Raw genomic sequence first — 144,179 nt, 5'->3', positions numbered from 1 at the left:
GTTTCCAATAGTGGGAGAGTCTAGGACCAGAGAGCACAGGCTCAGAATAGAAGGATGTCCCTTCTGAACAGAGATGAGGAGGAATTGCTTTATCCAGAGGATGGTGTAATTCATTGCCACAGACAGCTGTTGAGGCCAAATCATTTAAAGTGGAGGTTTATAAGGGCATCAAAGGTTATGGAGAAAATGTAGGAAAATGGGGTTGGGAGGAAAAATAAACCAGTCATGATGGAATGGTGGAGCAGACTCAATGGGCTGAATGGCCTAATTCTGCTCCTTTCTACTATACGTCTTGTTATTGAATTGAGAACCAGTAAAAGGCAAACACGAGGAAATCTGCAGATGCTGGAAATTCAAGCAACAACACACACAAAATGCTGGTGGAACGCAACAGGCCAGGCAGGATCTATAGGGAGAAGCGATGTCGACGTTTCGGGCCAAGACCCTTCGGCAGGACTAACTGAAAGGAAAGATAGTAAGAGATTTGAAAGTAGCTACTTTCTATCTCTTACTATCTCTTACAAATCTCTTACTATCTTTCCTTTCAGTTAGTCCTGACAAAGGGTCTCAGCCCGAAATGTCGACAGTGCTTCTTCCTATAGATGCTGTCTGGCCTGCTGCATTCCACCAGCATTTTGTGTGTGTTACCAGTAAAAAGAACCAATTTTTCCTCGCAGGGTCCAATTACTACCTTAACTAACTTAGTGAAGCTAACTTAGATTAACCATTAACAACAGAGAAGGGATTGTCCTGTGGAAGGGAATCGACCGAATATGTTAACTATTTATTTCTCTTGATGCTGACCTACCTGCTGAGTTCGTGCACCACTTTGTGTGTGTTTGTATAGTTTCTTCATTTTTCTTTGTTATAGGTTAAGCTCCTTTTAGTGATAAATCAGAGTAAATGGGGTTCTGAAGGTAGTCAGAGTAAATAGGTTCTTATGTAACTCAATCTACTTCATCTGAACAATGCTTTTTCTTTTCAGTTTTGATCGTGAAATAAGTATTATGACAATTACAGGTTTGGAAATGCCTTTAATGTAGAACAAGTTCTCAAAAGCAAAGGAGAAAAAGATACTGAATCAAACTTGATGAAACACTTGCTGAAAGTAATAAAAGAGGAGAGGAGGGTTCCAAGACTTGAGTCCTGCATAGCCTACAGGGGTGAAGCCCATAAACTCTTCTGATTTTAGGGGTAGAAAAAAAGGCAATGGACTAAGCAAAAGATTGAGAGCAAGAAAAATAATTTGCTCATCAGGATAATTTCTAGTGTTGGGGTGCTTTGAGGAAAACAACATTTGGCATTGGTTTATGTTTCAGAAGTTCAGTAGCTGGGCTTAATTAATTATTAGTGTTGTAACAATGAAACAAGAAAATGGTAAAAGATTTTGATCTAAAGGAGAGCTTACTTACTTACTGCACATAACATCACTGGCACTTAGGGCAGCAATGAAGCTCCTCCATCTCGGGCATTTCAGGGCTTCCTTCAACATGTCAGTAGCTTCCTCTTGATTTTCACTAGTGTTAGTCATGCAAGTCCTCAGTGGAGACTCAGGAATACTGTCATACTCAGATGTAGAAGGATTCTTCATTGCTATTTCTGTAATATTTTTGTTTTACGAGTCAGGGTTGTCAGCCTTGAGCTGAACCCCCCCCCCCCCGAACCTAAAGGACCAGAGAACCACTCTTAGTCTGGCCTCTACCCTGTGACCTGTTTGACATGGGTGACCCTGCTAAGAGCCAAAGCATGAAGCCCCGACCTCAGCCAACATAAATCTCTGTGCAACTGGAGGTAAAGAAGAGATTTTGTGGTGAAAATAAGACAGAGACTGAGAAAATTGCTGTGAGGTATTGGTAGAAATTTGAAAGCCAAATGTAGACAATACCAAGTTTGAGAAAGTAATTAAATATTACTTGGAACCATAGAGTCATAGCATGGTACAACGGGAAACCAGCACTTCAAACTCAACTCATCCTTGCTGACCTAGTTTCTTCCAATAACAGGTGCATAAAGCAAGGATGTTAAAAAGAGCACTGGGGGATTTGAAGACTAGAGGGAAACAGTAACCTTAACATGACAGACACCACAAAGTTGGAGATGCAATGTTTTTATTTACTCCCTTACCATCAGATAGTTGTTACTTTGAGCTAATGCCAAGTATCTTTTAAATATTTGACAGGATACTTCATTGGTAACATTTTATGATCATTTATTGTCTATTTTAATGCTTTATTTGTCATGCAAAAATCAATAGGATTCTGTAGATCACTGACAGTCCACAAACTGGATGTTGGCAATACTGTTGAGGGAGACCATGTGTACTGATCCATCTCAATAATTAATGATTAAGTTCCCACCCATCCTAGATGCCACATTCTGTCTGGATAGCCTTTGTTCTCATGTATGTCAAATCAATTTTATATCAGCATCCTAATTGCCACCAATCTATCCAACTTCCCAGCTGATCATATCCCTCCCTAACCTTAAGCTATGATTCTTGCTGTGTGCAGCTCCACCAATCATGTCAAAAGTAAGCTTATTTATCAGAGCACAGATTATAATTGACTTGGATGAGATATTGAAGGATTTTTATGGAAGATATGAAAGACAGAAATTAAACAAATTGTTCAACGGACCAAAAAGTGTTATGGCTAAGATTAATTGAAATTGGAATGTATAAGGACAAAATTTTGTAAGGGTTGCATTGGTTTAGTCACTTAGTCAGTTTGTGGGCTAAGCCAAAACATCAAAAGGATGATATATTTAAAGTAAGATTCAAACTTAAAGTAAATATACTATCCAAGTATGTATATACCACCTGACATTCATTTTTTTGCAGGTATTTACAATACAACAGAGAAATGCAATAGAATCGATGAAAAGCTACACACAAAGATTGATAAAGAACTAATGTACAAAAGAAGACAAACTGTGAAAGTACAAAACAAAATAAATAAATAATACTGAGAACATGAGTTGTAGAGTTCAGGAAGGTGAGTCCATAGGTTGTGGAATCAGTTCAGTGTCGAGGTGGGTGAAGTTATCCATGCTGGTTTAGGAGCCTGATAATTGAAGGGTAATCACTGGTCATGAATCCGGTGGTGTGCAACCTAAGATTCTTGTACTTCATTCCTGTTGCCAGCAGCCATGCCTTCTTTCACATGGTACTTACATGCTGGTCCTAGGACAGATCCTTTGAAATAGTAATGCCAAGGAATTTAAAACTACTGATCCTCTCCATCTCCAACTGAGGATAGCTCAAGGACCTCTGGTTTCTTTCTCCTGTAGCTCTTTGTTTTTGCTGAGTTTGTTGCTGTGGCACCAGTAAACCATATTTTCAATCTTCCTCCTATATGCCGATTTACCAACATGCCAACAACAACGGAGTTGTCAGTAAACATAAATATATGGAAGCCATAGGACTTGTTTAGGACTTGTTTCCAGATGAGTAGAGATGTTCCTGAAAAAATATTAGTGTAGAGACATTCTAGAATTATTCTGCTTCTCATTCTCTTTCACTAGACCAACTGGTCAAATCCCTGTTATTTTTTTTATGAGTTCTATTTAAATAATGTCTTAGCAGATAATTCCAAATTCTTATGTGTAAAGAACTTCGCTTTTCAGTTTAAAATCGTCTTGAGATGTACAATATGATTACTTTTGGAACTGGAAATAATGTTAAAGATCCATAAGAAATGGCCCTGTAATTTTTATTTAATAGCTCATCTTTCAGTAGTGATAACATTTCACTACACCAAACATAAGTTCAATCTATCTCTTTTCCCAAACTAGAAATTAAACTAAATAGCAACATACAATATGAAGCTCTGATCTGTTCTTCATTATTTTGGTGGAACACAGCAGGCCAGGCAGCATCTATAGGGAGAAGCGCTGTCGACGTTTCGGGCCGAGACCCTTCATCAAGACGAAGTCCTGACAAAGGGTCTCGGCCCGAAACGTCGACAGCGCTTCTCCCTATAGATGCTGCCTGGCCTGCTGTGTTCCACCGGCATTTTGTGTGTGTTGTTGTTTGAATTTCCAGCATCTGCAGATTTCCTTGTGTGTGTTCATTATTTTGGCTTGGTTTTTACATGACATTTGAAATTTCAGTTTCACTTAACATTCAAAACCATGCAAAGAAACAGTCAATTCTTTCCCACTAAAGACTTGAATTGCAGATATTATTTATGCTCAAGAGTAGGGTGAATGGTTGAGGGTGGAGGGAGATGGAGGAAAGGTATTTGTCATCTCTGTTGTCTCAAAGACGAAAGACATCAGTCTCTAATCTTTGCATGGAATTGGAGAAGTAGATTAAGATCTCCATGTCCAGCTGGGTCTTTCGGCAGAGGTTTTAACCATGGACTGCGTGCTTTCCTTCCTTGCCAATCCCTACCACCTCAACAAGTATTTTCAAACCTAACAATAGGCTTGAGCTCCTGTTAGGGAACATTCCAGAGGTGGTCCCACGTCAGGGAGCTTGCATCCCAGTTATCACAAGAAAATTGGAGCAGGAGTGGGTCACTTGGTTGTCAAGCCTGCCCCTGCTATTCAAAGTTCAAAGTAAACCTAATATCAAAGTACATATATGTCACCATAAGCAACCCCGAAATTCATTTACTTGCAGGCATACACTGTAATTCCAAGAACCACAACGGAATCAATGAAGGACCACATCCAAAAGTGTGAACAAACAACCAAAGAACAAATTTTTGCAAAACTGAAAGAGAAAAAATGTTACACAATTAAGCAATAAATATCGAGAACATGAGATGAAGAGTACTTGAAAGTGAGTCCAAAGGTTGTGAGAAGAGTTCAGTGATAGGGTGAGTGAAGTTAAACAACGTTATCCCCGTTGGTTCAGGAGCCTGATGGATGAGAGCTAATCCAGGCTTCAGCTCCTTCTATGCAGTTCCCATATCCCTCAGTTCTCTGAAGGCTTTACAAAGATTCCAGCATCCTTGGGATGTCCAAGAACAATTAGTAGGAGCGTTCAAGTACATCTTCAATCTCTCACTGCTTCACTCAGAGGTTCCCACCTGCTTCAAAAGGGTAACACGAAGAGCAGGATGAGCTGCCTCAACAACCATTGCATCATTCCACTCATATCTACTGTGATGAAGTGCTTTGAGAGGTTGGTCATGGCTATAATCAACTCCTGCCTGAGCAAGGACCTGTAATCACTGCAATTTGCCTATTGCCACAAGAGGTTAACAACAGATGCAATCTCACTGTCTCTGCGCTCAGCCTCGGATCACCTGGACAATAGCAATACCTACATTAGGTTGCTGTTTATTGATTCCAGCTCAGTGTTCAACACCATCGTACCCTCAGTTCCAATCAACAAGCTCTTAAACCTGGGCTTCTGTACTTCCCTCCACAGCTATTCTCCTCGCTGACAATCAATACAGGCACACCTCAAGGATGCGTGCTTAGCCCACTGTTCTAACCTCTCTACACCCATGGGCTACGCACAGCTCAAATACCATCTATACATTTGCAACTATTATTGGTAGAATTGCTGATGGTGATGGGGGAGGCATAGAGCTGGACTCAGGAGTGAGATACATCAGCTGGTGGATTGGTGTCGAAACAACAACCTTGTACTCAACATCATAAGGCCTAGGAATTGGTTGTGTGTTTCAGGAAGAGAAAGTTGAGGGAGCAAACACCAGGCCTCATTGAGGGATCAGCAGCAGAAAAGTTGAATAGTTTCAAGTCCCTAGAACTTAACATTTTAGTTGATCTTTCTGATCTATCCTGGGCCCAACATATAACAATTTACATACAATCACATATTACGTACAATTACAAAGATGGCATGGCCATGGTTATATTTCATTAGAAGTTTGAGGAGACTTGTTATGCCACTTAAGATTTGTGCAAACTTCCTCAGGTGTACTGTGCAGAGGATTTCTAAGTGGTTACATCAGCATCTGTCATGGAGGTGCCACTGTACAGGATCGGAATAAGTTGTAGAGAGCTGTAAACTCAGCCAGCTCCTTTATGGGCACCAGCCTCCGCAGTGCCCAGTAACCTTCGAAAGGCGAAGCCTCAAATAGACAGCATCCGTCATTAAGGACGCCAGTCACATAGGACATGCCATCTCTTCATTGCTATCATCAAGGAGAAGGGAGAGGAACCTAAAGACACATGCTCAATATTTCTGGAACAGCTTCTTCCCATCCGGTATCAGATTTCTGAATGGACAATGAACCAATGGACACTACTTTACTATATTTTTGCTATCGTTTTGCACTACTTCTTTAATTTTTTTAATATATATTTCTTATTGTAATTTATAGATTTTATTATTATTGTCTTGCAATGTACTGCTGCTGCAAAACAACAAATTTGATGATACATGCCAGTGATATTAAACCTGATTCTGAAGCTACAAGACTGCAGATGCTGAAATACGGAGTAAATAAAATGACCTGCTGGAGGAACTCAGCAGATCAGGCAGCATCTGTGGAGGGAAGGGAGCAGTTGATACCTCAGCCTGTGCTGCTGATCACCTTGAGCGGCTGTTTGCAGGGAAGTGAATCTGAACCTGGGGAAGAGTGAGATTTCTGATCTTTCATTCTAGGAGATTCAGCTGTGGTAAGATGTCGGAGAAGGAAACATTGCTTTTGGTTTGGGGAGTACAGCGGAGTTTGGGGGGTTATGAGTTGCAAAGCAGTTGCTGATTGTGGAGGCACGGTAGCCTAGGTGTTAGCACAATCGCTTTGCAGCATCACTGATCACCAGCCAGGGTTTGATTCCCGCCACCGTTTATAAAGAGTTTGTACGTTCTCCCCGTGACTGTATAGTGTTCCTCCAGTGTTCCAGTTTCCTTCCACATTGAAAAGGTGTACAGTTAGGACTAGTAAGTTGTGAGTAATATATTTGGGCACAGGAAACACAGTGTCATTTGCGGTCTGCCCTTAGCACTAGATTTGCTGATTTGATTTGACGTAAAGGGCAGATTTCACTGTATGTTTCTATGTTTCAACGTACATATGACAAATAAGGCTAATCTTTATTTCTTTATCTCCAAGGTTACAGGACAGAAGGGGAAAGGAAGAAGAATTCTTGTTCCACTTGACTCACTGGTCACCCTGTAAAGATACCCAGCTGTCTGGGAACAGCCTTCATCTCAAGACAAAGCCTGATTACTCTAAAATAACCTCATTTCATGCAGGGGTTAGTTATAACACCACTGTTCCTCCTCTATTTATCCAAAAAAGTGATGGGATGATTTGGAGATTTTTTTGATTTCAATTTCCCAACAAACTTCAAAACAATTTTTTATGCATTCTGTAATAAGCTGTCAAGATGTTCATGAACATGTGGCTAATCTGCTACAAGTGTTTCAGATGTTATTTTTAAATTTGATTTAGAATGTGGATCATAGAACTGTACAGCATATGATAATGTCAAAATCAGGTTTATTTTCACTGTCTTATACAGCAGGAAATTTGTTGTTTTGCAGCAGCAGTACAATACAAAGACATAAAATTACAGAATAAATAAATTTTACAAGAATATGGAATGACTAGATCGTGTTCATAGATTCATGGACCATTCAAAAATATGATGACAGAAGGGAAGAAGCTGTTCCTAACTTGCTGAATGTGAGTCTTCAAGCTCTTGATGGTAGTAATGAGAAGGTGAGGGACCTTACTGATGGATGGTGATAATGAGATGGTGAGCACCCTTCGTGATGGATGCTATAGGAACTGCCTCTTGAAGATGTCGTTGATGCTGAACTGATTAAACACCTACACTAATTAAACTAATTCCTTCTGCCTAAGCAACATTTATATCCCTCCATTCTCCGCACATTGATATGTCTATCTATGAGCCTCTTAAATGTTTGCATTGCATTAGTGTCTTCAGCCAGCCCTGGCAGCACATTCTAGATACCCACCTCTTTGTAAAAGACTTGACCTGTATAGCTCCTTCGAACTTCTTTAAATGCATATCTTCTAGTATTAGAATTTAATTGCAACTTCCATAAACTTTTATGCACTATTAGTGTTGGAGTTAATAGTTCCACTTTCTTTCATGAAGGTAACATTTATCACAATTGGAATAAGTTTCTTATGAACTGACCAACACACTTAAAATGCTGAAGGAACTCAACGAGCCAGGAAACATCTATGGAAGTAAGTAAACAGTCGAAGTTTCGAGCCGAGACCCTTCAGCAGGAATTTTCCAGTTTCAATAAAGGATCTTGCACTGAAACTTAATCAGTTTACTCTTTTCCATGGATGTTGTATGGCCTGCTGAGTTGCTCCAGCAATTTTTGTGTGTTGCTTGGATTTCCAGCATCTACAGCGTCTCATGTTTGTTCTTATGACCTAACCCTGATGATTCTTCAAGCCCAGGAAACTGCTCTGTATTTGATGTCGAGTATAAGATGCTAGCTCTGACAAATAATGAAAATATGCTAGAAATTCACTTTCCTCCTAATATCATAAGAGAGACCAGATCACAAATGACATTAAAATACAACTGCAGATGCTGTGGATCAAAGAATACGTACACAACGCTGGAAGAACTCAGCAGGTCAGGCAGGATCCGTGAGAAAAGAGTAGCCAACGTTTCGGGCCGAGACCCTTCATCAGGAATGGGGGGGAAGAGAGGGCCGAAGCCCAGTAATAGAGATAGGGGAGGGGGTAGGGCCTAGAGGCACCAGGTGGAAAACCAATCAGAGGAAAGATAAAGGGGGGAGGGGAAGGGGATAAGCATGAAAGAACTGCAGAGATAAAGAAGCAGAAAGTTGAGGGGAGAGAGACAGAGAGGGACCTCTTTCTGCTTCTTTATCTCTGCAGTTCTTTCATGCTTATCCCCTTCCCCTCCCCCCTTTATCTTTCCTCTGATTGGTTTTCCACCTGGCGCCTCTAGGCCCTACTCCCTCCCCTATCTCTATTACTGGGCTTCAGTCCTCTCTTCCCCCCCCCCCCCCCCATTCCTGATGAAGGGTCTCGGCCCGAAACATTGGCTACTCTTTTCTCACGGATGCTGCCTGACCTGCTGAGTTCTTCCAGCGTTGTGTACGTATTCACAAATGACATTGTTAGCTTCACCGTGTAAATTTTCAAAGCAAGAGAAATATTTTAGTCACCCCTGATGCCCAGGGAGACAACAACGCTCTTAGGAATATATTCTTCACCATCTCATGTCAAATAGACAACATGAAGCAGGGATGTGACAATGTCAGGCCTGGTGCTCAGTAACATGTTGGATGAGAAATAGGAGATCGATGTTGCCTCACAATATAGTAAATCTTTAACGATAACTCTTCCTTGAAATCAAAATTATTCTTAATATCTGATTTAAATCTTGAGTAAAATAATTGAACATAGTGGCCCAAGAACTAATTCTATAACTTTATTGGAACCAATTTTGTTTGTCAAATCTGAATCATGTCCTTTGGTTTCAAAGTCATCAGTTGATCTACCCCAGGTACTGTTAGTACTATCTGGATAACTGCTAATCGGAAGTTCACAGGAACTACTCCTTCTACTGTGGTACTTCCTTCTTGTGATTCCATTTCTTGCTGCAAGCTAAGCCATAACCAACAATATTTCTCTCAGATCTTGCTAACAGAAAACTGTATTCTTGACTGGCTTTCTTTTATCTACATCTGGTCAGAAGTGAGATAGAGTGGACAGCCTGAATCCTATTCACATGGTGAATGTAACATTTCTATTTTAACACCATACTCTTCCAATTAATTGTACGAGCACCATCTAGCTCTTCAATCTCACTACTGAACTGAGCTTGAGACTCTATATCCATTCCGACACTACTTAATTCACCTCACTGTTGACCTTCACGCTCATTGTCATGGTGTAACTTGTTCCAGATTCTATAACTTCCCACAACATGAAATACATCATTTCCTCCAATAGGAAATATATTTTCCTTTTGAAGTGGGAGAGACGATAGCCCATTAAATCAACACCAACTCATTTGACTTTATATGCAGTGAAATCCACTACTGAATTTTGGCTCCTTTAAATACAATGGAAGTGAATTGCAGAAGCAAAGCAAGATCATGGAGCTATTATGTTGCATATTCACTCTATGTGACTGGAATGAATGTCTATCTCTAATCCGCTAATGCACTTCTTGCTTACCTCTTAGATTCCCACCCTATTAACTCGAAATGATCTAAAACCAGACAATGGTTGTATATGCATAAATAACATAACTGAAGTTGAAATCTGAGTATACTTCAAGCCATCAATCACATTTTAAATCTTCACTTGAATTGAACTGAATTGACTTTATTACTTACATCCTTCATATACATGAGGAGTAAAGACTTCATGCTACGTCTCCATCTAAATTTGCAATGCGCAATTTTTCGTAATTTATAATAAATAGCATGTATAACAGGACAGTCAATATAGCATAGAAATACAATTGTATCAGCATGAATTAATCAGTCTGTTGGCCTGGTGGAAGAAGCTGTCCCGGAGCCTGTTGGCCCTGGCTGTAATGCTGTGTTACCGTTTCCCAGATGGTAGCAGCTGGAACAGTTTGTGGTTGGGGTGACTCAGGTCCCCAGTGATCCTCTGGGGCCTTTTTACACACCTGGCGTTGTAAAAGTCCTGAATAGTGGGAAGTTCACATCTACAGATGCGCTGGGCTGTCCGCACCACTCTCTGCAGAGTCCTGTGATTGAGGGAAGTGCAGTTCCCATACCTGGCAGTGATGCAGCCAGTCAAGATGCTCTCAATTTTGCCCCTGTAGAAAGTTCTAAGGATGTGGGAGTCCATACCAAACTTCTTCAACCATCTGAGATGAAAGAGGCACTGTTGTGCCTTTTTCACCACACAGCCGGTACGTACAGCTCACTTGAGATCCTCAGCGGTGTGTATGCTGAGGAACTTAAAGCTGTTCACCCTCTCAACCCCAGAGGGTGTCAATAAAGGTTAGCTTGTTTCCATTCCTCCCGTAGTTCACAACCAGCTTCTTTGTTTTTGCGACATTGAGGGAGAGGTTGTATTTTTGACACCACTGTGTCAGGGTGATGACTTCTCTGTAGGCTACCTCATTATTATTTGAGATTAGGCCAATCAGTGTAGTATTGTCCGCAAATTTAATTAGCAGATAGGAGGTGTGGGTGGCAACACTGTCATTGTTATACAGAGAGTAAAGGAGGGGGTTTAGGACACAGCCCTGAGGGCCACCTGTGTTGAGGATTGTTATGCCTGCAGCCCCCTCCTTTGTGAGAATTGCAAGATCACTATTGGGTTGGGTCAGGGGACCCAGGAAATGAGAGAGAGACATGCAGAATGTCTCGTTCCCCGGCGATGCAAAGCTACGGGACATGGCCATTGTCTCTTGGAGACAAATTTGTGGATTGAGATACTATGCTACGTGAACACCCTCAGGCAAGGTGGGCTGGGTGAGAAAGAGATTGCATCACCCCAACCTGATTGACATCTACGACCCTGCAAGTCAGGATAAAAGAGGGTCTGTAGGAACAGCCCCTCAGACGCACCAGAAGAAACGCTAGCGATCCCGTAATAGCGGGAAGCCATTTGAAGGAGGCCACGTGCGTTCAGTTCCGTTGCCTGGGACTGGTGGCTGGTACCACGGAAAACGGCTTTTAGCTAGCAACGGGGAAACCAACTCCCCCGACTCAAAAGGATTGGCATCATAAAAGACCTGGGCAAGTTTAAACCGTCTCTCTTAAACCCAAAACGCTGCAGCTTGAATGACAGTGACTTTTATATTTCCATCGGACAATACATTATCCCCTAGACAACAATAGAGCTATTTCTTATTGATTATTATTATACCCGCGCTTTTAGATTTAGTATTGACGATGCATATTATCTGTATGTTTGCATTAATCTTATTTTTGTGCCCCTTTATCAATAAATACTTTTAAAAATAGTACCATCAGACTTCAACGGACCTCTCTATCTTTGCTGGTAAGTGACCCAGTTACGGGGTACGTAACAGGATCAGTCAGAAGTAGGTGAGGGAGCCCACTCTTACTACCTGCCTGCAATCTGACAGGAAATACAGGATCCAGCTTTACAAGGTAGGGTGAAGGCCGAGGTCTCTGAACTTCTTGTCAAGCCTGGAGGGAATTATGGTGTTGAATTTCCTTACCTGCTTCAGCCGATACTTGGACCATTCAGCAGACATAAGTCAGTGCAAGTTGTATTCTACTATTGGTATTGGTACTTTATTTTTGTCACCTGTACCAAGTACAGCAAAAAGCTTTTATTTGTGTGCTATCCAAGTAGATCATGCACCCTTGTCTCTATGATTCATCTTTTCTCCATAAATCACAAATTATTCAGTCTTAGTCTTCTTTCCCACTATTAAAAGTGAACTGAAATTTTTGTAAGTGAAGACCATTTCTGGTAATCTCTGATATTTTGGCTGCACTTGCAATTTGTGCTACTTTAAAAGCACTATACAATTGCAATTTGTAATACTGCTAAGTCATAGCTAACCTTGAAATCTTCAAACTTTATGTAACTAAAGAACATTGTAAAGAATCCTTACACAATTCCAAAGTCTATGTTGTTCAGCTAAATGGGAAGAGAAGAATCATGATATAAAAGCCAAACCAGATCCTGGTTTAATTAAGCTATTAAACTGACAGTTTCTTCCAGAAAAAAAAAGATTAGTTTTAAAGTCTGTTCTGTTTAGAGTAAACACCTGCATGTACAATATAAAAAATTAAATAAAACCATCATTAGAAAGGAATTCCAGTTCAGTGACTGAAATAATACACAGTATGTTTATATATTTGACATGAATGGCAAGTCTTTCCCAAGTGGGTTACTCAGCAGTAAGTTCCAAATTATTCTGATTAGCTCTGCTGTCCATGTTATTTAATGAGGAATGCAAAATAAAGAAAGAGATTCATCAAGTTGTTGGGCTTACACTTGAATGGATTGCACTTTTTCTTAGATTTTCAAACTTGATTAAAATGAAGTAACTTGAAATAATGTCTGCAATACTTTATGATAACAGAAGCATTAGTTCATCAAGAGTTTTATGTTAATATTCTTCAAGACTGCCGCCATCGTGCCAGTGCCAAAGTATTCCACTGCCACGGGCCTGAATGACTTCCACCCAGTTGCACTCACCCCCATCATTGCAAAGTGCTTTGAGAGACTGGTTCTATCACATCTGAAATCCTGTCTGCCCGCTACCCTGGACCCCCATCAATTTGCCTATCGCACCAACAGGTGAACAGAGGATGCCATCTTCATGGCACTTCACTCTGCTCTGACCCACCTGGACAGCCCCAACTCCTATGTCAGAACGTTGTTCATTGACTTTAGTTCGGCATTCAATACTGTGATCCCCTCCAAGCTGATCACCAAACTTCGCCAGCTTGGTATCAGCTCATCCCTCTGCAATTGGACCTTGGACTTTCTGACTTACAGACCCCAATCTGTTACGTTAGACAACCTCTCCTCCTCCATTCTCACCCTGAACACCGGCAGGCCTCAAGGCTGTGTGCTGAGCCCTCATCTGTACTCCCTTTTCACCTATGACTGCATTCTTGTACATGGTTCTAACTCCATAATCAAGATCGCAGACGACACCACGGTGATTGGCCTGATCAGAGGGGATGACGAGACGGCCTACAGGGATGAGGTCCAGCACCTGGCCACGTGATGTGCCGACAACAACCTGGCCCTTAACACCCAGAAGATCATTGTGGACTTCACGCATGCTAGGAGCTACACTCAGGTCCTCATCTACATCAATGGTGCTGCAGTGGAGTGTGTATCAAGCTTCAGATTCCTGGGTGTCCACATTTCCAAGGATCTCACCTGGTCCCTGATCTCCTCCATCCTGATCAAAAAGATGCAAGAGTGCCTCTACTTCCTGTGGAGAATCAAGAAAGCTCACCTCTGTCCCAGGATACTGACGGACTTTTACCGTTGTACCACTGAGAGCATACTCACCAACTGCATCTCAGTGTGGTATGGCAATTGTCCCGTATTGGACCACAAAGCACTCCAGCGGGTGGTGAAAACTGCCCAGCGGATTATCGGCACCCAATTGCCCACCATTGAGAACATCTACCATAATGCTGCCTGGGCAGGGCGAAAAGCATTATCAAGGATGCATCTCACCCTAACCATAGACTTCTTACTCTCCTTCCATCCGGTAGGTGCTACAGGAGCCTCCGCTCCCACACCAGCAGACATAGGAAGAGTTTCTTCCCTGAGGCTGTGATCCTGCTGAACCTCACATCACAGCGCTAAGCAGTATTGCACCCATATTGTACTGTCTCAGTACTTTTATATTTGTGTGCTGGAGCATTTACTTTTTATTCGCAGTTATTTTGTAAATCTATTCTTTGCATTTCGGGTTAGATGCTAACTGCATTTCATTGGCTTTATATCTGTACTCGGCACAAAGACAATAAAGTTGAATCTAATCTAATCTAATATAATAACATTGTCAAATATTGATAGGCAAGGCAAGTTTATTTGTATGGTACTTTTCAAACACAAGGCAGTTCAAGGTGTTTTACATAGAATAAGATATAAAAACCAAACATCAAATTTCAGACAAAATCAAAAGAATAAACTCACACACAAATTAAAGAAATAAAAGCTACAGTGCAGGAGATTCTAATCAAAAGCTCCAGCAAAAAGTAAAGTTTTAAGCTTCAATTTAAAAGAGAAAGTTGGGACAGAGCAGATCCTCTGGAAGGATTTTCCAGATACATGGAGTACAGTAACTAAACGCTGCTTCACCATGTTTAGTTTTGACCCTGGGGGTGGTAAGCAGATCCGCCCAGGCGACCTGAGAGCTTGGAAAGGTTCATAATGCAGCAAAAGATCAGAGATGAATTTTGGCCCTAGACCATTCAGTGCTTTATAAACCAGTAGTAATATTTTAAAGTCAATCCTCTGATGGACAGGGGATCAGTGTAGAGATCTGAGAAATGGAGTGATGTGTTTGACTTTCATGGTCTTAGTGAGGACTCTATTAGCAATATTCTGAATAAGCTGCAGCTGTCTGAAGGATTTTTTTTACAGAGACCTGTGAAAATGCCATTACAGTAGTCAAGCCTACAAAAAATAAATGCATGGGCGGGTTTGTCTAGATCTTCCTGAGACATATGCCCTTTAACTCTCTCTACATTTTGAAGATGATGGTAGGCTGACTTTGTAATTGCCTTAATGTGGCAGTTAAATTTAAATCAGAGTCCATCACAACACCAAGGTTTTATAGCTTGGGTTGTGGACTGTGGGATTCTAAGTGAGCTCTGACTACAATTGTTCTTTTGTGGCACAAAAAAACAATTCTTTCAGTTTTTTCTTTGTTTAATTGAAGGATATGTTGGCACATCCAATCAGTGATAATTAATTATATTTACTTCAGTAAAAGTTCTATACCGTTATACTTTATTCATGAGAAACTATTGCCACATTCATTATTTTGGAGGCCGTTTTACATCAATCTACAAAGAATTATTTGATGCATAGTTCAGTTTCTATAAACTTTAGTATAACAATAGCAAATTATTAAGAGTGAATTTCTTATATAGAAGATTTTTCAATTGTTGCTTATCTATATAATGTCAAAAACAAATCACAAAGTATTTGCTGAAAATCCAAATTATGCACAATATCTATGTTACTATGATGTGATATTTATGAAAAGATTTGTCATACAGTTGGGTGCGTGTTTGGAAAATATAATTTACTTTGGACAAATGTAAATTTTTGCACTTCAGATAAAATATTACTGAGAGGTACAGAATGAGAAAGGGAAACAATATTACAGGACAGCTTTCCGTCACAATATGGTAACTCAAATAAAACATCCAAACTAATATTGGACAATGCACTATTTTCAAGGATACTTTGTTGTATAAAACCACTGCTTCATAACTGTATTAATTGGAAGCAGGGTAATAATTAAGTGCACTACAATTGAAAGGGACTAAATCATATTCTTGACAGAAAAAATTTCCACTTTAATCTCCAGCCACTGGAAAGAATAATAAGATAGTCAGAGAGGGATTCAAAAATTAAAGGGACACTCAGCAGCCTTTGTAAACAGGATGCGTGTCCTATATAACACCTGGTAACTGCCTGGAAGTGGAAAAATGTGCAAGTATAGTAATTAGATAAGCATATAGTTTAAATAAGGAATTTAACATCTGTACAGACTGGGATAGGCAGAATAACACGTCTTAGTGAAATGTTGATGCATAATAGATTTCTGTAACAGCATGTCCCGAAATCAAAAGTGGAGGGTATATTTAGAATTGCTGCTGTTGCCTTCCATGCCTTGTGGTGCATCAGGAGGCAGTCTTGCATTTCTTTAACATTTTTGTCTGTTTTTTACAAGCACGATGCTCATCCAGCGTGGATGGAAGGTGTGCTAGAATTTGGCCTGATTCGAACCTTGGACAACTCACCTCGAAGTCTGGTGTGAAGGACACCACAGCACCAGCCAGTTATTTAGAATTACTATTGAGTAAATAACCTATTAGTGCATGGGCATTATCTACAACTATCATAGTGGATCTAAACTTACTAAACCAGCCAGCAGTTTGGTACGAATCATGGTGGATATCTCCCCTGAGAAGATCAGACAAACAAGACATCAAATGCTGGGGTATCCAACCTCCTGCTCTGCCCCTGGACTCAGCGCTGGGTGCAAGGACAGAGCATGTAGATCCTCTGGCTGAGCAGCCAGATAATAAGACCATAAGAACATAAAACATTTGAGCAGATTTAGGTCATTTGGCCCACTGAGTCTGCTCCACCGTTCAATCATAGCTGATCCTTTTCACACATCCTCAGCACCCCGCTCCCCAGCCTTCTCCCCATAACCTTTGATGCCGTGTCCAATCAAGAACCTTTCAAGCTCTGCCTTAAATACGCCCAGTGGACAGGCCTCCACGGTTGCCTGTGGTAATATATTCCATAAATTCACCACCCTCTAGCTAAAGCAATTTCTCTGCATCTCTGTTTTAAATGAAAGCCCCTCTTTACTGAGGTTGTGCCCTCTTGTCCTAGACCCCACCCCCACACGAAGAATCCTTTTCACATCTACTCTGTCCAGGCCTTTCAACATACAATAAATTTCAATGAGATTTGCCCCATTCTTCTAAATTCCAGCACGTCTAGAGCTATCAAACGTTGAATTAAATTGAATTGACTTTCTTACATCCTTCACATACATGAGTAAGAATCTTTATATCTCCACCTGAACGTGCAATGTGCAATTTATAGTAACTTATAATAAATAGTATGTACAACAGAACAGTCAATATGGCATAGAAATATAACTGTATCAGCGTGAATTAATCGGTCTGATGGCCAGATGGAAGAAGCTGTCCCGAAGCCTGTTGGTTCTGGCTTTAATGCTGCAGTAACGTTTCCTGAATGGTGGCAGTTGGAACAGTTTGTGGTTGGGGTGACTCGGGTCCCCAATGATCCTTCTTTTTTACACACCTGTCTTTGTAAATGTCCTGAATAGTGGGAAGCTCACACCTACAGATGCACTGGGCTGTCTGCACCACTTTCTACAGAATCCTGCAATTGAGAGAAGTACAGGCGGTGATGCAGCCAGTCAAGATACTCTCAATAGTGCCCCGGTAGAAAGATCTTAGGATTTGGGGACTCATGCCAAACGTCAACTATCTGAGATGAGAGAGGACCTGTTGTGCTTTTTTCACCACACTGCCAGTACATACAGACCACCTGAGATCCTTGGTGATGTGGATACTAAGGAACATAAAGCTGTTCACCCTCTCAACCCCAGATCTATTGATGTCAATAGGGGTTAGTCTGTCTCTATTCCTCCCGTAGTCCACAACCAGCACCTTTGTTTTTGTTTCATTGAAGGAGAGATTGTTTTCTTGACACCACTGTGTCAGGGTGATGACTTCTTCTCTGTAGGCTGCCTCATTATTATTTGAGATTAGGCCAATCAGTGTAGTATTGTCAGCAAATTTAATTAGCAGATAGGAGGTGTGGGTGGTGACACAGTCATGGGTATACAGGGAGTAAAGGGGGGGCTTAGTACACAGCCCTGGGGGCAACTGTGTTGAGGGTCAGAGGGGCAGAGTTGAGGGAGCCCACTCTTACCACCTGCTGGTGATCTGACAGGAAGCCCAGGATCCAGCTACACAAGGCAGGGTGAAAGCTGAGGTCTCTGAGCTTCTTGTCAAGTATGGAGAGAATTATGGTGTTGAATGCTGAACTGTAGTTCAAGAAGAGCATTCTCACGTAAGTGTCCCTCTTCTCCAGATGTGTAAGGACAGTGTGTAGAGCTGTGGCTATTGCATCATCTGTCAATCGGTTGTGTTGGTAGGCAAATTGTAGCGAGTCCAGTGTGGGTGGCAGCATGCTGCAGATGTAGTCCTTGACCAGCCTCTCAAATCAGTTGTTTATTATTGAGTTGAGTTCTACAGGATACCAATTGTTCAGACATGTTACCTTGGTCTTTTTAGGTACAGGGAAAATGGTGGATGTTTTGAAGTACACTGCAGATGCTGTGGTCAAATCAACACGTACAAAAGCTGAATGAACTCAGCAGGTCGGGCAGCATCCGTTGTAATGAGCAGTTAACGTTTTGGGCCGAGACCCTTTGTCAGGACTGAAGGAGGTGGTGGCAGGGGCCCTATAAAGGTGGGGGGGAGGGTGGAAGGTGCCAGGTGAAAAACCAATCGGAGGAAAGATCAAGGGGTGGGGGAGGGGAGGCAGGGAGCCTGCTTTTTAAATCGCAGCAAGAGGCGGAGAGGGAAAAGGTAAAAGAAGCTCAGAGAGAAGCTGCAAAGAGGCTAGACTGCGCAGGCACGTGACGTAGTGCACCAAAGGTTTAAAAAGAAAGACTGCCATATACAGTGGCCATTGTCGGAGTGGACTGAGGCAGAGTGGGACGGCTTTGGCTCAATCAGGCTTCGGCGAGAACAGCCAGAGGTGAGGTTTGAATGGGGCACAACTGCGCAAGCGTGTGAAAGTTGGCCTCTGAGATCAGCGGGGGAATTTAAAAAGTGAGCAGAGGCTGAGTACGAGCTTCACTCCAGGTGAGGTAAGGCCGGGTAAACTCATTTAATTAATCTAATGAGATTAGGAGTAGGTAATGGAGGCAGCAGTTAGGGCAGTTGAATGCTCCGTTTGCAGTATGTGGGAAGTCAGGGCGAGCACAGCTGTCCCCGATGACACCACCTGCGAAAGGTGCATCCAGCTGCAGCTCCTGACAAACCGTGTTAGGGAACTGGAGCTGGAGCTGGATGAACTTCGGATCATTCGGGAGGCAGAGACAGGAGTTACAGGGAGATAGTCACCCCTAGGAGTCAGGAGACAGGTAATTGGGTGACTGTCAGGAGAGGGAAGAGGAATAGACAGGAAGAGCCGAGCACCCCTGTAGCCGTTCCCATTAACAATAAGTATACCGTTTTGGATACTGTTGAATTGGAAGACCTACCAAGGCCAAGTCGCAGTGGTTGCGTCTCTGGCACTGAGACTGGACCCTCAGCTCAGAAGGGAAGGAGGGAAAAAGAGGAGAGCAGTAGTGATGGGGGATAGATAGAGTTGACGTGGATAGGCTTTTTCCATTGAGATTCAAACAAGAGGACATGAGTTGAGAGTTAGGGGGCAAAAGTTTAAGGGTAACATGAGGGGGAATTTCTTTACTCAGAGAGTGGTAGCTGTGTGGAATGAGCTTCCAGTAGAAGTGGTAGAGGCAGGTTCGGTATTATCATTTAAAGCAAAATTGTATAGGTATATGGACAGGGAAGGAATGGAGGGTTATGGGCTGAGTGCAGGTCAGTGGGATTAGGTGAGAGTAAGCTTTTGACACGGACTAGAAGGGCTGAGATGGCCTGTTTCCATGCTGTAATTGTTATATGGTTATAACCTTTTCATTCCTGGAATCATCTGTGTGAACCTCCTCTGAACCCTCTCAAATGCCAGCACATCTTTTCATAGATGAGGAGCCCAAAACTGTTCACAATACTCAAGGTGAGGCCTCACTACTGCCTTATAAAGCTTCAGCATCACATCCCTGCTCTGGTATTCTTGACATCACTTTGTATCGGGCTCCTCAGCACTATGCCACTATGGCCAGGGTTCATTTGAATGGGGTCATCAATCTTGATTAGAAAATGTAGTTAAGTGGTTGGTTTATTATTCTTTAATTTATCCTTATGTTCTTTTACAGATACTTCAAAATTTTTTCATGTCTTTTTATTTAAAATGAGTTTTAAGATTTAGATATGCAGTTGCAAAATGCCCCAAAGACCATTGTGCAAATAAATTACTTTAACATTTCTTAGATTATTTTTGCACACAGTGTAATAGGATTTAATGCCAGATTTCCTACCATATGAACATTTCATGTGTCAAGTGTTAGGCACACCAGGTGTCCAAGCTATACCAAACTTTGTTCCTGGTGAGATTGTCTTCTACATTGATATGATCATTCACAGCAAAAACAGCTTTCAATAACACTTAAGGCTCAAGTTATACTCAGCTTGAAAGGCCAGACTCTTTTCCCCTCTTGTCATAGGCAGTGCAAAACACATCATATCCAGACTGACAGGTTCACTCTCACAAATCAGTGACAAAAATGTCAGAAGCAATCCTACAAGTGTTCCCATTATGGTAAGATGTAGCAGAATTCCATGTCACCTCTTTACTGAGGGCAAGAGAAATCTACAAAGGCTTCTGAAGAACGGTACATTCAGGAAACAGTTTTCTCTTGGCAGGAAGTTGCCAGTGATCATGGATAAGAGTATGAATGTGTTCTATGAACGTGTGCACTATTGATAATATTCAAAGTAATCTATTGCCCCTTCCAAGGCTGAATGCAAAACTCAATTTGATTAACAGTGTAAGATTCCTTATATTCTGGTCAATATTTCTGGCATTCTGCAATATGGCAGAAAGCAGCAAAACAGTGTATACGAGGCTTTTCTCAGCAGAAGCATTCTGTACAGATTACAAGGCAAGAACAGTGAGAGTGAAGCTGATCTGAGAGAGCAGTGCAGGCACTTGTGTGACCCTGCAGAGATCACTGTCGCAAGGACAGGTTTATATAAGTCTTGGCTTTTGCCATAGGTGTTGACCAGGTGTCTCTTGATAAAACAAGCACAATGGCAGCTTTATCATGTCTTTGTTTCAGTCAGATGTTTTTCCCCCCCCTCACTTTTTGCACTTATTTCTCAATTGATGAAAATGGGATCACTTCTGCTCATGCACAACTTCTTCCTGTATCTGACTACTGAATTTTGAAAAGGAACTTATCGCGTATTTCATTTCCTGCTGATCCCAAAATTGCCAAGGAAGTTGATAGGGTTGTTAAGAAGGCGTTATGGTGTGATGGTCTTCATTAGTCAGGAGACTGAGTTCAAGAGCTGTGAGGTAATGTTGCAGCTCTATAAAACCATGGTTAAACCACACTACGAATACTTTTCAGTTCTGCTCTCCTTTTTATAGGAAGGATATAGAATTAGGTTTAATATCAGCAGCATATGTCATGAAATTTGTTAAGAACAATATTAAATAGTTAAATTAAGTGTTGTGAGGTAGTGCTCATGGGCTCAATGCCCACTCAGAATTTGGGTTGCAGATGGGAAGAAGCTGCTCCTGAATTGTTGAGTGTGTGCCTTCAGGCTTCTGTATCTCCTTCCTGATGGAGAAGAGGGCATGTATTGTGTGGCTGAGGATCTTAATGAGTCACTCCCCCTTGAAGATGACTTGGATACTACAAAGGCCATGTTGGATATGGCTAATTTTACAACTCTGTCATTTACTTCGATCCTGTTCAGTAGCCACCCCGTACCATATTGCAAGTGTTTTTGGTGACATACCAGATTTCCTTAAACTCCTAATGAAATATAGCCACTGTCTTGCTTTCTTTATAGCTGTATTGATATGTTGTGTCTAGGTTAGGTCTTCATTGATATTGACACTCAGGAACTTGAACTTGCTCACTCTCCACTTCCGATCCCTTTGAGGATTGATGTGTGTTCTCTCATCTTATCCTTTCTTAAGTCTAGTCAGTTCTTTGCTCTTACTGACATTGAGTGCAGGGGTTTTGCTGTGACACCACTCAACTAGTTGGTGTATTTCACTCCTGTACACCTCGTGTCACCATCTGAGATTCTCCCAGCAATGGTTGTATCATCAGCAAAGCTATAGATGGTGTTTGAGCTGTGCCTTGGCACACTGTCGTGGATGTTGAGATAGTACAGCAGTGGGCTAAACACACATCCCTGAGGTGCGCCAGTGTTGATTGTCAGAGGTGGAGATGTTATTTTCAATTCACATAGATTGTGTGGATTGTTCCCTTTAGAATGTCCAGAGATTTACCAGTTTGTTTCCTAGTGATTAGAGAGCATACGTTATGAAGATAGGTTGAGCATTTCACTTTGGAGCAAAGGATGAGGAGCAACTTGATAGATGTACACAAGAGGTATAGACAATGGATAACCAGAGACTTCTTCCCAGAACAGAAATAGCTAGTACCAGGAGAGCATAATTCTAAGATGGTTGGAGGAAAGCATTTGGGGATGGGGTGTGTGGATGTCAGGTGCAAGTGTTTTTATTAAAACTGAGAGGGGTTGTTATATAGAATATTCTACCTGAGGGAGAGGCAGAAACATTAGGGACATTTAAGAAACTCTCTTTCAGGCACTTTGGTGATAGAAAGATGGAGGGCTATGTAGGAAGAAAAGGTTAGATTGGTCTTAAAAATAGGTTAAAAGTCAGCACAACATCATGGGCCAAAGGGCCTGTACTGTGCTGTAGAGTTTTCTATGTTTTAAGTCATAGTTTCCAGTCTAGTCTGCCCCTTAGCTAGGATGTCTTGTACTACTGGACTCTGCATGGAATGCAGCATGGCAATGCACATTTACCAGCTTTCCAAATATCAATTGGGATGTCCAGCCACTAAGCCTGCACAAAACTGGTAAGGTGGGAAGCCTGTGCATATTCAAACTGATGCAACCATAGCAAACTCCATTAAAATCAATGGACAATAACAGCTGTCAAAAAGAAAGCTAGGTATTTTTCTTCTCAGTAAATTTCAATGCCCTCAATTATTTTTTTAAAATAATTTCATACACAAAGTGTGTGATGTGTGTATATATATATATTTTTTTTAAATGTTTAAAACTAGCACCAAGTTTCTGTTTGTTACAGCTGTTCTGAGATTAAAACCAGATGTTCGTGCTAAAATAATCTGTGTTACACTTCTCATTACTGAAGATGAAGTACTGGACAGTGGATCCCAGAAAAACCCAGTATACCAAGAAAGGCCAAATCAGGGGCAGATGGACAACATTCTTCGGGCAACAGATTGACACCACTGTTTTCTCCAACCATGGACAAAACATTCCTGTTCACTATTGTGAAAAAAAATTAACATGCATGCATAGCCGCCACTCTCTGTCTCTCCAAAGCAGGTCTCTTCCATTCCAAAGCATACTTTAATGGATTTTTCCTAACATCCAAATTAAATTATCTTCTCCCATTTTCATTTATGAACTGCCTAAGTGTGCCTTAGTCAATTTGTGGCTTTCCAGCAAAACAACTTGCTCATAGTTTTAGAATGCTCAAACTTTGAGTACGATAGAACCAAAGAGTCAAGATGAAAGCACTTGGAGGTGACAAAATAATCAAGACTCAATGAGATAAAACTTTAAATACAAAATTGTCTTTCTGCACATAAACTCATAGTTATGCAAGATAGTGAATATATTTTAATCCGTAGCTGGTATTTTTGCGGCCCAAAATAAATTAGTAACTGCAGTTCTGTGGAAATCAGGCAAGTCTTGATGAACCCTTACGGTAATTGGTGGTGGAAACTTCAAGAATAAATGAAGTCTGCAGGCAGGGATCTTGAGTAGATTGAATATATAAATTAAGTGAAGGGAAGAATATCAGAAATATATTTGAGTATTGTGCACTTTCTGTATAGGCAAACACAACCACAGCCTTATGCACTTAAAACTTTTGCATGAAAGAGCCACTTAGCAGTTAGCGTGAACAAACCTCTGAAAGTGCATTAATCACCTGAGGCCATTATAAAAATCAAAGTGATAAGATACCCTGCTAAGATAGTTAAATGAACAAGAAATACTATTCTCTGTGCAAGTCATTGGTCAGGTTGCCTCTGGGATATTGAATCCAATTTTGGTCCTCTCATTATGGCAGTTGAGATAGAGATACTAGAAAATGCCCAAAGGAAGTCATCTAGATTGACACCTAGTTTAAATTCATTCAGCAATGATGAAAGTTTCAAGCTGGGTTCTTTACATGTGGGGGAGGGAAGGAGGGCGGGGCAAGAGATTTAATTGAGGCTGTCAAAATATTAAATTACATTCACATTACTGTGGCAATTTGAGTGGGTTAGGGAATCAATCAAGACACTAATACAAATTTCTAAATGCATTTATCACTGCAAAAAAGTTCCTGGCTCATACAGTGAGTGCAGACTTGATGCAAACTTTCAAAAGGGTAATGGGCAGCTTCCTTGTGTGCATCAAAATCCTCAGCACCTTAGAAAGTAGGTGGGGATTTACAGGTTGTGGTATCCACCAGTAACAATACTAGATTTGTTTGATATCTTATGATTACAGAGCTAACTTCCAGATTTTCCTCCTTAACATATCTGTTTTCCTGCCTCTCAGGAACATTTCAAAGCTGCATGCAATGGATAGAAGGAAATGTCCCCACAAAAAAAACTAAAGTCTTTAAATGTGAAACTTTTTTTAAAAATCTGCAAAAACTCATCAGGCAACATTTGTGGAAAGAAAGTCACCTTTTCAGAGGAAAGGTTCTTCATCAGAATTCTTCTGCCCTTCACTATTGTACATTCAAAGATGTTGACTGAGTGACTTCGACCACTTTGATTTGTCACAGTAAACTGAACATTGGTAAAATGACATAACATCAAGGTAAACAGACGCGATACCTAAAGGCTGCATCGCATGTCATGTGATCTTCATATGCCAAGGGTGACAACTTTGATATAGAATGCCTAATAATCAATGAAACGCCATTGCATCTAAAAGAGAGTAAAGATATTACTACTCCAAGAAAACATTTTAAGTATCCATGCTTTTGAGCTAATTAATTTACAACCTACAGAACTACAATACTTAAACCAAAATCACTTTCCCATGCCCACAATGCCCATATCTATATCATTCAAGTTATGAAATACAGTTGGCAATGCACCTTTTTCTAATTATATTAAAAATGCACTTTAATGAAAATAACTTCCATTACCAGAACAACTACTGCCCAAATGTAGCCAAATCTATAACTGTAACTTGAAACTTTTCATCCAAAGCTGGAGTAGATATTCTTAGCTTGTTATGCACGTATGTAAAACAGAAACCATGATATATTTCAGTTAATTGCAGATGGATTGCTGTAATTTCAGAATGCCAGAAGCTAAAAGGTTTGTCAAAACAGTAACTTTATTTGAGAATTATAGCCAGTACAGAGGTAAATTTATAGTTCAAAAAGCATTTAAATCATGAAAAAGATTTATTTTAAAAATGTCCTTAGGTATGGTACATTACAACTCTAGTTACTAATTTAGGATTGTCTTCCAATGATTATCATACCATTACTTTTTACCTTGATATATATAAGATTGCGTAGCACAATAATATTTTGGCTATTAAAGCTCTATTGTTCTATCGACCACAACCAAAGATCATATTAATGCTTAAGAATGTGTAAAGAACTTGCCCCTTTTTTGAAAAGGGTAACGAAAAAAAAGATAGAAATTCCCTTTTGGTTTGACTGCAGGAGAAGGTGGGGAGAATCTGGAGGGAGGTGGGGTGGGGGGGGGGGGGGGGGAAGAGAAGAGGTGTAGCAGGAAGGGAAAGAAAACTAGTAGAAAACCCTTAAATTCAAAATTACAAACCACCCCACAAACCAACTAAAGCAATTAAATCATTCAAAACCTCTACATAAATGCAATGCTTTAAAGTCTTTCATTACTGTACAAGTGTGATTGATCATTGAAAAGGATTTTAAAAGTTTATTGCCATCTCTCTTGATTTTAAGAACTTGTGGGCTTTAAAACTCAGTATTCAAACGGCAAAACTCTTAAAAAGTTAGTTTCTTAATTATATTAAAGTATTACCAGGTTGTTACAGAGAGTCAGACAAAGCTCAAATTTGACCTAATCTGTAGATCTTTTCAACTTCCCTCCCAGTTATGGAATGGAGCCTAATTTTTTTAACTTTAAGAAAGAATGAGTAACTTGCTATGATTCACATTTATGTATATTAAATGACTAGCTTTCTTTTAATAAAAAGTTAAAGCAAATTACAGAGAGTTCCTGAAACCATACGACTGCACTTTTTTCAGTGATATATTATAGGAATGTTTTTTTTAAATTCTAAATGCTATCCATAGCCTTGAACTCACTGAGAGCCTGTACTGGTGAGACATGCTTTTTCTGAGATGATCTTTTAACTTTGTGAATATCATCATTTTTCTCCCTCTTAACCAAGGGTTTCTTCTCAGGAGCCCTCATCTTCCACGAAACAGCAGGCATGTTCAGTGATGCCATGCCAAGAGACTTCTGGTATTTAGTGGATGCCACATAGGAAGCTTTAACTGTTTGTACCACAGCATTCATCAAGTTCTTTGCAGCTTGGATCAAAGACATTGCACTATCCACCTGTAAATGAGACACAAGATAAATGTCTGAAAAATATACACTACAATTAAGTGGCAATTTTAACAAACTCAAGATTATATGTAGTAACTCTGTTTACTAACAGCACATGCTGCTAAAACTATACATGTAATTTTGTCAATACCATCTGTGAGGTATCATGCAAATGTATAAGATGTAAGAAACCTTAATTTTTCAATCTTTATATTATAGTGTTAAATTGTGCACCAAAACTTGTACTCCTTTTGTTGGCAATACTGTATATAATTAAGATATCGAAATTTCGGTGAATGAATTGATTTAATGCACGATTTTGCCTTAAATTACAATGCACAATGTCCATTGCCAAACCATAGTGTTAACACACTTTCATGGCTCGTCTAAAATTGCCAATTACACACCAAGTTACCTCCAAGTTTTTCCATTCCTCTCCTGAAATTATTGGCTTGAAATACAGCCTCATTGCTTTTGATAGCTGTACAATATCATAGAAAATGGCTGATCTTTCCAAGTGAGCTTCTGCAGCAAGTATTGTCATATTAGTCAACTACAAATGATTTGTTCTGAGACTGACAGCTTTCCAAATGTTATTTTTTTCTGAATGGCTATGCACAGCAGGAGGTCTAAGGACCAGCAGATAATCTATCTCTTATGTCAATATAGTAATGAATCATGTTTAAACATCCCATATGGAAATTCTTCAACTCAAATCATATTCTGTTACAATAACATTGGTTAATGCTTCAATTCTTTAGCAAATAGCTAAAACTATAAAAATAAAATCATATAGCAAGAAAAAGTAGACCTCTATTAAAAGAGCAAATTGCACTCTAAAATAAACAATCTAAACATAGGATTGCTCTTGAATGAAATGCATTTGTACAATTTCATCTTTCTCACTTTATCCAATAAAAGTGAAGACATGTGCCTAGAATTTCTTTGGTCTTACCAGAGTTTTCAGTTATATAATATATAGGATCTTTCTCTCCCTAGCAAGATTTACTTGGTCAAGTACTAAAATTAATATGTACAGTACATTGTAAAGCTAAAGTTGTTGCTTTAACCGGTCAGGAGAAAGCTGTGCAGAAAAACTTAATGTTATATTCAGTAAATAGCATTAAGGATTTAACTCAGTGGCACAATCTGCTGTTATTTAACTGTGTCCAGGAAGAACTCCTGATGCAGTATGTATGTAGGCGGGTCAATCAAAGGAGAGGTCATACTGGATCTGAGGCTAGGCAATGAACCTGGTCAGGTGTCAAGATTTCTCAGTGAGTGAGAACTTTGGAGAGTGACCACAACTTATTGACCATTACCATAGCTTTGGAGGGAGATAGAGCAGACAGTATGGGCAATTATTTAATTGAGATGAAATTATGATACTACTAGGTAGAAACTTAGGAGCAGAAATGGGGATAGATGTACTCAGGAAATGCAAAATGGAAAACTGGAGGCTGTTTAGGTTGTTTTGTTGCATTGAGGTAGGGAAAGGATGGTACGGTGAAGGAAGCACAGAGGATGTGGAACATCTAGTCGAGAGAAAGAAAAAAGCTTAATTAAGGTTTAGGAAGTAAGGGTCAGACAGGGTTATAAAGAGTTACAAGGTAAGCAGGAAGGAGCTGAGGATTGGATTTAGGAAAAATACCAGGGGGCACGAGAAATCCTTGGAGAGTACAATCAAAGAAATCCCCAAGGCATTCTACACATATATGAAGAACAGGTGAATGACTAAGGTGAGGGTAAAACAATCAGGTATAAAAGAGGACAAAGTTGACTGGAGTCGGAAAAGGTAGGGGAGGTCCTTTATGAAAACTTTCCTTCAGTATTCATCCGTAACAGGGACCTTGACATTTGCGAGAACAATATAAAGAAGGCTGAAATGCTAGTAAATGTTGACGTTAAGAAAGAAGATGTGCTGGAATTTTTGAAAAACATTAGGATAGTTCCCAATGTCGGACAGGATATGCGCCAGATTACTGTGGGAAGAGACTGTTCTGCCTTTGCCGATGATCTTTCTGTCCTCACCGGCCACAGTAGTACTAGATGACTGGAGTCTGACAAATGTTATCTCGTTTTAAAAAAGGGAGTAGAGATAACCAGGGGAATTATAGACCAGCAAGTCTTAGGTTAGTCGTGAGCAAGTTATTGAAGTCTTTTACAGATAGGATTTATGAGCATTCGGAAAAGCATAGTCTGATGTGCTTTGTGAGGTTAGATTATACCGTATATACCTGAATAAAGCACATTGGTGAAGGTAGAACAGTGGATTTGGTATATATGCATTCTAGTAAGCCATTTGATATAGTTCCCCATGGTAGGCTCATTCAGCCAGGACACATGGGATCCAGGGAAACTTGGCTGTGTGAATTCATAATTAGTTTGCCCAGAGAAGACAGAAGGTGGTATTCGATAAACAGTATTCTGCCAGGTGTTCAGCAGTGTGGAGGAATAGAGGGTTCTTGGGGTCCACGTCCATAGATCTCTCAAAGTTGCTGCGCAAGTAGATAGGGTTGTTAAGAAGGTGCAAGGTGTTGGCCTTCATTAGTTGGGGATTCAGTTGAAGAATCACGAGGTAATGTTGCAGATTTATAAAACCCTGGTTTGCACACTTGGAATATTATATTCAGTTTTGGTCACTTCATTATAGGAGGGACGTGAAAGCTGTAGAGAGGGTACAGAGGAAATTTACCAGGATGCTGTTCGGACTAGAGGGCATGTCTTGTGAAGACAGGTTGAGTGAGCCAGGGCTTTTCTTTTTGGAGAAAAGGAGGTTGTCACAGGCTAAACAGAATAGTAACAAGATATAGAGCTAGGCAGAGAAGTAGCAGATAGAGTTCAACCTGGAAAGGGAGGAAATGATTCACGTTGGAAGGTCGAATTTCAATGCAGAATACAGGATTAATGGCAAGACTCTTAGCTGTATGAAGGAACGGGGAAGTGTGCAAGATGACAAGAGGTACACCATCAAGTGGATAACCAGAGACTTTTTCCCAGGGCAGAAATGATGAATGTGAGGGGGCATAATTTTAAGATGATTGGAAGAAAGTCTAGGGAGAATGTTAGAGATAAGATTTTTTTTTAAACAGAGTGGTGAGAGCATGGAACACTGTGCCATGGGTGGTAGTACAGCAGATACATGAGGGACATTTAAGTAACTCTTAGAAACGTGGATGATCGAAAAATAGAGGGCTCTGAGCTGTAATGTTCTACATTCTATGCTGTGTAAGTTAGGGAGAAGACTAATCAATTTAAAACATTGTAATTTATTTTCAAAAACAGATATTTAACTTGCTAATTCATATAGTTGATTCGACTAACAAATTGATGATACTAATGTTAAAAATATTCTGCTTGTCATTAACTCATTACTCTAGTACTTGATTAATGTTTTTAGTCTACAACAATGCATTTGAAGATTGGCAAAAACTTAGGCAGATTGGACAGGTTAATTTTAAATCTAAGTAGACAACATAGAAATTCTATGGGAAGCTCTTTGGGACTTCATCTGATACACCAACAGAACCTAGTTGAAAGAGGCCAAGAACTGATTGTGCCTCAGATTTGCAAGCTAGTTTCAATAGGGATGGGACATTTTCCCAACCCTTGCAAATGAATGACCACAAATACAACCAACTTAGTGTACCTCTGGAAAACTCAGCATCCAGAAGTGCTCTGGAAGCTAAAGTAACAAGCAAGTTATAGTCAACATCCTCCAGGCATGAAGCCATGGGGTCCACCACGCAGGACTGCACATAGGCTATTGCTTTGCACTGAAATACCAAATAATTAGACTCCCATTCCCCAAAAATAAAACAAGAGTAGAAAATTTAAAGTAATTCTCTCTTGGTCAACATTACCCCAACCAGCCAGACCCACATTTTGTGTGGTGCAAATCAGGCACAACATACCACCATGCAAATGTTGGCCCAGAAAGATGGCATAGAAAGCCAATATCTGTTACATCTCACAATAGCCGGCTGTATTTTCATTAATTACAGAATACTTACTCCAGACACAATGAGTTCTCCACCCAGGTTTTGAACTTCTGCCTTTACTTTGCTGCAGATATTCAACTGATGGCAATACAAAGCAATGCGCTGCAGATAAGCCAATAAATCTTGCTTGCAGCTGGAATCTGGGCACTACAAAAGAAAACTCCAGTTAAAAAATTCACAATTCCTATAAATGTTTCAAATTCCAAGTGAAAAAACATCAGTTTTTTTTTCAAACTCATGGCTTAACTTATTCTATACTGCAAGATTTGAGTAAAATAGTGATGTCTTGCACCTTTTGGTGGAGGATTACAAATACCTGGGGATACGAATGGACAAAAAACTGGACTGGTCAAAGAACACTGAGGCTGTCTACAAGAAGGGTCAGAGCTGTCTCCAATTCCTGAGGAGACTGAGGTCCTTTAACATCTGCCGGACGATGCTGAGGATGTTCTACGAGGCTGTGGTAGCCAGTGCTATCGTGTTTGCTGTTGTGTGCTGGGGCAGCAGACTGAGGGTAGCAGACACCAACAGAATCAACAAACTCATTCGTAAGGCCAGTGATGTTGTGGGGCTGGAACTGGACTCTCCGACGGTGGTGTCTGAAAAGAGAATGCTGTCCAAGTTGCATGCCATCTTGGACAATGTCTCCCATCCACTCCATAAAGTACTGGTTAGGCACAGGAGTACATTCAGCCAGAGACTCATTCCACCGAGATGTAACACCGAGCATCATAGGAAGTCATTCCTGCCTGTGGCCATCAAACTTTACAACTCCTCCCTCGTAGTGTCAGACACTCTGAGCCAATAGGCTGGTCCTGGACTTATGTCCACTTGGCATGATTAACTTATTATTATTTAATTATTTATGGTTTTATATTACTATATTTCTACACTATTCTTGGTCGGTGCGGCTGTAACGAAACCCAATTTCCCTCGGGATCAATAAAGTCTGTCTGTCTGTTTTAAATAAATAGAGCTTTGGTAATGCTCCATTTGGAACAGTATACAGGCATGCTCTTGCCGCCCATGGGGAAAAAATGCAATAGCGGGACTGCTACAAAGTACCACACTGATTTTTAGATGACAGATTTGTTGTTCAAGGAAACAGACTATGCCTTTACTCCTCTAGAGTACAGAAAAATAAGGCAATTTCATTGAAATGTATGCACTTCTTAAGGAGCTTAAAAGGAGGTTTCTTTCAACACAGTTAATGTTTCTGTTGTCTGGAATAGATAGAATTAGGACTCCGACACAAAACAGAACTGGCCAGGAAGGACAGAGGTAATAATTTTTTTTTCCATCCAGTAGCTAGTGAACCTTTAGAACTCATCATACGAACGCTGCAGAGGTTTAGTCAAGGAAATAATTTCTAAATATCAGATATCAAGCAAATTTAGGGATATAATTTGAAAAATGGTGCAGAGGTGGGCTGACAAGTTCAGTTAAAGAGCAGAACCTGCTGGATCTATACCAATAATCATGGCCTGCAGAACTAAGTTCAACTAACATAGATAACATGAAAATAGAAATGACCTGTACGATTTGCTTTGACTTATCTACATTATCCTGTCAGCAAAATCAAATTAAACTCAGAATTTGTAAAAGAAATCCAACAAAAATTGCAGACATTTATCTGAAATTAATACGAAAGGAGCCTGTGTGCATTAATTAGCCTCCAGCATTCTGGAAAAGGATTCAGTGCTAAGAAGGTAAAAAGGTTAGAAATACTCATGCTGCTGGCCAGTCTTCACAGACAAATAATTGGCAGATCAGAACATCCCTGTCCAATCATATTTCAGTTTAAACCTTAAATAGTAAAGACCCTGGTTCTTGATTGTCTCTTAGGAGACAAATCCCTTCATTAGTAACCAGTCTGAAAGTAGTCTTCCACTTCTGTCTTCATGCTTGACATTCAAAGCAACTTTTGGATGGGAGGCACCAATGCTGCAATGGTTTGTCATTTACATCTTCTGAAACTGACTTAAGTGTTTCTCTGCATGAGTTAATAGGTTAAACACAATATTTTACCATTTACTTATGCTACAGTGATGCCTGGCTTCTCTATGAACAAAAAGCTAAGTACATGGAAGAAAACTGTGATAAAGGGGTCAAAAATATTACCAGAGATTTTAGTACCTTTGTCCAGGGCCTTTGATACTTTGTTTTGGAACAAGAAATTATCTACCTGAGAAATATTTTAAATCTGTGAATGAATCCCCCACATTTCAATCTGCATTCAATGCTTTCTTCACAACTTTAATATGGATAACATAGGCTATTGGTATTGCTGGTTTTAAATTTTAACCAGTTTGTGCAGTACTGTGCAGAAGTCTTAGGCATATATGTATAGCTAGGGTGCCTAAGACTTTTGCATAGTACTGTAGAAATGTATATATTGCACTATACTGCTGCCTCAAAAAATACAACATATATGAGGGATGATAAACCTGATTCTGATACAGATCTCCATTGTGAACTGAGAGTGGGAAGGGGACAGGGAGAGAAAAATCATGGTTGGAGAAAGAAGGGGGGGGGAGGAGCAGGAAGCACCAGAGAGATATAATGATCAATAAACCACTTATTAGGAATCAAATGACCGTGTCTGGTGTCTCAGGGCAGAGCGTGTCTATAACCCCCTCCCCCATCCCCAGCACTCCTTCTCTGCCACCTGTCCTGCCCCCACCTATGGTGCTCCACCCTTGCCATTCCCAACATCCGTTGCTCCCGCCACATTTACAAACTCAATCTCCATTGCACATCAGCAAATACAGTACTGTGCAAAAGTCTTAGGCACCCTACTTATAAAAAGTATTCACCTCAACTCTGAAGCTTTCATGTTTTATTGTTTTACAACAATGAATCACAGTGGATTTAATTTGGCTTTTATGATACTTTAGTGTCAAAGTGAAAATAGATTGCTACAAAGTGATCTAAATTAATTACAAATATAAAACACAAAATAATTGATTGCATTAAGTATTCACCCCCTTCAAGTCAGTATTTAGTAGATGCACCTTTGGTAGCAATTACAGCCTTGAGTCTATGCAGATAGGTCTCTTATCAGCTTTGTACATCTGGACACTGTACTTTTTTCCCCATTCTTCCCTATAAAACTCCTCAAGCTCTGTCAGATTACATGGGGATCGTGAGTGAACAGCCCTTCTCAAGTCCAGCCACAAATTCTCAACTGGATTGAGGTCTGGACTCTGATTTGGCCACTCCAGGACATTCACTTTGTTGTTTCTAAGCCATTCCTGTGTAGCTTTGGCTTTATGCTTGGGGTCATTGTCCTGCTGGAAAACAAACCTTCTCCCAAGTCACAGTGCTCTTGCAGACTGCATCAGGTTTTTCACCAGGATTTCCCCTGTATTTTGCTGCATTCATTTTACCCTCTGCAAGCCTTCCAGGGCCTGCTGCAGTGAAGCATCCCCACAGCATAATGCAGCCACCACCATGCCTCACAGTAGGGATGCTGTCATCTTTGATGATGCACGATGTTTAGCTTACGCCAAACATAGCATTTAGTCTGATGACCAAAAAAGCTCAATTTCGGTTTCATCAGACCATAGAACTTTCTTCCAGCAGACTCAGTCTCCCATATTCCTCTCTTGCATAAAGCTGTGACTGGTGAAGCACCCAAGGCAACAGTTGTATGCATAGCCTTTCCCATCTTAGCCACTGAAGCTTGTAACTCCTCCAGTATTGTCACAGGTCTCTTGGTGGCCTCCCTCACTAGTCTCCTTCTTGCATGGTCACTCAGGTTTGAGGGCAGCCTATCTAGGCAGATTTATAGCTGTGCAATATTCTTTCACGCTCTTGATGATGGACAATAACTTTATTGCGGAATTGCTTGGGAGTTTTCCTTTGTCCTCATGGTTTAGTTTTTGCCAGAATACTGACTCACAGCAGTTGGACCTCCCAGAATCAGGTGTATTTTTTACTACAATTAATTGAAACACCTTGAGTGCACACAGGTGATCTCCATTTAACAGATTACGTGACTTCTGAAACCAATCAGAAACCAGTGATGATTTGGTGTACCTTATTAACCAGATTAAGGGGGGGGGGGGGCGGCGGAGTGAATACTTGCAATCAATTATTTGGTAAATTATAGGTAATTAACTTAAATTACTTGGTAGAGATTTGTTTTCTCTTTGACATAGTTGAGTCTTTTTCTGTTGATCAGTATCAAGAAGACAAATTAACTCCACTGTGATTCAATATTGTAAAACAATAGAACATGAAAAATTCCGGGCGGGGGGGGGGGGGGGGGGAGAAGAGAATAGTTTTTATAGGCACTGTATATGTGCCGAAGACTTTTGCACAGTATTGTATGCTTTTCTGTTAAAAGATGAATACATATGAGCTAACTAGGTAATTAACCTGCAAGCAATTAGGTAACCATTCACTCAACTCAGGACCAAAATTTTCACGAACAATTCAGGCTGTATATATTTCTGGTAATACATCATAAACATAACTGAGCTGAGTAAAAATACCCTTAAATGCAAAATTACAAAAAACTAGTTATCATTTATCATGTAACAATTTAACATTTTAAATTAAATCTATATAAATCAATGTTGACTCAAATACTCAAAGGTGAATAGAGATTTTTCAAAGGTAATGTCAGATTTTGAAAAAGAAAAGCTGTTTTAAGTTATGAAGGAAAGAAAGATTGAATTTTTCCAGTACATCTTAACAGGAAAAAAAAATACAAAGCAAAGAGACAAACAGAATAACTTTCCAGTTATATTCTGCAGGCAGTATGATTAACTTGATCAGCTTTTCTAACTAAACGTTTCAAATTAAAAACATTATTTACTGAAATCCCACAGTATAATCCAAGTCTTAAAACTAATAGATTTTAGCACCTCAATTATGTTAAACCAGAAGTGGATTGAGTCAATCAAGTGGATTAAGTTACTGCTTGTTATAAGTACTGTTTATTCAGACTTAACATCTGTAGGAACCTGTAACTGAGGCATCTGCAAAGACACCATTGATATAAAAAGGTCTTTAGTCACCTTGTACCAAACAGATGAGTATTACCACAATACTGAGTGAAACAAGCAGTGAGTAAGTTTAGATGTCCGCACCTGCCTGCTCTCATGTTATTTATTCAATTACACATTTTAATTGTCAATAGTGAAAATTACAGCAATTATGTACTAGAATTTATAATTTATTGGCTGTATGTTATTCTCTATTTTCTACAAGATCTAGTATTGTAGTTAAAATGCTGCATTTAAAAATGACAAAAGTTCTATTAAATTGTTAATTATGTTTCAGTTTCCTGTTGCAAAAAGAACTTAAATGGATTAGTCAATGAAACAGATTGCTGGTAACTCGGTGTATAAACTTTAAAACACAAAGATGTGTCTATTTTGATATCCTATTGTCTGTCAGATTCAGAGGCCCAATTCAAGAATCCAATATACCATAATGTTTCACAGCCATCCTTGAGCAAAGAAATAGGCTCAGGTGTGCTACATGGAGATCTTAGTACTTCCGATAACATCCCAGATTATTCCACCTCAATTTTTATTGACCAATGTCACCTACCATCAAGGGTGGGGGTGGGGGTATTTGGAGGTGGAGGGGAGAGAGAATGAGTGCAAGGGCTAGAAACCAATCAGGGTGGGGAGGAAGGCATGCTCACATGATCAGCAATAGTACGTCCAAGCTTATCCATTCTTGAACCTGCTTCAGCAATTTTCTTGGCCGCACTGATTACATCAGATGTATTTTTCAGTGGACCTTTCCCTCTGTAAAATAGAACAAAAAAAAGCAGTATTAAACTCAACTTATTAACAACTTATATTTACAGAATGCCCCAAGTATTTTACAACAAAACTTGACACCAAGTTAAGGAACTAGTAGAGCTGAGGAACAAAAGCTTGGCCAAAGTACAATAAAACTTAAAGTTCAAAGTAAACTTATTATCAAAATACGCTTATGTCACCATATACCACCCGGAGATACATTTTCTTGCAGGCATTCACAGTAGAACAAAGAAAAATAAAGCAATGAAAAGCTACAAACATATGTACAAATACTGAGAAACAATGTGCAAAAGGCATGCAAATACAAAAAAAAGTAAAAAATAAATAAATATGCAAATATAGTACTGATAACATGGCACGTAGAGTCCTCTGATACTGTGTTATCCCATTGTTTAGAAATCTTTACAATTTGATGTGTGGATCAGGTGGCTTTGTTTCCTCTACAACTTTTTGAACTCAATGTGGCTCCATTTTCTATGCTCACTTCAAAGAGCCTTGTTTTCCTACTGCCATTATCCAAGCTGCCTTCAAGCTCATTAGGTTCAATTGAAAGTACATTATATCACTGTATAACATATACAAAAAGGGGAAATTCAGATTCTGTAGGGATATTACTAGGAGTAATATCCATTATTTCAGAAAATCTGAAGCTCTGGCACAACTAAGTTCCAAGAGTGCCAGGTTAACAGTTTTACTGTAGTAGTTTCAAAAGGGAAGGCAGAAAGGTTTAAGGAGGCAATTTCAGAACTTAGATACTTGGCAACTAAAATTATAACATTGAACTATGAGCTACAATTCTACAATGAATAGCACACCTTGTGAAGTCTGTCATCTCCATCATAATCATGCACATCTGCTTGGCCAAGACAATAATATCATTTCCACTGTCATCCCACTTGGAAACTTCAGCATCCAGCTTGATTTTCTCCTCCTCAAAGCTGGCTACCTGCTCAGCAATCTTTGCTTTCTGCTCCTGTGGAAGCTGTGCCATAATGGCCTGAAAAACAAAACAATCACAGCTAGAGATCAGACCTAAAAAGATAAAATAAAAACCTGTTCAAATGTGAATTAATAAACAAAGACATGAGGCTGACAGCTGAATCTTGTTTTTCAAATGGAAAACCTCCAGTTGCTTAATTTTATATAGTACCATTAATCTGTAGAGCAAGTAAGAACTTGCAAACTTCACAGAAGATAACAAATAAAATAGAATAACAGCTCTGATATTGTGGACATCTGATGTAAAAGGAACTTTTACTTTAAGGATTGAGATCAACACACCGATAGTAGGTGTATGCATTGAACAATATATAGGTTGTGTACTACATACCTGAAATACTTTGGGCTGGAAATGTTTCCGATTTTGGAATATATAATAGGATAGCTTGGAATCGCCATCATTTCCAACTTAATTTATGTGCTATCAGTAAGCAGTCTTTGTCTTACACTTGCTCATCACACAAATGTACTGATGCAGCTGTTAGGCGTGTTAGATTTTCATCAGTGCCAATCTTGGCAAGTTCAATGAATTTCTCTACTGCTTTGTGATCAGCAGATGCTTTATCATGACAAATTTTTTTTAAAATGAATGCCGTGCCTTTTCTTAAACTTCTGCAACCAGGCTGCTGAATATTCACAATTACCTTCAATTTTCAGTTCTTTGTGATAGACCTTTGCTTGTTTCATGATCAGCATACTATTAAGTGGCATATGTTCACTCCAACGCTGATGAATCCAATCTTTTAATACATGATTGCGATAATCATTTTTCACTTTATGCAATATTTTTCTATTTTTCATTAACTTCTGTTCATTACACATGAGGTCACTTTTCAGAACTGCCTGTTGTGTGCAGAGATCTGCACATCACCTAGAATCTTTCCTTTGTGGAATTTTCCATTTGTGATGTCACATCAGCACTCAAAACAAAATTTTAGATTTCGGAAGTTTTCAGATTTTGGAATTTTGGATAAGGGGTAATCAACCTGTACTTGGCTATTCAATACCTCATGTTTTTTTCTAAGGTGATGACTGAACAATTTTAGTTCAGAATTCAATTTCATGATAGCTTTCACAAATTAAAAAAAGATTTTCGGAAAGGCTTAACTCATTCAATTTTGAGCCAATTTTTGCATATTAACTTGACCATACAGTTTCTACATCACTTTTCAGAGAGTAAAAGCTGTACAGCACAGATATAGGCCCTTTGGCCCGCCACATCCAGCCATATTTTAGCCCATCTACACGAACCCTATTTACCTGTATTAAGGCCACATTCTTCTACACCTTACATTTGTCTAAATGCTTGATTGTTGCAATTGTTTCAGATTCTTCTGCCTCTGTTGCCTCCTCTAGCAGAATATTTCAGATAATCACCACTTTAAAAAAACCCTGGAATCCCTATTAAAGTTCCTTCCTTCATTTTAAATGTACACCCTCTTGTTTTTGATACACCTGCTATGGGTAAAACATTCTAGCTAGCTCACCTTCCCCTTTCTTAAGCTTATGTACTTCAATCTGGATGTAGTACACAGAGCCATGATTATCTCTGCATATTCAGGCAATCTATGATCCTGCTAATACTGACTGGCTTTCTAGCTTACTTGCTGCTAAACACAGCAGCAAATAAAAACTAAATATTTTGTTTGGCTTCCAATAGCATTTGAAAGTAGCTCGATTTTGCAAGTCCTAAAAGTTGTGAGCCTGAATTCTTCCTGTTGCTGAACATGCAAGTACATGTCCTTGCAAATTCATATAGAGTATTGCCATATGCAGTTTTTTATTGACACTTTAATTTCACCAAATCAGTAAGGTTTCTGCAGATAACTGCTGTGAAATACTGATGTAAAAATTGAACACGTTAAGCTTTATTTGTAAAGGCAACACAATAAACAGTACACACAGGAAATCCACAAATGAACAGAACTACTTTTCAGATCAGCTCTGTACTACAAAACATTGGTTTTGCTGATGCTCTACAGTGCTTCCCTTATTTGGAGAAGATGCCTTAATCCCAGCTTCAGAAATACAGCGCATAACATTTTCACTTCCCTTTCCCATTGACTTCAAAACACCCATTTTCCAAGTGATAAACAGTGCCAAAAAAAATCAGAGCAGCTGAGCACTGTGGAACTGTCCATTGGGAACTGTACTGAAACTGCCCTAACTCATTCTTCAGATCCTAACAGCTGTCATCTACGTTGATAGAGGACAATATTCTCTGGTCTTATACTTTGCACAGCTATTTTAAGCAAAATCATACAAGCAACTCTTTCCCAAAAACAGTTCAAATAAAATATCTTATAATAAAAGATCCTACTGCAATAAAATTATGAAATTACTACTCAACACTGTACAACATGATTTGTTGATTTTGTCCATAATTAGTTCTGCAGCAACTTTATTTACCAATTTCAGGCTCACAGCTGTCAGTTGTTTCCCCAGAAAGTGTGTAATACTCAATCGCCAAGGCTTTGGTATTTAAAAACAAAGAGATTGGACAATACACATCCTATTAAGCAACTAGAGTTAATAGACACATCTTACCCTTGCACTTTGGCCATTAATAAGCTGGTCTTCCTGTGTCTGAACACTAGTTCTGCTTTGAACATCAAAGTCTTCAGTTTCAAAGTCTGAGTCATCCAGTTCTTCAGGTGTCTGATGGGTGGGGAGGAGGAGGGGCAGTAAAAGCTGTATTAATACACCGACATTGGGAAAACAGAATATGATTGCTGTTTTGATATCTAAATTGACGTTTATTTGAAAATTTTAAAGTTGCGATATTGTACTGCAATGGAACTTTTCAATATTAAAGATGGTCACAAGCTCAAGAATATCTGCTACTATTTAATACCTATAGTAGGTTCTTTGTAAGTGTAATTATGTATTCACTAATTTTATAATTTGTAGATGACAGGTAAACAAATGAAAGACATTAGATTGCCTATTCTTAATATGGTATCCAAACTGCTGGACTCAAATCATTGGTATACAGAAGACTATTGTCCAAAACCTTACTTTATGTAAGCCATTCTCCAAAATGAATTAATCACTAATTGGACTCATTATCCAGAAGCTTGTGCAGGTCAAACCAAATTTTGTAAACTCAAGGACATGAACAAATGATTTTGAAAGATTTTCAGAATAAGGAAATTTATTATTGTACCTTAAACCTGAAAAGTTTATTTTTCTTTATTTTAAATAAAAGGGAACTACAAACAGTAGTTAGAGATCCTCATATTGTGTGGTAAATACATTTTCAACTGCATTAATCGAACAACACTCAATTATAACTGTATTTTTAAGTATTTTTATAAATATTGACACATTGATAACACTGAATACAGAAACCAACTCACTTCTAAGCAGACGTAGTTTTATCTTAATCAATTTCACTTGAAACAGGAATCCTGTACTGCCTTTCTCTCATCATTATTGATTAATTAGTGACTATGAAATGTCATTCTAATTTGTAATTAAGGGTGGCATATTAATTTTAAGCACGAGTCCTGTACATGATTACATCTTGTTGTATATTACAATTTTGCTGCAGAAGGGGTAATTTGGCAGCAAAAATATTAAAACATATTAGTTCCACGAATTATATTTATTGGCCCATTGAACACTTCAGCTACTCTAACCTGAGTCAGCTAACCACTTCACCTCTGTCGTAATTATAACCCAGTACAACAATTCATATGCCCAATAGCTCTATTGCAATTATATACTGGCAATCTTGGCAAAATAGGTTCGTTTATTTTGGCTGACCGTACTCTGCTGATAAGGGCGAAAGCTCCAATTGGTACCGACAAACATCATTTGCTGGTTTGAGAAAATAAATTATGGTTTAACATACAAAAATAAAAATTATTTGGAAAAACCCAGATTAATTGACAAATTGATTTTTATAGAGCTAATTTTGAAATAAATTAATAACACTCAATTAGATGTATTTTAGAATTATAAAATGATAAAGGACAGAAATGGCCCTTTAGCCCACATGAAAACAGAGGTGCCTAACAGTAACAGTAATGTATAACCAGCAGGATTACCAATATTGGCCAAGACTCAAAAAGGCCAGGAATGTTGTAGATATAGTTGTTGCTCTTTAACAACCTCAGCCACTATGGTCGTTGAAAACAACAACTAACAGTTTTTCAAGTAATAACTTTTGCGGTAGCCTTGAATTGCTAACCAATTACATTTCATTAAAATAAAATAAATTTAACAAAGTTGCCCATGATCTGAATGGCAAAATATACTCACTCTGATCATCAATACAGCTTTTCTTATATCACGAATACCATCATAGACCAGGCGTGAAGCATCAATGAACTCATTCTCATCTACCTGCTGAGCAGAATTGGCACTAAGTGCTTCCACAGCAGCTTCCACTTGCTCTGTAAATCGTGGCATAACTGGATATGGAAAATAGATGAACTGCATTAATTTCATACACTAGTTATATACACACTAAATTTATTTTTGTTTTTATCCAAGCATATACTACGTTCAGAGTTACTGAGCCACCTTAGAAAAATATTGATTACCATTTGCTTCCACTAATTAATGATAGTTTTTAGAAGAACTGTCAGCAATTAGCTATTGTCAAACAGGACATGCTCCATTATTTAAATTCCTTTCTTGTTTTCATTCTACAGAGTAGGATTCTTCAAATTATTATAAATGCAAGGTTGTCAACAGCAGCCACAGGAAACACTCCACTTCATCACATGAACTAGGTGCACAAAATAACAAAGGTAAATTTACCAATTACCAGAGGACATTTGAAAGAAAAGCTCTTTCATGGTCCTCAATTAGCCTCAAGTACAGCAATATTGCGTTGCATGGTTTTAGCGGGTTTTTTTAATTATAAGAACACACAAAAATGCCATCAGATTCCTCAAAGCTGCTTCACCAATAAAGATGGTCACAGTTCATCTATGATAGTTTCAACTACTTTTCTGTGCTCTTTAGCCCTCAATGCCTTAATATTTCAAACATCCATCTATATTCACCCTAAATGTAACCCCACCACCCTCAAGGTAGAGAATTCCATACATTCACTATTTTCCAAGAGAAGAAATTTCTGAGCACCTCAGTTTTAAATGATTGACCCCTATTTTCTAGTAATGTCTCCTTGTTTATGATTTCCCAACGAGTAAAAGCAATTCAACATTTATTCTGTCAAGGTCCTATAAGACATTAGACGTTTAAATCATGTCACTATGCTATTTGGGCGGATTCTTCTAAACTCCAAGTAATATAAGACCATACTGGAGGGTTTGTGGTCAGGAAGACTAGACAAAAGGTAGAGTTCTTTCCCTGAGACACATTAGTGTAATAAAAACTATCAGATTTAATCTAGTAGACTAACAATTCTTGTAACAGAGATTAGCTTTATTTCCAGACTTTTTTTTATTTGAACTTAAACTTCCACAGCAACCAAAGCGGACTGGAACCAGTTTCCTGGATCAATGATCCAGAATTCTGGGCAATGTTCCAGTAACACCGTCTAGACTATCATTCTTCTTGCTGTTGAAGAAGCAATGGTTGCTAAAGGAATTCCAATTTATGGACGAGGCAGTAAATCTTCTGTTTCTGCACTTACAAGGAAATTTGCTAGTAAGCTGTCATTTATTTGGATTAGGTCCCTAATATTCCAGGTTCATGGACTGTACAATGGATTTCAATGGCACATTTCAGACAAAAAGATATTACAAGAGTTGCCCTGTATGCCACTGATCTTGAAAGCTGAAACTATAGGAATTTGTTGGTAATGTAATTTACAGATGAAAGAAAAAGTTCACAAACCTTTTGCAATTACCTGGTTTTCTGCATTAATTACTCATAAAATGGGGTCTGATCTTCATCTAAGTCACAATAATAGACACACACAACCTGCCTAAACTAATGACATGCAAACAACTGTACTTCTTCTCGTCAATACTGAATACACCATTTAAATAATCACAGTCTAAGTTCAAAAAAAGTGTGTGAACCTCTGGGGTAATGCTTTCTACAAAAGCTTTTTGGAGTTGGGTGTTCCAATCAATGAGATGACTTTGGAGGTGTGGGTTGTAGAGGTGCCCTGCCCTATAAAAAAGGCACATAATGTCAGGTTACTTACAGAGCCTGCTCTTCTCAAGAAAGATCTTGTATGTGCACCATGTTTTGATCAAAACAACTTTCAGACGACCTTAGAATAAGAATTGTAGAGATGCACGAAGCTGGAAAAGGCTACAAAAGCATTTCTAAAGACCTGAGTGCTCATCAGTCCACAGAAAGAGGAACTGCCTACATATGAAGTAAATTCAGTACTGTGCTACTTGCTGGAGGAGTGGGCATTCTGTAAAGGTCACACCAAGAGCACAACATGCAATGCTGAAGGAGGTGAAAAAGAAACAAAGGATAACAGCAAAAGACTTGCAGAGATCTCCAGAACTTGCTTAAGTCTCTGTTCATTTGTCCATTATAAGAAAAACACTGAACAAGAATAGTATTCATGGAAGGACACCACGGAGGAAACCACTGTTCTCCAAACATTTCTGGGACAATGTTCTGTGGACAGATGAGACAAAAGTTGAACCTTTTGGCAGAAATGCACACCGCTATGTTTGGAGGACAAAGGGCACTGCACACCAACTCCTAAACCTAGCCAAACTATGAAGCATGATGGCATGAGCTTCATGTTTTGGGGCTGCTTTGCTGCCTCAGGACCTGGACAGCTCACTATCACTGAGGGAACAATGAACACAAAATTGTATCAAGACATTTTACAAGAGAATGTCAGGGTATCTGAAACTTAATATAAGTTAGATGATGCAACAGGACAATGTTCTGAAACATAAGTGTAAATCAACAACATAATGGTTTAAAAATAAGAAAATTCATGTTTTGGAATGGCCAAGTCAGAGTCTAGATTTAACCCAATTGAAATGCTGTGGCATGACCTGAAGAGGGCTGTTCATGCAAGGTATCCCAGAAATATTGATGAACTGAAACAGTTTTGTATGGAGGAATGGTCTAAAATTCCTCCTCGTTGTTGTACAAGTCTGATCAGCAGCTATAGGAACATTTGGTGGAGGTTATTGCTGCTAAAGGAGGTCCTACCAGTTATGAAATACAAGGGTTCACATACTTTTTCCAGCCTGGACACTGAATGATTAAACAATGTGGTCAATAAAGATATTAAAAGTACAATTGCTTGTGTGCTATTAGGTTAGGCAGATAGCGTTTGTCTATTGTTGTGACTTAGACGAAGATCAGACCACATTTTGAGTAATTAATGCAAAAAACCAGGTAACTGCAAAGGGTTCACACTTTTTCTTGCAACTGTATATCCAGAGATCAGTGACTAAAGTCCTAATAAATTGCCCCCATTCCCCTAAAAACATGTGATACACTGATCTAGGTAGTATTCTACAGCATGCAGAGAGAGTTTGCATAACAAGATCTGACACAAAACACTATATCTGGAGATGCAAACTACAGCAATTTGCCCCATTTGTACCAATGCTCAATCTCAATTGATATGTTTCCTAAATTTCTATGACAACTTGGCCAGCAGTCTTGAGAGAAGCAAAATGATGTAGTGCTACATGGCCTGTTGTGATATGTGATGTGAGAGAAAGAGGCGTGAATACTTGGCACTTTAAAAAATTCAATATGATATTAGGTGAAGCTATACTTGTATAGGGAATGAATAGCCACAATAGATTACCAGTATTAGACAACATCTTGGTTGCTTCCAGAACTTTTTCAGTGTAGACTCCAGGTTCATAGTTATCCATCTCTGAAGTGACAACATGTACAACTCTTGCAGCCCGTCCTCGAATTGCACCAGCTGTACGGTCCAGCCCATCTACATCCTTCTCTTGGAGTGCGATAACACATTTATTTACATCTTCGAGGATATGATTCTCTGTTTAAAGGAAAGCATATTTGAATTAATAGAAAAGTGTCTCAAAATAAATTCAGTTCTTTTCAAATTAGTTTTCTTTTAATACAGGACTCAATTCAATTCACCCTCTAACCAATGTTGTTTTTAACCCCCCAAATTCAGGCTCATAAGTTGGAATATATAATAGTGCACTCAAGTTCAATCCTTCAGAATGCACGACTTGCTAGAATATTACAGAAATATTTCATTGAAGATTTCCTTTTATAGAGCTTCATCTGTCTGTTAGAATATTTTGTAGTAATCAAACATGATGGGAGTCTTGAACATTTTCATTTTTGTTGCTATGTCATTACAATGACTAAGAATTTGAAATATAAAGAATTAATACAAAACAAACACAATAATGACAACTTGTTTTTAGTCTATGGGATATACTTTAACCCTGATTACATCTCTAAAATATACCTGGTGCATCCAACTTAATTGAAGTAAAATACAAACATGTTTAATGCACACCCATTTGTTTTAAGTAGTGAATAATTGTTTATCCTTTTTTCAGTCAGTTATAACAGGTATTCTAAAAAAGCACTGCTAGAAATACCTGAAACACACAAGAAGTCATCAATGGAAGTAATATCATCCACAGCATCTGTCAGCACACGCACTTGTTTCTCCCATAATTCTTTGAAGAGATCCATATTGTCCTGGGCTACCTTACTCTGAGGTTTAGCTGCCAGAGCAAGGGCAGCATTTATAACCTAAAAAGAGCAAAACAAACTAATTAGCATTACTTGTACAAATGCATTAGTTTAAAACATTAAGTTGCCTGCATTGATAATAGTCATTTATTTGCAAGCTCATATCTTACAAAAATCTTGAAGATGTTACTTACGTAAACTTCAAAACCAACATTAATGATTTAGCAGTGACGAGTTAACAAGCCACTGACAATGTTACTTGCCAGTTGCTGAAATGTGTCAACAGTGACTATGATTGAAAATTAAATAATGATAAGACAACGTTCAGAGCTGCTAAATTATTAAAAGCTTTCTTTAAAGTAGATTATTTTAAAGAAAAAGTAGAATTTATTATAGAAACTTAAGAGACTGCAGATACCGGAAACAGGGTTTCAACCCCAAAAGTCGACAATTTCTTTCCTCACACAGATGTTGCATGACAGATTCAATTCCTCCAGCAAATTGTAGAATTTAATTTCAAAGGTAAAACACTTTAGAAACAAAGAAAAACAATTCTGATTACATTTTAGAATGAGTAAAGTATTTTGCCAAACCTGCGGGCAAAGGCCTTCAAGCTGAGTAGCTGCCATCCGAACTAGTTTCACACCTTCTTCATTGTTGGAAATAGAGCATGCAAGGTTGGCAACCTATAATTAAAAAATATTAATATTATTTCATGGCCTCAGAAACAAGCATCAAGTCCCAGTCTAGTTATTCACTCTCTGCTAAGATGAGGCAAATCTTAATTGAAAAATCAAGATTTGGTGAACAGAATCCTGAACCTGGCCCAGCAAAAGTAATAAACAGTGGCTTCTGGGAATGTAAAATTAAATCAGCAATGTTGAAGATACTTGTCAGTTCCGACACATGGAGAAGGAAATAGATGCTTACGGTCACTGAGCTTTACTAAGGCAAGATGATCCAGTTCTGATATTTCATTGATAAGGAAACATAGTCAAGTAACTCTGTTTAAAAAGGGCAACATTTCTTGCCTCCCTCAACCCACCAGATAGGTGTTATTTACATAGAATAATGGAACACCGAAATATTAGCAATCAGAATGTTGTTATGCTTGATTAAGCAATGATGAAAACTGCACTTACCTCAACTAGTTTGCTGGCGTGGTCACGGAATACTTGAGCATATTCTTTCACTTCTTTCTCATTGCCATTCTTGGCTGCTTCAATCAAAACTAGAAGAGGTACATTGGTCTCCAAGAAAGAGTCTGATACATGATCCATGACAGCTTTCCTAAGCTGTTAAAATAATTGAAATCAAACAATGCAAATACGGCAGCAGTACTTGCCTTTTAAGTAAGCATGCATTGCATTCAAGTTTAATTAACTAAAGATATATCAGGTTTGTGCAGTTAAATCCTTATATTTATAAGCAGATTGGATATTGCATTTATACTTTCCAGCCGTCAACATGTCGATATGTCGATAAAGAGTTACTTGTTTAATTTTGTTTCTTCCTTGCAAAGAATTATAAAAAATGCAATGTGTGCCAGAATAGTTTCCCAGTATCAGCTTCCTCAGCTCCCAATGTTTTACTGCTTGAGCCTTTTTCGAGCAGTGTTAAAAAGATGCTCTCTATGATCATAGACGATCAGCAAAATTTCCTCATCAGTTTTGGCCAGAAATTTAATCCAGTTAAGATGGCCTTTATTCCTGTCACAGAGCATCTATTATGTATCCTAAGTTAGTAAGAATTCAATGACTTCCTGCCACAATTCAGTGGAAAACAAAAAGCAAACTCACTATACTCACAGACCTTCCGCAGTACACATCAGCAACAATCAAGGAAAATAATCACTGTAGTGACATGGAAGACTAAGCAAACACATCTGATTTCCCCCCCACTAAAATCAACAAGTTTACTTGGCTTTATAGCAGTTACTTCTAATTTTTAAAATAGCAATTGTACACTATGTGGTTGATCCTGAATACAAGCCAAATGTGCTTAATGTGGATCTATATGGAAACATCATTTAAATTGGAAATTGCAGTATACTGTATAAAATATGGTGTAACAGATATAGTCAGGGAACTGGAAGAATATAAGAAATACAGTTAACATATCAGATGGATATTATAAACAGTATAAAAAGATCTCAGGATTTATTTGTAGAAATAATATTTCAAAAAAATGCCAATATCAGCAATAAGTTCTTAAATTACATGCATACTAATTCCTTGAGAATTGGCAAACAGATAAAGGACCAAGGTCAAGAGACAAATAAAACAAAACTCATGGCTGGAAAGGAACGTAGCAAAAATGTGAGTTATAAGCTTTACAAAAATGAACAAAAGGTAACAGCAAAAAAAAGTCACACAACAGTATCTTTTATAGGTACTTGATAGATAAGATAGAAGCCGGAAAATTGTTTCTATTGGTAGGTGAGACTAGAAATGGGGGACATTGCCTCAAGATTCAGGGGAGAAGATTTAGGACAGAGATGAGGAGAAACTGTTTTCCCCCCAGAGAGTGGTGAATCTGCAGAATTCTCTGCCCAGGGAAGCAGTTGAGGCTTCTTCACTAAATATATTTAAGAAACAGTTAGATAGGTTTTTACTAGTAAGGGAATTAAAGGTTATGGAGAAAAGGCACGCAGATGGAGCTGAGTTTACGGACAGATCAGCCATGATCTTACTGAATGGCGGGGCAGGCTCGATGGGCTGGATGGCCTACTCTTGTTCCTATTTCTTATGTTCTTATGATAGAAGTCAAAGCACAGTCAAGGATGTGAAATCACGAAATGGAAGATTTAAGAATGAAGAAATAGTAAAAGATGCATTTCTGACAAGTTTTAAATGATATATTAAGTGGATTAGTAGGGTTCTCCCAAGAGGTACACATAAAACGTAATGAAAATTGGACTACAAAGCGATCTAAATGTATGATTCTATCAGTAGGATACCCCGCCTGGCCTGTTGTTTAATTCGCCCGAGTGAGATTAGTTTATTGGGCTTTTCAGGGACAAATGACTTGGGAACAACTTGGCTGCATCCAGCTTCATGCTACCTAAGAAATTTGTTTTATTAAAACTCACTTTAACATGCTGGTTTTGATACTACTGAATATTTTGCTAGATCCCTATAGAAGACTCAAGTCAACCACACAGCTGAGAGACTAAACTTTTATTGAGGACATAAAGAACATTTTAAAAAATAATAAGGCATTTTTACTCAGACTGTGTCATTCTTTTTCCAATATTGGTGAGCATCAAGTTCTAGCAAAAAATAAAATGAAGTTCTTCGAAACAAACAAAATGCTCTATTAACTTAATAATTTAATATTTGTAAGATCTGAGGTTCCGCCACTACTTATTTAACAGGCAGGCTATATTTTCAATTCAATTAACAAGATATTGAAATGACAAGTAATGAAAGCCTATTACTCTATAATAGAGCTAAAATTCAGAATTATATAATAGAAGTTATTAAAGGAACATCCATAAGGGGCATCACTTAGGGCATGCAATTATTGATAGTCTTTTTTTTGTCTACTATTAATTGAAGTATTGTTTTTTGTATGAAATAACAATTTAGAAACTTTTTTTCAAGAAAAAATCACTATCATTCCAGATTTCAAAAAATAATGGCAAGAAAAGCAAGATGACAAATAGTTTGGGGTGCTATGGTGGCATAGCAGTTAGCAAGATGCTATAACAGTTCGGGACTTCAGAGTTTGGAGTTCAATTCTGACGTCACCTGTCTGTCCTCCCTTTGGAATCCGGGTGCTCCAGTTTCCTCCCATAGTCCAAAGATGTACTGGTTAGTAAGTTAATTAGTCAATGTAAATTGTCCTATGATTAAACTCGGGTTAAAGTAGAGTTTAAAGGCTGAAAGGCCTATTCTGCGATCTATTTCAGTAAATAAATACATACTGAATTTCATATTTAGAGGCAGTTTCCAGGTTAAGAATGCCCAACTTACAGACCTTCCTACATATAAATTAGCTCTCATAATATTAAATTCAAATGTTCAAAATACAGACATATATTCAGTCTAAGTCTTGTGCTTTTGATGCTATCCACAACAATACTTTAGAAGTATATTTACCATATTAACTGACTGTTTTTCTGTATTCTGACTTATGGACAAAATTGATTTATGCATGTTCATTACCTGGGGACAGCCTGTATTTTTAAGACCTTAAATTAAAAACTATAATACATAAGCAAGACATTTAAACTGACATAACTATTTTCTATTTTGGATATTCACTAAATTACAAATTTTAAGTGTATTCAAATACAGAAACTTCGGAAGTCTTTAACATTTTAAGTCCAGCTTTTAAATAAATTTTCAATTGCCAACTTTTGATCGTGGCCCCAAGAAAGAAAGCTTCAACAGCTTTACTTGATATCTGTACAAAAATGAACTGAGATCTATCTAAGATTTTTTTTAATGTTTCAGTGCATTCCCATTCTAGGCACCGACACAAAATAATTTGGACCCTGCCTTGGTCACAAGGCCTCTATTTGTATTGGATAATGAGGATGCCCAAATTCAGGAGCTGACCACAATAAAATTGTCCGTAAGGGGATAGAAACTTGCCCCATGGGTACTTAAGACACATAGTTCATTTATAATGTCCACAATGGATTTTAGGAACTACAGAATCCATAGGTGATCAGTTTAACATTGATTAGTCATGCTACTGCAAATTAAATTAACGGAACTTCAGCTAGATTCACTTTGTGTGGAATGGGCTTACTTTTAAGGCTTTATTTGAAAAAGAACTATGTTATACCTATTTGAATGTTAAGAAAATCCTTCTTAATGGCTACTTCCCAAATATACCATACCTGTCTACGCAAGTCCCTTGTCTTTTTGGTCATTTTGTCAATTGCAGCATTGAGTGCATCACCCCTTTCTTTTCGACCAGCCTGCAATGAAAATGAAGTTTAATGCAGTAAATTCATTGGAAGAAGTACCTGCTTGAGAGAAAGCATTTGCAACTATAAATATCACAAGCAGTAACTGATCAGTACTTTTATACTTGTAAACATTTTGAAAAAGGATAATCCAGAATCGGTTTCTTAAACGACTAATAATGCAGTTAAAATAGTACATTTTAAACATTAAAAAATTAGATAAAACACTGCAGATGATCTTTTTTCAAATTACATAAATTTCAATGGAAAGCCTTTAACTTCATCCTCCACACTTGCACCCTTGCAATAAATTAAGTTTTAATAACAACTGAACATGCCCTTAGATAATCAAAGAATTCAGCCATTCAGAAAAATACTTCTATAATCTCATTAGTGTGGTTATGATGTACTAAGCAAAGATCAGCCATCCTCTTCCTGGCACTTTTATCTTACAGTATCCAAACCTTTATAGTTATAATTAACAAATGTACTGAACAAAATATTTTTTCTTCTATGCACCTTAGCATTACTTACTGCTTTATACACATGCATTAATCAATATGCCTACTGAATTTATGCAATTACTCTGAGGTTATCCAGCTGAGGAAAGCATTTGCCTGCCTGTTTGGAAATCTGCTTATATTTTCATTGTAACCCATTCTCATACAGAAACTAGCCTCAGTTTCATTAAAAATATATCTGTACAAACAGAACACAAATTGCACCACAGATAATCTAATATTAATACACAACTTGAGGAAATTGCATTGGTACTCATTACTCAACCTAAAAATGTAATCAAGTTTAAAACTTAGAATTGAGAAATCCAGTTTTTAAAATCTCACTAGTTTTGAGCATTGACAATTTATTCAGCATAAACTATATAAAATTATAATCAACAGCAAAAGCTTCAATAAAGTTCCAAATATGCCAAAGCAAAGTTGTGCCAGAAACTTTGTGCCAGAAAAGTACAGTCCTATCAGTCTGGGGGGGGTGGGGGGAAGCCTTTCAACCAAAGGTCATGTTCCAAATCAAAATATTCTTACAAAAGTAATACACACAATGCTAAAAAAATTCATTATTTAGTCTGTATAATACAGAATTAAAACACCAGCTTCCCCCCCCCACCAAATTATGAAACATGTTTTCTGACATAAACTGTATAACTACAGTATATTCAAGCAAAGATAGGATAAGGACATGACAACACGAAACAAGATGCTGGGATTTCATACTCCCAACAATTCCAAATGCGCATTAATAGTGTCTTGATTGGCACTGTGCCTAAATCGAAACTGAAAAAACACATTTGAAAACTTTACTATACAATGATGTGTGCATACAGATAACAGCAATAAAAAACTGTAGACCCCTTAGCATGCATTGGCTGTTACTAAGATTACAGCTTTTTAAAAATCTCACTGCAATTTTCCTGCAGGAATTCCATATTCTTTAATTTACTTTATTTGTCCAAAAATGTACATCAATTCTTGTCTTGAACATACTCACGGAATGGGCTAACAAAGCCTGCTTGGATAACGGATTTCCCTACTCTGTGAATGTGAAATCATGAATTGCTGACAGTTCTAGACACTGCAGCCAGCCTGGGTAAACATCATTCCTTCATCCGTTTCAGCAACATTTTTGCACATTTCACTGAAATCACATCTCATTCTTTTATTCATGAGAACACAGGCAATTCTTGCCTTATTTCAGAAATCAATCCACCAGAAATGAAAACAATGAACACAAGATTAAGATAATAAACCCCAATGAAATTAAGTGTCCTTTTCTCTCCAATTTACTTAGTCCAGAATTGTGTAGTGTACTTAAAAATGTACTTTGTTCTGTATTAATGAATGGACACAATCAATTTTGTGCAGTAGGCTTTTAAGGTGCACATTTAAAGTTTATAAAAAACTTCATTAGTTGTAACCTATCTAGTACAATACAATTTCACAGAAGGAAAACAAGCACATTTACAACAGAAATTCACTGAGGTAGATGGTGTATTATTGTAGCAGCTATGTGTTTAATAGAAATTTGAAATAGAATTCCTGTCAACAGTTTCAAGTTATAGATATGCTACAGAGAAAAGAATTCTCCTAATGTAAGAAGGGAAAATCTTGTATTAGCTTTCTTCGCCATTCTTGTGCTCCTCCTAGTGGCAGCAGCATTGGAATATATAGACTTTGTCTTTTAATACAGGAATACAGAGGATTCGGGTTAATTGGAACACATCGGGACCAGTACATTTTGACCAAATTAAGCAGCTGCCCCTATTGGCCAAAATTTCATGGAACGGTTTAAAAAGGTAAAAAAAAAAGACAAACTGACAAATTATGCACAAGTGTTCTCCCCTTTACAAAGGTAGAGTGTTCCTATGAAACCTTTCTTAAGCCAAAATGATGTAAAATGAAGAACCATTAATTTATATGGGAAAAATTTTCGTAAAAGCCAAAATTCTCTTTGGAATGTGAAAACAGGTTAATAATGTAGGTCTTTTGTAAAAAGCAAAGTGGCATAAAGCGAACATTCGTAAAGCGGGGGACGCCTGTATTTAAATGAAATACAGAACAAATTAGAACACTACCAATAGTCCTACAATACCATAAAACTGAATTAGTTCCTAATAGTTATCGACAGAGGAATTCATCCAGTGTATGTGATGAACAAAATCAATACAGAAATCTAATGCAGGTAATGAAATGCCTTCATACAAGATATTAATGATTGCATCCTCCAAATCTTCATTTTCATTGAAACATTCAAGATAATTGTCAATATCTTTAAATTCCTCATAGTTTCTAAATTATGGAAGTGGTGAAATCATTTCATTTTCACTCCTGGCCGTTTCTGGCATTTCTAAGTCTGAATGCTTGAAACTGCAGTGAGCAAAACAGCTCAGAATTATCTTACTGGTCATATCTCACCAACTATCAATGATAAAAATCACTACTCTTTGAAAACAAACACATACAACTGATGCTATTTAAAAACTGTTCGCTCTAAGAACGGTGTAACGTCTAATGACCCAAATTAAGCGGCATTGTCCCAAATAAACAAAGGGAATCCTGGTTATTTTCTCCATTAGTTTTTAATCTTTAAGAGTTGCTCCAAATAAATGGCTGCCCTGATTATTCGATGGCCTAATGAACTGGAATCAACTGTACTTAAAAATCAGTGGCTTGAAAAAGGCTTGAAGGAGTTAAAAGGAGGGGGAAATAATAGTTTTAAGTCATAAATAAACATTCATAATCAAACAAAAACTTCTAAAATAACTCCCATGTTTATCTTTCCATGTACCTTTCCACATGAAACAATGAGGGTTATTAGAATTTATGATTTTGCATGTGCTGAGGGTGGCATGCGGAATTTTATTCATGAAACTCAGCCAATGTGATACTTCACAAGACAAAAAGTTTGGCTTACTACTAAAAACATGACTCACAAAAGTTGCCCATTGCGAACTGCATCCACTGGGAACGACATAAAGGATACTCATGTATATTCAAAGTAGGGCTTCAATGAGCTAGTTACACAGAACGTGAAAATGTTGTGAATGAAGTTCAGCATAATAGTATTCATCTTCTTAAGCAGTCCCTTGGGTTCAAGAGCAACTTGTTTCTATTCCAAGCCTGTGGATTTTGATATAGATGATAAGGCCAATGTGGGTCTGTGACCCTGCAAGTATGGTAGGAGATTTTCGTTTGGGCAGGCAGATGGGTAGTTTGGGAGATGGCATGCCACTTCTGATCTTTATCAAGCCTTCTGTGCACTCTCTTCTACTCCGAACTAATGGATTTGTTCTCAATGACATTCCAAATAGATTTTAAGCAACTTTTGGGCAAGTATTCACTGAAAATCAATGGGAATGTTACATTTTCCAGGAAAGTTTTGAGAACATCATTGAATTTTTTTCTATGTCTTGCCATGATGAACACAATGTAATATATCATGTCTTATCTGGAAGGTTAGTGTTGGTGAGACTCACCTGATGTTAGGTCACTCATCCTGCCAATTCATTTGGGAAAATTTTGCAAAAATAGTGGTCCCTGCCAAAGGTACAGGATTGTCTGATTAGATAGTCCACATATTAGAAGCATAAAAGAGACCAGGACTAATGCCCTGCAGACATTGTGCTTAGTCCTGTATTACAGGCCTTATTCTTCACTCTTGTAGCAGCCAGGCTGTGGCTTTTCTACCCCATATACCTCAGGTGGACAGCTATTGTGAATTATTACTATCAAAGTCTGCCTTCATAAACAACTATCAGACCCTGTTGTCCGCATCTTTCAAGGCCTCATCATGGCCCTTCCCTCACTGCATAGTTACATAGCAAGGGCCCTTGGTAGATGACCTTCGCTCTGGAGAAGTGCAAGGTGCAAATTATAAATGATGGCTTGAATGTTGTCATCTGAACAACTACATCTGCAAGTGCTGTCTGCATACTGCAGCTCAATAATTAAAGTTGGTTATAGAGGGGGGGAGCCAATGTGGGTTGAACAGTATTCATGGTCCAGCACAAGCAAATTCAATTCAAGTAGCAGAAGGAAAATTGCACATTAAACTTTCTATAACCCTGTCGCCTAACTCCATATCACATCACCTTAAAACCCACCAAAGAACAAAAGCAAGCAATCCTCCCTCTCTAGAGACAGCCTTCTTAGTAAAGTACAACAATACAGTGAGAAAGAGACAGAAGAGTGTTGGGGTAAATGATGCAGCCTTTCTTGATATTCATCTGCACTGATTGGGTCTCCTAAAATCATAGCTTACATGCCATTTTGCGGGAGAAGCAAAATGGAGACTAATTTTCATAAACAGCCAAGTTTGAGAAGGATGTTCCATAATCATTTTTAATTTGCAAATTTTACACTATGTATCCAATTATCCAAACTCATTGTGATAATGCTGTACCCTTCATTTTTCAGGGGAGAATTGAGGGTGTAAATTGTATCGATTGTATTTCTAGATGGATAGAATTCACATTGCAATTTGACATGCAATCTTCATCTATTGGGAAAGTAATGGTGGATGACTCTAACGATGAATTTATGTGCTACAGATAGAAGAGAAACTCCTCCAGAGTTACTACAATTGCATCTTCCTTCTTTTTTGAAGATGGCTACAATTACATTGTCTGTGGATGAATAACCACATTCCTAGATACAGAAAAGAGTATGAATTTATGGCTGAAATTTTTATATAGTTGTAGAACTTCAGCAGCAATACTGTCTGTTCCTTAGGGGTTTTGCTCTTCACTGGCCAATAGTCTTTTCAAATTCATGTCAGTTAAGGATGGAGAATAAGTTGCACTAGATAGTTTGCTGTGGAATAGACTCAAGATTGCTCAGATCAAGAAAAGAACCACTGCTCAGGATTTGTTCAAAGTGCTTCGTTGAGCAGACACTAATCACCTCTGATTTTGGTAAGGTATTCCCCATTCATAGCTCTTAGCACATTGGGCCTCAGATGTCAGATTGTAGTTGGTCTTGAAGAATCCATGTGTGTCTTGTTAAACAGCAAGCTTCTACCCAAAGAACATCTTGTATTTCCAACTCATTAGCTGTTTGATCTGAACAATATCAAACCAGTATTGATAGAGTGGCCAAATGAGCTAATTATGGTAGACTTCAAGGTAGTCTGAAATCAGAGGCCCTCAGTAGTTAGCACTGCATTTCTAAGCTCATAATCCATGAGCAATATAAATGTAACTGCTGGAAGCTACTTATTGATATTTTAAATCAATAGATTTTAAAACATACTTAAATGAAGAATAAGGCTTAGCTAATAAATATTCAAGTAACTATTGCCACACAAAGACTGATGTGGCCAGTTAATACCACATTCAAGCAAATATTGGTGTATACCAGCACCTGATATATAAAGACACCATTATAATTTGCAAGAAAATATTTAAGTCCACACCAGAAGCAATTACATTTCCAGTAGTTTAAAGTAAAATTAGCACCAATTGGTTCAGTGAATTTTACATTTTTGAAAGTCAACAGCAATGGCAATTTAGACTTAGAAAGGACAGTAATAACAGAATGGAATCAACCCATCTAACAACATGAAAAGCTGTCAAGATACGCAAATTTAGCAATCTTGGCTAGCCCAAAGGAATTGCTGTTGCTAAATCAAAGCAGAACTCAACTTCAATGTGCCTGGTGTCAGCACCGGCATTATATAACCAACTAAGCAGCCAGATCTGGACTACCAAGCAAAAATGGCACCAATGAAACTCAGTAAAAGCCTGTATATTCTAGATAGACTGCAACTGAAGCATGAATGTGCAGCTAGGAAAACTACTCCAACTTTGCAAAGATCCTCAAGAATCTCTTTTGGAATGGTCTTTTGCTGGCTCAAAGTCATGACTAAAAGTGTTATGCTGAAAGGAGAAATTTGAATATCTGCCCTAAAAACATACTGTATGTAGGAACACCACCTTCGGTTAGAGCCAAATAACCAACATGCCCAATTACAATCTCAGCATATGCGAAAACCTGTCAACACCCTTCTCCAGACACTTTATAGCATTGATATAACCACAGATACCTACTGTGTTGCCAGAAATCATCATGAAAAATAAAGCTACAGACATTAGTTACTAATATGACAACTTTGTAAAAAGCATTCCAAATTAAGGGCAAGTGACCTGCTGATCAGATTCCCCCAGGAAAGGGCGAGACCAATCTAATTTCTAATCCAATCTGGCTATCAAACTCAAATTTTTGTTATTTTTAATCAAGCCAGCAAGGTGTCAAAATAGCTATAGACAATACAAATGACATTTCCGTATCCAACAGTGCAATGGAACTAAAATTCTGGTTGCAGTCCATAAAATGCATGCTATGCTCAACAGTGAGAATACCTAACTAAAACCACAGGGTTAAATATACTCGTGTCACAACTCCAAGGACATGGGATCGATTCTAACTTTGGGTATTGCCTGTGTGGAAGCTGCATATTCTCTGTACGACTGAGGGTTTCTGCCAGGTGTCCAGTTTCTTCCCACTTCTGGTAGAGATGCTCTGGTAGATTAAAAGGATACTGTAAATTACCTTTTAATTTAATAAAGGGACAAAACAATCAAAGAGGAGTTGATGTGCATGTGAGACACAAATCTGCAAAAGAAAGAGGGAAAAGGACTGCTCAGCTGGGAACTGGCATGAACTCAATAGGCTAAATAGACCTCTTATGTGTTTCATGCCACATGAGAAAGAACCGTGCAACACATTGGGCACTTTGTGCAAGTTGAATTCAAACTTCACATTTTTACTGACAACTACTGCAAATAAAAGTAAAATGACATATATAATTTCTACAAACCAGATTACAGAGATAAATTGTTGCCAGTTTACAGAATAAAGCACAACATTAAATAAATACCAAACATAAAACAGTTAAAATTTTACTTTTAATTGTAGAATAAAAGAATATTTAATTATTTTAAGTACTGTAGGACGAAGAAATCAGAATTTTCTTTGTCTTCTATGTCTGTGCCATCCAGGTCTACAGCCCAATTTCACTTCACACTTCCCAGTTCAATTATCTGAAGATGACTATTTTTCAGGTGCTCATTTCAAATTTATCAGTCCACAGAAGTATCAAAGTGGTTTCACAAACCTTTGAACTTTAAATGAAAGAGCAACGAAAATATTGTTTGCTGTCTAGACCAATTCCTGTAAGCCGATATTTCTACATTGGATAATATTCTTAATTAGTACCCACTTTCAATTAAATAGATTTCATTCCAATTTCTCCTCCCCTTTATCATAAAATACAAGTTTGCAACAAAATAATCCAAATTTCCACTAAAAAACTTAAGCAGGTAATATAACAATTACCAGAAGTCATCACAATTTCTATTTTGTTACTTTAAAAGCACTCTCATTCTTATAATTGAGTAAACTATTTGGTTACTAAGATGTTCGGTACTTATTTCACAGACAAGGATGATTTATGGATTCTAGGGATTATGAATTCTAAAGATGGTTTAAAACAAACTATGAGGTATTTGGCCAGGAAAGCATTAAAACTTCAAATTTCAGTTCTAATGTGTAATCTGCACAGTAATCCATTTATGGCTCAGTATCACAAAAGTAACTTCTAATCAGTCTTTTCTTCTTTCTAAATCCAGATCCAATTTTTAAAAAATCCCATATTTACCAAGGTAAATCTAGCAACAAGTACTATTTTAAGCTGAAAAAATAAGAATTTGTGCTCCATGGCCCCAATGTATGGAAGAAATTGTCCACTCAAAAATGTTTTATGGCATCTAGATCAGAAAAAATAGTGCAATTCCTTTACTCTCTCTTCTGACACACTTTATGTGAAGTGGTTACAGTAAAGACAATACATACATAATTGTTATTAACAAACATGTAAAATATTGTCATTCAAATAAACAGTTCAAGCTTCTGTAACACACAAAATGGTGGAGGAACTCAGCAGGTCAGGTCTTCAAATAATTAACGAAAAGTTGTAAATCAACACCTTATTAAATATAAAGATTGTTTTTTTTCCATAAAGGCAAAAAACCTTTTGTTAAAAATGTCTACTTTTAGAACTTAGCTCTAAAAGTTCTGACAGAATTTCAGTGCAGCGAGATATTCCAGAAACCAAACTGAACAATACTTGATATGTAGTTAAACTTATAAATTTGTTAATAATGTTCAAGTCATTTCAGGAATGTTTGTCCCAAAGGTAACATACTGAGTCAAAATTTTTAATAAACAGAGGGAATATCATGGATAAAGTTTTCATAAATGCACAAGGAAAAGGTAGACTAAAAAAAGTTCAGCATTATAATTTAGGAAGCTGAAACTGAGCAAATTTTAATCCATAGGGTTTTGTGGAGTTCAGTGGGGTTTTTTTTAACCACTCAGAGGAATCAGAAAACTTTCCAACAGATTGAAAATATACAGCATCAGTTAAAATATATAACTAGACATTTGGCACATTTCAATTTATAAGATCATGGTATGCTTACTGTAGTTTTTGTGTTCGATAAATGACAAGTAGATATTACGTATTAGATACCAATTCCAGAATTATTAGAAAATTGAGTAGTTCGAAAAGGGCGGTTCAAACTGAAAACATAATCACGTTTTAGCTACTGGTGTTATTTCACTTTTTCATTTATACTCAGCTCATTTGAGTGATTTGGATCTATGGCCTTTTTAGTTATTCCCACTGCAATACAAAAATTAAATTAGTATTGGCACGATGTAACTGTCCCATAGCAAAGGATATCCCTAAGTAGCTTGCTTCATACCCCAAGCTATCATTTGTTCTCACTACACAGCGGCTTCTCATGGTTAAGTGATCTCACGAATATTGATCTTTAAGTAATGCAGCAAAGCCATGAACAAAGATTAAAAATAATGATTGTAACTTTCAAACCACTCATTTTCACCAATGCTATTGAAATCTAAGTGAAAACTGGAAATCCTCTAAACATTCAGAAGGTTGAAATGATCTTGTGATTTAAAAGTGAGCAGAGTTCACTTTATTCTATCTAACTTTCCTCAGCTCCCAACTGCTTTATTTTTTTTACTTAGTTCTCATTTTCCTGTTCATAATCCCCTCCATCTATCCTCACATCACGAACAGTAACTAGCAGCTTAGCAATGTTTACTACACATAAAAAAGAAAATGAAAAAAATAACAAAGCATCAGGCGTTTACCCTTCCAACCACTGATGACACCTTCAATAGGGAGCACTTCAAGAAGGCGGCATCTTTCATTAAGGACCCTCGCTATCCAAGATATGTCCTTTTGTTCCTACCATCAGGGTGGAGGTACAGAAGCCTGAAGACCCATATGCAACAATTTAAGAACAGTTTTTTCTTCTCCATCAACAGATTTCTGAATGGTTAACAAATCCATATACAAAAACTTAATTATTCCTTTTTTTTTGCACTATTTTGCAATTTTATGTCTTGCACTATACTGCTACCAAAGAATAGTTTTATGTCAAATAATCAGTGATAATTAACTAGGTTCAGATTCTTAGATTGACACACACATTGGAACTATTTTGATTAAGGCACAATTCAAATCATCTGTATACACATTAGGGTTTTAATGTTTGATACAATACTAATTATTACAATCATGAATTTGATTTGGTTCACATTAAACCATCCTGCTTGTTACTGAGGTAAAACCACACAAGGTGTTATATAAAGATGCCACATTGTCTTGCTCAGTAACATACAACATTAAAAAAGCCTTATAAAACACTCCAAAATCTTCTTCATCTGAAAAAGTTATGGAACATTACGTATGCTGGCTGAATGAGAATCCTCTACTACTTAGCAATGTATAACTCTTAAATCAGAAGCAAAATACCAAAAAAAATAAAAAGTGCGAACAATTATAACTATGATTCATAGGCAGGGCTTGGAGAAAGCATTGAATTGCACAAGATGACTTTGACCCAGTCCAAAGTTGAGATTCATGTTATGCATCTCTAAAGCATGGATTTACTTTTTTGATATTATTGAAGTAGCTTTCTGCAAAAGCCAAAATCAGTAAATGAGGTGAAGTGTCTATTTAGTGATTGCTTCCTCTGGTAAAAATAGATTCAGATACACATATAAAAGACGAACCCTCTTCCTTTAGCAAATGGTAATATTAATGAGCTTTGGACAAATTTTACACTGCCCAACTTCTCCCCTCCACCCCCCCCCCCCCAAATGGGAGTTCTGAAGAATCAAATTTCTTAAGATACAACAAAAATCAAGCAATTTGTCCCTTTTTTATGTAATAAACATTCTCAAGTTCTACTATGTAACTAGCTTTGATATTGATTAAACTGTATAGAGCTTTGCACCAGTACCACTGGGGTCATACATTTAACTCTGATGATGTCAAATCAGGGGCATAATATTCTCCAAGTGCTAATGCTATTATAAATTGTTTAAAATTCCTCAAGACTATACCAAAAGATGAGCACAGCAAAAGGAGGACAAGATACTGGGCAGTAATTCAATAGATGTTGAAAAAGCCTCAGGTGACATTTATGCTCAAGAATGACAACTATAGAATTCCACTTTATAAAATTATCTAAAAGATGAATCATGCAGTAACTTACCCTACATAATTTTAGTTTTAGTAACTATTAAAAACATTGGCCACAATAACTGGCCTCCAAAGTATTATTGGTAAGCTTCAGAAGGCAGCACTGAAACAGTTTTTCTTCATTATACACAGAATACAGTAGACTATTTCTACAAGACATTGTCAAGAGTTTGACAGATATTTAATACTGCATAGCTTTAAGAAAACATCAATGAAAAACAGATTTTTGTCAAGCACCATTTTTAACCGGAGTAACCCAGACCCGTCTTCTGTTTCGGCCAGTGTTTATTAGGTTATTCAAGTATATGAACAAGATCTGCACAAGCACTATTCCTCTGGCATTAAATGTACAACTTTAGAACAATAAACCTTGTCTGTGATATCAGAGTTAATTGGAATGACATTACTTGATGGTGGGAACCTCAATAAGGAGGGATAGACCACTCTCTTAGCGTTTCTAGTCAAAATTAGCTGCAACTATTTTAACCCAGCTTTTGTCATTCATGTACTGGGTTCTACCATTGAAGGTTAGGATATGCTCCAATTTATTTACCCAGTAAGCAGATCTTTGATCCAACTTGCTGACTGTATGCTACATTCATTGTTTAACAACTATATAGCTTTATGATGCTAAAGCTGGCACTATTTTTAGGCATATGGCTTTTGACATTCCCTTTTGTGTCCTCATTAAACCTAGGTTGTAGCTCTGGTTTCATGGTACTGGGCAAGTGAGGAATATGTTGGCCCAGGATGTTGCAGATTGCTCAGGAAAAATATTCTGCTCATGATGGCACGTAGCACCTCAGATGCCCACTTAAGTGGCAAGATCTGTTCTGAATTTAGCATAAATGATAATGTTAACCCTAAGGAGGATCGCAGAATTGAAACATTATTCTCCTTCCACAATGTTGTCTAATCAGCTACGTATTGCCAACATTTTCTTTTTATTTCAGATTTCCAACACACTTACACTGCTACCAATACACAGCCATTAGGCTTGAAGAACAGGAAATGAACAACAGATTTACTGTATAACAAGGCAGTCATGGTTACCCTTGCTCTCACTTTCTATTCCTCTTCTTTGTGGTGGCGTGTTGGGGAGGAAGCATTAAGAAGAGGGACGCCTCACATCTTAATAAGCTGGTAAGGAAGGCGGGCTCTGTCGTGGGCAAAGTACTGGAGAGTTTAACATCGGTAGCTGAGCGAAGGGCGCTGAGTAGGCTACGGTCAATTATGGAAAACTCTGAACATCCTCTACATAGCACCATCCAGAGACAGAGAAGCAGTTTCAGCGACAGGTTACTATCGATGCAATGCTCCTCAGACAGGATGAAGAGGTCAATACTCCCCAATGCCATTAGGCTTTACAATTCAACCACCAGGACTTAAGAACTTTTAAAAGCTATTATTAATGCTTTTTGAGATAGTGATTTAGATGCATATCATATTTTTACTGAGTTAAGTATTGTATGTAATTAGTTTTGCTACAACAAGTGTATGGGACATTGGAAAAAATGCTGAATTTCCCCATGGGGATGAATAAAGTATCTATCTATCTATTCCACTAGACTCCTTATTAAATAGATCCTGCTCTGTAAGTTCTGGCACCCACCCCCATAAGGACAACAGAAAACACTGGTTCACTCCCTTTTCCTTCAACACCCATTCCTTTTCTCACAACACCTTCCTGTGCAACCACCGATGATGCAACATTTGCAGTTACTACTTTCCTCCTACTTTTCTGGTCATGAACACCATTCCAAGTAAAACAACGATTCATTTTTATTTCAGTTCAGCATATCACATTAAGGGCTTACAATGTATTATTGTAGTACATGAATGACCAAGTTCTCAAATGCTGTCACTGTAATTCTCCAGTCTACTTCCACCTCTCACCTACGGCCTCCTCCACTTTTCCAATGAAGTTCAGCACAAGCTGAGGTTCACAATGATATTGGAAGCATTAAAAACTTCTTTCAACACTTTTTATTGAACAAATCAGCTATTCCAGATTTGTACCCACATTTTTAGGAATCATCTTCCATCCCTACTCTTCACATATCCAGCTGTTTCAGATTTCTTTCTTCTTACTCACATTGCTGCTAGGCGTCGTTTTGTAAGTCACGTTTAGCATCCCTAACAGCAGTTCCATCATCATGTCATTTAACCTCATATCCATAACCCTATCACTTACTTTCCTTCTCTATTTCCTGCCTTTATCCCTACAATTTAAAACTTCTGCTCTTTAACAATTCCTAGCTCTGATGAGAGGAGTGAAATAAAATGCTAGCATAAGTTTGCTCTCCATAGAAACTGACCTGCTGAAAAACTCCATTTTCACTTTGTAGGATCACACTCAGATTTTTGGACTGCAAGCAAATCCATGGTTTGAGTTATTATTCATGAAAGTGGATTGGCAGCAAGCTGAAAGTATTACCTACTCCTGCCCTTTTTCATATTCTTATGAACTGGATGCAAAAACTTTTGTTGCTGATGGTATAAAAAAAATATAAGGAACATCAGGCAAATTGGCAAAGAAATATAGGTCTGAATCAGCATTGCTTTCTTTGGCAGACTGTCTTAATCATACATTTGCTGTGAGATGCACCATTTGAACAAAGTGAACAAGCTGTGGCACTAGATGTAAAGTCCCAAAACATTCTAATTGAATGTGTTTTAAAAGTTGTATTAAAAATAAGTTACAAATGGATGTGGTGGCACTGCTGCCATTCAGCTCCAGTGACCTAGATTCGATTCTGATCTTGGCTATTTTCTACTTGTGACTGTGAGTTTCTCCAGGTGCTCTGGCTTCTTCAATTGCCAAATACATTCCAGCAAGTTAAACAGCTACTGATAATTTCCCCTAGTTTACTGATGCGAAGTGAATTGGGAATTGAAGAGTATATGGAAGTGTTGGAATGGGACTGATGGGAACACTGAAAACCAGCATAGACTTAATGGGATAGTATGGATTAGAAAATATAAAATGTAAACTAGCAAGTATAGCTAGATTTCATCCACTTGACAAAATGACTGCAAGTGGCTAAGACTGAATATTTCAACCAAAATGACAAGTTCAGGTCATGTCACTTGTAATTCAGTTATCTTGATTGATCCCTTAACTCAGGATTAGATAAGAGCCCCTAATCAATTTAAGTAAAACTGCACCCAGACACCACTATGCACTTGTGCCAGAAAACAGAAGGCACCTACTTTTCAAGAGTATGTGCATATCCTAGATGTGAAATCACAAACACATGGGTGCAAAGATAAACTGCAAAATGTTCTGTCTTAGAATTTTAAACATAATTACTCTATAACCAATTACTACTTTTAACTAGAGCTCCAAGATGCAATGGCATTCTCAATGCAGCATTCATAAAGTTAACTGCTTACACAACCATCTGTCAGTGCAGTTGGCATTAAATGCTGCAAATGCCATCTTTCATATTTCTTTTTAATTCTTTTTTTGTGTTCTGTCCCAATGTAACTTTTGGTCAGTACTGCACTAGATATTTACTGCAGCACAGCATTGCTAACACTGCAAAGAATGACATTTTTAACTGGAACTCTGCATCTGAACTTTTAAAGAATATTTATAGGTCTTTCATTTCCCAAATCACTTAGTAAAAATTCATCTGCGATCAAATATACAAAAAATCCAATATATAAGTATTATACCATAATCAATGAAACCAAATACCAGAAAGATACAAGTCTAAGATCCTTTATTAGTTTAATGCATGCTATTGAAGACATATTCTATGCCACAATCGTAATTTCATACTAAGCTTAAAGGCCAAAAATTTGAGAAACAGAATGGAAAATATTATTCACAAAGCTTCACAACTGAATTTTTTTTCCAAACTTGAGTTTGTATACATTATTTATTGGCTGCCCAAATTCATGTTTTTTCCCCCCCACAAACATTCACCTATATCCCTCTGGAAGTATATCCAGTTTCAATTAAGCCTACACAAAAGAAAGCAAGTCTGAATGCAGCACTACTCAACTGTGATGTAAGATTATGTCTACAAGTGAATGGAATGTAACTTGAATCCATAACATTGAAATCTATTGGCAGGAATATTAGTATTAACACCAAAGCCTTTTCATTGGAAAATAAAAACAAATATTAATTCTGATGGGTTTTGGTTACATATAGCCATATCTGAAATTGACTAATGAGCACATGGAAGGCAATGGAATGTATTCAGAGAACAAAACTCATGGCTTCATTAAACGTGGCACCCATCAGTAAGAGAACAGAAAAATTTCAATCTGCCACTTTTCCTTTTGGCATTAAATATAGAGCCCTATACATTTTTTCCTTTGGTTTTAAAGAGTGACCTTTGTTGAAAGTGAACTTGCAGACATTAGGGTGGGGCAAGATTAGGTTCAGCAGCATAGATGTTTACTGCTCCTCCTCCACATAGATATGATCACTTCAGAAGATATTACAGGGCAACGTATCTGCAGAATTTTACAGTAGAAAAGCAGAAATGAAATGAGTGATGAAACAAAAAGTGTTTTATCAGTTTTGCAATTGAAAATATAAACCACAATATGCAATTAATTGAAAGCAGACCTAAACATGCTAAGGAAAAGTATTACTCCAATTAAGATTACATTTCAATACAGATTTAAGTATGAATTAAAATCCTGTGTGGGGAGGAGGCATTTTATAGCTGTTCTGCCTTATTGTTTAAACCTAATGCCATATTAAGGTTACAGACAGAACTATCACTCATGAAATGCAGTGAAAATCCAAGTAAAGCAATTTAGATTCCTTCATTCAATCATCTTTACAGATCCTTTCATTTATCAGCATCTTTGTCTGATAGCAAACACAGTAATTAAAAAATAGAGACATCACATTACAGATTGTATTAAAATATTCAATTTTTGATTTGAATCAAGCAACTTGTACTTGAAAACGTTTTTATGACAGCTATATTACCTTTTTCTGAAGGTAAGCTAATTGTTTTTTAAGAGATTTTTTTGGTACAAGGCATTTACTGTAACATTAAGAATAAGCTATAATTTTACTGGTAAGCACAGAACTAGACAAATTATTTACAATACTTCCCCATTTTATTTATTAGTCATTTTCGATGCTTCAATGTCTGTTCATCCAATTTGCAGACTGCATGCAGCATGAAGCTCATCATCATGCTACTGAAAAGCCTGAAAACATTGCACGTCACAAGCTTACGCCAGCCTGCCACCAATCTGCAAGTCTGCGTTCTTGCAGCACCAGCACAGCATTCCGTTCCAAAGAGGCTTTCAGTCAATGTGTTCGCACCGCTAGCTAGTCTCTGCACAAGTACTTCATTACCATCAACAAGTTAAGGACAGGACCACCAGCTGTGCAGCCGAAGGTTTGGGCTTCAATTAACCAATTGAATGGACAAGAGAAGGAAATGTTTGTTTTCATTCACTCGCGAGAAAAATTACTATAGTCCTAAACCAGTGGAAATCAAAGGAGGGCAAGGGCAAAGCTTTGGGAGGAAACATTACAGCAGAGATAGGTGAAAAATTACTATGGCATTTTTTTCTTTTTGCTTCTAACTGGAGTACTCGCCATTGTCTTATGTGAAAGCAAATAGCAATCCTTTTGTATCGTGTCTTTTCAAAAGCTGCCTCTTCCACTGGAACTTCTTTCCAGCTCACTGCTCAAGTCGTCTCAACAGAAGGATAGTTGAATGCAGTCTCCAATGTGCAGAAGAGAATGGGTAAGTGTTTTCTTTTCAAATGAGATTTTCAAAACCTAGAAAGAAAGGGAAGTGATGCAGAGGATGAAGGGGGAAGGAGCAATTACTTGTCTTGCTGGAAACAAATAGAATGTTTGTCTTTTGAAAAGAAAATTAAGTCTTACAATTCTACCATCGTCTATCACTCCAAATAGCTTTTGTGGGGGAGGGGAATAAAATACCTAAATCAACATATATGATGGGCTGTTTTGGCTGAAAACCTAAATGAATTTCATTTGATTGCCACCTACAGGTTTGCATTCGAAGTGGCCATTGGGGGGGCCAACAACGGTGGCATTGTGTGTGATGAGCATGTTGTTGAAAATGCTGCCTGCCTCAGGCGCAGCATGTCCACAGAAATGCAGATGCGAGGAGCTGCTCTTTTACTGCGATTCTCAAGGTTTTCAAGGAGTACCCGATAATGTCTCCCATGGGTCTATCGGCTTGTCACTCAGGCACAATAGTTTTTTTGAACTGCAAAACGATCAGTTTACAAGCTTTAGCCAACTTACATGGCTCTATTTAGATCACAACCAGATCTCTGTTATTCAAGAGGATGCCTTCCAAGGACTATATAAACTCAAAGAATTAATCCTCAGCTACAATAGGATTGTGCGTCTGGCAAATACCACATTCAGTCAGCTGATTAACTTGCAGAACCTGGACCTGTCATTTAATCAAATTACTTCTCTACAACCAGAGCAATTCCACAGCTTACGGAAACTTCAGACACTACATCTACGTTCCAATTCACTAAGGACCATTCCCATAAGGGTTTTCTGGGACTGCCGAAGCCTGGAGTTTTTGGATATAAGCAACAATCGTTTACGAAGTCTGGCTCGTAATGGCTTTGCAGGATTAATCAAACTCAAGGAGCTTCACCTAGAGCACAACCAGCTGACAAAGATTAATTTTGCTCATTTCCCTCGGCTAATCAGCCTCCAAACACTATTTTTGCAGTGGAACAAAATAAGTATCTTGTTATGTGGAATGGAATGGACCTGGGACACATTGGAAAAACTTGATGTGACAGGAAATGAAATTAGAACAATTGATCCTTTAGTTTTCCTTACAATGCCAAACCTCAAGATACTCCTGATGGATTCAAACAAGCTAACTACCCTGGATGCTCAGATTGTTAACTCATGGAAATCTCTAACGCACATCGGTCTCTCTGGCAACATGTGGATCTGTAACAAAAGTATTTGTGCCCTTGCCTCCTGGCTAAGCAATTTCCAAGGCCGATGGGAGAACTCGATGGTCTGTGCTAGCCCAGAGCACACACAAGGTGAGGACATCCTAGATGCTGTTCATGGATTTCAAATCTGCAGCAATCTTTCAGCAGCCACCACACAGATAACCACTGGCTATACGGATCCTACACAACAGCCAGAAGCTACTGAGTATATAACAAAATTAACACCCATAGACTCCACTACAGAGGATATTGAAAATCCAACAACAGAAACAATTGCTGAAGACTTCCTTGAACCTGATAATACCCTCTTTACACACAGGATAATAACTGGAACAATGGCTCTATTGTTCTCCTTTTTCCTCATTATCCTTGTGGTGTACATTTCACGGAAATGCTGCCCTCCTACCCTGAGACGTATAAGGCACTGCTCCATGATGCAACACCGACGGCAAATTCGCCACCAAGCCAGGCAGCCTATGGCAGATTTATCAACACAAGTACCCTATAATGAATATGAACCCACCCATGAGGAAGGCGCATTGGTCATCATAAATGGTTATGGACAATGTAAATGTCAGCAGCTGCCTTATAAAGAATGTGAAGTATAAATTAATGAGCTCATGTAACCAACATACACAGTTTAAGAAATGGGAAATCTGTGAGTAAAATGCTTTCAACTTTTAACTACAGAACTGAACTTTAATATTTTTTATTTCCAGAATAAAGTTACCAAAATTCTGGCATTGGTTCTCTTTCTCTAAACTGTACCTAATGCTCAAATGAAATTCAGCTTAAATATTTTAATCTGGATTTAGATTTAAAACTGGCCATTCTAGTTATTTTATCTGATTGTGGCAGAAATTACAAAGCTTTCACACAAATAATTATGGCATCTTAAAAGAACATTTAAAAAAAAATTCCTAGACCATTCTAAACTAGACAGGCATTTTAAAAAATATACATACTATTTATCTTCCTTTATCCTCATTGGAATCTCTCTTCAAAGAAATGGTAAGACCTTTAGATAACCAGCTGGTACATGTTAAGTATTGGGCTCAAATTTATGTGTGCTTAAACTGTTATGCAAGACAGATTGATTTTAATATTAAAAAGCACAGGTCTTCTTTCTGATTGAAGTGAGGCTTTTGCTGGCCGAACAGATACTTTCATAAAATTGTTTGCAAAATACTCTCAATTGCATGATAATTTTCCTCAGTCTTGAATAATATGATCCAGAAAGGTTAAATGCCATGATCAAAGGTTCATAGGATATCACAGTTAACCTGCACTTGATACCCTCGATAGAAACATGTTTAATAAGTTTTTATTATTAGTTTCATGGCTTTGTAAAACATCTATCTGCAGTTTAGTAAACAGCTATAGTATATACTTGGAATGCTACATTATATAAATGCATACAGCAAAGCTCTAATGATTAGGTTCAAGAGATAAACCACAACTGAGACTGTTAATAAACCAGACAGCAGTGAAATGCAATTGTGACCCATCTGATCTATTACCTCCTATTTTTCAATTGCTATAAAAGGTATTAACTTCAAATACTATACATCCAAGGAGCAATTGTAGCATATGGGAATCACCTGGAATTTCTAATTGTGATATGGGAGGGAAGCTGTGAAGTACCATTGTAAAGTAATTAGGAAAATACAGAAAAATGAAACAAGGTTGAACTCTGCAAATATAAACAAAGGGGTATAAATGTTATTCTACTATTTTCTACATGCCTGCTTCTATCCACCATCTTAATCTCTCACATTTTGTTACCTACTTCACTCAAAGTAGTCACTATACACATGAATGAGAAAGCAAAAGATAAAATATGGGTAGTCAAATGATTTACAGAGACAGATAGAATGCAGGAATCAATAGGCAGCAGAAAATCATATGAAAGATGCTATGGCAGCATTGGAATATAAATTGTATTACAGACCTACAAGTGAATAACTGGAGATTTCACAATTTAAAGTAACATTGATTTTAATAATGCTATACTGCCCCCTTTACTGAATAGCTTGAAAATATTCTGTGAAAATACACACTTATTTGAAATGATAAAATCCAAACTAGTGTACTTTGGGTGAATGTGTGTAATTTACAAGCCATTTAAAGCAAAAGTACTGCAGATCAGTACACAAGGAGAATACAGTAAAGACGGACAGACTCCGACACTCAGGACTGTATTAACATTCAGCTTTTGAAATTAATTTCACAATAGGCAAGGTTCCTGATTAAAATCATTGTACAAAAGAACACCCAAAAATGAATATCTGTATTAGACCAAATCAATTCACTAATCAGTTGAAATCTGTATTTCCTCACATTTCCAGTCGCTGGGTTCTTCGGCCCACTCATTTTTTTTTAACTATTGTCCTCCCATCACTCAAGTGCTATCATTCTAGCACGAGAATAAGAGCTCGAAGGGATGCCTTCAAATTATGAGCCAATAATTTAGGGAGATTAGTACACAAGATTAGTAGGCACCAGCAAAGATTTGGGAATACTGGCACAGGAACGTGGATTAGAGATTAAATTGGTTCTTCAAGAATACAGCTTTGGTTAGTCAAAATTCTCCCAAACTGCCTGAAAGCTTCCTCACCAACACAAACTTCCACATATTATAAATATTGAAATTAACCCAAATTAGTCTGGACAGATTTTTAAAATGCATTATATATGTACTTGCATGTTAGCACAAAACCAGATGCTATACTAAATTATAACACAAAAGATCATTCTCATGGGAAAAGAACATGTCATTGGCCAGCAATAAGGGTTTGATATACAAACCTATAATCTATGCTTATAGGGAACATTACCCTTAAGAATACTAAAGAACATTTGCAGAAAAAAAGCAGATCTCAGTTAATCTTAATAAACTTAAAATGAGGAAACTTTGCATTTTTTTACAAATCAAAATCAATACTGAGAAATCACATGTGAATTTGGAGGATGTGGCACTAAATTGCATACCTAAAAATACTAATTTCATTTTAGTTCTTACTCAATCTCTTAAGTTAGGCTGCAATTTTCTTAATACATTAAATATGTTGATTGAAATGCAGCACAATTTAAAATCCAGAAAGCTTAAAAACTGCGGGTGGTGGAAGGAGGACTCCAGTAAGCACTGTATCTCTTTTTAATTCTTCTGTTATCTGTTCAGCTAAGATGATAGCAATGTTCAAAAGAAACTAGATAAATAGCTATCATCATTACACTTTGCTGATCATATTCAAAGGTTAAAATACTCAATGAAAAACTATACTCAATTAGTTAACATTATTCCCTAGATGCTGTAGCAAATTTTATAAGAAATAAATTAAAACCCTTTCTCAAGCTTTTGAGCTAGTATTTTAAAATTTGAAGAAAACAGTATTAGATTTCTTGACCATTGAACTAAAATAAAATAAACCAAAACAAAAGACAGGAGTTAATTACTGGTCTGCCTTGAGATAGTTAATCTCGTCAGGGGAATTGGTGCACTACGGACTGATTCATGTAGCCTTGGGCTAGAACTGGGCAAAAAAAATGGCTCATATTCCACAGCCTTACTGCTGTTCAGTGACCTCTGCTGGAAGCTTCTATATGGCAATGAATGTAGAGAGCTTGTAGAAACCCAAGCCATCTGTACACGCACATCACTAATAGGATCAACCTAACAATATGCAAATGACTACTTTAATGAACATAAAGAAAAAGGGTTTAAGAACAGGCTAGAGAAAATTATACAAAATTTTGATGAGGTTTCCATTCCCTACTTTTAAAACAAAATAATTCACTGCTGAAACATTAAAGTCCAACTACATCAGACAACTGGACAGAGGGCATACACATTAATATACCATCCAAGATGGTTGGGGGCAGAAATTCATTCTTCACAGTATGTCAGAGCAAGTTGTGTAAGGATGTAGAGGGTCTTCAATAGGACAATAATAGTGTATAATAATCACGTAAGTGCACAGTTCTAACACTAGTTAGAAACTATTCGGCAACAATCTCCTGCCCCAATTAAGTGCCATCGTGTCCCAAATATAACAAAGAAATATTTGTTATTTTCTTGATTAGTTTTTGCTAAGAGTTGTCCCAAATAAACATCTGTTCTGATGAACCAATGGCCCAATTAACTGGCATCCACAATATCTGAAAGTACAAAATACAGTTTCAAGCAGAAACAAAACTGAAAATTTACTATCTTCCAACTTCTGTCAGGTCAATTTTGTCACAGGCTTTCTGAAAAGGCTGGTTAGGAGAAAAACATGAGAAATTGCTGATACCATCCTAAAACTTCCCAGTTGGTGACCCCACTTACATCTTACTGTTGACCTAATTATGTTGGAGTCAATATCATGGTGCAAATACCATGTTTGCTACTAGACTAAATGAAGTTTTTTTGGGTCAAAAGATTTGCTTAGATGTCATCAGGAAAATTGAATGGCTTCTCCTTGCAACACACAGGCATGACATATCCATCATTCTAATCTAAAGCAAGAACGTTCTGAAATTCTAGCCCAGCCAAGCTCATTTGTCATATTGATTTGTACAAAGCTATACTCCATTAGAATATTTAAAATCAAATTATTGGTAATTCTGTACTGCTGTACAAATAGGAAATATTAATGATGAGAGCATAACTGTTGAGTTCCATAGTACAAAAGCAGCAAGAGAATGACAATAAAAAAATTAAAACTTTAAAAACCTTTCCTGGAAAGGATCACAATACCATGGCTATTTCCCACAGAAACTGTATTTAAATTATTTCTTTGTAGAACATTTTATTAAAGTATACTATTTACTTGCATTGCGAAACTTACCATACACATTTGCACACGGTGTCAGGTTTTCCATAATAAATTTACGTGTCTGTATTTATAATGGGAGCTGCTTGTAATTACAAGCTCCTACTCTTTTTCTATTCTATAGCATCTCAATGGCAGATAAGTATAGTAATTGTGACAAGTCGACATGGGCAGCTTTCCTACAAAAAGCTGGCCTAGGAATTTGATAAAAATTTCAATAATGCTGGAACATGCTTTCAGTTGAATATTAGACAGTCTCTTTAATCCATGTGGACGAAGCTACTGAAATACTTTAACATAACTATAATCTCAATTCCCAAATATGATTTTATATACTGGCTGAAATTATTGCACAATAAAGCAATAATTGATGACTGTTCCATCTATTAATTCAGTTAGAGGTATCCTATTAAATTAAAACACTGATGTTCAATCTGCAATAGTGAATTTTGAAAACACCAAAAATCTCGAAGTCTAAAAATAATTTGTACCTAAAAGTGCATTGTTTATTTTCAACCGTAACTTGGGGAAAGCTATTGTAATACATACTACATATCATTAACAGCTTTGTAGCAAAAACAATTTTTTTCTAATCTTTGCCTTAGTGTTATTGGGCCCCCTACCGGTAGAAATCTCCTTTTTCCATCCACCAATATAATGCATCAATTTTGAATGCCACAGTTAATGTTCTCCTTCAACCACCTTTGTCAGAAGCAGGCTAATCCAAGCGTCTTTGATCCTTCTTCATAACTTTAATTCCTCATTGGTGATATTAGTAGAACATATTCATCAATAATCTAGCTACATCATTTAAGTAAATTAGCAGTTCCAAGGGAAATCTGAAATTATGACTTAATTCACAAATGCTTAAAGAAAGACTTTCTGAAACAGCTGCAATGTGTGTGAAGCTGGTCTGACAGCATTATTAAGAAAGAATTTCTAGTCCCAAGCATGAAGCTCAAAGAGGAAAATTCAAGATTTCTGGGGATACTGAAGGTGTTGGAGCACTAGGTACTATAACGAGTTATGTACAGTATATTCACTGAACTTTCTTGCACATGCAACAATGACAAAAATCAAATGATGCATTGCCACTCATTTAACTCAAACACAAAAATTATATATGCATGTCAATTCCCACAAAAATATTAAATGTATTAGATCTACACTTCCAAGACAGAATTCCAAAGTCCTGATGTAGGGTTTAACCAAAACACCAACAATTCCTTTTATCCTACAGATGCTGTTCAACCTACTGAGTTCCTCCAGCAGATTGTTGCTCCAGATTCCAGCATCTGCAGTCACATAGGCTCAACCTACTCAACCCTTCACTACAAGAATCAGCCAAATGTATCTTTTCTGCACTACCTCCAATGGAAACACATCCTTAAGCATGGAAACCAAAGTATGCATTAATCCAGGTGCAGCCTCAGTGGGTCATTATAAAGTTGCATCAAAAGGTCCCTACTTTTATACTCCATACCCCTTGCAATAAAGGTTAACATTCCACTACACTTTCTAATAACTCATTGTATCTGCATGCTAACTTTGTTATATGTGGTGAGATTTCCAGATTTCTTTCTACCATAACATTTTGTGGCCATTCTTTAAAGAATGGGATTTTTCATTTCACTTTGTTTTTGTATCCTTGACCTCATCTCACTAGCCTACCTATCTTTGTATCAAACAGCAACTCTGTCTACATCAGCATAGATTTATATGTAAATAGCTAAAGACTCAGCCCTTAACCCCTATGAATCCCTACTAGTTACTAATTAACAATCCAAAAATAATCACCCGCTTATCCTTATTGTTTTCTGTTACATACCCATTCCCTTTGCAATCTATTACTCCAAACCCTTTTATCTTGTGCATGTACCTTTTGTAGCATGTTATCAATTGCTTTCTGAAAATCTAAACATTATATGTCTACCCCATATCCACACTACTTGTTAGTCAGAATTTTAACAGATAACCCTTTCACAAAACCATGTTGATTTATAATTTTCCAAATTTCTTGCTTTAACATTTTAAATGGCTTCCTGTAATTTCCGAATGGCAAATATTACAAGACCTATAGTTTCCTACTATCTGTCTCCCTCCTTCCTTGAAAAGTAATATTATATTTGCAGTTTGGTTCTCTCCGGTATCAAGATAATGTTAGTAGATAACAACAGACACATTCACCATGGCTGCAGCAATTTTCTTTAAGATCCATTGGACATGGGAAATTAGGACCAAGGGCTGGACACCATTTCCCCCACTGACCCAGTGATAGAGATTTTAAATTAATTAAATTGGGATGTTTGTTGCCTTCTAATCTCTAATTACTAATCCAAAATTATTACTTAGAACCTTGGTTTTAGTTTTTTAAAAAAATATATAATCCTAAAGTGCTCTTTGTCTAATTTTAATTATTTACATACTCTCATTCACTAATTCTCCACTTTATAACTTGCACTGTTCTAAACTCAAACTGTATATGTGAAATCATAACAGTGTCCCAGTTTACAAGATCAGGTCACAAAACTGATTCTTGGCACTCAACTCACAAAAGCTATGTATTACTGCCCGATTTAAACAAGAGAAGCAAAATTTATTTCCATGAGCAAAGATGTGACTGTTTTAACCTTCATTAAGACAAATTTGAAGCATTACTGATATACAACTGAAATTGAGATCTTACTAATTTTATTATAACCTGTTATAACCTATAATCAACATAATTTAATTAGTATTCCTATCAAGATTAAATGATTTAAAAGTTTAGCATCATCATGAATTCAACTTGCCATAACATCTAAAATTCATCTTCAACACAAAACTGGTCACTCTATTTGTCTGCAGTCTGAAATATGCTTAGGTAAAAATTGAAAATCCGCAAATTAGTTTGTTAAAATTTGGAACCCTGAAGTCCAGTAATTTGGTATTTAATATTTTAAGCTAGCTATTCTAAACAAGTTTAAGGGTCCGTTTAAGTAGTCAGCAGCAAAGATTTAGCACTATCATCGAGAAGTGTGACTGAATGAAAATATGCAGATTTGCCCTCCAAAATAAAAGTGGTATTGAAAATAGTACTTTAAATTTATAATGGAGAAATAAGCATCCAAACTTTGAGACCATCCCTAACTATATCATTCTAGGTTTATCCATGACTGCCACCTAGATAGAGAGAGAGGTGGTGCAGGGTCATAGTCAGTGTAGCAGTTCAAACTTGAGGATTCAGACTGTTCCATGTCATTTCCTGTACACAAGTACAAGGAGAACAAAATAATTGCTACTCCAGATCAGATGTAACACAAAAAACACAAAAGATGAAGAACAAAATAATAATAACACACACACACAATAAATATAAATATAAAAGATTGACTAAGTCCATAAAGTGATGCTAGACTGTACATAAAATGACTGACTGGAAATAAAAGTACTGATGGGAAATAATAACTTTAAAGAATTAATTTAATAAAGAAGCATCTAATTAACATATTAGATACCAATGCAATTACTGAAACTGTATTCTAAGCCTATTACAAGTCTACGCGCAATAAAGACTCATTCATGGCTGCACTTTAATCACTGAAACCGGCAGACAGGAAAGTGCACAAAACATATTATTTAATAAATTACATAATTGAATACAAAACCGAGGAAATCATAGGAAAGAATTGCAAAGGACTTGTTAAGCCTCAGCTGGAGTATTTTTGCTCATTGACAAACTACAAACAAGATAGTAACAAATAACAAATAAAAGAGTATGATGCATCAAAAGTGAACAGTGCTCAAAATTGGTACCAACATGATAAGCTGTAACAATTCCATTCAAGATTCTTGTCAGTGTGCATCTATTTGTTTTGATCCTTCAGTTTCACTGAAGAGTTTTAATACTTTTAATTGTAAAAGTATCATAAACCACAACTTAGAAACTGGACAGGAACAGTTCAAAATGGAAGAGCTTTACTAAGCTTTGCATAAAATCCAGTTTACTTACGTTCACATAAAATAACCACATATCCAAGTTCTGCATTCTTGAAAACATCTCTCCTATCTGCTAAATAATTAATTAGCTCACTTCTGCTAGCTATTCCTGAAATTTTGAGTGCTTTCCACAAGATCAGCTATTCATAAAAGAATACAAAAATCATTTCAAATAGACCAAAATCTTAGCGAGGGGCCTAGAAATCGATCTGAATCACCCATGAGATATTTTACACCAATTAATTCATGGTACAAGACAAACTATTCAGACCACTGTACTTGCATGGTGTTTTTCAAGTAGTATTCATTTTGATGCTGCATTGCAAATTATTTCCCCTCAAAATTTGCCATTGGTCTTTACTAATCTTTCTTCACCAACCTTACAGTGAATTCTAAATCATTGTACTAAACGCAATGCTCTCATTTCACTCTTGGTTCATTTAACATGACCTCATTCAATAGAATAGCAACTAAACATGCACTACAGGCCAAATACTCTTCTCACAACTACCATTGGGCAGGAGGTAGGTCTCACACCACCAGTGTCAGGAACAGTTATTACCTTACAATCATCATACTCTTGAACTGGCATGGATAACTTTACTCACAACACTGAACTGATTCTACATCCTACAGACTAACTTCCAAGGATTTTACAACTCTCATCCCCTGTAATTTTTATTTTTTTATTTGCACAATTCATCTTCTTTTGCACATTGCTTTTCTTTATGTCTCGTTTTTCATAACTTCCCTTTTATTCCTTTATTTTCCTGTAAATGGCTGCAACAAAATGATAAGGTAGTATATGGAAACATAAATTTTACTTTGACTTTAGCTATTAAGCATTTATGGATGTCCTATGGCCAAAGTGGTTACTATTTAAATGACAATTTTCCCCCCTGCATCCCTCAATTTATCCCAAACATTTGTGAAAAAAACTTACCCTTCTCATGCTAGTAATGTAGTCTTTTATTCCAACAATTGACACACCAATACATTCAAGGAATCTGTCCCTTATATCTTTATTCATCCATTTAATAGGCCCATATCTCTTTACACATTTGTATCAGTAAGTTTTAATTATTCCTTTTCACAATTTTAATGAAATGGTAATAGTAAACATCCTGGAATACTTCAAAATTACAGACCTTCACTTAGTTTCTGCTCTTAGTTTTTGCTCATTCCTAAGCAAATTTACAAAACTACTGGTTTGAACATGTTTAAAGGAGTTATAAAACTCATTAGCATCCTCTGGTGGTAGAATTTGAGCACCATGAACAGAGTAAGCATAGCAGAAATTAATGCTGAGGTTAACACAGTTGAAATTAAAATAAACTTTGATTTAATTAAATAAAACATGCAATAAAAGGCAAAAAATGTCATCCCATGATTGTGCTACAGAAGAATCCATAATGAATAGTGCAAGCAAATGGACGAATCAAATTAGCTCTGGAAAATGAAATACAGGAAAATAAATCTTGATTGCAGGTGCTACTGTTAAAGTTATCATTTAATATTTAAGATCATAAGCCTGTAAGACATTGTAGCAGAATTAGGCCTTTTGGCCCACTGAGTCTGCTCATCATTCCATCATGGCTGATTTAATGACTCTCTCAACCCTATTCTCCTGCCTTCTCCCTGTAACCTTTGATGCCCTGACAAATCAAGAACCTATCAACCTCCATTTTAAATATACCCAATGAATGGGCCCACAAAGCTGTCTGTGGCAATAAATTTCACAGATTGGCTAAAGAAATTCCTCATCTTTGCTCAAATGGGACATCCTTATACTCTGAGACTGTGAATTCTGGTCCTAGACTCCTTCATGACAGGGAACAGCCTCTCTATGTTTATCTAGGCCATTCAATATTTGAGAGGTTTTATTAATGAGATCCGTCATTCTTCTAACTCCAGTGAGTATTGGCCCAAAGGTATCAAATGCTCCTCACGTGTTAACCCCTTCATTCCTGGGGTCATTCTCATGAACTTCCTCTGTACCATCTCAAATGTCAGCACACCCTTTCTTAAAAAAGGGGCCTAAAACTGCTCACAATACTCCAAGTGTGGTCTCACCAATGCCTTACAGCCTCAGCATTCCATCCTTGCTTTTATACTCTAGTCCTCTTGAAATGAATGCTAGCATTGCATTTGCCTTCCATCTCACCAGCTCAACCTGCAAATTAACCTCTAGTGAATACAGGATAAGGACTCCCAAGTCCCTTTCCACCTCTGATCTCTGAATGTTCTCCCCATTTAGAAAATAGTTTACATTTTAATTCCTTCTGCCAAGTGCATGCCCATACACTTCCCTACTCCATATTCTACCTGCCACTTCTTTGCCCATTCTCCTAATCTGTCCAATTCTTTCTACAGACACCCTGCTTCTTCAACACTACCTGCCCCTCCACCTGTCTTTGGATCATCTACAAATCTGGCCACAAAGCCATCAATTCCAGAATCCAAATCATTGACCTATAATGTGAAAAGAAGCAGTCCCAACACCTACTCTTGCGGAACAACACTAGTTACCGACAGCAAACTAGAAAAGGCCCTCTTTATTCTCCTTCTTTTCTTCCTGCCAATCAGCCAATCTTCTGTCCATGCTAATATATTTCCTGTAATACCATGGGCTCTTAGCTTGTTTAGCAACTCATGTGTAGCATCTTGTCAAAAGACTTCAAGAAATCCAAATAAACAACATCCACTGTCTATCTTGCTTGCGAGCTCCTCAAAGAATTCCAACAGATTTGTCAGGCAATATTTCCCCTTAACGAAACCTTTCTGACTTTGGCCTATTTTATCATGTGCCTCCAAGTACCCCAAAGCCTCATCCTTAGTAATGGAACACTGAAATCAGGCTAACCATCCTATAATTTATCGCCAACTTGCCTCAAGGTGGTCATAGTGCAGCACCTCCACAAACTGCTACAGCTGCCCAGTGGTACTTTGGACATCCTTTTAAGCTTCCATTTGTTTATGGGGTATGAGCATGACTGACTTGGCCAGCACTAACTGTCACCCTCTAATTGTTATGCTATGTCTTTTCTGATTACTACAGGGATATTTTTAAAAAAACAAAAGACAGTAAGATTTCATTTTCCTGACTAATGGATCAGATAAGTTTTGCAACAATGTGACAGCTTCATAGATGTCATTAAAGATACGAGTTTGTGCCTTTAAGTTTACTTTAATTCTTTGTAGCTTCCCAGTTTCAATGGTGGATTCAAATCTGCATTAACTCGGACTATGAAATTTAGCACAACAACTTACCATGCCAACTTTCACCGTAGGTCCATGCGCTGAGACTCTGTGTCATGAAGTAATTTACTAATTCTGATGAAAACTACACATGAACATGGAGTGGTTTCCATGGTATGGACTTCACATCTAATGTCTGAGCTACTCAGCATTTCTGCACTATACCTTAGTTTTATTTTTGGGTTGGATTGGAAGGGACAGAAGTTCCTTGCAAAGTTACCAGGCAGGAAATAAAAAACAATTGTAAACAAGAGTGAAGTCACTCAAACGATAAACCTAATGAAAAGGGATTATTTAAGAAATAAGTATTTTGGAATTTTAGAGGAACTTATAACATTCAGAATAGGAGTACATAACCAAACCCACCAGTCTGTCCCACCACTCAGTATGATAATGGCTGATTTAAGCTGATCTTAAATACTCTTCTGACCAAGCTCTCCATAACCCCTAATTTATCAATTTTCAAAAATTCACCTATCTCCATTTTAAACACATCTAATGTCCCTACCATCCTTGGGGACAAAATTCCAGAGAATCACCATCTCGGAAGATATCTTTGTGTATCAACGTTTAAATGGCCACCACCTCATTCTGCAGCCATATTCCCTGATTTATGATTCTCCCACTAATGAAAACATTTCAACATTGACCAAGTGAAGCTCCCTTAGAAACATATGTGTCTGAATAAGGTCACCACTCATTCTTCCTTACAATTTAGTCAACATAAAATGGATATAATGCCATCTATTCTATGAAAAATGATTGTTTTTTTAAATTTAAAAAACTACCCTACATTGCATTTCTGTGCAAACACATTCTGGACTTTCACACCAGCAAAGTCATCCTCACTGGCTGACAATTTCCTACCTGAAATCTGCATTTATGGTGAACACAAAGCAGTTAGCTCCCTGGACACGTGCTGACGAAGTTGTGCATGAGCTTGTCCCAATTTAGTCAATTGAAAGGAATGGTAAAGAGGTACAAGGGCAGGTTTTGTTTTAAAACAAAAGTACTTGATATAAATTTTGATTATTAAAGTATTCAAAGCGATTTAAATTTACTTTCTCAATATCCAAATGCTTTGAAACAGCAAAGATGTCTAAAGATTGATGAGTATAGTTCTGTGGCCGTAATTATTTTACCCTATTTTATCGGCAATTCTTGTTCTCACTTGTCCAAAAGCAAGGCCATACTATTTTGGTCCTAAGTTATAAGACAACCATTCGCTTTAAAGTCAGAGACATTGCTATGAAATTATTACAATTTAGGATGCCATTAAATACACATTTACATTGCATGAAACAGTGTGCTAATTAACAATACATTTCTGATCAAATCGACATATGGTTCGGAAACAGCACATCTTGGTCAGTGACTTTCATTGTATTATGAATGATACATGCCACAACATACAAGCAGACACTATTTAAACACTTGTCACTTCCATTCACAATTCATTGAGGAGCAGTCACCAAGCATCTCCAACTTTTCAAAGAGTCTGAGTTCTAGAGCACAGAAATGGGCCATTCAGCTCTAATTATCCATGCTGACTGTGAAGCCTTACTGTGCTAATCCATTTGCCTGCTTTACGTTCATGTCCTTCTACTTCTTTCCAATCCAAAAATCTGTCCAAATGTCTTTTTAAATATTGTAATTGTATCTGCTTTCACCACTTCCTCTGGCAGTTTGCTCCCATAAAACCACCATCATCTGAGTGGAAAAATCCCAGTCTTTTTGGTGGAAAGGTGTTAATTTAAGAAGCAGCTGAAGCAATTGGAAAAAGAATTCTGGCAGGGGAAATTCCTGGGGGAAAACTGGTTGGCTTTCCTAAACCCAAGCCACTTCTTAGCTGATGAGATGATACATCTGATGGATTTTTATGGAGATTGATAACAAGCTATGATTCAGAAAGTACCAATATGCCAGACTGTTTTGTGACAAGCATTAATGAAATCCACAAATTTGTACTGTTTATGCTGTAAAATTCTGTTTGCAATATGAAAACTTACTGTTACAAAGCTACTGTAAGCACCTAAAGTGTTTTTAAATTAATTTGTAGTTGAGAGGTTTGTAGTTATACAAGACAATATGTACCATCTTTGCAACATCAATTCATAATATTTAATACAAATCTCTGACCTCATGAAATATCCCAGATAGCAACAAGATTTTCCAAAGTTTACAATGCAACACAAACTTTTAGTGAGAAGTACATTTCAAATTAGTGCTACAAGGCTACACATTTTTAAAAAAATGTATATTATCAACATACTAACAGAACATGTAAAACTGCATTTTCAAATTTGGATGCAAATTTCAAAAGTCAGCATGAAGTTTATGTATTTAAACGAAATCTAAATAAATTATTTTGCCATTACAATTGCTCCATGGCTATAAAAAGTATCATGAAACAGATTCCAGTGCCCATTCCAGTAAAGTCAAGGCTACCTCAGAAAAACGTGGGCCAATTTTTGAGATTAAATTATTAACAGTATTCCAGCAATCTTCCCCATTCCTACATTCCTTCAGCAACTTTTATTTTGAAGGGGGAGAGGGCTAAAAACTAATGGGTTAGCAACAAGATGGTAAATTCAAAATAGTAAACCCACCAGAGTGAACCACAGGTCATGCCATCTGGAGGCACCAGTTCAATGAAACACTATTAGACGATGGATAATATTTATCAGCACTCTCTAACAGCTGCTTCAGAATAAAGCTTACCCTTACAGACAAATGAAGGGATTTTTTTCTCCCTTACAAGACAGAGAATCTTTGGAATTCTCTGGCCCAGGTATCATTTACTATTTTTAGGACTGTGCTTGAGACACATTTAAACTAAAAGAAAATCAATGTTCTGGCCTGTAGAGACACAGTTCATTTTGTATCAAAATCACTTCTTCATTTCCCACATGGGTTAAATTGGATTTGATTTGAAGTGCATGGTGGAAAGACATCCATCCCCACCCTCTCTTTAATTGCCCTTGAAACAGCAATATCATTTTAAAAGATTATTACAGAGTTCATGGAGAGACTCTTCAGAAACAATCATGCTGAGTTAATGCTTCCACTAGATTCCAAGAAAGAAAACTGGTATTTTCCCAACGTCAGTGTTTACCACCACCAGAGTGCTGCCCAAATATGAATTGATTTTGATTCAAGTGTGCAATTCAAAGGCATATCACTGAACAATGTGCTCTTGTGGGCTCCAGATCTCAGTAACAGTCGGCTCCAGGTCCTCATGCACTTCAGAACCGAGTCTGTCACAATGATGGCAGACATCAAAGAAGTGATCCAAAGATTCCTAGTGAAAGGGGATCATCAAAACTACCTCAGATTCTTGGGGTTTCAAGTTCACTAACTGGACAACAAGTTTCTGGACTACCACATGAGAGTTTATGTATTTTGCATTTCTATATGGATGATGGTCTTAAATCATTTTCTCATGCAGAGGCAGTCAGCGTGCTGAAAGCAACTGACACCTTTATCCGGATTGCAGATATCTAAAGACCCTGTATGCAATATGGCGTGCTATGGACTACCAACAGCTTATTTGATGTTCTTAAATGTGCTGCTCCAATCAGTATCCAGTGACGCTTCATGTTAAGAGAGTTAACCTCCGACACTTATGGATGGGATCTCCCACTCCCTAATGAGAAACATGAGCAGTGGCATCCATGGTGTTCTTCCCTTCAGGATCTTAAAGGTTTGAAAATTCTGAGAACCTACACAACAATTCACTTTTTTCAGCTCAAAACAAAGAGGTCTGCTTTTCTTGTGATGCATCAACTAAAGGTATTGCTGCTGTTGCATACCTGATAGTCACAGATGCTGCTGGATATAGTGAAGTTGAATTCATCCTGGACAAGGCAAGGCTTGATCCCAAACCAGATCTCACAATACCAAGAGATGATAACCGAAGAGCTAGACACAGAACATGATGATATCAAGTTCTTTACCAACAGCAAAGTTGTGCTTGGTTATGTATTCAATGAAACTACTAGATTTTATGTTTATGTATAATATAGTTCCAACATATCGGCTGATCAACACAGAGGAGCCAATAGAACCATGTTCCTACTGATCTCAACCTGGCTGATCATACCACAAGAGGGATTCAAGCTAATCAGTTCATCCTCTCCTCATGGTAAACTGGCCCAGCACCTATTGCTGATCCCCACTAGGAACGTCATCAAGGCCAAAATTTTTGAAGTGAGAACTGTGCAGTAAGACTGCTTTCAAGGCCAGTCTCCAAGACTATCCTTCTTTTACTAAAGACATAGTGAAAAGATCATTTGACTTTTAGTTTCAGTAGATAAGTTTGTCATCCTATAGATGCCAGGTGGGGAGTGTTTTGGCCTCTAGAGGCACAGTACGTTTTGTATGAACATCACTTCCTGTGCATAAGCCGCTTTTTATATCATTTACTGTGTGGATTAATTTGGATTCAATTTGAAGCACCCAGTGGACAGACATCCATCTCCAACCTCTCTGTATTTGCCCTCGAAGCAGCAATAACTTTTCACAAGTAAGATATCTTTAAAAACAATGAAGAAAGCTTCTGTCTCAGGTGACTTTTGAGAAGGTATTTAACCTGCTGCATAGCTTTGTATGTATGTACTTCAAGGGCAGTAGTCAAAGAATATGGGGAGAGCATAGGAAATCAAGGTTAAGCCATGAATGGATCAGCCATAATCTTACTAAATAGCAGAGTGGGCTTTGACAGCCTCAATGACCTGTATTTGCTTTTTTTTATATATGTTCTGTTCTTACCACATTTTTGTCTTAAATCAATTCATTATACAAAAACAACTCTTATAATCATAAACACGAGGAATTCTGCAGATGCTGGAAATCCAAGCAACACACACAAAATGCTGGTGTAACGCAGCAGGCCAGGCAGTATCTATAGGAAGAAGTACAGCTGATGTTTCCGGTTGAGACCCTTCGTCAGGACTAACGGAAAAAATAAATAGTAAGAGATTTGAAAGTGAGGGGGGAGGGGAGACACAGAATGATAGGAGAAGACAGGAGGGGAGGGATGAAGCTAAGAGCTGAGAAGTTGATTGGCAAAATGGATACAAGGCTACAAAAGGGGAAGAATCATAGGACAGTAAGCCTTGGAAGAAAGAAAGAGGGAGGGGAGCACCAGAGGAAGATGGAGAACAGGCAAGGAGTTATTGTGAGAGGGAAAGAGAGAGGGGGAAAAAAAAAAGGGGAAAATATATATATAAAATATAAATAAATAGGGATGGGGTAAGAAGGGGAAGAGGCATTAACGGAAGTAAGAGAAATCAATGTTCATGCCATCAGGTTGGAGGCTACCCAGATGGAATATAAGGTGTTATTCCTCCAACCTGATGGTATGAACATTCCACATCCCATTCCCATTCCGATATGTCTATCCATGGCCTCCTCTACAGTCGAGATGAATCCACCTTCAACAACACTTTGTATTCCGTCTGGGTAGCCTCCAACCTGATGGCATGAACATTGATTTCTCTAACTTCTGTTAATGCCCCTCCTGCCCCTCTTACCCCACCCCTATTTATTTATTATTTTGTTATGGGTTTTTAAAAATATATATATTTTTCTTTTTCCCTCTCACAATAACTCCTTTGCCTGCTCTCCATCTTCCTCTGGTGCTCCCCTCCCCCTCCTGTCTTCTGCTATCATTTCGGGTCTTCCCCTTTCCCTTCAAATCTCTTACTCTTTTTTCCTAGTCCTGACGAAGGGTCTCGACCCAAAACGTCGACTGTACTTCTTCCTATAGATGCTGCCTGGCCTGCTGCGTTCCACCAGCATTTTGTGTGTGTTGTTCTTATAATCATAAAGTGTATTGGTGGTGAGAAATCAAAGCAGATAATATGGTGTATAAAGAATACCAGGTTGAAGAAAGCAGAATGCACAAAGATAGATCTAAGTTTGATAAGTTATGTAGCAAAATGTTAACTTGAATTTTCATCCTCCTCATCCAAAAAAATACTCAGGTTCGGTTCAACACAGTGGAATTTCACTAATAACAGCAAGTCATTTATGATTAGCAAATAACTTTGAAAATTTCCCCGAACCATGACAACTTTAATCAAACAGCAAGACTTACTTACTGCATGGCTTTCTGCTCATCGGATAGGCAGAAGAAACTTTGACAATCTGTGCAGTACTGAAAGAGATAGAGGCTTAAATGCCACTGTTGTCCCACAAGTTAGAGCAAGTTGTAAATGGCCATTTGTAAAGTGGCAGATCGCAAGGCACCACCCTAGGGCACTGGCTTTTTTAACATTTCCTATATTACATATCTATTATCCAAATTAAAAGCTATTGAAATAAATTGAAATACTAAAGAACTTCCAAGTGCTAGAGATTTATAAAATTTCAAGACAAAAGATTGTTTAAAGTAGCTTCCAGTACACAAGTCCAAAGGAGAATGAAATATTGTTACACTGGACCCAATACAGCACAAACCAAACACAATAATAATAAAAACACACAATAAATATAAACACTTAATTAACTTACATTTTCAATTGATATACGTGTATATAAAGTGACACTAGGCATGTAAGGGTGGACTGTGACAGGAAATGATAAAAGTAGTGGTGGTGAAGGGGTGGGTTAGAGGGAGGTGTTCATCAGCCTTACTGCTTGGTGAAAGTAATTGCTTTTAAGTCTGGTGGTCCTGGCGTAGTTGAAATGTAGCCTCCTCCCTGATGGGAGTGGGACAAACAGATCAACAAATGGGAATACCTTTTCAAAAATCAGAATTCTTATACTTTTTCTTTTGACTTCTGACACCAGTGTCTGTCAGGAAACATTTTGCCCCTTTCCATTTAAAGCCTCTTTGAAAGACAACTGAAACATTTTAACAATCTTTCATTTAATTTAGCCTGGTGCAAGTTTTTATCTGATGAATCTTGTACCATGTTTAAATACCATTAAATACAAATACTGTTATAGGCCAAAATTCCTTAAAAGAAACAATATACTTTATTAAATTAAGAGACCAAAGTGTTCTAATCAGAGTGAGCACTATACAGTTGGAACTTGATATTGTCACTTTATTCAATTTCCTATAGAAATCTTTAGCAGATTTTGGAAGAGTGCTAAAGATCTCCTTTTTGAGCCTGAAATTAAAAACTTCAAAAAATACGAGTTGCTAATTTACCTTAAACAAAATTGCACGACTTGAGTGAACAATAATTTCTGTTCACTGTAGCAAGAGTCCATCATGGGTTTAGAAAGTCCAAGGAGACGAGGATTAAGGCAGCAGCATCAGTACCACATTAGCATTCATTAATAAATAAAGAAAATGCTTACTAGGGAGAACTTAAACCCATTCCCCATCAGCAAAATATCTTTTTTTAACTACCAAACATATTTAGCAATTCTTAACAATAGAATGAGAAGTATTTCCAATGTCCAATAGCACACAGACAGTGCAATCAATCTTAGCCTGCTGAAACATTATTTTCAAGTACTTGGTCGTATTTAAAATGGAACTTGACCAGTTAATCAATCCTCCTGCAGAGAGCTTCACTGTACACAGATTAAACTGTACACACTGTACACTTCGTTGTGCAACCCCAAAAATCTTTTATTTGTCAACCATCCATCCTCAAAACTCAATTTGTACTGTACTTGGAAATAAGAAATGAAGCTGACCATAACCAGTACAGTGAATAATGATTGAACTAAATCAATCCTACCACCTTCGGCAGCAGAAAATGACAAATGGAATTTTACCAGTGTCAAATTAAATGTGAGGAGTGACATTACCTTCAAATAGCAATGTCTTATGTTATTTCTCCTTAATAACCAACCTTGATCTTGCATACAATCAATGCAATGTGAAAATTCATGAAATTCATACAAGATCAAATCATTTTCAACTGTACCACACAAACTAATTATTAGATCATTTGGTATCAGCTGCTTTACCAAGAAGACTTCTACAGTAGAAATTCTGTTCACCTCCTGTGGCAATACCACTTTGAATCAAGTTTCAGAGCCTTGATAAGTAAATGCACTCCAGTGAGTTTCCAATGTTAACCTCCTCATCAAAACTGGGTCTTTTCTCTCCATATACAATATACTTTGTTTCCAGAAGCTACTAATACACTCATTCATGCTTTTGAAATAGGTAAGTGCAAATAATATTTTTCAGGTAGAGACTCAATTTACATCTTGAATTTACCTCTGCCATAGACCACCACAGCTATGTTACAGGATGTAGTGCAACAAGTCACCAATAACTCTTTGGAAACCAGAACTACAAGGGCAGCATTTAAACATATATTGCTGTTTCATCATCGTCACCAAGAAAAAGCCAAATTTGCCAAAATACTGAATTGCAAGGCTACAGCATTCTGCAAATACTATGACAACACTTTCAGAATATAATGATTCTAAGCAGCTCACCATGATCTTAATGTCAACTGAGTTTGGGTGATAGATCTGTCTTTTTCAGTGATATCCATAATGATAAAGAATTAGTAAAAGATTCAGCTTACTTAAAACTCAGTTGTCTGATCCCACTCCATAATAAGCACCACTGAACACCCTATCTCTCCAATAGAGATCTTACATTCAACTTGAAATTCTTCATTATCCACACCAATGAAGGCCTTGCCTTTGGCCAGTTAAGCTTCTAATTCTTCAATAATGCATTTAAAGAAGTTATCTCTTCCTGCTTCACAATCCTCCATGAGATCCATGCTCAATCAAGCATTCAATTATTTATCCAGTAAATAGTTTAAAGATGTCCTACGCTTCATTAAAATTTAGCGTTGGTATAAATTTAAAGGTATAGATATTCAGATAATTTCAGGCTGTGCAAAAGCAAACCACCAAGAACAGTATTAAAAATATTCCCATCTTCAATAAACATCAGTTTAACATGAAAACTGATCAATACCCAATAATTAATTCCAATAGCTTCTAAAATATCCATGTTTAGAAAGGGGCACAAACATGTTTTTCTAACATGCAGCTCATTACAATCCTAAGAGAATTTGCTATTGTAACCTGCAAAGCTCCACTGAACAAATCCAAACAGAAGTTAGTAACTTTTTTTTGAAACCCACTCCCCTTAGAAACACACAAATTTATGCCAATATCTAAGCGTTGAAGTGTAGAAAAGAATTATTGATGTTGAATGTTACCCTTTTACTTAGAAAGTAATCTCAGTGTTAATGCTTTCAACTATAGCAACAATCAATGAACAGAATAAAAATGATAAGGTCTTATCAGTTGGCCTGCCCAGTGCTGCACTATTCTACGTATATTCTATCTTTGGGTTTTCAAATCAAAATTCAATGTACTTTAATAGCATTAGAAGATTGTTCAGAAAAAAATGTCATTTGGGAAACTGGATCAAATGAAAATCAAAATTCAAGTATTATTTGGTGCTAATATAGTTACACCCAATACTGTCACCATACTGCAGGGCTGCAGAGTTTAAATCAACTATTTTCACGTCACCAGTTATTGAACAGTTATTTCCTCAAAGACTAATTGACAACTTTAACTGAAGGTACCCTTGAACCAATAAGGTCCTGAAAAATGCACAGCTTAGCAGGAAACTGCCAAAATAGCTACAACTGGCATCACATATGTGCATCACTGTTGTCTATTAAGAAAATTCTTGGTTTTAACCTTTATTTCATTTCCAATTAAGAAGTTCAATAGAGCAATTCTAAAACTGCTTAAAGAAAACTATACCTTTTAACTCTGAATAAAAAGCCAGACATGAGAATTTAACTTACAATGTACAAAAAACACCAAGTCTATAAATCACCTTATTAATCTGCCAAGTACATTGGGTCATCTGTGCACTTTTTTTGTTCTAGTCATTTGTTCTTCATTGCAATTTAATTGAAGTCCTACATGCTTAGCCTGGTCACAGCTGCAGTGAAAGCAAAGAATGGAAGGCAGGGGGATGGGAACCAGGCAGCCAGAACAGATAGTGGAGTCGTTGTGAGGAAAGATATTGTTAAGCCTACATACATCAGGAATCAGAAGGTTGATCATAGTGGGACTAATGTTCTGAGCTGTGTATATTTCAATACAAGGAGTACCATAGGGAAGGCAGATGAGTTTAGCGTGGATCAGCATCTGGAATTATGACATTGTAGCCATTAGTGAGACTTGGTTGCAGAAGGGGCAGGACTGGCAGCCAGTGTTCTAGGGTTCTGTTGTTTTAGCCATGATAGAGCAGAAGGGATTGAAGGCAGAAGGTTGGCATTACTAGTCAGGGCAAATGTTTCAGCACTGCTCACACAGGACAGACTGAGAAGTTCATCTAGCGAGTCTTTATGGGGTAGAAAAGAGGAAGATATGACCACGTTAATGGGATTATATAGTATCATAGAGATATTTTTATATGAATTTCATTTTAGATATTTAATTTTTGCCTACTGCATTAACGTGTCGGTAGAAGAGCAAATTTTAAATTTCCAAACATTTTACCAAAAAATTAAATGTCACAGGGTTTTTTTGTTTTTCATTATAGAAAGTAATATATTAAGTAATAGATCATTTTCAAATAAAAACTTGACTTTGAAGGTATACAGCCCAGTGCATAAACAAACAAACAAAAATAACAAATAAGATGCTAATGATCAATTATATAATGAATTAAATAAACTGATTAATTGAAACAAAAACAGGTGTAGAAGGAATCAAACTGGGCGAAGAACAACCAAACTAAAAGGTGAGGGTGTGGCAGATGTGACAGTTAACCTTCAAATCAGCTCTTACACCATAGCAAGAGTGAGCATAGCAATAAGACAAAAGGTGGTCATCCTGCATCAGCAAGATCTCTCCTAAGCAGAAATTACTTTACAGCCAGGAGTTTCAAGATGTCCAAGTTCTGAACAAGCACAAAAAAAACAGGCAAGGTTGAGGACGAGAAACACAGTGATCACCTACAGAAATTGAGTGCAACAGATCTTGAGACCATCAAGATGGTCCTTGGGATGTCAGTTTGATGTATCAGAAAGGATCTGGCAAGTGCAGACTAGGACTGGCTGTTTTCTGGCAAAGGTGTACTTGGTAAATGAGAGGCCTTAAAAAGTGAAATTTTCAGAGTACAGAGTTTGTATATTCCTATCAGAATAAATGGCTAGGTTAACTGGCTTATGGAACTTTGGTAATTGAGAAATATTGAGGCCTTGGTTAAGAAAGAGGTGCATATCAGGTATAGCCAGAGACTGCTTGTGGATGGTTGCCTAACTGGAGGCCTGGGACTAGTGGTGTGCCACAGGGATCAGTGCTGGGTCCATTGTTATTTGTCATCTACATTTGCAAGGAAACATTTGTGAATCGTTTGCAATTACCTGGTTCTCTGCATTTATTATTCATAAAATGTGGTCTGATCTTCATACAAGTCACAATAATAGACAAACACGATCTGCCCAAACTAATAACACACAAGCGTTTGTACTTTTCATGCCTTTATTGAACATTGTTTAATCATTCACAGTCCAGGCTGGAAAAAGTATGTAAAACCCTGTACTTAATAACTAGTAGAACCTCCTTTAGCAGCAATAACCTCCACAAAACATTTCCTGCAGCTGCTGATCAGACAATTCATAAGTGTTTCTGGGATATCTTACATTGACAACTCTCTTCAAGTCAATTAGGTTAGGGTATGGACGCTGACTTAGCCATTCCAAAACACAAATTTCCTTCTTCCTAAACCATTCTGTTGTTGATTTACTCTGTATTTCAGATCACTGTCTTGTTCATCATCTAACTTCTATTAAGCTTCAGGTGATGGACCGCTATCCTGACACTCTCCTGTAAAATGGCTTGATGCAATTTTAAATTCATTGTTTCGACTGCAAGCTGTCCAGGTCCCAAGACAAAACAGCCCTAAGCCATGATGTTCCTTCCACCATGCTTCACATTTGGGATGAGGTTTTGGTGTTGATGCACAGTGCCCTTTTTCATCCAAACATAGCGGTGTGCATTTCTGCCAAAAAGTTCAACTTTTGTCTCATCTGTCCACAGAACATTTTCCCAGAAGTGTTGTGGACATCCAGATAGTCTTTTGCAAACTTCTGACATACAATGTGTTTTTTTTTTGGAGAGCAGTGGTTTCTTCCATGGTGTCCTCCCATTAACACTATTCTTGTTCAGTGGACTTGTGAACAGAGATTTCTACAAGTTCTAAAGATTTTTGCTGTTACCCTTAGATTCTTTTTCACCTGCTTCAGGATTGTACATTATGCACTTGGTATGATCTTTGCAGAATGCTTACTCCTAGGGAGAGTAGCAACAGTACTGAATTTCCTCCACTTGTAGACAATTTTCTTCTTTCTGTGGACTGATGAACATTCAGTTCTTTAGAACTGCTTTTGTAGCCTTTTCCAGCTTCATGCATCTCTACAATTTTTCTTCTAAGGTCTTTTTTGAGATGAGAAGGCTCTGTCAGTAACCTGACTTTGTGTGTCTTTTCTATAGGGCAGAACACCTCTTCAACTCACACCTCTAATCCCATCTCATTGATTGAAACACCTGACTCCTAATAGCTTTTGTAGAAGACACCACCTCAGAGGTTCACATACTTTTTTGAACCAAGACCAAATGGTGTACTCAGTATTGACAAGAAGTAGTACAATTGTTTGTGTTATTAGCTTAGGCAGATTGTGTTAAGTCTATTATTGTTATTATTGTGACGGACATGAAGATCAGGCCAAATTTTGAATAAATAATACAAAAAACCAGGTATCGGCAAAGAATTTAAATTTTTCTTCTTGCAACTATATATCAATGACCTGGATGATAATGTGGTAAACTGGATCAGCAAACTGGCAGATGACACCAAGATTGGGGGTGCAGTGTATAGACTAGCTGGAAGAACAGGCTGAAAAATGGCAAACAGAATTTAATGCAGCTAAGTGTGAAGTGTTGCACTTTGAGAGGACTGACTAGAATGGGTCTTACACAGTGAGCAGTAAGGCACTGAGGAGTATGACAGAACAGAGGGACCTGGGAATACAGATTCACAATTCCTTGAAAGTGGTGTCACAGATACAGTGTCGGAAAGAAAGCTTTTGGGACATCTGCCATCATAAATTAATGTACTATGTACAGGAGTTGGGATATTATTAAGTTATGTAAGATGGTTGTGAGGCCTAATTTGGAGTATTGCATGCAGCTTTGGTCACCTACCTACAGGAAAGATGTAAACAAGGCTGAAAGAGTATAGAGAAAATTTACAAGAATGTTGCCGGGTCTGAAAGACCTGAGTTAAGAGGAACAATTGAATAGGTTAGGACTTTATTCCTTAGAATATAGAAGATTAAAGGGAGGTCTGACAGAGGTATACAAAATTATGAAGGATATAGATAGAGTAAATGCAAACAGGCTTTTTTCACTGAGGCTGGGTGAGATTACAACTAGAAGTTATGGGTTAAGGGTGAAAGGTGAAATGTTTAAGGGGAACATGAGGGGGAACTTCTTTACTCTGAGGGTGGTGAGAGTGTGGAATGAGCTGCCAGTGCAAATGGTGGATGTGAGGTCAATTTCAATATTTAAGAGAAATTTAATTAGGTACATAGATGTGGGGAGTATGAAGGGCTAAGGTGCCAATGCAAGTTGATGGGACGAGAAAGATTAATGATTCAGAACAGAATAGATAGCCTGTAGGGCCTGCTTCTGTACTGTAGTGTTTCACTTCTGTGATTAAAGTTGTGATCTAACAATTCAGAAATCACTACTCCATTTTGAATGTTGTAATATACACAGTACTGTAATGACAATTACAAAGTGGATCACAGTAATTATTCAAACCCATCCATACCAACCTTTACAATGAGTTTCATACCAAGTGGCAAAATAGTTTTTAAAAAATCTAAAAACTTCCACCCACATAGTTAAAACTTTGCTACATTCCTAATTTTTACACTTTCCCTCAATGCTTCAATTGTTTGAAGTCCCAATCTATAGATTATTGATAATTGTATTGTCCCCAAAACATGATTAAGCATAAATCTGACATTACCTTTTGATAATTATACAGTCTATAGGTAATTAGGAAAGAAATACTGTATATTCATTACAAAACTAAAATAAAAAGATCTCTAGCTTGTTAAATTGATGTGTTAACAATTCTAATATATATATTTTGCAAAAAGGACAACAAATATTACCTTAATCTCATCTGTTGGCTTCCTGATTATTGATAAATGCTCATTAGTAGATTTCTAATGAATAATTCTTGAAGCAAGATTTAAACCAGTGTTAGTTTTGATTTCTTAATAATCAATCCAATCAGCATGGTTTACTGGACAGATAGTAAGGAGCAAGAGATTTCTTTGCAGTAATGCTTTTCATAATCAATTAAACTAACAGGACGCAATGACAATATGCATAGTACAACTTCAGCTCCACAATTATGAGGTATACAAGCCTGAAATTTGATGAGTTCTGGAGCTGACTACGTTACAATTAAAATAGACAGGTATGCCAAGACCCTTCACTGCTACTTTAGTTCTCTGTCCCACTCTTACCTTCACTTGGCTTGCACTGTTCCAACAAAGCTCAAGTTTTTACTTGTTCTTTTGTTTTTCTAATTTCCCTCACTAATCTATGAACACAGTAGCTTCAAAAACAAAGTATTCACTTCAGTAGTCCTGCCTCAAATTATGCCCTTTGTCCTATACATCCATCCTCCAACCTACCTACAACTTAAAGCTAACAGGTTTTTGCACCTTCCCAGGTTTCTCTTTCCACTGATGGTACTTGATCCACCCACTGCCTCTGACATTTGCTGTTCATACTGCCTCAATCAATGTTGTCTTGGAGACTAAGGCTACGTCCACACTACCAGATAAATTCGTAACCGAAGCTTTTTCCCTTCGTTTTGATCCTTCGTCCACACTAAAACGGCATTTTAGTCCACCGAAAATTGAGCTTTACTAAAACGCCCTCCAGGGTGTGCAATTTTGAAAACGCCAGATTGGTCGGAGCAGTGTGGATGGGGTAACCAGAGAAATCTAAAAACACTGTCATGACGTGCCGGAACAGATACTGGCGGCAGCGCGCTATTTTATTGTTTTCTTAAATGCAACTTAACAATTTCAGAACAGACGGCAACGAGACTGAAGCCAGAAGAGTTAGAAATGTACTCACCAAATACTTTGACCCATAACTTACTGAATAAATAAGTATACTCTCTTTGCCCTGTTTTCTGCTCTTGCTTGTATGAAGGTACTTATGCAAGTAGTTCTCTGACAATAGATGTGTAACAGCCTACTGTAACATTGTATGGAAATACAAGATAACACTGATGCAGACATGTTTTATACACTTAACAAGGTGCTTTATTAATGCAAGAGTTGGTCAGTTTTTCAATGTTCATCGTCAGCCGGGTCATACTGTCCGTGAACTCCCTGTCAGTTGCCTCCATACACTCCAGTATTTGTTTTTTTTTTAGTGTTAAGTCCTCCTGCGCGAGAGTCAACAGCTATCCATTATTTAAGTTTTTCTAGTCTGTAACTGCACAAATGCGCACTTTCACAGGGAGATTTGACACCAAACATGTCGTTTGGTTTCGGCAGATGTGTCCTGTGCATGCGCAGTAGAAGGAGATTCGCCGAAATCTCCGTTTCAATGTGGACAGAGATATTTTCAAAAACGCTTGGTATGGACGCTTATCGTTTTTACGTGAAACCAGCATTTTCAAAATTATCCAGTCTAGTGTAGATGTAGCTTAAGGGCCATCACTGTTTCCTGCTCTTGCATTAAAGAAATTTGCCTTCCACACCAAGCAACTGAAGGATGCCATAGAGGTTACCTTCTGTTCCTCAGTTTAGTAATTCATTGGTGTTATTACTAGTGTTAAATTGCATGTGAAGACAAAGCAACTTAACTGCATGGTAACATTTATAAGAAAAGGTATGCCAGCAGATGTTTGCACTATACTTCAGATCATAACACAACCACCTTTAATTTCAATAAAAACACACAAAATGCTGGTGGAACGCAACAGGCCAGGCAGCACCTATAGGAAGAAGCACAGTCGACGTCTCGGCCTGAAACGTCAACTGTGCTTCTTTCTATAGGTGCTGCCTGGCCTGCTGCGTTCCACCAGCATTTTGTGTGTGTTGCTTCAATTTCCAGCATCTGCAGATTTCCTCATGATTTAATTTCAATATACAGTTCACTGGGATTATACAAGATTTCATTTAAGTATACTACATTTGTATAGTTTAACAGAAATGAGTCCTTCGATTATTGCTGATATTTTCCAGTCAATTCCAAAGGGTTAGCAATGAAGTTCTAATGTGAGTTTCTTCTTTCCAGATGCAAGCTGTCATCAGGAAAACTGCTTTGGAAGATTTATGATACAAAACTAGCCGAGCAGCCAGAGTGCAGAATTCATACAGGGAGCAAACCAAGTGCTAGCCAGGCTAGTATTAGGAGACTAATAAAAAAAAAAAACAGGAAGCACACAAATGGATAAAAATACCAGTTAAGATATCAAGCATTGAAAAAAAAACAATTCCATTGTAAATTGTATCCAGAAAGTTTTGTTTTTCTCACAGGAAGGTTGATCAGGATAAAAATGGCTCAGAAAACAGTTAGCTCAGTCAAAAAAAATTAAAATTTACTATTATAAAGAATATATATAAAAAGTAGAACTTCAGTAATTCTGAATTGGCTGGCTTAAAACTACAATTCATCTTGAAAAGGAGCAGGGAATTATGGGAACAACATGATCAGACTACATTTTCAATATGTGTTCATGGCTTTGTCAGAAGCTGCTGCATTCTGCGTTTCATCGATCATTATTTTACTCCAACATTATCCAAAATAATGACTCCACTGATTATGGCCAAAAAGTCACCGCTAGTTTCAACAACACCAACAATTTTATTCCCATTACGACTCCATACTTTAAGAGCTATAACTTCCAAGCTGGATTCTGCACGATGAATTAACTGGATTCCCAGGCTCCTAATATTCTGTTGTACATTTTGGAAAAAGCTGTAGCAAGTATAAAAAAACCAATCTGAAAACAGTAACATATTGAAATGGAATTCCATTTGACTTACATTGCCCATATATTCAGAAAGTAGATCCTGCAAGGCCTGTCGTACGGCATTACATTCAGCCACAATGCGCTCACGTCGATCATCACGTGTGCAAGAAGAATCTGCCATCAGTGCAGCTCCACTAATGATACTCTCAAGTCGTTCTTCCAGAGATGGCCTGAAGCGTTCCTCACTGAAGCTCAATGGATCCACAATTATTTGTTTCTTTAGGAGCAAAAATAAATGATTTATTTAATCTTTTTTGAAAAAATGTCAGAAAATGCAAGTTACAAAACAACAAATTTCACTACGTTTGCACTAAAAGTGTATCATGCAATTGTAAAGAAGGAAGAAATGAATGAATTCTAACAATGCATCTCATAAAATGTAGGCAATATTCGCATTTGAAAAGCACCAGCACACATCTGTAGAACAGTTCTCTATCCTTTATCTCAGTATTAACATAGTATGCCACCCATCTGCAAGCTTCAATTTGGCTGAACTGTCCTCACGAATCTTTGAAGTCGAGGAACACACATTAAGATATAGGTTCAATGACTTGCACATGCTCAAAATCACCTAAATTAATAAATCTTCATTTACCAATTCAATTTTTAACAAGCAATGACACTGTCTACAACTGCAACTTTACAGAACAATGATAGAATGCAAGTCTCACAACAAGTAGCATGATGAATCAGATCCTGGAGGTTACATTCTAAGCATCTCTGAAATACTTATCGCATTGAGCCATGCAAATTATGGGAGTTTATACTGCAGCTGTGCACGGCATTGGTGTGGACATATATGTAGTATGGTATTGAGTTTTGGTAGGCCTGCTGTAGGAAGGATACCATTATTCTGAAAAGAATGCAAAAAAGATTTACAGGATGTTGCCATCACAGCAGACTATGTTAGAGAGGGTCTTTTTCCCCTACAGCTGGGGAATCAAGAAGCTGGGGATTAGCTTAAGGTAAGAGTTAATAGAAACCTGAGGGGCAACATTCACATGAAGAACCCAGCATATATTAAATGAGCTGCCAGAGGATATTGTGGCAGCAGATACATTAATAACATTTAATGTTCAAATATGAAACTAAATTTATAATCAAAGTACATATATTATCATATACTACTGAGATGCATTTTCTTGCAGGCATTCACAAGGAATACAAAGAAACAAAGATCTAAAGTACATTTACTATCAAAGTATGTATGCAGTATACAACCCTGAAATTTGTCTTTCCAGACAGCCATAAAACAAAAACACAATGAGCCCGTTCAAAGAAAATATCAAACATCCAACACGCAAGAAAAACAAACAAATCATGCAAACAGCAAAAATAAGGGGAAAAACACAATATAAAACATCAAACCACAGAGTCATTGAAACAGCCTAGGAATGTTCAGTGGAATCAATGAAAAACTACACACAAAGATGGACAAACAACCAATATTCAAAAGACACCAAATTGTGCAAACAAAATAATAATAATAAAAAAATAATAGATAATACTGAGAACAAAAGCTCTAGACTCCTAGAAAATGGGTCCATAGATTGTAGAATCACTTGGAATCTAAGTGTTGGAGTAAGTGAAGTTATCCATTCTGGTTCAGGAGCTTGATGGTTGAGGGGTAATAGCTGTTCATGAACCAGATGGTGTGAAATCATGGAGTCCTGCACATGCTTCATGATGGCAACAGTGAGAAGAGAGCATGACTCAGATGGTGGGAGTCGTTGATGATAGATTATATCCTGCAACAGCAATGTTTGTGTTCAATGGTGGGAAGGGCTTTGTCTGTGATAGACTGGGCTGAGTCTATTACTTTTTCCAGGCTTTTCCGTTCAAGGATATTAGTAATTCCATAACAGGCTGTGACGCTGGAGAGGTAGTAATGAGAGTCAATGAAATGGCCTACAAATTTAAAAAGCATTTTGTGTCATTCTTCACTGTGAAGACACTAGCAGTATGCCAGAAATTCAAGTATCAGAGGCAGAAGAGAGTGCAGTTGCTATTACTAAGGATAAGGTGCTCAGGAAGCCAAACGGTCTGAAGGTACATAAATCACCATAACCAGATGGACTACACTCCAAGGTTCTGAAAGTGGTAGCTGAATAGATTGTGGAGGCACGAGTAAAGATCTTTCAAGAATAACTCAGTACTGGAATGGTTCTGGAGGACTGAAAATGTCTTCTTTAAGAAGGGAGGAAGGCAGAAGAAAGGAAATTATAAGCCAGTTAGCCTGATCTCATTAATTAGGAGGACGCTGGAGTCCATTATTAAGGATGAGGTTCTGGGATACTTAGAGGCAAATAGACCAAAGTCAACATCGTCTCTTTAAGGAAAAGTCTTGCTTGAGAAATTTGTTGTAACTGAGGAAAAACAGTCAGGATAGACCAGGTTTGTGGACAATATGAAAATACATGGGGCGGGGGGGAGAAGTATTGAGGAAGCAGTGAGTCAGCACTAAAGGGTGTTTCCTACAGTGGGCGAGTCTAGGGCCAGAGGGTACAGCCTCAGAATAGAATGAGATCCAGCTAGAACAGAAAATGAGGAGAAATTTCTTTACACAGAGAGTGGTGAATCTGTAGAATTCATTGCCATAGACAGCTGCGGAGACTTAGTCATTGATCACATTTAGAGGTTAATAGGTTCTTGACTAGCCAGGGTGCCAAAGGTTACTAGGGGAAAGACAGGAGAATGGGGCTGAGAGGGATAATAAATCAGCCATGATGGAGTAACGGAGCAAATCCGACAAGCCAAATGGCCAAATTTTGTTCCTATGTCTTATGATCTTATGGAAAGTAGAACCACTGCCGTGCCTTCTTTGTAATGGCACTTACATATTGAACCCTGGACAGAACCTGTGAAATGATAATGCCAAGGAGCTTAAGGTTACTGACCCTCTGATCTCCCTATCAGGACTTGGCTCATGAACATCAGGTTTCCTCCTCCTGTAGTCAATAACCAGCTCTCTGGTTTTGCTGATATTGAGTGAGAGGATGCTGTTATGGCACCATTCAATTAGATTTTCAATCTTCCTCCTATAAGCTGATTTGTCACCATCTTTGATTCAGCCAACAACAATGGCATCATCAGCAAACTTTTGTATGGCATTAGTATGTACTTAGCTTCACACTTGGACAGGTATATGGATAGGAAAGGTTTAGAGGGATATGTGCTGAACACAAGAAAATGGGACGAGCTTGGATGGGCATCTGGAACGGCATAGATCAGTACAAGCCCAAAGGACCTAACAGTCATGTTAAATGATCTATTCAGCAAATAAGTGAAAAGTAAAATTGACAGTTTGGCCTTTTTTAAAATAAAACTATTCTTAAAATTTTCTATAACGCATTGCTTACTATCCAAGACTCCAGAAAAACTAAATCCTATTCTAAACTATTTTGAAAGCTTTGCCATGCTCAGGAGTATACAAAGTCCTCAATAACAAATATAGCCGCCAGTATAATAGCTTGACATAAGAGAGGTAAAATCAGTAGGACAATGCATTTTTGGTGCAGCGAAGAGTGGTCTTTGTGAATGAGTAATTTGGCAAGTTTAAAGTGGTGTTATTCAGAGGGAGTTTGATAATAAAATTAATTATTTTACTCAGCAGCTCAACATGTTCCAGATGCAAAGAACTGAATTTTCCCCAAGTCTGAATAGTAGCTCTAATTAATCTAAGTTTACCAATCATTAAGTGGTCTTTTTGTAGCTGGATGTTATAACCAGAAATTGAACTCAAGTTTAAAATAGATCAGCCTGACTTTAAAATGACCAGCATCCGCCTGCAAGTCATCTTGTAGAATTGGCTGAACATTGTGCTGGACAACCCATTGTTTAGTTTTGCCTGCCAATGAGCACAAACAAGTTCATATGATCCTGCACAAGCCATAAAGACCTCTCACATAACTGGGTTATCATAATGGACTTGCTTAATTCTAAAGATCAGCATCTACTTAAAGAGAATAGATATGTACTTACATCAAATCGATTCAGAGCATCTGCCAGCTCTCCAGCACTGCTTTGCTGACTTAGGTTGACATCCTCTGATGCAGTTGCTTGGGCTGCATTTGAAATCCCAGTAACTGCTTGTGTCAACTGCTTATAGATTAAATCCCGGTTGGCTTTGTAAGCAGCCACATCTGGGTGCTGAAGACAAGCCTGTGAAGCAGTGTACAGCATAGGGATATTTTTCTGCAGAACTCCTCGTGCAGCAGCCATTTGGTCTCTATGATGAATATCCTTCAATTCCTTTAAAATACCATACAAATATTTATTTAATCTTGTCCCATGGTTGCTTTGTGTATAAATAAATATGGCTGTGATGTGTTATTAAATTTACATTAATATTTTAATTTTCATTATTTTCTACTATGGACAATCAAGTTCTTGTTATATCACATAGATCTAAAGGTAGAATAGTCTGTGCTGTTTTCTGTTGGCATTAGTATTGTTTATGATGATATACAACACGTTTCAGCTGCTCTCACCCAGCATTAAACTTGCTTCAGATGGCTGGCTTTGCTACCTTTCTACTAAATTATCAATAAACTGAACACTCAAGCAAATTTCATAAGAGTTTAATCAATAACATAACAGCATATAGTTGAGATAAACAGTCACAGATTTAAAAACTACCTGAAAAAAATGTTAATGAGTTACAAACTTGTTTTCTTTGTTAAAATTGTTATAATAAAACATACGTGTTTCAAAATTATAATCAAACCAAAATTAAGAACTCCCCCCCCAAAAAAAAGCAAATAGAAATACTAAAAGAGAGCAGAGAGCATTAGCAATATCTTGACCATACATCTACATTACTAAACTACTTAATACAACTGGTTTACAATCCTCTCACCTGGGCTGAAGGAAAGAAATGTTCTTTAAATCCATTGCTTATTCATACAAATCATTATTACTAAAACTCAAAAATATAGGTTCATACTTGCTGTCTTTTAGCTGCCATTAGATTCAGTTTGTCCACCTCTGGTTTCAATGCCTTAAACTGTATTCCAAGCTCTTGCTCACTGTTAGCATTCCGTACTTTTACAAGGGTTTCTTCAACCTAGAAAACCAAACCCATTACCTATACATCTAGAAATCAAAATAAATCAATGCAGTACAAAAATCGCTAGACAAGAAATTCCATACACTGGATTAATCATGCTCAAGAATCTTGTGCAAACTAAGATCATTCACAGAGTACCATCCTTCCCTGGTTGTCTGCCCCACATATCTCATAATTCCCCAATTCTCAGTTACTGAACTTTCCTGATGCCCGGCAATAAATTGATGAATCAATGAGCATTAAAGTCACACAAACTCTCCTCAGTGGAGCTAGATGGTACCGAGGAGGTACCATACTACCTGCAGACTGGCTGGGTGTAAGGTGTCATCTTCTACTGATTCAAAATTTGTTGATTGTAATTTTAGTGCAACAAAGTTAACATAGGAGAAATAAAATGTTGACATATGACACTTGTTCACTCAGTGCCTTTAAATATTCTCTCAACTCGTCCTTCCAACCCAATAGATTATCAGGTTTATAATTCCTTTTGCAGTCAGTTCTTTCACAAACACAACACAGCAAAAGCTGAACAGACACAGTAGAACACACTTTTATACAACAACACTCAAGGAATCTTTCCATTGATATGACAGCAATGAATGTCTTATGACTATTGGAAATTGAACTACATGTGACTTAACACCAAAAAAAATTCCCTAATCTTACCCTCCCTTCCAATGTTTAGTATTACAACCGTCAGAATAATGAAAAAATTAGCTAATGTAAATCAGATTTATAAATAACCATATCAAGGAGCACAAGATTATCTACAAAGTACTAGGTCACGCAAGAAGATTTTGTAATTTTCATGCTCTGTGTAAAAATCACTTGAATTTGCTAATCATTCCCCCTCCAAAAAAATATAAACTATACAGAAACATGGCATTGAAGACTGAAGTCAAACATTTTTCGCAATCAGTACATTTAAATAATCTTGTATAGAATTACCCAGCCCACAGATGGGCTAATGTTTCTACAATAACCCTTTCAATGCCTAATACACTAATATTTTTTTTAAAAGATGTTATTTGTATTTACGCCACAGTAACAGGCCCTTCCAACCTAACAATACTGCCCTCCCCAATTACACAAATGTGACCAACTAATCTACTAACCTGCAATTTTTTACAATGTGGGAGGAAAGTGGAGTACCCGGAGGAATCCACAGTCATGGAGAGAACATATAATCTCCTTACTGACAGTGGAGGAATTGGTTTTGGGGTGACTGGTGCTGTAATAGTGTTACTCTAACTTCTATGCAAGTTTAGAAGAATCACATATCCTGTTTAAACAAAATTAATGAATTTTTTTTGTATCGCCAATAAAATGTATTGATGAGAACACTGTAGTTGATGCAGTCTGCATGTATTTCAGCCCGGTCTTTAATTAAGTCCCACATGGGAAATTGGCCTAAAAAGGTACAATCTGTGAAATCCAAAACAATTTGGCAAATTTGATCCAAAATTGGTTCCATCATATCAGGCAGGAAGCGAAGGTGGAGAGTAAATTTTGTGATTGAATGCCTATGATCAGTGGTGTTCCACAGAGATCCATGCTGGAAACCTTGATGTTTGTTACACAAGCAGTAGTATTAGTTGGTTCTCAGATGATATGAAAACTGTTGGTGGCATTGATAATAAGGAAAATAGTCTTGGTTTACTGGATTATATTGATCAACTGGCAAGATGTGGAGTGAATTGCAAATTAAATTTACTCCTAAATGCAAAGTGATCTATTTTAGGAGGATTAATAAGGTTAGAATACACAGAATGACACAGACTTCTGAATGTATCAAGAAACAGAAGGACCTTTGGCATACAATCCCAGAGGTAGCAGCACAAGCATTAGCCACAACTGAAGCACCAAATGTCACACGATTGCACTGGAAAGTGTGCAAATGAAATTTAGCAGCATATTGCCTAGCATGAAGTATTTGTGTCTGAGGAGGAACTGGGTTGACTAGATTTATATTCTTTAGAGCAGAGAAGGATAAAGGGGACCTGCCAGAAGTATTCAAATTTAAATAGTGTAAAGGATGAATAGGATTCTTTTCCCCATAGCAGTCTAAAACTCAAGGACATGGGTTTAAGGTAAGAGATTAGAAATGTAAAGCCTGAAAAAGAACTTTTTCCAACCAGAAGGATCAGCGGAGGCAAGTAGTTACACAACAGTAATACACCACATAGAAGGTCAAGGAGCAAAAGCTGGTAGGTAAATGGATGGTACAAAAGGAATTAATCAGCATGGACCTGGATATGTGCTGTATAATTAAGAGTCCACAACTCTAAACATAGGGTTATGTGCAAACTTCTCAGAAGAGTTTTCAAATAGTTGGGGAAGCTTTGCTTGGTCAGTTTCATTCTATGTACTTTAGAATCTAAGAATTAAAATTTTAGCTTTAACCTCCAGATTGGATACAAACATTGGTGTTTGAAGTAAGAACCCAGGACACATCCAATGCTTTGAATGTAAAAAGCAAATTGAACAAAAACAAATATTTTCATGAATTAGGCTAACCTGTTACTCAAGACTAACCTGTTGAAAAACTTTTACTACTGATCAGCTGAAATTTGGTATCTCTCAAGTGTTCCATACTGTATTATTTTTCCACTACCAAAAGTTACGTCAGAACAGCGGCCACATTACCACTTTAGGTAAGTATTGAAAACAACAATACAAATTTTAAATCAAGATCAACAGTTCTGATTAAGGAAAAGTCCAGCACAGAACTTACAACTTTCAGTTGTACAAGTAGTTTGTAAACATCTGCCATGTCAGCCAGGATAAGAAGGCGAGTAACTGCAGACAGCAATGCTCGTGCAGCTCGAACCATGTTGCCTCGCTTCATGGCGGAACAAGGATCCTCCGCAAATTCAGAGGAAGCACCCCTCATTGTTTCACCTGCATTTTCATTAAGTTGAAAGGGGAAAAAGTTGGAAATTGGATTATTAATACAAATATTGCTATAAGTTACTCTACCACATTTTGTAAACAGAAAATAAAATCAAGTTTCAAACTTATAACCAATTATGCCAAGTATGATTAGGAGGAGGAATAGGATTTGTGGGATCTTGTGTGCAAATTAATCAAAACATTCACCCTAAACTTCAAATCTGATCTAGTACAAGATATTTTCATGTGTATCCAAACAATTTAGAATCACAGCTTAATTAGTCACCATTCAGCCCATTACATCCCCCCTGGTTCTCTACCAACGCAGTGCTCTAGTTCCACCCAATTACCCTTTTTGTAGAGACCTGACCATACATTGCAGGTATTTATCTAGCTCCCTCATGAAAACCTCGTGAAAGCACTAAATCTGCAGGCAGAGCCTTCCCAATTCCAACCACGCTCTGCTAAAACATGTTGCCTGACATCCATCTTTATTTTCTTTTATTTTATATCTCTAACCTCTTATCCTCAGCAGCTATGGGGCAGCATGTCACTATGCACCACTACAGACCCACAACCTTGTCTTCTCCAAGGAAAACAAAACTAACCTGCTCTAATCTACTTTCATATAGTAACCCCTTAACCCAAGAGCCATTCTACAATGTCAGGACTCTCTGATTCCTTCACTGGCTACCAGAACTGAAAACAATTCTCTAGCTAAGGCTGGACCAGTCCTTTATAACAGTTCACCAAATCTTCATTGTTTTTATTTTACATCTCTTATTAACAGCGCCTCAAGCTACATATGCATTATTAACCATTTGCTCAACCTGCCCTTCCACTTTCAATGAGTTATGCATAAATATCTCATCCTCTGTACCTGTTCTCCTTTGAGATTTTTTTTTAAATATCATGCATTGTCAATCTTTCAACAAAAATTTATTTTCTTATTTCTCCATATTAAACTTGATCGGCTTTTCATCCAGCTGCAATTCACATACTTCTTCCAATCTAGTATACCACATTCAATGTTCCACATGTGGTTTCCTCTACAGTAGAGAAATTAAATAGAAATTGGGTGATCACTTTGAGGAACATGTACTCAGTCCAAATGGGTAACCCCAAGCCTCCTGTTAATATTAATACCGATGCTGGGGAAGTCCAGAACGAGGGGTCACAGTTTAAGGATAAAGGGGAAGCCTTTTAGGACCGAGATGAGGATAAACTTCTTCACACAGAGAGTGGTGAATCTGTGGAATTCTCTGCCACAGGAAACAGTTGAGGCCAATTCATTGGCTATATTTAAGAGGGAGTTAGATATGGCCCTTGTGGCTAAAGGGATCGGGGGTATGGAGAGAAGGCAGGTACAGGGTTCTGAGTTGGATGATCAGCCAACAAAGTCCTGACGAAAGGTCTCGGCCCGAAACGTCGACAGTGCTTCTCCTTATTGATGCTGCCTGGCCTGCTGTGTTCCACCAGCATTTTGTGCGTGTTGTTTGAATTTCCAGCATCTGCAGATTTCCCCGTGTTTGCACTTTCATTCCCCTATTGGTTTGTGGCCTCCTGTGCTATTGAGTCCACAATCTTGCAAACAACACATTTCCTGTTTGGAGCATGGTGCAGCTTCTGCATTCCATATTGAATCCTAATACTTTAAGTAATTTTGTCTCTGCTCTATGTTCTCTTCCTACCCTTTTTACAGCTAATCAACATCCTAGTTTTAACCTTTCAGAGGCATCTCACATTCACTCTAGCTTAACAAACTTTTTGTCTCCTTTCCAGTTCTGGCAAAGCCAAAATGTTAACCATTTCTCTCCTCAGAGATGCAGCCTCACCTCCTGAATAGTTCCATAATTTTCTATTTTAATTTTAAATTTCCAAAATCTGTTTTTTGATTTTCACTGCATTTTCCTCCCTAGCTAACATATGCTATACTGTAACCTCTAGACCCACTCTTGTACTAAATTTCTGAATTTCATACAGCACATTTGCAAAATGGTTCCAACACTGAAAAAATTCAAAGTGCTAAAATAAATGGTCTCAATTAATGTAGTTTCCTTAGAAGACTGTTTTACTCTAATCTATTTTTAGAAGATTATCTCCAGATGTATGCAATGTGTGGTCTGTATTGAATGAAAGTCTAATAACTTGTGTTATTATTTTAGCAAAGAAAGCCCAAGACATTGATAATGGAGAACATAAGCGTAACATCTATAGATGTGAAAAAAGGGGGGGAAAAGCTAAAGTTAATGCAGTTCTCTTTACGGACAGCAGAAATCATATTAGAGAAAAGAGAACTGACAGATAAATTCAAATATTTTGAATCATTTTCACTGAAAACTTTAAAGAAATATCGTGGATTAAGGGCTCAGCAGAAATAAGCTCCAAGAAATTAGCACTGGTGAAATTAATACAAATTTTATTAAGTTTTTGTTCCATGACTTACATATTTGAGTTCTGAAGGTGGTAGTTATAGAGAAAATAGATGCACCATCATCATCCAAAACTCCACAGATTTTATCAAGATCCCATAGACAAAGTTATCAAATGTTACTCAACTACTTACAGAAAACTGGAAGCTACAGACTAATTAGTTTAATATCAGTCATAGAAAAAGTGCTGGAGTGTATTTTAAGGAAGTTGTTACAAGGTACTTGGAAAATAATGGAGAACAACGAAAACCATTTCTGAAAAAGATCTCATGTTTGACAATTTTGTTACAACAGAGGCTATAACCAGCTGACTGGTAAATTTGGACTTTCAGTAGGCCTTATTAATGAGATGGAACATAAAAGACATTATTCAACAGAATTTAAGTACCAACATTTTGGTGGCAAAATCTTGGTGTGGAATGTAGATTAAGCAACCCTTAATTCCATACATTTCACAAGAAGCAGCAATTTGTGAGTGCAAAAAAAAAGTTCAAATTGATTTGAGGGGGCAGGTTGGTCATATAAGGTGAGATCAAACACACTAGGTGCTGTGTATCAAGTTTACAAGGACGACAGGTGATGTCAATGAAATGCACTAAATTTTTATAGTGCCTATCAGGATACATGATTTCTTTTCCACTGGCTGAAGCATTTAGAAGTAGGATTTATAGTTAGAACAAATTTTATTCAAAAATAGTTAAAGAAAAGCTCGTAAGAGGTGAAACAGTTAAGTTACATTGAATTGTGGTCTACTACAGTGGACCTGAATTATTTGCTACTATATACTTTCGACTCCGATGCTCTGAATGATCTGACTCTTCCATCTTCAGAACCTTCAACTAACTCAGAATCAGGTTTATTATCACTGGCATGTGTCATGAAATTTGTTAACTTAGCAGCAGCAGTTCAATGCAATATATAACATAAAAGAAAAAAACAAAATAAAATAATAATAAAGTAAATTAATTACAGTATATGTATATTGAATAGATTAAAAATCGTGCAAAAACAATATATATTAAAAATATCCACTTAGGAATTGGATGGCAGAGGGGAAGAAGCTGTTCGTGAATTGCTGAGTGTGTGCCTTCAGGCTTCTGTACCTCCTACCTGATGGTAACAGTGAGAAAAGGGCATGCCCTGGGTGCTGGAGGTCCTTAATAATGGACGCTGCCTTTCTGAGACACCGCTCCTTGAAGATGTCCTGGGTATTTTGTAGCCTAGTACCCAAGATGGAGCCGACTATATTTACAACCCTCTGCAGTAGCCCCCCCTCCCACCCATACCAGACAGTAATGCAGCCTGTCAGAATGCTCTCCATGGTACATCTATAGAAGTTTTTGAGTGTATTTTTTGACATACCAAATCTCTTCAAACTCCTAATGAAGTATAGCTGCTGTCTTGCCTTCTTTAACTACATCGATATGTTGGGACCAGGTTAGATCCTCAGAGATCTTAACACCCAGAAACTTGAAACTGCTCACTCTCTCTTCTCCACTCCTTCCTCTCACCCCACTACCCCCATTTATTCACACAAAGTGCTTATCAAACACAAGGGATAAGGGCATAAACTTGCCAGAGGTAATAAAATATGCAGACGTTACTAAGGATTGGACCTGAGGTACCCACCAAATAAGTATAAATACCCTAGTATTATAGAAGTCTTTGCACAATAATCAAAGCACTAAATTCTTTAAATATCTATAAAATTACATTAGCTAACAAACTAATTCTATCGAATTTACTGATACTTAGAAGCAGTGACTAGCTTTGAGATCACACGGTGCAGGGAACTAAACAAAGACAGTACAGCATGTAGCAGGAAGCTACCAGGAACAATTGGAATGGAAATGATCTCTGTAGTCATACAATAGCTGACTCATCCAAGTGCCCTGAAAAAGTTTTCTACCAGCTGTGCCCTTCATCTCTCCCATCTATCCCTTTCCAGCTTCTTACTTCATCACAGCCCCAACATGAACCTTCACTTTCACCTGGTCCACCCATCAACTGCCAGCTTCTACTCCTTTCCCCTCCTCCCATCTTTTCCTGGCTATTGTTCCCTTCCTTTCCAGTCCTGATAAAGGGTCTCAGCCTGAAATGTCAACTGCTTATTCCCCTCCATATATGCTGGCTGGCTTGCTGAGTTCCTCCAGCATTGTGTTGTAATATTTATACACTGATTCACAGATGCAACTTCATTTCAACATCATAGACTGCATATTATGAGTGGAGTGGAAAGAGTTAAAATAGCACAAAGATAAAAACACAGGTAAGGCTATAATTAAAAATATTTCACCATATTTAAAAGGAATATTTTCCTTTCCACACAACTGAAAACAACTTTACTGGAAAGTATGACTTTTATTAAATATATCTCTGGATACAGCACAATAAAGGAATAAATTATAAAAAACTGCTTAATCACAATATTTAAAACAATGAAAAAACTGTATCAAAATATGTTCTTTAATAAATATTAGAAAAATATTTTTTTTAAATGACACTGAAAGGGTATTTGTCAGTAGAAGTCTACAGTAAGGAAATGACTCAGCTGCAAATTCCACAAGCTTGATCTTGCCTTTTATGGAAAGCAGAAGACATCCACACCCACTTTTCACAGTGGTGTAAGATAACATCACTTACACATTAGAACCTACTGCAAAAAGACTCGCTCAACATAACAATGATCCTATGCCCATTTCTGCTACTAAACTGTACACCTGAAACAATCTGCTTATTATGCAGTACAAAAGACTTGTAAAATCAGTCTTGACTAGGACATTGAATCCGGGCCTGGTTTAATTTGATGAATGCAAACAATTGTTTCATAAACAAGAGGAAATTCTCTCCATATCCTGGCTAGAATACCTTAACAAAACTCTGCTGGTGAGTTGTATTAAATAATTCATGTAATGGGGAAAAGTATCTAGTCAGAAATGACCAGAGAAACTTGAAATTGCTTTAGACTCATTTATATATTGTGCAAATTGAGCATTATACCATTATGCTTTAATTAATATTATTATTGCAAATTATTCTTTTTCAGTTAGTTTTTTTTAACCCAGTGACTTTTCAAAAACATCAATGTTTTTGAACACAGTGACTTTCAGAAACAGCCATGTTCTTCACCACGTATCATCCAACTGCATTAAACCAGAAGATACAGGAGCAGAATTAGACCATTCAGCTTATTGTGTCTGCACTGCCATTACATCATGGCCGATTATTATCCCCCTCAATCCCATTCACCCGCCTTCTCCCTGGAACCTCTGGTAGGTACTAATGAAGAACCTTTCAATATCCAATTTACATATACCCAATGATTTGGCCTCCACAATGAACTCCAGTTTCACTACCCTCTGGCTAAAGAAATACTCATCTGTTTTAAAGTGATGTCCTTACCCTCTGGTGCCAGACTCCCTCATTACAAGAATCATCTTTTCCATATCCGCTTTATCTAGGCCTTACAATATTCAACAGGTTTCAACGAGATCGTCCCTCATTTTTCTTTAGCAAGCACAGGCCTAAAGCCATCAGGTGCTACATGTGAACCCCCTTCATTCTCAAGATCATTTTTGTGAACCCCCTTCATTCTCAAGATCTTCTTTATGAACCTTCTCTGAGCCCTCTCCAATGTCAGCACATTCTTGCTTAGAAAAGGAACCCTAAACTACTTAACATATTCCAAGTGTGGCCTGACTAATTTCTTATAAAGCCTCAGCATAACATCCCTGCTTTTAAATTCTAGCCCCCTTGAAATGAATGCTAACATTGCATTTGCCTTCCTTACTACCAACTCAACAGGCAAGTTAACTTTTAGGGAATCCTACACTCGGTCTCCCGGGTACCCATGCAACTCCAATTTCTGAATTTGCTTGTTAGTCACTGTTCTAATTTCTGGCCCCACCTTTCCCCCCTCCTCTTCTTTATGGGAACGTGTGTTATTGCCAATCTTTGTTGTCCTATGTCAAGATGGCGCCAGCATACATCAGCGACTCTGCAGACTGCAGGAAATTGTACCCATTTTCCTCTTAAATATACTCCTTTTGAATGACTTCTGCTGCAATCTGCAGCATGTAAATCTCCTTTCCTCAATGGATTACAATAATGATCTTCAGATCTCACATTCAATGGTTAAATGCAGATACACTGGATGCCATGGTACAACAAGAAAGCTGCACAATTTTCAGAATAGATTAAACTGCAAACTCTGGTACGGTAAAAGGTGTGCTTTTTGGTCAATTCTCATCAGTGCATAGACGTTAGGGTTATGTCGACTTCTTGCTCTTCTGACATAGAACTAACGATTAAATGTAGACCAGTGTTTCCAAACCTTTTTTAGCTCGAATGTCCTCCCCCCAAACACTTTCATGCTTGCCAACACCCCACTAAAGCACCTACATACCTGCCAACGCCCCTCTTAGGCACAATATACTTTCCTGCACCCCCACGATGTAAAAACATGTCTACCATATGGTAACATAAGAAAAATAATCCTGCTTTAATTTTTGTCTTCAAACCTAGCTTACATAGTACCTGTGTGTTGCACAGCAGCTCCAGTATCAATGTCATCCTTGAACTTGATGGTTTGTAGCAAGAATTGAAATAAACCTAGTTCAAGTTAGGACAGCAAAAGCCTTAAGACCCACATATAACATGTCCAAGCAGCTTCTGTTTATGCGAGTATGTGGTTCACTGCACTGAGCCTCTTTCAATAACGTAGGAGGATGGAAATGTAATGAAGAGCAGTTCAGCTTTTCCCCAAAGACCAGGAAGCTTCTCATGACAATGCAGCCACATACCACAAAAGCCAACATTTTTGAAAAGCATTTTTGCTTCTTCACCATTCTGTATTTCAATAATTAAATGTTGTAAGCTCTCTTCTTGTTCTTCCACCTTGCAAAGAAATGGGTTAATTACCCAATCCAGAATTTCCAGATCGTTCAATTCCTTGAATCAATTCTAAAAATCCTTGTTCAGTGACTGCAGGTATAAACTGTACTCTTGCAAATCATCATCTGCAAAAGAGAGTGCTATACTTTCCAGCAGGGAAACTGGGAGAACATTCTTCTTCCAATGTTTTCTTATGAATTTCCAATTTTCTGATAAAAGTGGACACTGCACTTTTTGCCTGGATTAAACTGAAATTCTCACCCTTCAGTTTCGTATTTAGAATGTTCATTTTGTCATTCAGATCGGCCAGTTATATCACAACTCCATGCAGAAGTTCAATCTTATTTCCCAAGCTCTTGTCAACTGAGCAAAAATTGTGTCAAAAAGATCAAAGAAATGTTTTAAGCAGCAACCTTTTGACAGCCAATGTGTGAAGCAAGTAAGCATTCAAACTCTTTATTATCTTGGCATAACTAGCAAAATATTCTATTTAATGGAAGAGCTTTAATTTTGTTGATAGCAGATATTACAAGAGTTATGCTTGTAAAGAGTCACTTGCTGAGGTTTTCTGGCTGCCTGATGTTGGCGATGAATTACACAATGGATTGCAAACAGACTTGGAATTTCTTTTTTCATAAATGCCACAAAACCAACATGGCGACCTGTCATATACAGTCTGCCCTCCTTATCCGTGAGGGATTGGTTCTGGGACCTCTCGTGGATACCAAAATTCGCAGATGCTCAAGTCCCCGATTCAACCTGTCTCAATACGGTGGATCTTAGGACCCTACGGAACCCCAGAACTTATTTAACCTGTCTTAGTGCGGTGGACGTTAGGACCTGGCACCAGAGCTCTGAATGCGCAGTGTTTCTGTTCACGAAAATAATCACGATCACGATTGAAAATAAAGTGGAAATAATAGTGATCGGAAAGAGGTGAAACGCCATCAGTCATTGGAAACGTGTTAGGCTACGTTGGTCAACGAGCGGAACAATTTTAAAGGATAAAATGAGAAAGGCCCTGCCCCGATGAAAGCTACAGTTATTACTAAGCAACACAGTGGTTTAATTATTGGGTTTTGGGGTTTTGAGTTTTTGATCCTCCACATCAACCCGCCACAGTGGCGAGCACACTTGGAAGTGGACTGTCACTGGCTCACACTCGGGAACAGTTCCCGAGCCCAGCACTGAAACATACGTTCTTAAGTATTTTATATGCATAGAAAGGTAAAATATATACTATATACTAAGACAAACGTTTAACTAACTGACGCTTAATAATACCGGATGTACCTGTTCCGACTTACTTAGTAAGAGAACTAATTTTTCGATCCTGATCCACAATAACCCATGCACATCCTCCCGTATACTTTAAATCATCTCTAGAATACCTATAATACCTAATACAATGTAAATGCTATGTAAAATAGTTGTTACACTGCGTTGCTTAGGGAATAATGATAAGAAAAAAAGTCTGTATTTGCTTGAACAAGAAGTGCTGGAAGAGCACTTCCGGGTTTTTGCAATCCGCGGTTGGGTGAATTCGCGGATAAGGAGGACCAACTGTATAGTGCTCCATTTGTTACACAGGATATCATGTTCCTTTTTATCCTCAATATTTTCTGTTTCTTAGCAGGATTAGAATTCTAGGCTTCACCACCTTAAGACTCATAGAGATTGTGCCGTACATATTAATGCATCATTAACAGGGCTATATTAAAATAAAAAATTAACACAAACTTGAAATGCCGATCATAGCAGACAGTTGACACAGGCAGTTAGGTCTTGTGCCTCAAGAAAGGGTGCTGCTCGCAGCCTGCCCCTACCCCCCCCCAAAAAGAATCTGGACCACCACCCAACAGCTTCTTTTTCCCCTAATGCCCCCTTAGGACATGTAACCACCCCTTTTGGGGGGGGGGGGGGTGTCGTGGTCGACCATTGGTACTGCGCCTCTGGTCAAAGCCGTCGTGGCCTCTCCAGGGCAGAGTTGATATGGAGATCCATCTGTTGCCCATGCAGTGGGACCCCCCCCCCCCCCCATGCTGACGACAGGTCCAAAGGAACGACAAAAATTGATACAGTTTGGTGCCAGCATCGCAGGCATTGCTGTGCCGGTGCTGGGTACAGCAGTCAGCCGCCTTCGGGACTCCGGCTCCGGATTTTTCCCTCAGGGTTTACTCCCGAAGCCTTTCCCATGAATGGGTATAGCCGCAAGGCAGCGAAGGTTTGAAATTGGAGTTTTCCCCCTCCTAGATGAGCTACTATCCATGGTTAACAAGCCCCATCTGCCCAGTACAACTGATGTAGACCATTCTATTTGCCTCAGGAGTTCTCATCCATGATCCTGACATCAGTTTACATACCACCAGTGGCCAATTCTAAGCAAGCACTCGTAAAACTGCACAATGCTGTCTGTAAACAAGAAATAGCCCATACCAGCACATTTCAAATTATAATCAGCACTTTAACCTGGTCTGTTTGAAGAAAACCCTACCCAATTATCACCAGCATGTAACCTGTTGCACCAGAGGTCTCACCACACAAGACCACTGCTACACTACCATAAGAAATGCCTATTGTTGCTTTCCAAGATCACATTTTGGCAAGTCGGAACATTTGACTGCACTCCCACTACCTGCATACATACAGAACCTAAAAAGCAAGGCTCAAGAGATCAAGGTGGTTGCAAGAGGCTAAGGAAGATTGCCTGACTCAGTGGACTGGGCTGTGTTCAAGAACACTTCTGAGGATCTGAATGACTAAACCAGGGCTGTTACAGACTTTAATAAAACAGCTGTGGATGAGTGCGTCCCCACAAAATTGTTCAGGGTTTCCCCAATAAGATGTCCTGAATGAACAATGGACTCCAGAACCTGCTGAGAGCCAGACCAGAGGTATTCAAGTCTAGAGATCAAAAATGCTACAAGAGATGCAGGTATGATCTCTGGAAAGCCATCTCACAGGTGAATTGGAAATTCCGGAATAGATTGGAATTGAGAAATGCTCGACAGCTGTGGCAGGGTTTGAATCCCACACAGTAAAATCTTGCAACATAGGGAACAGTAGAGCTTCACTTCCAGAGGAGATCAATGCCTTCCATGCTCAGTTTGGTCATCAGAACAGGGAGGAACCAATGTGCACCCTGATATCTCCCATGATTCTTTGGTCTCAGTACCTGAAGATGACACGCAGGCTGCCTTCAAGAGTGAATCTAAGGAAAGCATCTGGTCCAGACAGAGTACCTGTGCTGACCAATTTACTGGTGTACTCACAGATAACTCCAACCACTCGCTCTAGCACTGTAAGGCACCCACCTACTTCAATAGTACCAGTGCCCAAGAAGAGCATGGTAACCTGTCTAAATGACTACTGCCCAGTGGCACTTACATTCACAGCGATGAAGTGTTTTGAGAGGCTGGTGTTGAAGCCTATCAGCTCCTGGCTGAATAACAACTTGGATCTACTCCAATTCGCCTACTGAAGCAACAGGTCTACAGCAGATACTATCTTGTTGGCTCTTCACACAACATCTAGACAGCGAAGATGCATACATCAGGATGCTCTTAATTGATTACGGCTCAGCATTTAACACCATCATCCCCTCAAAACTTACCAGTAAACTCCAAGACCTGGGCCTCAATACCCCGTTGTGCAATTGGATCCTGTATTTCCTCACCTGTGGACCCCAGTCTGTCCAGATTGGCAAAAACAACTCCACCACAATCTCCATCAGCACAGGAACACCACAGGGATGTATATTTAGCCCCTGCTCTACTCCGTTTAGACCTATAACTGAGTGGCTCCAACACTATATACAAGTTTGCTGATAATACCACTGTTGAGCTACATCAAAGGTGGTGATGAATCAGTATACAGGAGTGAGATTGAAACTTTGGCTGAGTGGTGTAACAACAACAACTTCTCACTCAATAAGACCAAGGGACTGATTATAGACTTCAAGAGAGGGAAACCATAGGTCCAGGAGCCAGTAATCATCAGAGGTGGAGAGAGTCAATAATTTAATGTCCCGGGTGCTACTATCTCAGAGAACCTGTCCTGGATGCATCATAAAAATATAACTGCAAAGAAAGCAGGACAGCACCTCTACTTATTACCCCTCAGCCATCAGACTTTTGAACAAAAGGGGATAAACTATACTCATTTAAGGACTATCTTATTATTTCATGCTTATTATTTATTGCTATTTACTTACATCCAATTTTGCACAGTTTGTTGTCCATTGATCTTGTTTACGGTTACTGTTCTATAGATTTGCTAAGTATGCCTGCAGATAAAGAATCTCAGGGTTGCATATGGTGACATGTATACACTCTGATAATAAATCATACTTTGCCTTTGCTATAATTCAGGGCAATCTATTTACAAGTGGATTCAACCTGAGCAATAAATAACCAGGAGCTGTAACAGCTCACAGTACCAAGTCAGAATAAAGCACAGACAACCTACTTTTGATCGGAATTCTAGCTATTTCCCCAATTATGTTGTAACGATCACTCAAACCAAGTAAGATGCTCTCCTAAGGGGTTGTCTAATGATGAATTGTCAGGTGGTTGCATTGGCTGATCTGGATCGACATATTCTGGTGCAGTGTGGATATGCACAAGTGATGGCTCTGGTTAGTACTGGGTCCCCTGGTTGTTAACTCCCTGATTTTGATCTTATCTTTGAAGCATTTCATTAGCCCACCAGTGAGTTACTGATCTGCCTGCAAATGAGAGTAAATGATCCATCTGGGGAGACAAGAGTTCGGCATCTGAATGACATGACCTATACATCGAAGTTGGTATTGCTTTATCATAGTAAAAATGCTGTTCATGTTGGCATTCTTCAGTAAGATGGTGTTAGAGTATCTGTCCATCCACCTCTCTTCAAAATCTTTTGCAAGGTTCTTTAGTGGTATTATTCTAGTTTTCATGACTCTTCTCTATGTGGTTCATGATTCAGCTCCATAGGGTAATATAGGAAGAACAATTGTTCCATAGACCAAAAGTTTTGTTTGGACCTATAGCTTGCGATTTTCAAAGACTCTTTTCATTAATCTTGCATAAGCTCCACTAGTACTACTTAGGCAGTGGTTGATCCCTGAGCCAATTATCTGCGGCTATGTGCCCAAAAATCACGTGATCCTTGGGCATAGAGCTCGAAAAAAGCAACGTGGCAGACTTTTATCATCGTAAACCAGTGAGTTGTTTGTTATGTCTCTCTGCTCGCTGTGAAAATGGAGACACCTCTTTTACTTCCTTATTAGGGAGAGAGCGAGCCTATGTTATATTGAATACCAGGTGAAACGTTAAGTCTTTGAGGTAACTGCAAGTCTGTGTCTTTGCTGTTGCTTTGCTCACACTTGAGTGCTTGGTGGAGGGTGCCGATGCTCTTTTTTGATAGTGACAGGAGGAGGGACTGTTGCTTGCTACCGCTAACACGCGGTAGGGGGAGCTGGGAGAGACTTTGGGTTTCTAACATTTAACTGTCGTTCATTCTTTGAGGCACTTCTCTGTTTTCGTGGACGGTTGTTAAGAAAAAGCATTTCAGGATGTATATTGTATATATTTCTCTGACATTACCCCCAGAGTTGATGTATAAGCACTCACAACAGTTACCATCTGGTTATTGGCAAGCACCAAACTGATAGTCATGAGACGTTCACTGATCACCATGGACAGTTCAGAAAGTAGACTGATAAGCTAGTTCTTTATTACAAACCCAACACCACAGATCCTGAGCTCATCAACTGCCTTTCCTTTCCAGGAGAAGGTGTAACCAACCTTTCTCCCTCCTCAGTTGCCCTTCATCTGCCAGATGTTTCAAAATGAGTAGCAAGGTCAATCTGGCATTTCCTCAGTTCTCTAGCGATGATCACAGTTTTCCACTCTGGTTGATAACCGGTTGTGCTATCAGAGTGTGCACATTCCAGCCTCCAAAGGTCACGTTTCTTTCTCAGGCCCTTCCCCAAGTAGGGTGAACAGAGTGATCCCTGAATAGGGCTGCTCAGTTGTGGGTGCAGCTGCTGAAGTGCTCTTTCTGCCTCAGTGTAAGAGCCCAGCAAATGAATCAAACACCCATTGCCTAATATCCCAGCTGGTAACTTGGGGCTTCCAGATCTCATAATTCTGCCCCCTTTGCCACTTACTGATCACCACAGGACTTAATCCAAGATGTTCGTGTGGATTCCCTTAATGGAGAACACCTATGCATGACTTTGTTTAACTGGGGAGACTGATGCATGGGCAGCCTTGGCAGATCAGGGTTAAGGTCTAGTGGCGTAAAGTGCAGGATGACTGGAGATCCTTTACTGCTGTTATGATCTCCCACCAGCTCCAACTTTGGGGTCATGGTTTGATTGTTGTTTGTCTGGAACCTCTCCATTGACCTTACTGCGATAGGTGACCCTAGGAGAAGCTAATCTCCTGGCGGCATTGCTCTCGGGATCTCAGAAACTCACAAGCCTCTCCACCACAATAAGATGACAATCCTCAGAGAAGGATCATAAGAGGTGAAGAACAGTAATATGGAAATTTAAGCTGTTTAGGCGATGTACCAAGTGGATTTATTTTCCTCAACCCAACTGAGGACTATGTACTAATAGAATTGTAAAACTGGAAGAATACAATGCTAGTGTTAAGAGAAATGAAGCTTGGCTAAGGTGGTTTCATACTGTACAGGTATTATGCCCGAACTACAATTTTCTTGTATGAGCTAGTTACACATACCTTGCTTGCGTACATCTTCCACAGCTGCAGTCAGTTCTTCCTTCAGGTATTGGCTCTCATGAGCAATTTTCTCACCCTTCTCCAAGAAGTTCTGTGTGGCCTGTTCCACAGAGGCAGCCAAAACATGTGCTTTCTTAGAACGCCCTTTCTTTTTGTTAGATGGTCCCCTGTTGCTAGTATTAACCAAGGTAGTCACCTGAAAAATATTTTTTTTTCATCTTAAGACCTTGACAGATGTTGAAAGATCTTTTGACAGAACTCACATTCATATAGAATTGATGATATCTTTAAAAAGTCTGAGCTGTAGCAGCAATTGGCAATGTATGGTTACAGCAAAGAGAGGTGTCATGCAAAAAAGCCAGCATGTGGGAACAGCAAATTCAAATTTAGAAGGATTGACAGGTACATGGATGAGAGGTGTATGGAGGGATATGGGCCAGGTGCAGGTCAGTGGGACGAGGCAGAAAAATGGTTCAGCACAGCCAAGAAGGGCCAAAAGGCCTGTTTCTGTGCTGTAATGTTCTATGGTTCTATGATTGAACAAATTAAAGAAATGAAAGACTCCCAACTTCTTTATGTGATGTCAGCAAAGGAAGATCTACAAGCCAAAACCTTTAGAGTAACTACTGCCGCACTGGACTTCAAGGCAAGTGATCCCAAGTTTGAATCCTACAGGCTCCAATGCACCTTTCCACGCATGCTGGACTGAGCTTCCAAGCTAACAATTCCGTCTTGTAAAAAACAAATGCTAAAGAAATGGCAAGGTTGCCACCCAATGCACAAGGCATGGAGAGTAACAAATGCCAAATGGTTAGCATAATTTTAACATACCATTTCAATTTACATAACCAAACTCCCCCCTCACACACAATTAAATGACCAATTTAAAGATTTATTTGTCCTTTCCAGAGTCACTTACCTGTGTGACCAAAGGTTCCAATAAACGCTCCACTGCCAGCGTCCTTATTTCCAGATTTTTCGGATCCCATTTGAAATTAATGTTCTGAGTGTTTATAGTTGTCATACTTCCTTGCCTGTCAGATCAAAATTCAACATGCAAAACTTAAAACTTGAAGGAATCAGTTAAAGCTGTAATGAAACAACCAAAGTAATGTTTTCGATTAGAAATTAACTGTGCATTCATACCACAAGAACAATGGCACAACTGCAATGGTGCAAAAACAAACATTAATATTTTTGGAGACTAAAACAAAATGAGTGGTACAGAGTAAAAAGATGGCAACATAAGTTTAAGATTACTTATGCACTTTATACTCTCTAGCAATTTGCTAAATACAGTGTAACTCTGATGATCCAGCATCCTCTAAACTTCTAATTCACTTTTCTTTTATATGTTAAGACAGCAGTATAACAACATTTTCCGGGGAACCCAGTGAGTTTAGAGGTAGCAGGGGGAAAGAGGGCTCAAGGAATCAGATGTTTAGAAATCCTAATGGTTCAGCAATCAGATAGCAAATCATCAGTTTTACTGATGATCAAATCTGCAGTAAATATAACTAGGCTAGACAAGCCATATGAATATTTTAAAATATCTGAAGTAGCACAATATTATGATCTTTGTTTTTAGCATTTTACAGTAGCATTTTTCTGTGAAATACCAACAAATATTCTGGATAACTGCACTTAAATTCCTTTTTTTTTAAACATCCCAATTATGGAATACAGGTAGTAGGTCGACAGCCCTGCCAAAAAATGCTGAACAAGTGGATGCATGTAACTGTAAGGTCAAATGATTAGAGAAATCTCCAAAAAAAAGTACCAACAACATACCTACATAGCAAACATAACCATTTCCAATGCTCTTTTACCAAGGTCACTATATTAAAACCTTTCAAGGCTTCTATATCAGCTATGATACCACAAAGATCTAATCACAGCCATTCCTCTTCATAATCCTTGATATCTGCAGCTATTAATGCTGATCACAGCATTCTTCTTCAACCCAGTGCTCTATTCCCAGCCAAGAAGCTCTGTCTTCGACTAATTTCACTCTTCCCTATTCAAACACAAACAGGGAAAGGTTTTCTTCCCATTTCCTCATTTTTACCCCTGGAGACCTCCACAAAAATGCTGGAGGAACTCAGCAGGTCGAGCAGCATCTATGGAAATGAATACACAGGCAACTGCAAATGCAACAAGGAGAGAAAAGGTGAGAGCTCAACAAAACAATATAATAAAGGTGAAAATGGACAGATCGGTTACAAAATGGACAGAAAGGCAGCTGTGAGGCTGTGAAGATCTACAGTAGCTAAGATTTTAAAAAAACATGCTTAATGAATATTAGGTAGTGTTTGTAGTAGAATGCTTAAATTTTCCATTCTACCAACACTTAGAACCATTGAAGAAACATAGAAAATCTACAGCCCAATACAGGCCCTTCAGCCCACAAAGCTGTGTTGAACATGACCTTACCTTAGAAATTACCTAAGCTTACCCATAACCCTCTATTTTTCTAAACTCCATGTACCTATCCAGAAGACTCTTAAAAGACCCTATCGTATCCGCCTCCACCACCATTGCCGGCAGCCTATTCCACACACTCACCACTCTCTGCATAAAAAACTTACCCCTGACATCTCCTCTGTACCTACTTCTTAAAACCTTCGTGCCCTCTCGTGCTAGCCATTTCAGCCCTGGGAAAAAGCCTCTGACTATCCACACAATCAATGCCTTTCATCATCTTGTACGCCTTTATCAAGTCACCTCTCATCCTCCATCGCTCCAAGGAGAAAAGGCCAAGTTCACTCAACCTATTCTCATAAGGCGTGTTCCCCAATTTAAACAAAGGGAATTACAAACCGTAAGATTAGACACTGGAAAAGAACTCCATCATTACCAGAAAGTGGGGAGGTAGTGGTAAATATTACTTTATCTGGAACTCCAGACTATAGTGCTTGCAATCTTTCATGTCTTAAAGACAAGATAAACGGGGGCACGAAGTAAACCTATCATTGAACATACCAAGTATGACTGAATGAGTAGTCAAGAGTGGAACTATGCAACAACAGTTCCATTAACCCAAAAAAGGAAAAATGGCAATGAAAAATAATGAAGTAATGGCCAAGAGTTCAGTAGAGGTCAACTTTGGAAAATATGATCCAATTACAGTCTGAAACTCACTATGACTTCCAATATAATAAAAAATTAGAGATCAAGACATAGGACTAAGGGATAAACTGGGACAAATTCAGGACAGGATCAAGTTCAACAACACAAGACAGATGTGAATGATAGTTTGCAAGATAAATGGGTTAAGAATAACTTCCCAATAATAACCTCCCAACAAAGATGACAACTGTGACTTTGCAAACTTGATTACAATGCCTGGAAAAAGAGGAAATCGTTTACAACCTGAACTACCATTGTGCCTCAGAGGGATGCTGTGCAATCAGCAATTTGGTGGGAACAAAGTGGTTGAGAAATAGCACAACAGCCAATTAGATAGCATCAATTTCATTAACATAATCTACCAAACCTGCAAAATACTGCAGCAACTCAGTTAGCCAGGCAGCATCTACAAAAATAAACAGTTGATGTTTCAAGCTAAGACCCTTCATCAGGACTGGAAAAAAGATGAGAAGTCAGTTGAGGTAACAACAAACAAGTCAGTAACAGAAATGTAAACAGCAGGCTCTGTTGGCAAAAATTGAAATCAAATCATTAGAAAGTGACGTAGGATCAGAAGATGCACAATTCTTGTGGGTAGTGAAAAAAATGCAAGGGTAACAAAGATCCTGATGGGAGTTATAAACAGGCCTCTGAACAGTAGCCAGGATGTAGGGTACAAATGAAAATGGGAGATATAAAAGGCATGTATAAATGGCAACAAAACAATGGTCATGGGGGATTTCAATATGCAGGTAGATTGGAAAAAAAATCACATTGATGCTGGATCCCAAGAGAAGGAATTTGAAGTATGCCTATGAGCTGACTTTCTAGAGCAGCTTATGGTTGAGCTCACTAGGGAAAAGGCTATTCTGGATTAAGTGCTCTCTAGTGAACCAAATTTGATTAGGGAGCAAGCTTAAAGTAAAGAAATCCTGATAAGGCAGTCACCATAATATGATAAAATTCACTCTGCAGTTTGACAGGGAAAAGCTAAAATCAGATGTATCAGTATTAAACCGGAGTAAAGGGTATTAGAGGCATGAGAGAGGACCTGGCCAAAGTTGAAGAGAAGGAGACACTAGCAGGGATTACAGCAGAACAGCAACGGCTGGAGTTTCTGGGAGTAATCGTAAGGTGCAGGATCAGTTCATCCCAAAGAAAAGGCATTCTAAAGGGTGGATGCTAGAAATCCAGAGCAACACACACAAAATGCTGGAGGAACTCAGCAGATCGAGCAGCATCTATGGAAATGAATACACAGGCAACTGCTAATGCAACAAGGAGAGAAAAGATGAAATATGAAGGTAAGCTCACCAAAGGTTTTTCTCAGATACATAAAAGACTAAAAGAGATGCAAGAGTGAATATGAAACTACTGGAAAAAGATGCTGAAAAAGCAGTAGTCAGGTAGTAGTTTTTTTGGCAGTGTACTTAGTCGCAGGGGCCAACCAAAAGGCGCTATTGTATTTTTTAAACATACTTTTTGTGATCGTTAGACTGTGCTGGACTTTTAAGTTCAATACTACAGGTATACCACATCAGCAAATTACTCATCGGCAGAAAAACTGAAGGAGCTGGACTTGGTTGGATCGTGCTACTGCCTGCTTCAGAAAGGCATCGGAGGAGTCGGTGCACAAAGGCGATGTGTAATCTAACAGTCAGTGATCGTCTTATTCGCTTTTCTGGTGGTTGCGAGACTCCGTTGGACATTCTTAATATGGAATGCAGCAAGTCTGATTCACTGATGTATTGGTGGATGGCAGGGACGCTGGTGGCCTTGGTCGTAGTTTACAGCCACCCAGAAGAGAGGCATTGGAGTCAGCGTGCACCAAACTGCCAGGGGAAAATGGTGTCCAAACTAGAGTCAATGTTGCCCCTTATATGTGATATATGTGCCTTGTGCTGTGTGTGACTTGACCCCAGAGTAACACTGATCTGTTTGGTTATGCTTGAATGACAATTAAACTTGAATTTGAGCTGACAAAGAAAGAGCAGATGAACGCTAAGTATTTTGCACTAGTCTTCACTGTTGAAGACTCCAGCAGTACACCAGAAATGAGTGTTGGTGCAGAAGTGTGTGTAATCACTTTACTATGAAGGTGCTTCAGAAGCTGAGAAGTCTGAAGGTAGATATGTCACCTGTACCAGATGGACTGCAGCTTAAGGTTCTAAAGGACATTGCTGAAGAGATTGTGGATCCATTAGTAGGGATCTTTCATGAATCACTAGGTTCTGGAATGGTTCCAGAGATTGGAAAATTGCAAATGTTACTTCACTCATTAAGAAGGGAGGAAGTCAAAAAGCAGGAAATCATAGGCCAGTTAGCCTGACTTCAGTGGTTGGAAAGATGTTGAAATCTATCTTTAAGGATGTAGTTTGGGGGTACCTGGAGGCACATGATAAAATAGGCCAAAGTCAGCATGGTTTTCTAAAGGGGAAATCTTGCCTGACAAATCTGTTGAAATTCTTTGAGAATATTACAGGCAGGATAGGCAAAGGGAGAGTCAGTGGGGATGTTGTTTATTTGGATTTTCAGAAGGCTTTTGAAAAGATGCTCTATTGGAGGCTGCTTAACAAAACAGGAGCCCATGATATTATGGCAAAGGCACTAGATAGATATAAGATTGGCTGACTGGTAGTAAGCAAAGAGTGGAAATAAATGGGCCCTTTTCTGGCTGTCTGTCAGTGATTAGTGGTGTGCTGCAGGAGTCCGTGTTGGGACCACTTCTTTTCATGTTGTACGTCAATGATGGATGAAGGAATTAATAGCTTTGTGGCCAAGTTTGCAGATGATATGAAGATAGGGGAAAGGGCAAGTAATGTTAAGGATGCATGATATCTGCAGAAGGACTTACACAGATTTGAGGAATGAGCAAAGCAGCAGCAGATGGAATATAGTGTAGGGAGGTACATGGTCATGCGCTTTGGCAGAAAGATTAAAGGTGTGGATTATTTTGCAGATGGGAGAAAATTTAAAAATCACAGGTGCTAAGGGATCTGGAATTCCTCATGCAGGATTCACTAACGGTTAACTTGCAGATTGAGTAGGTGGTAAGGAAGGAAAATACAATCTTAGCATTAATTTCAAGACTAGAATACAAAAACAAGGATGTAATGCTGAGACATTATACGGCATTGATCAGGCTGCACTGAATATTGAGAGCAGTTTTGGGCCCCTTATCTAAGAAAGGATATGCTGGCATTTGGAGAGCTTCCAGAAGAGATTGCAGAAATGAAAGGGTTAATATATGATGAACATTTGATGGCTGTGGGCCTATACTTGCTGGTGTTTAGAAGAATGGGGGGGGGGGGAATCAAAATCTATCGAATATTGAAAGGTCTGGATAGAGTCGATGTGGAGAGGTTGAGTTAAGGGCCATAGGGCACAGCCTCGAAATAGAAGAGCATTCCCTTAGAACAGAATTGAGGAGGAATTTTTAGCCAGAGGATGATGAATTTGTGGAATTCATTGCCACAAGTGGCTGTGGTAGCCAAGTCACTGGTCTATTTAAAGCACAGGCTGATAGATTGATTAGTATGAGAGTCAAAGATATGAGGAGAAAGCAGGGAAATTGGGGTTGAGAGAGATAATAACTGATGGAGTAGACTCAATGGGTCAATTGGCTCAATTCTGCTCGTATGTTTTACGGTCTAAGACAGTTCGACAGTTTCATGAAAAAGTTTACAAAATTGTAGGCCAAACTCATGGCAAATAGGATTAAATTGGTCAGCATGGACCAGCTTGGCCTACACTATGACTTGTACATCCAGGCTCTTTCTCAAATTTACCCATCAATAGATGGCAAGATTTAATGTAACAAGCCCTTGCTGCAAAAACTAACATTCTTTTTAACCACTAAATGTGCCATATTTTATTTATAAATATATAACTTCTTTAATACTCTGTTAAATTCATATTCATTTATATATTTATCACATGCACATTGAAACAGAGTGAAATGAGTCCTTTCAATTACCAACAAATACAACTCAAGGATGTGCTGGGAGTAGCCCACAAGTATCCGCACACAATTTGGTGCTAACTTAACATGCCCACCTTGTTCAGTAGAACAAGCAACAGTAAGACAAGCCTCCTTCCTCTATCCCACGGACAGCCAGACTGCTAACCCCAGGACCCCCCCCCCCCCCAGTGGACCCATGCACTTGCAGACATCAGGCCACCAACTTCAGTATTGGATTTGCAGCCCCGCAGACCCAGGGATTCTGCCTTTGGACCTTAGCTTCCTAAATAGCAGACTTCAGTCTTCACCCTTCAATCTTCAGTATTGACCCCAGGACTCACTGGCGATGGGACCTTGAACATCATGCCTCACATTCTGGGCTCACTGACTCGTCATCCTACAGGCCTCATCCTTAGTGGCCTTCGTCCGTGGACCAGAGTCCTTGATCACTAACTTCCCCCAAATAACTGTTCCTAATCCCTACTCTGACACCTAACATCTACCTCCGTCCCCAAAATCATACCAATGAACCCAAAAATAAAGTCTCAGCCATGGCCTCGACAGAGACCACAGCTCAGTGCCATCTTGAGCAGAAATTAATATTCTGTAATTTTATGTGTTATCAATATAGAAGAAATTTTCTTTTCATAACTGCCTTCAAAATTACAGGACAATTAAGTACTTGAAATATATGTATTGACCAAATACACAAGGAACAAGATATGCAGAGAATGTACCACAAACATTAATGAGTAACCAACTGTAGATGCTTATTATCCCCTTTATTGATTAAATGATAAAATATAGCCCACAAAAATAAACTTATGGAACAGGAAAAGGCCATGTATTTCAATGCTGGGAAAAGCTAATCTAGTTCAACTACTTCGCCATCCACTTATGATTTGGAATGTTTCTGAGAACAAGTGGTCATCCACTTCTATTTTCTAAAGCGTAGGTTTCTGCCTCTGCCATATTTTCAACCATTAAGTTTCAAGCTCCCATTAGTTTCTGGATGAATTAATTTTTCCCTTTTCTCCCTTCTACTAACATCTTAAATCTCGTAAAATAATAATTTTAAAAAATTGATGCTGGAAATCTGAAATACAAAATGCTGGCAATGTATTGAAGGGCAGCATTTCAGAAAATCTTTTCCAATAGTCAGATCAAGCACCCCCCAGTCAGCTGTTGAGTGTATTTAAACATTTCTGAGCAAACACGAGGAAATCTGCAGATGCTGGAAATTCAAACAACACACACAAAATGCTGGTGGAACACAGCAGGCCAGGCAGCATCTATAGAAGCACTGTCGACGTTTCGGGCCGAGACCGAAATGTTGACAGTGCTTCTCCTATAGATGCTGCCTGGCCTGCTGTGTTCCACCAGCATTTTGTGTGTTGTTCAAACATTTCTGATATTGTTTTTACCTGATATCTGCCTTTTTGCTTACTTTACCAAATCCTTATGTTTTTGTTTTGATTAAATCTCACCTCAACTTGTTTCAAGGGCAGCAAATCAAGTCTTGGCCCCATGCCTCAAAATTAAAACTTTCAAACTACTTAATCTCATTAGCCTCCAGTGCATTTTTGAATGCTTTCATATTATTTCCATCATACAGTGACCAGAACTCTTGTACTCTTGCTAGATTTTAAGCAATCGTAAATGCTGTTCTAGGATTAGATCCATGTATGCATCACAAGTTTCCCTGAACATTTTGTTGCTGGATTGGACACACCCAAACTGCTGCTTGGTTCAAAAGTAGCATATGGCCCATTACATCACCAGATAAATGAGGGAGTGGGGCGGGGGTGGGGGGGAGGAGGCTAAAAAAACATTTCATCAGACAAAATTCCAGGCCTCCAGTCAACCCAAATACACCTGTCTCCAGTAAAGGGTAGGGTGGGGTGGAAATCGAAACGACCACCAACTAGGTATTATATTACTACCAAGTCAAGGTATGTCCATTTTGTTGAATGGAACTTCATCACCCACCCTTAGACAAACCAAACAACATTAAAACATTTGAAATAACTAATATACCAATGTACAGGTAGATTCAAAAATGTAACTGTACCCACAAGTACTCCCCAAGCTAAGCATTCCTTATAGTTTGCTAATAGCATAGAATCCTCTTCAACAATTGATTATTACCTCCACAAACAATGCACTTTTATTCCTATATTTTCAGGCAACTGGAGTCTGCTATACAACTATGATGATCTACGCAGGTTATAATGTTTAAGACTGAAAGCAAATTTAATTATTTTAAAAAACGCCAACAGAAGCTAGTGAAATTGTAAATTTATTTCCAATATAGAATAGCTATTCCTCAAAATATTTCTTCTCGCAAGTTGCCGAAATGGTAAATTAGGCATTTAACTGGCTTCCCGAAACAAGAACTTTTTACAATGGACGTCAGTTTCGGGAAGCTTTAATCCCGGGAGTAAATGAGGTGATAGCACACACAACTGAGTACAAACAATGCGACCCCACAGGTTCACAACAATGAGAAAATAGTTCACCACACTTTTTCCAACTTTCAGTTATCACGACATAAAGACGTATTTGCTGAGTAGATTGTTTTCGGACTGATTTTTTTTCCCTGAAAGAAGCTGAGAAGACTACACGAAAAAAAAACTTTTTTCAACTTTGCGCTAGCTAGCCATTTAGTCATTCCAGAAATACTTTAAAATCATAGCTCTGGGACGGAAGGGTGGAAGAGACTTCAGATTTGTGTTGGGATTACGTGCGGAGAGGCTGAAAAGCAGCCGGATCGCGGGCGTTGCCTGCCGAGCAAAGGGACAGGCCCGACCCCCTCCACCTCCGGTGTCCCGACTACAATAACAAGGAGGACGCGGCCTAACGTCGGCAGCCGGGGAGGTCGGGTTCCTGCCGAAACCACCGGACAAGCAGGCGGGCGGAAGAGAAATTAAAATCTGTGCAGCTGCCCGACCGCAAAAAGGAAACTCTCTGGCTCATTGAAACCAAATCCGAAGAGCGGGGCTCGAGGCGTCCCGAGCCTCTGGGCGGCCATTTAAACTTCCCAAGAGTTCCAAACGGAACTTTCCCGTGCCCGCGGCGCCGCGCGAGCCTCCGGCCCGGCCCGGACCGGACCGGCGGCGCCAACTCCCCACCTCAGCGACACTTACTTGGTTCAAGTTTTAGGCTGCCCGCCCCTTCCCAAGCGCTCCCGGTGAACTCCTCGCCGCTTATCTTCCTCTTCTCCCGACTCTACTTTGGCAGCCGAGCTGACGAGGAAGGGAGGGAGGAGGGGGGGGGGCGGTTGCGAGCGCTTCCGAGTAGAAGTGGCCGCACCTCCCCGCACCGAAGGCGGCGGTCGGAAATGCGGAACGGGCAGGGAAAACCGGGCGAACCCCACTCCTTCTCCCCCGAGTTCGGGCGGCGAGACTGTGAGGTGGGCGCGGGTGAACACAGCGGCGAGGGCAGCGCAGAGTTGGAGTGGATCGCAACGCCACACCCAGAGCAGCTATGTCATGGAGTCAGGTGTGCGCGGCCACAGAGGAGCCAGGGGAACACACACACACACACACTTCGCCACACTCTGCACGGCCAGATGTTTCTTCTGAAAACACACAACTATTCCAGCCCTCCTCCTCCCCCACCACACCGTTAAATTCCACTTCAGTTTTGACTTTTTCTAAATCCTGGACTTTACACTGTATGGCTTACGATAAACAACCAAGAGCAAATTGCACCCTCCATTCCCTTGGCTCATGGCCTATGGCCGTTGACCGGTCAAAACTGGACTTTCTACATTTGAGAGAGAGTGAGACAGAAGAGGAAATTATTGGTAAAACTAATCAAACTATTCCCCGTGCTGTAAACTCCGGTATGCAGTACTCCCAATATAATCCAGTGTTCAGTAAACTAAACTGGATTCCATATGAAAGGAAACTGAAGAGAATGTTTTTTTTTTCTGGGAACATTTCTCAAATATACTTTTCACAATCAGTGGTTTCTTTAATTTTGTATGATAGTTTTTAAAATTGTATACTGTAATCAAAATGCTCTCAATTACATAAATTGTATATTAATGTTGGGGGGGGGGTGCTCAGATGCTCTCCCTACCATTCCTTATCACAAAGATTCTGTGAAATGGTAATTCAAGCTTTTATTAGACAAAAGCCTACTGTCAAGACACCATTTTCCTACTCTGGCTTTCTTCACAGAAACGAACAGATCTGTAGGAAGTTTCACACTATTTCAGCAAAAACACACAGCAGTTGGCCACATTATAATTATAAAAGTGGGATCAACCAAATGGTAGGTTATGTTTGTTGCCCTCTTTTTAATGAACAAAATACTCCTACATAAATGTACCATCTCAAAGTGCTCCATTTTGGCAAAATCTCCCAGTGATGTACCTACACTTGCACTTCTGCTTTCACTGCTGAAAAACACCGGCATATTTATCTGAGAATTGTGCCACTAAAGTGGTTGCTTTTCACAAAACGATCTGAGTGATCTTTTCAGTCTGATCTGTTGTTCTACTTACAAGGTAGGCATGACATCTTTCTGCTGTAATTGGTTTATTACTGTCACGTACTGAGATACAGTGAAAAACTGTGCATGCCATCCAGAGATCTCAAAACATAATTACATCAAGGTAGTGTAGTACAAAGGGGGAAAACTAACAATGCAGAATGTAGAGTTGCAGCTAGAGAGAGAGAGAGAGTGCTGTAGTGTTACATTTACAGAGAAGAGGACATGCAGGAAGATAATAAGGTACAAGGAATATAATGAGGTATGTCATGAGGTCAAGAGTTCATCTTTAATGTACAAGAGGACCATTCAGGAGTTTAATAACAGCGAGATAGAAGCTGTCCTTTAGCCTGGTACTGTGTGTTTTCAAGCTTTTGTGCCTTCTCCCTGATGGAGGGGGGAAAGACCAGAGAATATCCAGGTTGGATGGAGCTTTTGTTATTCTGGCTGCTTTCCCAAAGTTGTGGAAAACGTAGGTAGTCCATGGAAGGGCAATAGGTTTTTGTGATAGACTTGAGGTGTGTCCACAACACTCCAATTTGATTTGCTCTTGGGCAGAGCAGTTGCCATACTAAGCTGTGATGCATGTAGATAGGACAAAATGCACATCATTTCTTAATTCTTTGGGCTCATCTCCTTCAGAAAAGATCTCCCAAACATTGAGAGCACTTGTCTCTTTTTAATTGTACTACCTTAGTTTGGATGACATTAGGGAGAATCACTTGCTGCTCCCAAATCTGGTTGATTTGCACCAACATCATGGCTGTTGGGATTCTTTACTCAGAATTATCACCTTTGAAGCCAGCTACTTTGTTTTTAAAATGGTATTCTGAATCTGACCATGACTGCTTCCCTACGTGTCTCATCTCATTTACATCATGCTTTACCCAAACATTTCTTTATCAGATGCTCATGTTGTTATCAGTTATATTTACAATATCAAAATAATCTTGCCATTGTTCTGCCCTGTTTTAATGATTTTTAAGATCACATTGTACACATTCCCCCCCCCCGACTTGCCCATATGCAAAGTAAATTTATTATCAAATCGCATACATGTCACCATATACTACTGATATTCGTCTTCTTGTGAGCATTCAGATAAGTACAAAGAAACATAGTAGAGTCAATGAAAAACCACACACAACAAAGACAGTTAAACAACCAATGTGCAAAAGACAACAAACTGTAAATACAAAAAGAGATTTTTAAAAACTAGATAAGCAATAAAGATCGAGAACATGAATTGTAGAGTTCTTGAAAATGAGCCCATAGGTTGTGGATTCAGTTCAGCATTGGAGTGAGTGAAGATAAGGGAAGTTATCCCCTCTAATTCAAGAGCCTGATTGGGGAGAAATTACTGAACCTGATGGTGTGGGTTCTGAGGCTTCTGTACCTCCTTCCTGATAACAGCAACGAGAAGAGAGCATGACCTAGATGGTGGAGTCCTTTGATGATGGATGCTGTTTTCCTGCAACAGTGCTTCTTGTAGATGTTCTCAGTGGTGGGAAGGGCTTTATCCATGATGGACTGGGCTACTTTTTATTGGCTTGAACTAGGCTTTTTTGTAGGCTTTTCCATTCAAGAGCAATGGTGTTCCATACCACTCAGTATATTCTCCATCGCACATCTACTTAAGTTTGTTAAAGTTTTAGATGACATTCTGAATTTTTGCAAACTTCTAAGAAAGTAGAAGCATTGCTGTGTCTTCTTTGTAATAGAAATTACATGCCAGACCCAGGACAGATCCTCTGCAATGATAACACCGAGGAATTAAAAGTTGTTGACCCTCCGCACCATTAACATTTTGTTGAGTTGCCTCATGGACCTCCAATTTCCTCCTCCTTTAGTCAATAATCAGCTCTTCGGTTTTGCTGACATTGATGGAGAAGTTGATGATGTGACACCATTCAGCCAGATTTTCAATCTCCCTCCTATATGCTGATTCATCACCACCTTTGATCCGGCCAATGACAGTGGTGTCATCAGTAAACTTAAACATAGCATTGGAACTGTACTTAGCCTCGCGGTCATTAGTATAAAGCAAGGACTTTTTTTGCAGCTACTCATATTGCTATATACATGACAGCAATATTAGCATACTTACCAAATTTGCAGTTTGTCTCCTTTTTCACTGAATGCACTTCTTCCTGTTGTCTATTTTTTGCCTGGCTTTGTGTAACTGCATGTTTGAGTACTTGTACAAAACGGACTGTCCGGCAATGTAACCTTCTTTCAAGATGAATTCCCAGATCCTATCTATAATCAACAAATCTTTCAAACCTCCAATTTCCTGCTAATAATCTTAAGTTGGTTAAGAAGCATTAAGAGACCTTCTCTGTACTGTACCTCTCTTGAGTATAAAGAACCAGTAACAATCATCTGTATCTAGGCAAGTTGTAATGTGCTTTAATGCATCTAATGCATTCTCCTGGGTCTCAGAAGAGGGCCTAAATGGTACAATTTCCTCTTCTTGTGACCAATGAAACACTTTCAACTTCTCCAGTTTTATCTCCTATGGCCAGCTCAGTTTACAATATGAACTCTTCCATGTAATGTCTCATTCTTCAGACAAATTACTTTCCGGGAAATTGAGTGGCTCAGCTGGTTGTATTTTGTAATGTTCTCTCTTAATTGAATTACTGACCTCAAGTCTCTTGACGCATATCACATGTTGCCTCATCATAGAGGTATCATACCTGGCATTTGATACTGCTTTGCAAATTAGACAAGGTTTTTAAATTTACTGATCTCAGAAATGCTAGCTGATTAATCCCAAGAAAATTAGTTACCTTTGATCAACAATAAGTGTACTGTATTTCTAAATAAGATACAAGTGTAAACTTGTCAAGGTAAAATATTCTCACTATGACATACTCTAGAGGTAGACTGACTTTTAGCAAGGTCAACTGTCTTTCTAAAGTACTGAGCACTGTTCACGTGAAGCAATTCTTAAAGTGGTACCAGCCACTGTATTAGAGTATTACATGTGAAGTTACTACAGATAATTTAAAAACATTAAGGCATTCACAATTGTAAGATAACCATATACAAATATCTAGTCAACTTCGTGAATATCTAATTATATTTTTGAGATTACTGTACTTCACTTTAAAATTAGTGCATGCCAATAATAGGCTATGCTTCTAAACAAAGTAGTAGTTCTTATTCACAAGTAATAAGATTCAATGTGATGTGTGTAGGTAGGCTTTGTTGTTTAATACCACCCGTTGTGAACCTGAATCATTGGAATAAAATATTTCCTTTCAAATTTACGACAATTTGCCTTAACTTAGAGTTTTTACTTGGCTCCTCCCCACCCTCCATCAACCACCTTCCCTAAATAAAGACCCTAAAAGCATAAATATTTAGTTCTCAGTCAGTAACAAAATGACTAATCTTAATCAAAATTGTGAAATATTTACATGAGTTGGAATGTATCTCAGGTCTTTCACCAGTGATTTCTGGAAAATAACTATATATGGATATTGCAATATCCAAAGATTTATGCTTGATCCACAAATCAATAATTGACTTCTACTTTAATGTCTTTACAATCAATATTGGTAAGTGCAGCATTTTTTTGCTGTTGTACAGTCTCTCCTGCCCCACTCCTGAATACACTGGCTTATGCTGGGCTATATCTCGGTTCTGAGGGTTGAATTATTCATGCATGAGTGCTTTTTATTTGCTTACACTTTGGCAAAATTGAGACAAAGAAAATTGGGCAAATTCAGCCATTTTCTAGGTCTATAATTGGCTGAATAGGTCTATAATAAACTGCAATAACAATAAAAATACTTGCTCATTCAAAGTGATTCACGGACATTTGACATATAGTATTATGGGTTGTTCCTTTGTAATGCCACCTATCAACTCCTCTCACCCCCATGTTACCTATGACACAACACTGGTTATAGGATCCTATTACATTTAAAAATGCATGTGATTTGTGAACTCTTTACAATAATACACGATTTTGAAAGCCACACTCTTAAAACAATGCATAGTTGACAGAAAATTATTGTCAAATCAATATTTCATTGGGATAAGTAAAAACTCAATTTTTACTAGGTAGATGTTGATGGATCATTTATTTTTACCCCAGTTAAAATAAATCAAAACTGAACAACTTAAGTCCTAAATGTGCTATAGACATTGTCTAAGACATCACATAACTGGTAATTCTCAAACTACAATAATTCTGGTTAGTAACTATTTAAAAATAGGGTATGATGTGAACAACACTGCATCTTATTCATAAAAATGCATTCCCAGCCTTTGTTGTTGGATAGACAATAGAATCAGGAATCTTAGTTAAAAGAAATCAACATATATATATTTTTAGGATCAGGAGAATACAAAGTAAAAGGAAGACTCTCCATCCACACTGTCCATACTAGTTCATTTTAAACATTTCTCCAATTTTTCCTTTCCTTGCTTTCTCTTAAGCAAATTTTTATAATATGTGCTAATTTTAAAGTATTTTTCAATTTGCACACATTATCTACAAATAACAGGATACTTACAAAGCAGTTATTAAAAGTTTTGTAATTTACTAATATTAATATTTTATCATAATACACAGATTTCTCTCCTAATTCAAAGTGGCTTTAGGAAAATAGTGGACATTTCGAGTTTTACTAATAGAACAATTGACCCATTTTTAGTCTAGCTCTGTATTTTTTGCTTATTCTTTCATGCAATATTAAGGGGTGATGGAGGTGGAAGTCAGCTCAGAATCAGATTTGGTCAGTTGGGTTTTGAATAAAGCCCAGATTAGGTAAAAACATCACATCCCCTTCCCTAATGAACAACCGTGAATAATGAACCAGATATTTTTACATGTTGTCACTATCGCCCCTGTTAGATATACTACCTTTTAATTGCAGAGTTAATATATCAAATCACAAGTAACTACTGTGAGATTTGAACTTCAGTTTATTAGTTTAAGCCTGGAGTTCAATATATAATATGATACAGCTTTGGAACCCACAAAATTGTCCCATACCTTTATGAAAATGAAAAAAACCTGCAAAAACTGAAAATCTGAAATAAAAACATAAAACACTCAGCAAGCTGGGCAGTGTCAATTAAAGAGAAAGAGAATTTAGTTTCAGTCCTGAGACTCATGGTCATTCCTTGAATTAATTTTTCTTTTTGTCCATTATCTCACAATCAATAGCATGATTTGAAAGACAATGGTAAAAATACCATTACCCAAGTTCCAATGGACCATAACCTACACCTAATGACGTGTATTTCAGTATTGATTTTCAGCCACTAGAATTGATATGGCAGTTAGAGAAAGACTATGATTCTTTGCATGTTTTAACTGTTGCTAAGAGCAGAAGGCCAGGCAATGTTATCAGAAAGAGAAATGAGCCAAAATCACAGATGGAAGGCTGGCAGGAATGGCTAGCTCTCATACAGTTAGAAATAATAGTTACTTAGAATTGAAGAATTCAGTGGAGTCTAATATGTCCAGACAGATGAAGTATTGTTCCTCTCGCTTGTGTTAGACTGTGTTGTAACAGTGCAGGTGGCCACACAGACAGATGGTTCAGAATGGGTATGTGATAGAAAATTAAAGTGGCAGGCAGCCAGAAGCTCAGAGTCACTCCATGAACTGACCTTCAAAATGGTCACTCAATATGTCTATTTGGTTTCTCCAACTTTAATTCATTTTATCTCACTGTATCAGAGAGGCTTCCCTTGTCTAGCCAGACTTCTGCAACTAAAAACTAAATTGTTTTCTCTTTCCAAGTTCTGATGAAGGTTATCAAACCTGAAATGTTGGCTCTTTTTCTCTTTTCACAGATGCTGCCTGAGGCATTTCCAAAATTTTCTATATTGGATTTACAATATCTGAAATCTTTTTCATTTCTGCCTTTTACTATGACTTGCCCCAAAGTCATACTGACCTCTATAATATAACAATATGCATTCTGCATTCAGTTATTGTTTTTCTCTTACACTTTTTTGATATATAGATGTGATGAAATAATTTGTATAGATGGGATCCAAAACAAAGTTTTTCACTGTACCTTGGTACATGTGATATTACTAAAACAATTTACCAATATTATCTGGTCATCTACTGCCCAAAAATAGATTACACATCCCTTGTGTTTCATTTGCAAATACTGCCTACAACCTACCACCAAATTATGTGCAGTGGCAGTTTGGGATTGTGAAACTATACAAAAGTACTCTGGCTACTTTTCCACCTCCTAGCTGGAGAACACTTCCTAAGCCAAAATGAAAAAGAGGTAAAGGTAAATTTGTGAGATAGAAGAAATTTGCTCACATCATCTGCTGCTTGTAAATAACAATACGAATTGGGAGGGATGTGGGATATGAAGGATTTGATAAGGACACCACCTTTGGTGGTTTCAGCCCTCTAGCTGGTTACAGCTTCAAAAAAAGAGCCCTAAAACCACAAAAATTTCCTCTCCTAAATGGAATAAAATAGTCTTCAAGTACTTTCTTTAGTACCTAGTGTCTTAAGTTAAGGAAAGTATTGAACAAGCAAATGCAGATTAGAGCTGAAACTCATTCCAGTCCTGTTATCTCAACATAAACACAAAGTGAACTTCCTGGATTCTCAAAATCAAGACACAGGAAATCCTTATAAACAAGATTTCTCAGCTGTTAGCTTCTGTTTGCTTGTTAAGTTTTTTTGGCTGTAACATTAGCTACGCAGAAGCTATACTTCTGAAGGTGGTAGCGTTAGTAACCCATTGTAAACGCACTTTGATAGATTAGTTGTTGAATATCCTGCAGGGTGTCATTAGTTAAGAGTGAATGAACTTGCTTGACTGAAGGAGCTACATACAAAAATACTGAACTGATAGATTTCATGGGAGGACAGGAATGAACGGCATGCCATTGCTGACATTGTTGGCCTGATTTGGCTCAACTCCATGGAAATCTGTGCTTTATTATGTGTTGTATGCAATCATCACTAAATTGCACACTTCAGTTCTAAGAAAAATGAGATATAACTTTTAGAGAAACATTAGCAGCTCCCCTAGCAGATTCTGAAATATGGTACTAATGAAGAAGACTATTTCCTACATTTATATGAAGTAATATTTTAACTTTGCAAAGCTTACTAAATTTTCATTCTTAAAACCAGAAATTTCTGACTTGGGAGTAATTTATTCAGTCCATATGTTTATGCAAGTTGAATAAAATCATTGCTCAGACTAACTCCACTTCCCCATTTCTCAATCCATAGTCCCATAAACTATAAATGTTATTTTTTGATGAGATTTTCTTCCTCCACTGCTCAAGACCCTACCACTTCTGGATAAAAAAAATCCTAAATGTCCTTTTAACATTTTTCCTAATTATATCATTTCCATATGTTTAGGTTATTTCATTCACAAGTTCCTGCTGAAATCTTACAAGCTCACTTGCCAAGCATATCTCATTCAAATACAGCAAATTATTCTCTAATTATGACAAATTACTATCAGTTATAAATAAAATCAATTATAATTTTATAGACTTGCCAAATTTTCTGCTGCAAGTTGTTTTGACAAAAGGGTGGTTTCCTACAAGTTACTGAACTCAGCAACTCAGTGGTGAAGTATGTCTCATACCCAGAGCCATCATTGCCCTAAATTCAGATTGAATAAATGGAACAAGAGCATAGACAGACAGACAGACAGACATACTTTATTGATCCCGAGGGAAATTGGATTTTGTTACAGCCGCACCAACCAAGAATAGTGTAGAAATATAGCAATATAAACCCATAAATAATTAAATAATAAGTTAATCATGCCAAGTGGAAATAAGTCCAGGACCAGCCTATTGGCAGAAGGTGTCTGACACTTCGAGGGAGGAGTTGTAAAGTTTGATGGCCACAGGTAGGAATGACTTCCTATGACGCTCAGTGTTACATCTCGGTGGAATGAGTGTCTGGCTGAATGTACTCCTGTGCCTAACCAGTACATTATGGAGTGGATGGGAGTCATTGTCCAAGATGGCATTCAACTTGGAGAGCATCCTCTTTTCAGGCACCACCGTCAGAGAGTAAGTTCCACCCCCACAACATCACTGGCCTTACGAATACGTTTGTTGATTCTGTTGGTGTCTGCTACCCTCAGCCTGCTGCCCCAGCACACAACAGCAAACATGATAGCACTGGCCACCACAGCCTCATAGAACATCCTCAGCATTGTCCGGCAGATGTTAAAGGACCTCAGTCTCCTCAGGAAATAGAGATGGCTCTGAACCTTCCTGTAGACAGTCTCAGTGTTCTTTGACCAGTCCAGTTTATTGTCCATTCGTATCCCCAGGTATTTGTAATCCTCCACCATGTCCACACTGACCCCTTGGATGGAAACAGGGGTCTCTGGTGCCTTAGCCCTCCTCAGGTCCACCACCAGCTCCTTAGTCTTTTTCACATTAAGGGGCAGATGATTCTGCTTGCACCATGTGACAAAGTTTCCCACCGTCACCCTGTACTCAGCTTCATCTCCCTTGCTGATGCATCCAACTATGGCAGAGTCATCAGAAAACTTCTGAAGATGTCAAGACTCTGTGTTGTAGCTGAAGTCCAAGGTGTAGATGGTGAAGAGAAAGGGAGACAGGATAGTCCCCTGTGGAGCCCCAGTGCTGCTGACCACTCTGTCTGACACACAGTGTTGCAAGCGCACATACTGTGGTCTGCCAGTCAGGTAATCAATAATCCATGACACCAAGGAAGCATCCACCTGCATCACTGTCAGCTTCTCACCCAGTAGAGCAGGGCGGATGGTGTTGAACACACTGGAGAAGTCAAAAATACTTTTGTGATGTAGCTAAAAGTTGATATGGCGAAAGCAAGAAAATGTGTAGATACTACTAAAGTAGATGTTGCTGTTGGTATAGTAGAACACAAGCAGGAATACGTCATTAACCTTATTTAGCCTTTATAACATCATTGTTGTTCTTTTACTTCAGCTTCAGCTGCTTGGTCCAAACTTATCTCTCCAGATCTATTGATCACATTAAATATACTCACAATTAAGTACCATAATTCCATTAAAGTAATTCCATCAAAGATTTACAATGTTTTACACTTGATTATTTTAGTCTTAAATTGTTAAGCCTTCATTCTGTGACTATAGCCCATAAAGTCCAGGCATTCCTTCTAATTAAGAGAAACTGCCTCACAGCAAATGTGAGACTGCAATGTATAGAGATTACATTACTGTACTAATGATCAGCAGACAAGAGGTCAAATCGCATGTAAGTGCAATTCCCATCATATCATCTGGGGAATTTCAACTCAGTTAATTTAAGCAATGGAGAATAAAAATACTTATAACCGTAATGGTAACTATGATAAAAATTTTCAGTCACAAAAAAACACAGAACAAATCTAATCCAGCTGATAAGATCCACGAGACTTCTTTCAAACATCAATGTGATGGAAGATGTTATTATCAAAATTGCCTACACATTGAACCAGCTTATTGATGTTGGGCTTAGATACTTGGTAGACTATTGTGCTCCAGGCCTTAATGCATGATAAACAAAAAAGGAGCTGAGTTCAAGAGGTGAGGCAAGAACGTTAAGGCATTTATTATCAAAGACTTAATTGCATGAAGACTTATATTAGGGTGCCCAAACCAAAACTGAAAACAATAGGAATCAGGGAGAGAAAAAAATCAGAGACTACAGATTCTGAAATCCGGAGAACAAAAAATGCTCTAGAAGAAGTCAGTGGGCCAGGCAGCATCTATAGAGGGAAATTGATACTCGATATTTTGTGCCAAGACCATTCATCTGGACAGATAAGGCATCTTGACCCAGTTCATCAACAATACATTTCCCTCGATAAATGCTGCCTGACTCACTGAATTCCTCCAGTGCCTTTTGTGTTATCTAGAAAAACTATCAGTGTCAGTGTTGCCTAGATGCAAAAAAGATGAAAAGCAAAGTCAGTGGTTTGCCTTAAATTATTTAAGGCAGTTTCATAAATAATTAATTTTCATCTGATTATCTTCACCCCATCTTAAGGTGGGAGCTTTACAAATGATTGCTGTGTTGACTTTCTTTCCTACATCCACATTTGATAAGTTCAAGATTACATAAAGCTCGAGATGATAATGAGTAAAGAACATGGTTGTCAAAAAAGTGCCAAGCAATTATCATCTCCTTAAAGAAACAGCTTAATCACTTCCCTTTGACATTCAATGGCATTATAGTCCAGTTCATCACCATCAGCATCAGTGCCCCATATTAGTCCAGAGCAATATTTGCCCAGAGTTTAACAGCACAGCCTTTATTGTAGTAATAAGGGCAAATTAAAATATGCGTTCTGTGGCACTAACTCACCATGGAAATTTCAGAGTCTTTTGGCCCTTTATAAGGCACGCGAAGACATTCCAATTGCCTGGATAAGCTTCAACATCTGTCAAGAAACTGGATATCATCCAGGACAAATGCTACGCTATTTACTCTCCATACATTACTCTGAAATGCTGCCCAACTTAGTATCACAAGCTGGATTGACAGTTTGTCAGCACTTTATCAACAATACTTCCCTGACCCATGACCTCTATTTCCAAGAATACTGGGAATGCAGGCACATGGGAGCACCAACAGCTCTGAGTAATATATCACATTGATTTAGAAATATAGCATTTCACACTCTGGGGGTATTTCACATGAACTGCAGCTGCTCACCACTACATCTTCAAGTGGGAATTATACTGGATAATAAAGCATTGGCCTTGCCAAGAACACCCATGTTTAGTAAATGAGTAAAACAAAACTATCAAGAATTTGAGTATTTTATACATATTAATACGATGACTTATTTTCCTAAATTCAATATTTGCTGCTATTCTATTCACTCTCCTCTTGATAAATTCTCAATCTAAAAATCAATATGTTGGATATTCCATGCACCCTCTCTAAATCAATTATATGCTCCTTTAATTAAGGGTACCGTGTCAAATATTTGTTACTTTGTTTGTAGTATTACCAAATTCCAAGCAATTACTCCTCCAATCTTCCAGCAATAAAGGCTAATCTCCTAATTGCTTCATGTATATACACGTTACCCTTTTTGTACTTTATTTAAAATGAGCCCAAAATCAACATTTCCTAGTCACTAGCCTTTTAAAATTCATCACATTTTTCTATTATTCCTACCAGTATATATTGTTTTCCAACATTAAGTTCAATTTGCTACTATCTTTCCTGATCACTAAAATTGTTTCTGTCCCTTTGTACCATTTCTGAACCTTCCTCATAGCTCTATCATTTCATTTAGCTTTGCACTTTCAGCAAACTTCAATACACTAGCCTTTAAATCACTGAAATACATTCAGTAGCCACTTTAGGTACACCTGTATGCTTGTTCATTAATGCAAATATCTAATCAGACAATCATGTGGCAGTAACTCAATATATAAATGTATGCAGACATAGTCAAGAAGTTCAGGCGTTGTTTACACCAAATAACAGAATGGGGAAGAAATATGATCTAAATGACTTTGACCATTCGGGGTGGGGGGTGAGGTTTGAGTATCTCAGAAACTACAGATCTCTTCGGATTTTCATGCATAATAGTCACTGGAGTTTACAGACAATGATGCAAAAACCAAAAGAAAAACATGCAGTGAGCGCTGGTTCTGGGGGCAAAAATGCCTTGTTAGTGACAGAGGTCAGAGAAGAATGGCCAGACTGGTTCAAACTGACAAAAAGGTTACATTAACTCAAATATCCACACATTACAACCATGGTATACATAATAGTATCTCTGAAGGCACAACACGTTGAAGCTTGAAGTAGGTGGTCTACAACATCAGCAGAAGACCACATTGAGTTCCTCTCCTCTACTTAATTAAGTGGTCACTGAGTGTAAAAAATTGCTGTTTACTTCTGTCTTCTATTTATGACCAATCCTCAGTCCAGGCTAATATTTCACCCAAAATCCTATGTACCCTGAATCAGTGGAATTGTATTAAATGCCTTTGAAATTTCCATATATATTGAACGTATCCTTTATTTTCCCTATTATTTGCATCCTTAAGGAAGTTCCTAATAGTTTATTTAAAACAATATTATCAAATAATGTTGACCCTTGAACAAAATACTATGATTTTTAGTGTCTATCCTTGCATTTCTAATAGTAGAGTGTACTGTTTTACCTCTTATTAATGTCAAACCATGTAGTTGATTTTTCCATATTTTCCTTCTCTTCTGTCCCACCACTCACCCAATCCCTTAAGATGAGAACTGAAATCTGAGCAATATCATGGTTTGAAAGCATTCACTACTTCTACTACCAGATCATTAAAAATGAGAAGCTGTAGTTGTCTCTAAGGGTCATTCATTTCCACAGTACTTCTCTCTATTAATACTGTTAAATTCTGCATATTCATTGGACATTTAATTCCCACTGTTTCTGCATTTTTTCTTTGTCTTGTACAGTGAAGACTGATACATTATATTTAT

General features: G+C 38.1%; 2 protein-coding genes across 2 annotated transcripts; one reads left to right on the top strand and one right to left on the bottom strand.

Annotated features, from left to right (window-relative positions):
• Window positions 1-25,425: 25,425 nt before the first annotated feature.
• Window positions 25,426-130,729, bottom strand: ctnna1 (catenin (cadherin-associated protein), alpha 1). Its single transcript, XM_073067734.1, has 18 exons — window positions 130,358-130,729; window positions 121,041-121,155; window positions 120,122-120,317; window positions 105,908-106,074; window positions 103,051-103,170; window positions 102,087-102,356; window positions 98,119-98,322; window positions 50,895-50,975; window positions 47,185-47,337; window positions 46,636-46,728; window positions 45,946-46,102; window positions 45,165-45,365; window positions 41,708-41,859; window positions 39,989-40,099; window positions 37,258-37,439; window positions 36,319-36,424; window positions 30,669-30,803; window positions 25,426-26,664 (listed from the first exon to the last, which is right to left on the bottom strand). Exons 2-18 carry the CDS (start codon window positions 121,143-121,145, stop codon window positions 26,380-26,382), a joined length of 2,718 nt encoding a protein of 905 aa, XP_072923835.1. The 5' UTR covers window positions 121,146-121,155; window positions 130,358-130,729; the 3' UTR covers window positions 25,426-26,379.
• On the top strand, window positions 67,298-69,966 carry lrrtm2 (leucine rich repeat transmembrane neuronal 2). Its single transcript, XM_073067733.1, has 2 exons — window positions 67,298-67,792; window positions 68,064-69,966. Exons 1-2 carry the CDS (start codon window positions 67,789-67,791, stop codon window positions 69,614-69,616), a joined length of 1,557 nt encoding a protein of 518 aa, XP_072923834.1. The 5' UTR covers window positions 67,298-67,788; the 3' UTR covers window positions 69,617-69,966.
• Window positions 130,730-144,179: the final 13,450 nt, after the last annotated feature.

Source organism: Hemitrygon akajei, chromosome 15 (assembly GCF_048418815.1).
Source record: "Hemitrygon akajei chromosome 15, sHemAka1.3, whole genome shotgun sequence".
NCBI lineage: Eukaryota > Metazoa > Chordata > Chondrichthyes > Myliobatiformes > Dasyatidae > Hemitrygon > Hemitrygon akajei.
The sequence above is the reverse complement of the archived record's forward strand: the minus strand, read 5'-3'. Positions and strand labels throughout refer to the sequence as shown.

Coding starts and splice junctions, on each gene's coding strand:
- ctnna1 (XM_073067734.1), bottom strand. CDS start 121,145: ATGACAACTATAAACACTCAGAACATTAATTTCAAATGGGATCCGAAA. Junction 50,976..98,118: donor TTTCTGAATATATGGGCAAT/GTAAGTCAAATG, acceptor TTTTCATTGCAG/GCTGGTCGAAAAGAAAGGGG. Junction 36,425..37,257: donor GAGATGACAGACTTCACAAG/GTGTGCTATTCA, acceptor TCTATTTTACAG/AGGGAAAGGTCCACTGAAAA.